This window comes from Coturnix japonica, chromosome 2 (assembly GCF_001577835.2).
Source record: "Coturnix japonica isolate 7356 chromosome 2, Coturnix japonica 2.1, whole genome shotgun sequence".
In the NCBI taxonomy this organism is placed as follows: domain Eukaryota; kingdom Metazoa; phylum Chordata; class Aves; order Galliformes; family Phasianidae; genus Coturnix; species Coturnix japonica.
In genome coordinates, this window is record NC_029517.1 from 101,094,257 (window position 1) to 101,238,435 (window position 144,179).

Genomic DNA, 144,179 nt, shown 5'->3' on the forward strand with positions numbered 1-144,179 from the left:
AAGAGTTAAAGTGAACTCCTGTGGGATGCTGACATTGGGGATGAGGAGGCATGGCTTTGCTCTGCACATATCTTCCCCCTACTACAGAGTAGCAAAATACCCTTCAACAGTGCAAAGCAATGACAGGTACACATATAGAAAGCAAGAAGGATGTTCAGAGATGTTGATTAGAGTTTCATAACAGGTTTAGGACTAACCTAAGTATGTATGTTCCTCTGAGGTTACATGATCCTTGTTTAATGGAGTAATCAAAGCAAACACTCCTGGAGTGCTAGGTTGGAATGTCTGAAAACTAGACAATGAGCAGGCTTCTCAGCACGGATATGAAGCATGGGTGGATACAAGCCATAGCTCCCAAGGTACCTGCTCCTTGGCAGTGACAAGGATACGTGGGTAACATTCCTCTGCCAGCATATTAAACAAGCTGCAGGATACATAGCCAATGGATGCAATTTGCAAATGTGTGTGGAGAATGGGTCTTGACAGTTTTATTTACAAAGGCAAGCAGCTATTTGCTGAGAACAGATATGACATGCTATTCATCTTGCCAAAAGGATTGCGTCTACGATAACAAACTGTTAGATTTGATTGTTAGAATGCTTATGCAATGTTAGTAATAAAGGGTGTTTAAAATCATATCTCATTTGTTCTTGGGCAATCGTATGGTATTTCTTGTAACATTTTTCCTGGGGCATTGCAAAGGACAAGCCTAATTAAAGAACTGATATCTGTCTGGCTCAGCTTTAATGGCCCTGTATACGCAGGGAAAAGGAGCAGCCACATCTTTATTTCCTTGCTTTCATGGGTTGAGGCAATGTGTAAAGTGATGTAGTCATGTCTTCACACTTTCTGGCTCCTCCATTTTGGCTGGTGTTGCCTCCACACACCTCCTGAAACTGAAGAGTAAACACAGCTGTAACAGCATTGTAGGTAAAGCCCACGGTGAGTGCAGAGAAAACTGAGAACAAAATGAATGCCTTGTGCTGGATCCTAAATATAGCCATGCTCAAGTTGATGGGGAGAATGCAGTGACTGAGACAAGACAACAGTGAGTCGTCCTGTGTAGTGCTGAGCTTCAGGGAGCTGGGAAGGGCTTTTGGCCTTGCTTCTTGCTTGACACAATGGCTTTTGAACACCTTCTTACAGCACCCCTGTTAGCTACAGAAAGGCTGGTTTCAGGTCTCCAGAGCCTTCTCTTCTCCATCCCCAGCTCTCTCAGCCTGTCCTCATAGGGGAAGTGTTCCATCCCTTGGATCATTTTTGTGACTCTCCTCTGGATGTGCTCCAACAGGTCCATGCCTCTCCTGTACTGAGGATTCTGGATCTGGAGCTAGTACTCCAAGTAAGGTCTCATCAGTGCAGAGTAGAGGGGAAGGATCACTTCCATTGTCCTGCTGGCCATGTTTGGATGCAGCCACAACATGGTTGTTCAATGTGCATGTACAGCTCAGTGATGTGCAAGCTGTGATAGCAGAAGCTGTGATTTTTTCTGCCATCCTCACTCCACCTCAGCAGGTGTAGCTGAGGGAACTGCATGAGCAGAGGAGGTGGAGCAGGCTGGGATCAGACAGCACGTACATGCTTCATTCATGGATTTAACCCAGGACAAGTACACTAAAAAACACGCTGGTGCAGCTGCTGCAGGATGCCGCTGATTTCAGATCACCCCTCTTTATCTGTGGTCTGAAGGGATACAGAGTGAATGCATCCTATAGGCACAGGGTGCACAGAGGAGAGCTGCACTGTGCAGAACTGAAACTGCCAGGGCTAATTGAGGCAGTAATCCAGGCAGCAGTCTGCATGTTGAAATGTATTTTGATCACTATGCTTGTGTTTACACAAGCAGACCAGGTCCAAAACCCAAACATCCCGCAGTCAGGCCCAGAGAGCTAACCAGAGGGAAATGAGCTCATTTAACCCTGGCTATCCTTACAGCAGGTGACTGCTTCCTCCCTCTGCTCGCTGCTTTGCAAGTGGCACAAGTAAGCCAAAGTACAACCAAAATTCCCTTTGAACACAAGCAGGCTGAAGGTTCAGAAGCAGCAGTGAGATGCAGACTTGCTGCTGATGGCAGGTTGAAGGAGCAGGAATAAAAACAACCCATTGTCTGGGTGGACAGAGCTTGTCTGCCCTGTGGGTTGCACTGTTAAAACATGACCTTGAGAACCTGTGTTAATTAATGCAATTTTATTTTAAGCAGTGTCAGCTGTTTCCAAGTAAACCTGCTGATCAGACTGACAAATGCTTTATTCTTGGTCTGATAAGAATTTGGGCCTAGGAAGATGGTTATGATGAGTAGCTGGATTTTTAAAACCCTGTATCTCAAAACCTGTTTGTAGATTTGTGAAGCACTTTAATGGACCAACAAGATAAATTCACTTTGTAATCATCTGTTCTTAGGTATGTGTGAAGAAATATGCCTGGAACTGGATAATCTTCTGTCCACCTCCAAAGGTTCCTAACTTAGTTACAGACAACTCAATTTCTTAGGCATGTTTTATTTTACTCCTTATGGAATTAAATGAGCTTTATCAGGTACATGCATGTTTATAGAATTAGTCTTTGCTTTGGACACCACTTGTATGTAGAGGCTATGGCATCCTGAAATACTAATCTCTGTGTGCAAGGATAATCATTTATGGTGCCCTCAAATGTCATCCTGGGTTCAGAGTGCTGGTTTCATTAAAATGACTTGGAACGTGATGAAGTCCCTGGGCACTCATGATTAAGTTGGGTCTATGGCTTGCCTTGCAGGTGGGGAACTTCAGGCAGTGCTTTTATGGGATGGTCATCTGTCTGAGACAGAGGTTGTCACCGATCTTGATGGTGAGAATGAATATTTTAATAGCTATATTAAAATTAAAGGGTGAGATATTAATTGTATTATTCCATACTTCTTCCCAGAGGCAGCAGCTGCAGTGTGGGATAATTTAATAAAGCTATCCATCATGTGATGAATGGGTGTGAAAATGTTACCGGTCAGTACTGTAAGAAAGAGCCCTGTAGCTCTGTAACTCAAATTGATGAGCAGAAATCAGGAGCAGAAATATTGGAACGGTGTCACAGAACAAGAAATGGAGAGGTGTGAAAGGTCTCCTTTTGCAAGGTGCTTGGAGTGCAGTAAGCAACTGGGCATGTGCATCAATGGGCAAATCATAGAGCCATGGAACATCCCAACTTGGAAGGATCACCGATTCCAAATCCTGCCTCCACACAGAATCACCAAACATTCAAATCCTATGTCTGAGTGTTGTCCAAACGCACCTTGAGCTCCAGCAGCCTGAGGCCAGGACCACCACCCTGGGCAGCCTGTTCCATGTCCACCACCCTCTGGTGAGAAACCTCTTCTGATATCCAACCCGACCCAGCTCCATGCTGTTCCCTCAGGCCCTGTCGCTGTCACACAGAGCAGAGCTCAGTGGTGCCCTTTGGCTCCCTGTGAGGAGCTGCAGCTGCCATGACTCCCCTCAGCTTCTCCGCTCTGGGCTGGGACATCAGCCGCTCCACACACATCTTGCCTTGCAGATCATTCCCCATCTTTGCAGTCCTGCTTTGGATGCTTTCCTCGTCCTTCTCTCTGCAGCCCAAACCAGCACCCCGTGCTCGAAGTGAGGCCACATCAGTGCAGAACAGAGCAGGATAATCCCTTCTCTGGTGACTGTCAGTGATGTTTGAAAGAAAACCCATGCACACTGACAACGGGATAGAGGTGTATCTGAAACCAGTTTTGTAGTTCTTGCTAGCTGCCAAGAAAAGAACGCTAAGAAAACAGTCTTCACTGTTTCTTTTACCCTCTGCAATTAAGGGGGGGGAAAAAAAGAGTGCGAGAGAAGGGAAAAACCCCCACAAGTTAATTTAACAGAGCAGTCGCCAGTCAGCTCCTCAGGCATAAACAGGCAGCCGAGGCGCTGCGCGTGGGCTGACTTCAACGCTGGATGCCGAGCAGCGCTTGGCACAGGTAAGCGGGACTTTCATCGCAGACCCAAATTAACACCGGTAATTCCTTGCCGTCCGAATTGCGGCCGAAGGAACAACCCCGGGCGGGGCTCAGAGGCCGGGCCGCCGCCCCCACCCCCGGCCGCGCCTCGGCCGAACAAAGGCGGCGGTGGCGGCGGGGCCGCTCCGTGCGGTGCGAGCACGGCGAGGGTCCAGCCCACACAGAGCCGAGCCCGGCAGCGCTGGAAGCGCCCCGCACCCCGGCCCCACGCTCGGCCCGGCCCCACTCCGCGGCGTGTCGGGAGGAAGCGCCGGCCGCCGGCCCCTCGGCTCGCCCGCCCCCCGTCTCCTCCCCTTCGCAGCCGATCCTCCGCCCCCTCCTCCTCCTCCCGCTGGCGGCGGCGGCGGCTTTCTCGGCCCCGGCTCCCCCCGCTTTTCCCCGCGGCTTCGCCTCGCTCCTCAGCGGGAGGCTCCGCGTCGTGCCGGCGAAGACGGTAAGGGGAGCAGGGTGCGGCGCCGGACCGGAACGCGGCTCTGGGTTCGACTGGCGCGCTGGGGCCCTGGGCTGAGCGCCGCGCCGCCGCCCCGCAGCCGCTCCCCCTCTTGCTGCGGACCCCCCGCGGCGGAGGGCGGGCAGGAGGGAAGCGGGCGGGGGGCTCATCCCACCGGGTGCTGCTGTGTGCTGCGAGCCGCCCTGCCCTGATCTGCTCTGCTCTGTTCTGCCCGGCTCGGTGGGGAGAAGGCGGGCGGACCCGCCGGGTGGGTGCCGCGGGGAAGCGGAGCCGGTTCCGTGCCCGTTCGCTCGGGATCCGGCGGCAGAGCGGGTGTGTGGCGGGGCGGGCGAAGCGTTTTGAAATTCCTCGCTAATATCAGGGGACAACATATGGCCCGGGTGAAAGCAGCTGGGGTCGGTGAGGAGCGTGAACTTCCTCCCTTGGACTCCCCTGCGCGGGGATGGGGCCGAGCACATGGTGTTGCTGCTCCTCTCTGTCACCGTGCTGCCCGAGCGGGTCGGCCGGCGGCTCCCGGAGCTGAGCTGAACAGTGGAAAACTTAGGGCCGGCGAGGAGGCTTGTCCGGAGGTAACAGGCTTGCACGGCCCGTACTCCTCCAGTGATGCATCTCTCTCAGCTGGGGCGAGAAGTGGAGCTGTTTGCTATGGTCCAGCGTGTGTAGCACCGTATACAATGGAGGAGGTTTAAACTTCTTTTATTCAAGACCCGCCTGGACTCCTACCTGTGTGACGTGGTGTAGGGAGCCTGCTTTGGCAGGGGGTTGGACTCGATGATCTCTAGAGGTTCCCTTCCAACCCCTACAATTCTGTGATTCTAAAGATTTTGGAGTGGGCAGGTCGACGTCTCCTGTACCATCACGATGTTAATTCACTCAGACCTTAGTTAAGGTGATTTGCATGCCGATCCGTTCTTGTGTTTAAAATCTGCGGTTATTGTGTTCAGATACTTAGGGGTGGAACATCCTTTGTGCTTAAAATGACACTGCTATTGTGTTTTTAAGCAGGAAGACGACTTTTATCTGCAGCACGGGTTTTTTATCTTTAGCGTAGACCTTTTATCACATGGCTGTAAATGCCCTGCTTTTAAATCTGCTACTGATTTGCCCAGTGGCTTTGTGGAGGTCACTTTGCAATTCGGCTTCACTCCTCTTTGAAATGTGTCTCTTGATTAATTATGGTACTGGGTTAGAGCTAGTGCTTTCATTTCACATCCATATTTATGTACCATAAGAGCCGTGCCTTATAGGACAGCTTGTTGTTGGTCCTGCCCGTAGAGCATGCTGGTTCTTAGTGCATGGCACTCTGTGGGCGTACAGTGTGCCTTGTGTCTCACGTTGTGTCCTACTTATTTAACAAAGTTTCGAGCTCTAAAAAGGTCAGTGTAATCCATACCACCCCGGCACACAACTGGCTTAGAATTAACAAAACCCTTCTGAGCACTTCAGAAAAAATGAAAAACTGAAAAAAATATGGCACCTTATTTATTCATTGGGGTGGGATGAAGAGATTACCGGTCTTGAAAACTGCTTCTCTGTTGTGAGAGTGGGCAAGTGCTCTGCTTTTGTGAATCATCCCTATGAGCTGGACGGACCGTGATGGGGGCTGAGAGGGAGAGATGAAGGATCACTGGTAGTCTCTGGGGATGGGGCTGTTGTTTGCCATGGTGTGCTTTGGTGCTGTTAGAGCTGTACGCTGGCTCTGACAGGTATCCCATTTTATAGAGGTCCATAGTTAACTATGGTGTTTGGTATTTCTTTACTAGGAGAGTGGTTAGGCCCTGGAACAGGCTGCCCAGGGAGGTTGTGGATGCCCCGTCCTTGGAGGTGTTCAAGACCAGGTTGGACAGGGCCCTGGGCAACCTGATCTAGTAAATGTGTATGTTTGGTGGCCCTGCCAGGCAGAGGGGTTGGAACTACATGATCCTTGAGGTCCCTTCCAACCCGGGTCATTCTGTGATTCTGTGATCTGTGATTCTGTATTTCATGATGTAGTATTGAATCTGTGGGCACAGCCTCAGTGGGCAGGAGGTAACAAGCAGATGCCTGTGCTCTCCTCAGCTGTGTAGTGTAGGTATACCACAAATGTACTTTTTGGGTGGTGTATTGCCTTGATGGAGCTGATAGCCCTTGTGCTGGGACATCTCTGCAGATAATGAGAGAAATCACATCATGAGTCAAAGCTAAGAGGGGAATGGTGTTTTCTAGGCAAATGTAGAGCCCATCTGCTGTTGCTTTGCTGGAGAGGGTCTTGCTGTGTCCTGCTGCAGCACATAGCCATCTGAGCCCTCTCTTCCCAGCATCTTGGGGATGGTGGCACTTGAGGTTGTTCCTGGAGGGGCTCTGTACAGATGTGGTTTTACAGTGGGTGTGATGTTGGTTTCTACTTAAAGTCTATATTATACTCCAAAACCAGGAGGAGTGACTTTCATTTAATGAGGCAGAAGTGTGTGAAGTTATGAAACATGGCTCTATAATCATGTTTTGGTTGCTCAGAGCTACGGAACCTATTTGAGATATGGTGCTAACACGAAAAAGCATCGTGCACAAAAGTCTTCTTTTTGTAAGTATGCTACTAAAAGTGGTCACATATTTCAGTCTACTGATTGATATCCATTCTAATTATCCTGGGGTATCTTTTGCCCATTAACTGTAATGGAATGGGCAGTGAACTTGTATATACACCCTTCCCAGAGCTGGATTTCATACCTTTAAACTCTGGTTCTGGAATGTTTCTGGTCTCTCTGTGGCTGACAATGGATCTTACTTTCCATCTCTGGATTACAGCTCTGTTCCACAGGATGCCTGTGTTGATTATAGCCACAAGTTAATCATTGTGAATTGAAATGTATCAGCTGCAAAGTGCTTTTATTTCAGAAGGACAAGTTGTGAGAAGTTGAAGGAACTGGTTTGTGAAGTCTGCTAAGCTAAAGACCTATGAATTTGGAGGGGGGGAAAAATAAGTTGGATTGCCTTAAATGAATGGTATGACATCTGGAAGAGAAGTTGGGTTTGATACTATGAGGACCAGGCTGTAGTTGAAGAATATATGACTTTAACAACTCCAAAGTATAGCCATTCATGGCACCTTCCTATAGAAATGAGGACTTGAATATGGGAGAAAGACAGCGTGACAAATAACAAGTCTTAAGCTTGTTTTGAGTTTTAATGCTGTCAAGCAAAGTAAGCAAAGAGTCTCTGCTGTAGGACTCCAAAAGGGCTGGCACAGAATGTTGGAGCCAGGTAAAAAAAAAAAAAGAGTTGTTTGTTGTCTGTCAAATTGGGTGTAGTGGCTGTGATAGCAGTAAAGCAAAATAATTACACTTGTGTTTATTTTCTAAGGAGAGAAGAATGAAATCTATTCACACTTCTTGCTCCGGTCTTAATAATATTCAGGGATTTAGAACAAATTTGGAATGGAAAAAGTAATTAAATACACAAAGATAAGTGGAAAACAGGATAAAATGCATCACGGATTTGCCACAATTAGGTCATGGAAGACTAAAGATGTATTATTACTGGATAAGTACTGAGTGTTGTAGACAAAAGGAGTAGAAGACTGCAGTTCAGCAGTGCCATGCTGAAAATAACTAAATTGGAAATAGGAGGATTGGCTAAAAAACGGTGGGGTAACTTAAGGAGACACAAAAAACAAATCGTGACTCTGGTTGTGTGGATAGAGTTGCTGCTTGGGGTAGGTGCTGCTGTGGAGCTGGTCTTCTTTCCTTCATACCAATTGAGATTAGTCTGTTTGAAGGGTGATTGCTGATGAGGCGAAGTCAGGGAGCACAGTCAGCATTGAGTAAGGTTGGATTGTTGCGTAGAAAGACTTGAATGTCCAGGATGACTGAAGCAATAGGAATGAGAGGAAGTTAAATAGCTCTGAAAGTGAGATTATCTGCTGAGTGATTATTAGCAGCGCATCTGCTATCAGCTGGGAGGTCATCCCTTAAAACAGGTCTGCAGGGAAAGGCCTATATGCTGTAGTCATACAGGGATGACTGATGCTGGACACAAAATGAAGGCAAATGTTGTGGACATCAAGATCTCTTCAGTGGAGACAGGCAAGTTATTATACAAGGCACTGGGGAGATTTCATATCAAATACTGTATGCAGTTCTGGTTACTTGTTTACAGGGAAGATAAAATTCCAGTAGAACGTCTAGAGGGTCATCCAAACTACAAAACTGATGTGAACAAACAGTCTGGATTTAGATGGAGACTAAAACTGAAGCTATGTTGGCTTCTATCTCTTAGTTTGGGCAGACAGGAGGGTAGCAACTACTAAGAAATGCCCTGGGGCAGATTCTTAAAGGAGAGGTCATAAACTGAAGTTCATCTGTAATTGTTTATTAAAAGCTTGTCGTACAGGAGCATGACTGGATGACTTGTTGAATAAATGTTAGAAAACATGTATGTTGAAAATTGAAATGAGTTTCCCAGCTATCAGATTTTGGGTACCCTCCCACCTGCTTGTCTTTTAAGTCACAGTTTGTGTTTTTGTGTGACTGCTGAGGAACCTGTTCAGGTAACTCAGGCTACCTTCAGTGTGATGCTTCAATCCTTGGTGCAAGTAAATGGAAATAGAAAATGCTTCCATGATGGAAGTATCAGAAGCAGATAGGCTGTTCTTGTTTTTAAAGTTTTTGGAGATGAAAGTAAGTGTAGTCAAGACACATGATGATGAATGGAATTTTTAGAAGTAAGATTCCTGTCAATGCCATTAGTAGCTGCTGCTTTTTCTATTTTTGTTTTGTTTTAGTGTATAAGTCATAAAATATTAAAGATAACCACACATTATTATGCATGGGACAGAAAGTGGAAAAGCAGGCTGGAAGACAGGGTGGCTGATGAACACGTAAGTAAGGACCATGCTCTCCTGTTGAGTGGGTGCTTACATCCATTAACTGTGCTGAGCCACACGAAGGCCTGGTAGGCCCGGTCACCCAGTACACCCTGAAGCACGAGGCATGGCAGTTCAGACACTTTGTTCCGGGTTTTCCTTCAGCTGAAGGCTTGTCTGGTATGAACAGAAGGCGTGTGCCTCACAGAAAGCTTAATGATGGTGTGTGTGATTTGAGGGCCCCCACCGTGTTGACTTTGATCTCCTCTAGAGCATTGGGGCCTGCCCATTTGTAAGCTGGGCTTTGTAGACACAATCTGTCTTCTGGAAGCTTCAAGAGCACTCTTTCAAAAGGAGGAAGAATGTATGTCATTGGTGCGGATGCATCTTTAGAAGAATCATTTTGAAAAAGCAAGATGCTTTGAGAATGTTTGTACATCAAAGCAAGATCAGTGTCTTGATACTGTTTTATGTCTGCTTGTTTTGAATTTATAAGGCAGGTGTCTGACTTCCTTAGAAATAATCCAGCTGCAAACTCCTTTCCACTGTAGTTGACTTAAGATTTAATAGTTCAGGTTTTTAGTGTTTGCTTTAAATACATGTGTTTTTTCCTTATTTTTTTTTCTTGCCATTCCCTCTTCTCAAGTGGAGCTGTGTAATGAGCTCAGTGTGTTAGCATCCCCCATAGGAAATAAACGTGAAAAGATTGTGTTGAGCCATCAAAAGAATAATTTAACAATCCCAGGGAAAATTGAATTTATTGTCTTGGTAGCTTTTAGCATGTATTATGCTATTCACTTATTGTGAATTCGTTTTTTTCCACTTGCTCCTGTTGCTCTTCTATACGAGCGATTAAAAAAGATGAGACCCGAGCTATGCTTCTTGTTTGTGAAGCATCTTTTGTTTGACAGCTTTGAAGTTACAAATGCTAATGGATGAGGTGGATAAGTTATTATTCCAGGTTCATAAAGGAGAGATTCAGTCTAAGTTTGAACGGCCTCCAGCAAATAAGAGAGCTGAGCACACATCTCCTGATGCTTTGTTGAGTTCTTTAAAACACAATCGCTCCAATAATTTCCTGTTACAAATTTGAGCTCCTGGAAAAGTCTGCATTAAGAAATGGGAGGAAATGTTTGAAGACTTTATTGGTCGGGGAAGATAACAGCCACATCCAGTATTGTTTGCAGCTCGAGCAAGTGGAAAGGAACATCCTTGTTGTTACTACTGTGTTCATGGCAAGCATGGTCAGACTGGGACACAGGGAAGTGGATTGGAGCAAGAGGGGAGCAGTTTAAGGAGATGGAGTTGAAACCTGGAGCACAAGTGGAAGAATACAAGAGAGATGTGATTGACAATACGAAAGTTAGGGAAAGACTGAATGAGCAAACCGGTGAAAAGGGAAATGACAGAATTGCTTGTGATGCACTTGAACTCAGTATGCGTATTAATGCGTGTTCGAATTAAATTGGAAAGCTCATGTTTTATTCATCACTGTGATGTAACTGTGGGATAGCTATTAGCTGGTTGGGGTTGCGCTATTTAGAAGAGCTCCTCTGAATGAAGAGAGGTTGCAGTGGGGAAGGAACAAAGCAGAGCCTTGCAGCAAACTGCGGGAGAACCTTTTAGGTGTGAGCATCTGCCGTTGACACGGCATTTTGTGTAGTTCACAAACAAGCAAAGGAAAGGAGAATTGTGGGAGGAAGAAAGGGGAAAGAAAGGCTGTTCCACAGCCTTCCAGTTCTCACTGGCACCTTTCTTTCTGATTTTGACCTGGTGTTTATCTTTCTCTTTTCCTTGTGCAAACAGGAGCTGAAGAAGCATCCTTTCCTTGTGAAAGGGCCCCTGGTAGCAGCATTGCTCTTTCTCCAGTACCTCTACACAGCGTTAGGCAAGTCTGTCTTAAATAACTATCAAATTCATGAATGGACTCAGACCTTTGGATTCAGAATGACCTTTGTATGTTGTTGTCCTTTTCTACTTGACAGCTTAATCAGTGTGTGCTACCCAAGGAGGTCAGTGGGCTGTTGGAAGTGAAGCTGTTTCTGTTGTGCGTGCTGGCGCATGTATGTATATGCAGCTTCAACTATGTTGTGGAATTGTTTTGAGTCATGGTTGGGTGAGCAGGCCTTGGGACGATAACATGCACTTTCTAAATGTATATCTACATATATATGCACATGCATACATGTATAATCCTTTTGTGATCCGTTTTATTATCCGTTTGCCACTGTTATTTTTTCTGTCTACCCTCAGTAGTTTGGGCCTGTTTTCCTCTCTTAAAGAGGAGCACCTTGCTACTTTTTATGTACCTATATACCTCTGTGAGACTGTGTTTAGAAAAAAAGTCAAGTTTAATACTGGCATTTCTAGGTCAGTCATGTAGATGTGAGTAGTTAAAATGCAATGGATTTCAATTCTATGTTCAATTTTATTGCAAGATCCCTATTATCTATGTTGTTTTGCCTTTCTGAGCTGTGATATTGCTGAAGTGTATTGCTGCTGAGCTCTTCCAGTGAGTTACCTCTATGTGTTGAGTGACAACTGCAGTGAGTGACAATACTGAATTAGTTTAAGTGGCGGGCAGTGTGAATGGGAATTTATGGAATGTTTTCATTCAGTATGGACACGTGTTATTTTAACTAATATCCACTAGTGAGAAACTGGAGTCCCAGTTCTTTAACACATGATATTTCTGCAGTGTGTTTGTGTAAACGCATGAGGAACATCTGTAGATGTGAAGGCCTGCGCACTTAGGTTTTTCTTGCAAGACCGCAACACAAGCTTTGCTGAAGGCTTCACTGATGCTTTCATTAGTTCTTCCTTTATTTATTGCTACTATTGTCCTGGTCTTGACATGTTTGCTGCTCAAGTTCAGGGGGTTACTTCCACTATAGTATTGAGTCCTAATTGTGCAAATGAAATTATGCATATTAGGTTAAGCTTCAGCAGTTGTAGTTGAAGTGAATCCCACAAATCTTTGTATGTTTAAAACCACACGTTTCTACCTTTTTTTAATTATTTTTTTCTTCTTCCTTCTGTTTGGTAGACTGTAAGGGAAAGAAACTGACTCTAATGAAGCAGAGCAAATAGGAATGCACAGTGTAAGCAGTTGAATTTGGAGAGAAAATGTTTTCCTCTGATCTTTGCTGTAATGATTGGAGGTGTTCACTGGTGATTGTGTTAAGCCAGATGTGTATATTTAGAAACAAATCTTAATTTATTTATTTTAATAACCTCCTTACTATAGAAAGCTTGTGCTATCAAAAAGTTTCTATTTTTGGAATGAGGTCTGCTTTTTTTTTCCTCTTCAATTGGAAGATGATCAATGTCATTTCTCTCTTCCTTCCCTCTCTGTCCCTTCCCTTTAAAACAAAACTTGCAGTCTTTAGACAAAAGTGTCTTTGTTTTTACATTTGTTTTATGAAATCACTTAAATCCTTTGGGAAAATCTTTCCTCTCACAGGAAGAGGGGGGTGGAGGGGGAACCTCCTAAAGCCAAAAACAGCAAGCCTGCTACCAGACATAAGTGTTTTGCTATCTGAGTAGTAACATATTGCATACAATAATCTATTTTTCGTCTTAAAATGATTGAATAAGTGTAGTTGCAGAAATGCACACAAATAGGCACGCATCTTTCACTCAGCAATTGTAAAATTAGGACTTGGGGTGAAAATATGCTGCAGGCCTTTCTTGGAGCTTCTTTGGTCTGTCACTAGTGGGGGATGGGGGGGGAGGAGGGGATAGCTGAGGGATGACGACTTTAAAAGTGATATTTTAAAGCTCCATGAGATAAAAGTGATCTTTTGGACTTGTGAATGTTTGGAAGCCACTTTATCCTAAAATCCTCTTGGTTTGACATCTTCAGGCTGTTCTGATGCTGTGGCTGGGGTTGTGAAGCCATCCATCCTAATTTTCAAAAGACAGCTGCTACAGTAGGCAGATGTGCAAATTACCCTTTACTGATCTAGGAGCCTGGCAACTGACAGGAAGCATTAGCAAGTGAGAGAATGAACCATAAAGACCAAGAACTATGTGAAATATCACCGTGCTAATTTGCCTGCATAGGCTTTATTCAGAAAATATGCTAAAGAACAGGAATGCTGATGAGATGGAACAAGATTATTGCAGCATGCCTTCCCCCAAATGTAATAAAAATGCAAAATTCTGCCAGTGGCTTACTCTTCTCAACCACCTGTCTTGTTGCTGGGATCTGAAGGGATCCAAGATAAGGGGAAGTAGTGTGATTAGGTTCTGAATGTGAATGAAAAATGAAGGAGCTCTCACTTGAGGCGAGGAAGTAATGGTCTGTGTTCTATAAAGTAGGAAATTAGACGCTGGACTGAAACCATGATATAATACTGGCCTAAAGGGCACCTTTGTAAGTGTATGGAGAATGTGGAGTGTGGTGGCTTCTGAGATGTACCTCACCTCGCATCTCCTTGCATCTCAGGCAGTTGACAGTTGGCTTGTCTGTAGCATGATGGTGAAGGCACGTGCTGCTTCCCAGGCTTATTTTTGTGTCCTGACACTGCAGGTACCCCTGCTCATCTTTCTGGTTTTCAGTAAGGGAACTGTGAGGCCCTGGGGTGTTTTGGAGTAGTATCCATGCCACTTGTGAAGAAGCATACGCCGAAAATGCTCACCTAGTATTTGATCCATTTCTAAGTGTTCTTCCTAAAGATTAGACTAGAGAATTAGAGGCTCTAGGGATGTAAAAACTGAATGAACTCCTGCTTAGCTGGCTAAACAGCAGTATCAGTGCTTGGCCTAAAATGCAAGAGGCCAGATGCACCTGGAGAAGCCTTGTCCCCCATCAACTCTGGGTTTAAGATGATGTTTTTTCTCTGAGCTTTCATTATCTGTAAATGCTATGAAGGTGTTAAATGATGCTTTTCCAACTGTTGGAATCAACTCCAGTGTTTTCCATCTTACTTCTGCATCGCTGTTACTGAAAGGGCTTGGTATAAGGTGCCCAGCCTCTGCTTGAAATCAGATGCATGTGCTCCACCTCCAGTGTACATTTCATTGCATCCTCTATCACTGTGGTCCTTACTAAACAAGTGCTACTAATGGAAGTAAGCTTACTTTGCAGCCAGATATCACAGTGTCATTCTGCAGTGGCATTGCAGGGCCGTGAGACAGCTATGTGGTGCTCGCTGCTGTGCTCTGATCTCAAGGAGCCAATGTCCAGGTGGAACAGGAAGGCAGGGAGACAATACTGCATGTTGACGTGAATTCTGTCTGTTTTGAATTGTCTGTCTGGTGTTTTCTATTGCTAGTCACATGGTTGAAGTGTATAAATACACCATTCTATTAATTTCAGAGCTATTTAGCAAGTGTAGTAATTACAGAAGGGCGTTCTTAAGTGAGGAACACTAGTGTTATGGCAGTAGTGATAGAGATCCTATCTAATGCAACAGTAGCTGCTGTGAGGTTCCAGACTTTCTGCTGCCTCTTTCCCATGCTTCAAACTTCTACTAATTTAAAGTTGAATTTCTAATGGGAAACAAAACCTGTTCCTTAATTGGTGTGACTTGCTTTTGTGGAGTGCTTCATTCAGCTTGGTGCAAATTGTGAAAGCTGCCTACTATTTGAAAATAAAGCCTGCTGTTTTCAGTGTTGAACCAGAGCGATGCCCAGTGAAGTCTTCCTTCAATTAAATACAACTTGGTACCATAGTATACTGAGCTGGAAGAAGTAATAAAATAGTTTTATGCTTTGTTGTAAATAGTCGTTTTTACATTACAATTTTGGTGTTATAATGGTAGGTTCATCACCGTTTTCATAACACCCTTTTATTAGGCAGTATACAGAACACTTAATTTTGGGTGAGTAAAGTAAAATTGAAAGTATAAATGAGAACGTAAGGAACTCTGTGGTCACAACCTCACAAAATTCACTGGGTTTTGCAGTGAACATTCTGCAGGAGTGGGTTGGTAAGAACATGGAGGAGACAGTTATGGTGCTGGAGTATGGCTGGGTTCCTTCTGGCTGCTGGGCTTTGTAGCTCTGAAAGCTCCTGAGAAAGCAGGGAGTGTGCCCTTGGGTTGCTGTCCAGTGTCTGTCTCTTTTCTTTTTGACATTATAATGTCTTTGATCACAGCTTCGCAGCCTTTGGCAGCTTGAATTGTAGAAGAACTGCTTTCCCCTGTTGAGAAATTACAGAACGCAAATATCTAATTGTTTTCCATTGCGTGATAGTTTTTGTTTTAACTAATTCTGTTCTTACTTGGGAAGAAGACAGATGTATTTTTCCTGGAAAAAAAGGATGTGTTCTGCACAGAAAACTCTACAGCTTTTTTTTCCAGGTAATTAAAAGCATGTTTCAGAACAGATTTGAATTATCTTGAGTTATGTAGTTAGTCTTCAACCTAAATACATACAAAATGCAAAGTGACGGAAAATGAAGATTCCTAGTTTAGTGTGTTGTATTGTACAAGAAGACAAGAAATTTCTCACAAGGAAAAGTCTTCTTGGGAAAAGATTCCAATTATATACAGTCTCTGGTTTTGGTTATTGCTTTTCAGTTTTTTTGGTGTTTTTATTCTTAGACACACACACACACACATACATATATATTTCTCCTAGTAATCTCTACAATGAGTATTTAAATGAGTCGTTAATGTTTTGTTTTTGATGTCTGTGGTACTTCTACCTTTATGCTAACTTATGTAGATGTACAGGTCAGGACTTGGCCTATATAGTAAAATGCCTTAATTTACCCCTATGTACATTCCTGGGTGTAGGTATTTAAATGAAAAGAAAGAAAGGTGAGCTGCTGCTTGATGCTGTAATTTTAGTTGGAAACTGACATGCATGAAATGAATGTAGGCACAAAATATTCAGCTTCTTGGGCCTAGTTTTCCATTACTGCAGTAAATACAGCTTACAGAGCTTTTTTAGGTCACAGTCAAGATCTTGCTTTGCAGATAAGAGAAAGTAGCAATGCTTACATGTAAAACGCAAGGAGAGCGGCCAAAACAGCATTCCCACAAATATGTGCATGCATGAGGTAGGGAAAAAGAGTCAACTAGAAAACTGGTGGCTCCCGCTTCTGGCATTGGGACCATCAGCACACGTCAGTGTCCACAGAATCACAGATTGGTTTGGGTTGGAAGGGACCCATAAGACCATCTCATTCCAACCCCCTGTTATAGGCATGGACACCTCCCTCTAGATCACATTGTTCAAAGTCCCAGTGCACATTACGTGTGTGGATGTCTCCAGGTAGGCTTATGTCATCCTGGAGAAGAGAGACTGAATCCTCCTTTCTATCCTTTGGTATTTATGCCATAACACAATGTCGTCCATATGTATATACAGACAAGTAATACTCTTCATTCAAAAGCCCTGTAGGGACTTGATCCAGTTTCCTAGATGAGCTTTTCCTTTCTGCAGCTGATTTGGGCTGGATCTGGGAAAACATTTACAGTACCTGGTTTGCATCCAACAGTGAAGTGTTGCTCTTCTGAGGACTGTTAGCTGCAGTAGGAATGTAGTCCTTCGTGGTGGGGCTGGCTGAAACTCATCTGCCCTGGACACTGAGGATATGGCACTTAGCCCCCTGTTGCCTTCAGAGTATCACAGTCTCGTGTGGGTTGAAGGGACCTTAGAGATCATCGAGTCCAACCCCTGGGATTCGAGCATCCTGTGTAGCAGAGTGGCACTTCTACCACTTGCCTTCTACCCCTTCTAGCGGTATTGAGCAGGCTGGTGGCAGGGCAGTACATGGTAGACATCCAGTGAGATGAATTCTCCAGGCCTTTTTCTCAGGTGTCTCCTGAAATACCTCAAATGCTTTTAATTTTCACTTGATTTCTGTACTCAGTGTTGCTTTGTCTGGAAGTCGTTACATCTTGTAGAAATTCTCACTGGTGGTGTAAGATAACTTGGCAGTGTCTATGAGAAAATGGTTATATAGGGAAGAGGCTATTTCAAGATTATTTTTTGTCATATCTGGAGAATTACCAAAAGCAGGGAAGTGCAAAATAGTGAGTTTTTTTTTTCCCCCTATGAAATTTCACACTGCTTTTCAAAATAAATGCTTCAGCCTTTAAGTGGGTGAGTGCTTGCTTGAAAGTGGTGACTCCCAAATGTTCACTTTTGAGCCAAGAATAAAATCTTTTTTAATGTAATCCTGCCTTTGAGAAGATTTTAGTCTTCTTGTAGAGACTTTATTCTCCTTATGGAACATAATGAGTTTGTTTGCTTTTCAAAGAAAAGGCTGAGAATTGCACTGAAGATGCTCATTGCGTTTTTGGCAGGATTTTTATTCAGGATAAAGCTGTTAAGCGTTTAATGCAGTAAACTGTTTTAAAAGGATAAGTTATATAATTAGGAACTTTCAGATAAGCATTAGTATTAATACCTGGTTGTCAGCAACAACATGCTATAATATTGAAAAGTTAGCTGATACAAATAAGCCTGAGCCTTTCCTCCTACTGAGCTGAAAATGTGGCTTTATAAATAGGAAAACAGTTGCAGATGAAGTTTGTACCTGCACTGTTCAGGGTTTCTAGTTATTCCATAACAAGGTTTTGCAATTAAGAGGAAACTGAAAAGCATCTCTCAAGAATATGAGTATGTGTGGAAGCTGATGTGCTATTGTATTTCTCCAATCTTTTAGCATCCATGTAGTGGGGACCAGGTTTAGGGACTTGTTAACTTACCTTGTTCATTGCTCATATATGGCAGCTGATGTCTGCTTTAAAATAGTAATGAACGCCATAAAGTTGTTTATGTACTTGGTAACTGGCATATCGATGCTGTTGTAGCTTCATAGTAAACATACACATGGCATATATTCACAAATAAGAAAGGAATTCCTTGATTTGCAGTACCTGCTTGTGGGCTGCAGTTGACCCTCCAGGCAAGAAACATGCTTACTGGTGAAACATGAAGAGGTATTAAAGCAGCCCAAATGACAATCAGTTTGCATTGCCCATTTGAAAAGATGGGTGAGAAAATAACTGGCACATTTTTCCAATTCCTGATGCTGGACTGTGGTTTTATTGTCAGTGTTGGCTGCATTTGAACCCAGTGTGTGGATAAGACTTGCAAACTGAAGTTCTACAGTCCATTTAAAGAAGCAGTACCAAAATTAAGCAGAAGACCTTTTGGTGCTTCAGTATTGGAAACTTTCACGGCAGCATGGCATAGAACCGAAGTACTGTTTTGTCCCAATAGAAAATGGTGGCTTTTTGAAGCTGCTGTGCTGCAAAAGATTTTGTTTTCTGTGGTTTTCTGTTTGCTTTTAATTGCAATCTATATTCAAGCAGTAGTCACAGGGCATAGATTTACCCCTAATTTACTCAGCGTGCTTCACAGAATCATAGAATCGTAGGGGTTGGAAGGGACCTCCAGAGATCGAGTCCAACCCCCCTGCCAAAGCAGGTTCCCTACACCAGCTTATTTCCTATTTCCTGACCTTCACTTCTTGTTATGGTATAAAAATAGCAGAAATGATTGCATGTAGCAGTAGGAGGCGGTATTTAAAGATAAACCTTTTTCTTTCTTCCTCTATTGCTAGGCATTTTGCAACTTCGGATAAATAGTACTATATTTCAACGTTATTTTATTGTTATGGGAATTCTGTTGTTCCATTGCGAAGTGGTTTAACAGCTGCTAAGACTTCATCAGTTAAGTAAGGAATCTGCAGAAAAGTGATGTAAAGATGATGTACTGATGTGATATGACAGTGCCAACTTGTGTTGTTTCGTGGGTACCCAACCGCAGTGTTTCTGGTTTATCATGCCTTGTTTTCTCACCATCAGAACCATTCCCAGAAGTCCTGGGGTTGAGCATACATCTGCCCATTGCAGGTATCCTTCTAGCAAAATTGCTGACAAGGCTCGGAGCATGTGGTTTTGGTTTGTTTTTGAGGAAGGCAGATACTGCACTTCTTAAGCCTAAAGGAAACTTGTCAGATGAAGCTTGATCTTTTTGTAAGCGTTTTGAATCCTGCCTGGGTATTGCAGGTGCAGAGCTCGTACCACGTGCTGGCTGCTGATCGCTCCCTCTGTGGACAGGAGGATTAGAGCAGAGTTTCAGCTCTAATCCTGGGTTTCCTGTGCAGATTTGGTTTAGTCTTACTCCAGTTCAGCTGCCTGTGTGTGAAAGAACATGCTTTTATGTATACTTCCTCTCAAAAAAACAAATAAACTTGGTAAATTTGAATGGGACTGTGTGAAGTTTAAATGGTAGCTCGGTGTTTGTTGTATTGATGAGCTATTTTAAGTCTTATGCCTCCTTCCCCACACATATGCACACACATTCCCCACTGACTAATAGACATGTGCTATGAACATTCATATATTTTAATTTAAACAAAATGATAGCAGTTTTGGATTTAGGTTGTTTCTAACTATCTGAAATCTCTTGTTTTCTTCAATAAATGCTTGATTACTTCTTGGTGCATTTTAACTCCTGGGTAAATATGTGTCTCCTTTGTTAAAATAATGACACCTGTGTTTAAAAATACAACGGCGGACAGTAATACATGTCTATTGTAACTTAAAAGGTTGCTTAAAAGGTTCCCAGAGAGGTTGTGGATGCCTTGTCTTTGGAGGTGTTCAAGACCAGGTTGGATGGGGCCCTGGGCAACCTGATTTAGTAAATGTGTATGTTTGGTGGCCCTGCCAGGCAGGGGGGTTGGAACTACATGATCCTTGAGGTCTCTTCCAACCCGGGTCTTTCTATGATTCTGTGATTCTTGGAAAAGTTTGGATGTTGCCAGCTTCACTGATGTACTTCTCAAAACCACGGCCACTGTTTCCCTCATTCTCACTACTGAAAGAGATGCTCGAGTTAAAATGGAGCTGGTTTGGAAGCAGTGCTAATTAGCTTCTGTGTCTCACATTGAGGGAGCCGTGAACTGTCCCTGCTTGGAGGAGGGAAGAGAGTCTCTGATCCATCGGTGTGTCATCTCCTACTGTTATTATTTGAAGGCCTGAAAGTATACTGGGTTCTGCTTCTAAAAGGAGATTGAATGTATGTTATCGCATGAGATGTGTCAGAGCCAGCTTATTCAAGAAAGTAGTTGTTGTATAAAAGTCCCTACATGAGTGATGAGTTGTTCATTGGCATGCACTGAAGACAAATTAATTTGTTTTCCACACAAGTGAATACTGCTTTTTTTTTTTTTTCTTCTTTCAATTCTCACAGAAGCTCAGTGATAAGCCTTGAACACAGAATCAATGCTTTATCCTGTGCGATTTGTGTGTATTTGGCTTTTAAATCTGTTTAACAAAGTAGTGCAGCAAATTTGGGATTAGCGACATGCTAGTTAGCTTTGCTGAAGGAAACTGGTACAGAACATTGGGGGAATTCACCTTTTTTTTTTGCATTAGGTATGATTAGCTGGCACGAAGATTTAGCTGTATCATATATTAATTTGTAAGCAGTTCCTGGCCTCATGGTTATGAGGAAGTTGTGATCCAGCTGCAGCAGTATCAATTTGGCAGAGTAAATAATCATGGGTTTTGTGCAGATCTTTAATATTGGCAGTAAAATATCTTAAGCTCCCCGGCTTTCCTTTCACTTCTCAAATTTAAAAACAATGTTGATTTAGCACCAAGTATCTGTTGTTGTACCTGCTGGGTTGTGTTTTATGTGTTTTAGTGCTCTTTATTGCTTTTAGAGGGTTTCTTTTGTTGTTTAGTTCTTTCCTCCCCCCCCCTCCTCCCTCCCACTCCAGCTTCAGTCCCTCACAATACTGAGGGCTGTTAATACTTCAATCAGATAATACTCACAGAAGTTGCTGATACACTATATGAAACGAGTTTTGAATTTTGGTTATATAAAGCCTGGACTGTGAAATCTTACTTTGAATCTAGGCTTATTTGGTTAGGCACGTTAAAGCCATTATTAAAAATAGTGGAGCTTTTCTGTTTTTATTATTTTCATTTGAGATCAGATCTCTTTGAACCGCAGAGACACGCACCTGTGCTCATTTTAATCCCTGTGTAGTTTTCATCAATTATCACAGCAGGCAAGAAGAAATCAAATTGTAAAACGCTTTTGAAGAGTAAATACATTCAACCTGGGGTTCAAGTTTCTGTTTTAATCAAATATCATATCTGTATTCATGTTTGTATGCAAAGCTGAGTTAAGGGTGTGTGTATGTGAGAGAGAGAGAGAGAAGCCTTTTTTGTTTTCATTGTGAAATATCTGTTTTGAAGTGCTTTGGTGTAAGATGAGTATAATATGTTGGTGTTTGTAGGGGAAGGCTGTGTGTATATACACAGATTTTTGTTTATTTATTTATTTAAGCTAGGAGAAAATCTAGGTCAAGAGATTTCATTCTTATTAATAAGTTAAGGCTCTGTTCAACAAAAATCATCCTCTGTGGCTAGGAAGCTTCCTGACTTGAGAAGCAATAGTGGGGGAGGAACTGCTGCCCAAAAAGACCAGCGGGGAACCTTTCATATCCGTCACTGTTCTAAAATGTTTACCTCCCTGTGATGCATTTTTGATAATCACTGTGAGAGCTCACCAGGTGTGTGTTTTTTCCCTTCTGCTCCAGAGCTGATGGTAGATGGGTTTCCTCCATTATTGGCCTGTTTTGGCACCCGTCAGTAAAGATGGCAGGGCTGGAGACCACCAGTGTGTCTATATGTGGTGTGGTATCAAGGAGCACAATTTTAAGAGAGGAAATGCCATTTTAAGTTAGAAAGTTGGTGCACTGTACTTCTTGTTGCACTGTACTGCTCTCCTTTTTATTTTTTCCCAAGATGGTGTGGATGTGGGAGGAGGTCAGGGAGTCTGTCCATCTGCTTCCGCAGGAGATGTCAGTGATACGTTTGTGCCCCATAATAATTGGTTTTGTACAGACAGAAGACAAGAAGCATATCCATCACTTTCAGGGGATTTTAAAATCTTCAAATGCAGGCCCATACTTCCCAACATGAGATGTGTAAAAGCCTTAGACGTACTAGACAGCCCATATAACTAATAAAATTGCCTTGTTTTGATTAACTGCTGTAGATGTGAAGCAAACTTTGAAGCAAGTTGGTTGACACCCATGCAGGGCTAAATTATGACATCCCAAATAAATTGCTTTGCAGTTTAAGTGCTTAAGTAGTGTCAGTGCAAGGAAAGCTTGTTCCCAACAATTCTTCGTATGTTGAACATTGCTTGAAACTCCTTGCTTTAAAATGTTAATTTTGCATAGTGTTTCCTTGATGTAGAATGAGCAAAATTCAAGGCTGTTAAAAACTAGAAACACAGGAGAGAAAAATCTCAAATGTATTTTAAGTATTTATCAAATTCTGCTCACATGTTGTATATTTTACTGTAACTTTTATAGTTAGTTTAGTGACCGACTGGTTACTTTCGGCATACTACTATTTTTGAGATGTTATTGAGCTTTATGGGGCGAGTGCCATACTGACATTTTGTTAGTCTGGTGGAGTCAGCTTAAAGTCATTAATCTCCATCTGTTCCCATTGTTAGGAATTGTTGTTGTCTTTGTCAAAAAATAGATATTTTACTGTACAAAAACATTGTTTTGTATTTTTGGAGATTTTTTTTTATAGCCCAAATGATCAGCATTATTTTCTCAGCCATATAATCATTTGAAATAAGATTAACCAGTGAAGCTGTCAGCGGAGTCCATCTTTTTTGGAGTCCTTTGTAGTCCATCTTTATTGTTTAGAAAGGAGTAACTGGGTAATTGTTGAGTATGTGACAGTGTGGAATGGGCTTTCAGTTGCCCTTTCTCTTCATGGCAAGGGAGGCCTCACCTTATGGGCTGTTGTGCAGCATCTTCCCATTCATCCTTCTTCCTCCTTTGTGGCCACTGCTGTGAAATCTCTAAGCAGAGGTCTTGTGCATGTTCCTTCATTTGTCCATAATCCCGGTGCTGTTAAATGTTGTTGAGAGTTGTCAGTGGGAAACGATGCATGTGGCACCCCATAGGAAAGTCCTATTGGCCATCTGTGGCTTTTTCACACTGCATCTGGTGGTATGACAGGACAGTGGAGGAAAATAATGGTTGATACTTTCATATATAAGGTATAAAATGTCGTAAGCTTATGCTAATGAGTTAACAACTTATGTGACAATAGAGGTCTCTTAAGCTTCATTCTTGATTTGACACTTGACAAAAAAAGTGGCCCAAAGCCAAGGTCAAGTGGAAGTATTGTGCTATTATTGCCTCCTCCATGTCTTTCTCTAGTGATCTGATGGAAGGCTGATAAATCTTTATAAAAGAAGCAGTTAGAGCTTAAGACTTTAGAAAGGAAGTGTAAAACCCGATTCAGAATGTTGATTTATACTGCTCTGAGCGTTAGTGGTTGGTTTGGCTGCTTGCCCCTGGCCTGTATTTGCCAACTTCCCGTTGCTTAGAGCAGAGCAGTTGCTTGGATCCATTTCCTCTCACGTGTGGAAGTACTGTACTACTGAACTAAATTTTGGGGTAGCAACAACTTGTATTTTAATTAAAATACCTTTTAACCAGCAATCAGGTTTTGATAACTAATTTTAAAGAAAGCAATCATGAGATCTAACATGTTTTTTTACATGTAGAAACAGCATTGACTTGAATGGCTCATTTTGAAGCTAGAATTATATCCGTATATCAAGTTGTTTCCTACTCTGCTTTTGAAAACTGATGTGCATTATGAAAAGATTGCTATTAAATGCCTCTGAAGAGGTTTGACTGTAGAGCGGACAGCTTACACGTAAGTCCTGCCCGCGTGAACATCTATTAGATCTTCCTAAGGGTGGAGCACGTAGCCTGGGCCTGGTCTCTGCCCCTGAGGCCCAGTGAGAAAGGCTTTTGGTAAGATGTCCCAAGCAAATGGGTTGCTGGGCATGGTACGGGGATTGCTTGGCCCTGTGGCCTGACTCTAAGTCAAAACTTTGCATGTTCTTGTTTCTGACAAGGTGGAATGTGGATTTTTTTGAAGCCCAGCTGTAGGGTTAGTGTTTTCTATCATGGTCAGTATAACTGTTTTGTGTCTAATAATATACTAACATTTTGTCAGTTAGTTTACATGATGTCCAAAGCAGAATTCATCTGTCTATATCCTCTTCTTCTACAACTGTAAAACATCCAACCAAGAAAAACTAGAGTTGATAAACCAGGTTTAAAGCTTATGTGGACTTTACTGGTTTGTGATGTACTGCAAGGAAGATAGGTAGTTTTGGTGTAATGCAAGGTAAGTAAGTGGCTGTCCTCAAGGGTGTATGTATCAAACTATGTTCTTGTCTCCCCTTGGGTTTTAATAGCATGCTGATGAAAATTCTTTAACTAGAAGCATGAGTGTCTGTCAGGCTGGAAGAAAATTTGCCTTTATTGGCTATGACACCTATCTAAATTTCAGTCATGCTTAATGAAAAAATGAATCAATGACCAACTCCCTTGTCAGTTTTTCTTATTTCTTCTGAAATACACAACTGTTTTGGGTTGTTGTTTCTGTTCCCTTGGCGCACAGTTTATTTTATGTGGGTATAGCAGAGCGAGGCAGAGCTGATTTGTTCTGGATTTGCTTAAAATTCCCACTACCCCAAGTATGGTTGGGTTTGCAATAAGCAATGTCATGAGTCCAAATGTGTTGAAGGTGCTTGGTGACATTTAATGGACTTAGTTGTAGCAAAGATTCTGAAAGTGTCCATCCATTCCAGAGTATTTGCTTTAACATCATTGTGGTGACGCTACTGAAAGCTTGAAAGAAGTGTTATGGTGTAAGGTCTAAAAATCCTTCTCGTGCTTAGATCGTGATTTTAGTTGTATGTTTCTTTTTTGCACAGTAGAGTTCCAGCTTTACTTGTAAGTGCTACAAATTGTTGAAAAGTTTCTTGTGAGAATGCGGACAGAGTAGTGTAATGAACCCGATTCCCTCTTCCGCTGCATGTAATTACTCTCATGTATATTTTCGTGAATGTCTTGTCTTAAGATTTCTCCCAAGTAAGAGGCAAAGATGGTAATGGCATATGGCTGCCTCTAATGTTTGTCCTCAAGTCAAACCAATTACTTTGCTCACATCTCATGAGCTGTACATTGGTTTTGCTTTCATAGGGACTATCAAAAATGAATTAAGCTAAATTGCAAGCCTAAAAAAGAAAAGGAGAAAAAAAAATACTTCGCAAAAAAAAATTTGTGCCATCCACTGCTAAGCATCCAACAAAATCAGTGAAATACAGCTCACTCTTCCCATTTTTCTACTTGGATAAAAGTTAAAATCATTCAAAATCGGGTTTATTTCAGATATTATACACAAACTGTAATTCAGAAACTTCTATATATGGGACCTAACTCTTTTAAGGTGATACGTGATTCCCAGAGCCCTCAGTAGACTCAGAGAGTGAGTTTCTTAAAAACAGAAATTGTGGTGGCCATGTCCAACTCTCAAGCTATTTGCAAGACTCCTCAAATGAGGAATCTCATTGGCATGCATGTTAGGATCCGTGAATGAGGCACTATTAATTACTTTGTTGCATCTGTCTTACCCTTTTTGGGAGACTATTACTAAAACTATGGAGTAATCAGTAGAAACTCAAGAGAGAGTCTTCTTTTGCCTTAATTTCAACTTCTGTTTTTTTTGTGTGTTTTATGGTTCTCAGTAATATTTATAGTAATAAGGCAGTGTGATGTTCTTGTTTCCTTTTACAAGGAAGAAGTAAGAAATCAGTCATTCTGAATGAATTTCTTGGTATTTGGTATGCAAGTCCGCTACTTAAACCTGTCTTCTGTTGTGACTTAAATTGTCAATATACTTGTTCCTCATTTAATTTTATATATATAAATATATACATATTAAAAGTGCACTTAATATGCGCTTATGTTTCATGTTTCCTTACTACATCACACTCTTCTGTTGTGCTTCCAGCTCACCTACTGTCATCAAACCCAGGTGCATTTACAAATACGCACACTTTCTTCTTGTGAGCCTCTTGACTAGAGGTGAATATTCAAATTGAAAAGTGCCCTGCAGCCCAGTCCTCTGTGTTGTGTCCTCCCTGTGAGTAGTGTTCTCTGCCATCTTCTTCCATTTCTGTCCAAAGCAATTTCTTCCACAAAGGATACCACATCTCTTTTTACACACTTTTTGGGGGGTAGGGCTGTTTTACTGGGCTGCCCACAGATAATTAAGAACCCTAATTACTTCTTTTATAAAGTGTGTACTTATTTTCATTCATTTTTTTAATTCCAGGTGGGGGGAGAAACCCCCACCCTGTGGAGCTGTGTAATGCATTGGTCAGCAAACCTGTTTTTCTGTATGCTTTTTTCTTCTATTAGATTTTCATGACTGTTTGTTGTTCATTCCAGGAAAATGCTAGACTTTCATTAAAAGGTTCTTAGAATAAATGTGTCTTTTTATCCTTTATAAGAAGTTAACTTTAAAAGAAGTCCAGAGAGGAAGTCTGGAAGGTCAAAAGCTGTAATTTTATAAGCAGTCGTGTGATTGTATTAAAGACTCTGTTCTGATCCCTTTCGTGATAAATGGTGCATCTCATAAAATGACAGCTTGTCTGCACCTGATGTATTTCTATGGACAAAGAATGCTTAATCTGTAACTTCAGGTCCTAAATGAAAACCTCTTGGAGACTAGGAAATAGAGTATCTGAGAACGTGGGTAGGAAATTAACACGGTTTAAACTAAACTCTGTTTTTTGCCTCTTCTGTGCTTATATATGATGATTTTATATATATATGTGTGTGTGTATATATATGTATATACATATATATGTATATATATATACATATATATACAAACACACACACACACACACACACATATATATATATGCATATATATATAAGACAAATCATCAAACAAAAAATTAGTGTGCTGGACTTGGTAATCTGCTTCTCACTTAATTTTCGTGACATTGTAATTAACATTTGGGAGATGAATGTACCTTCTGCTTTTGTGACTTTCCCTGACAGTATGGTGTGGCTGTATAGCTGCACTCATCTGGAGCCTTGTAATGAAGTGCTTGCAGCTACCTGCATATTAATGGTGAAGCTCTTTAGGCTAGTGAAGAAGTTGCTGCCTTCCAGTTGATGCAGCTCTTGTTTCAGAGCATTAGGAGTATTTTCATCAGACTTCATATGGACAGTAAGGCTCTTAACTTCTTGCTGCTGTCTTTCTTTGGGGTGAAGCTCAGTGTTCATGGGTGTCAATTGAGGTGAATTGTTTCCAGCTGTGTATGACATCAGAAAATATAAAAGTCAAGGTCCCCAGCTCAGAAGTAAAAGCTTCTATCATAGTTAGTCTAAAGTAATACTATAGTGCTATGTGAAAGAAGAACATGTTAACATCGCTTGTGGGAAAGATGGCTTCTGATTGTTTGGGGTTTCTTTAGTTTGATTCCTCTGTCTTCTCAGTAGTTTAGTGCCAAGTAGGTGAGTGAATCCAATTAGCTTTATTGCATTTTCATAAAAAAAACACACACACACATTCGTAGAAAAAACTAGAATTAGCGGATATGGCCATTTCCGAACTAGACTCCGCTAACTAATGCTTCTGAAAATTATGTTCTCTAAATAGGCTACAGCTCCTAGATTATGTCTGAACTGAACTTTTTTTTCCCCTAAATCTCTAGAGATAAGAAGAATAGTGACTCAGCTCTCCTGCCTGCGAAAATTCAGGGTATATTTTAAACAGACTAAATCTTTTTGGCATAATGCCTACTGGCAAATATTTCCTTCTTTCTCGCTACATGTGCAGATGAGATTTCCTTTACCTTGTCTACATTGTTAAGAAATGTTATTCACTCAAGGATCTCTGTTCTGTTTGAGAGCAGAAAACACTCTTATCACTTCTGCCCTATAAAGTGAATCTTGTTCATGTGAGCAGCAAGATCCTTCCAGCCATCTAGATTTGGTTTTCTGACTTCAGTTTCTCCCTAGTGACAGCGATTAAGGTAACACCTAATCGAAGCATTTAGTTATCAGATGCTTAATCACCTGCTGATGAGTTCCCAGATCAGCTTGTGTTTTTTTGTCAAGAAAACCTACATTTTTAAAGACTTTACTTTTGATTATAGAAACCTCAGGGTAGACTCAAGTGAGGTTTGAAGGTTTAAGTAGATGCCTTTGGGATTGTTAAAATAAGAGGTCCATTCATTCGTTCACGAATCCTTCTGATTTAGGTTTGGCTTCCCTTCCTTGAGACGTGTATTTTTGTAAGTACTGAAACTTTGATTTCCACACGCTTAGGAGAGAATGAAAGAAGAACACAGCAAATGAGGACAAAAACTCGTTTTGAAAAGGAAGTCCAATGACTTGTTTACATTGGACAGTGAAGCAGGAAACAGCATGTGTCATGAAAGGCTCCAGCTTGCTGGCTAAAGGCTGAAACTTGAGATGTGATCTATATATAAAACACATAAATATTCATAAAAATATCCCTAAGTGAAATTCTGAGCATCTCAGAAGCTGTTGACTGATAACTGCATAGATACTTTATATGTATTTGTTTATGCATGTGTGCACTCATACCGTGCTTTCTTCAAGAATGAATGTATTAAGCTCAGATATGTATGTCCTGTAGGAGGCTGTAGCATTGATAGCATTAGATGTACATTTGTGAGCTAAAACCCGTGTTTCTTGCAGACTTGTAACTTCTCATCTTAGGTTTAATAACATTGTGATTCACTCAGGCATCTTTCTCTAAATGTTGGCCTTTGGAAACCTTTGATACCTCTCAAGTATTGTTGCTTCTTCTGTGTATTAACTGTGCTTGGCAGCTGTTTCCTTCACTTGTGCTTCAGTGGTATTGAGATTTTTAGGGAGGGAGTTCTGTTTCACTGTGTCTGTAGCCTGTTCTTGAATTAGTAACAATGATTGTTAAATTAATATCATTTCATGTTGTTCTGAAATGCTTGATTAAAAGAAGGCCTTGTGCACATAACTGAAGTACAACCGAACCCCAGGAAACTCAGATGTTTTATGACTCCTCTTTTACTAAATTGAGTTGAGATCAACTCTAACCATAAGTGACATGTTGAGGAAAAAATACATCAACTTTAACAGAGATTTAGATCATATCTCTGTAAATTGTGTATGGCTGTTTTGCACATAAGAAACAGCTTTCAGTAGATCTTCATTTGAAACAGCCAGTCTTTTTGTTACTCTTACCTTCTAATGGTGAAATTGGCGGACACAGAGTGCTGTGGAGCATATATTTAATAAGAGCTGTTCTGTCAGCTGGGAGGAGGCCCTGGTCAAGGAGATAAGGTGGGAGCTGGGCTGGATTCTTTGTCTGCTGTGACACAGCACTCAGTGACTGCCTTGAAGATGTTTCTCTGCTTGGGCCTGTTGCTGTGAAGCATTCCTAAAGCATGTTGCTGAGCAGTTTTAGTGCAGAAAAATGATGGCTTGAGAAACCAAGGATTTATAACCGTAGGTTTCCTGTTAAATTGCAGAGCTTCAAAACACTGCTCTTGGGACTCATAAATGATACAGGACAAATACAGCTGATTGAATGCTCATCCACTATCACTAGTCACCTCTTTTCAGGCCCTGCAAACTGACTTTGATGACATATTGTATGACACGTGATTGCAAAGCTAAATGTTGCTTTGTCGCCAGGCAGTGCTGCAAGGAGCCTCTGGGAGTTCCAGGGAGAAGAGACCTGTCCCCTTTTGGAGATCTTTGCTACTGGTGACGACCTTCAAACAAGTCAAGCAGACAAAGCAGGAGCTCAGAAGTTTTACATCAAGGTAAAGAGATTATTTTTCTAGCAAACTGAAGTGGCTGATGTGATTTACAAGATAAGAATTACCATGCTCTTCCCCCGCCACCCAATGATTCTCTGAGCGTTTTCATTCGTATGTGAATTGCAGAAACAACAACATAGTGCATTGTAGGTTAGAGCCAGAAGTAATTCCTTATAGTATCGGTAGGAAGATGTATCTGTGGTTCTGTGTTGACAAGGAAACGCACTTTGAGAGCTCAACAGTGTGCTGTGTTTTTAGAAATAAGCTCCCTTTTAATTTCTGCCTTTAGCACTTAGACTGGCCCCAAGTTATGGAAGCACTTTTGGATGTCTGCAGCAACAAGAGGAGAGTGAGGTTTGTATGTGTATGCTGAATTTCTGCTTACCAGCACTAAAGCGTTCACTGTGTTCATCAGTGTACTGGTGAACGAAGACAAAGTTTGACCCTGAGAACTTCGCTAAACTTGCCAGTGTTAGTTTGGAATTTTGGTGTATGATGATTTTATTAGAAAGACTGGGTTTGGAATGTGGTGACGGTGTATGCCCTCTGTCCTTTATACCAACAAGATTAATTGAACTTTGTGTAGATGGCTGGTTTGGGGGGGGAGGGGAGAAATAGTAATGGAACCAGTATTTTCCACAGTTTCAGATTACACTTAGGTCTTTCTAAAGGTCTTCTAACTTAGACAATTTTAAAGCAGCTTTTGCAAGGTGTTAACTTTAAAGAGTGAAGGTTCTGTAAATAAATATTCTTTAATTTGTCCAAGAAGAATAGAAGATTTTTCTTGTTAGTCCTTCATTGATCTTCCTCTGAAAGCAGGGCTCTGAACTAGACCAAAGTTCATCGTCCTAACATTAGTGGAGTAAAATCAAAATCAGTTTAAGTTTTCCCATCTGTACAGTCAGCATTTCACCCCATAACCTTCCCTCCCAAGATCTGCTGTATGTGCTTGGCAGTAAGACCACTGAGCATGGGAGGCCTATAGAGTCCCCTCTGTATGCCATTCCCTTTCTCTCTGCTTCTCACATCGTTAAATTCAATTTCACTGAGTTCCTTCTGTGAGCCAGCAGGGTCATCTTGAACAACTGAGGATATTGTATTGAAACCTTGTCAGAGCAGAAAAAACTGACAACTGTACAGTGATTTTGAATGGAATGGGAGAGTGAAAATCCTGTAGTACTTATCTGTTAATGTTTCCCTTTGTTACATTTACCTTAGGACTGCATAAAACAATTCAAGCTGAGACAGCCATGAAAAAAAAACAACAGTATTTCTTTTGAATGCTGCATAAGAAGTGCACTTGTACACAGTGAGAGTGTAGGGACTTCACAGGAGGTATTGGCATAATCTGATGCCTTTAGATGGGGTGGTGGTGGTTGTGATTCATGTACAGAAGTGCAAGGTGCCATAAGCTTTTGGTGGTGCATGGATTGAAATGTAGCCTTGAACGCTGTTACTGCTTTAGCAAATCAGTTTGTTCTGCATCTTTCTGCCTCTATTTTCCCTTTGTTGGAGGGCTGTGTTGCTAACCAGAAACATATGACAGGAGGCAGCCAAATGCTCTGGTGAAAATCAAGGGTATTTTATAGCTGTGAAGGTTTTCTATTTGCCCTACATTTTTTTTGTTGATGCAGCTGTAACAATTGGTGTCAATGATATGAATAATTGATCAAGGAGTTCTTGTTGCCTTAAGTAATACTCTGCTTATTGCTTCTCAGAACCGTTACTGTTTGTTACACTACAGCACTGCTGGTTTTTCCTTGTTCTTTTTGTTCCCACCCCTTTGTTCTCCACCTCTCCTTTAGGAGCATGTTGTTTTTCCTTCAGTGTATTCCGTGGCTTAGTGAGAAGTGGGTTCTCCTTTTTAATCAACAACAACATATTTCAGAGTAATCCGTGGTCCTGGGAACTGTGCAGTGTACACATCTGGTTTCCCATAAGCATGAATTGTTGGCTTTACAAACGCAAAACATGTAGTCCTGGCCACAGAGTTAGCTCAAGTGTTCCGTAACTTGAGCCTGTATTCGAAATAAAAACAAAATTGTATAGCTTCTTTACTGTACTAATGGAAAACATTTAATTTGCTTCTTGAAGCCAACCAGAAGGATGACGCAATGCTGTTCAAGCAGATTTATGGGGCCTTTTCTCCTGCAGAAATCAATACAGCTTGGAGGTGCTGTTCTGGGAGCTGGCAAGCTGACTGTGATCCAGCTGTGTTCAACTATAAACTTCTGCACCACAAACCCAAGCTGATGATTTTGATTTATCCAGGCATAGCTATATCTGAGATATTATGGCATTGGGTTTTATTCATAGCTTTTTCTCTACTGCCATTAATACTAGATTGGAGTTTCAAAATAGCAATCTGCTTATGATTTTTTTTTTTTTTCCAAATTGTTTAGGGTTGGTTTGGGGTTTTTTTGCATTTCCTGAGTTAAAGTCCAGCTCTGTGTACTTGCTATGCATGACTTTTAGTGGGATCTTTCTCCCCAAAAACACTGAACAGCCATCCATTCAAACTGAGGGTTAAGGGCTAGCATAATTTTCTACTTTGTACATATGAAGCTTTGATCATGGAATGCCCTTCCTTGTTTTGTTTGTATTTACTTCTTACTGCTAGAAGAGACAAAATGAGAGTGTTGCTTTTGCTCACTCTAAAAATGGTCTTACAATAGAATTGTTTTTTTTCCTAAAGAAGTGAAACAAACAGTGCAGTTTTGTAGTAGTTAACTTTCATGCGTTTATTTCCTTTCCTGTTCCTCTCTGCCCCCAGTAAGTCTGCTTTTGCTATTGAAACCCTGTACTGTAAAGAGGGAAGAAACATCAGCAGCATCTTTTTTTCCTCCATAATGGAGTTTCAGTCTTCCTTAAGCATTCCTTCCTTAAGCAGTTCTCTTCTAAAATAGCACTTACAATAGGGTTTCTGAGGCTGCTTTCTCCAAGTGGTTTCTGTATAACCTATGGAGTCCCTTGGCGGTGGTCCATGTAGTCATGTTGATTGCCAGAAGGAAAATCAGAACTAAATACTTGCTTTCTAACCTTTTTTTTTTTTTTTTCTTAGTTCTAATCACATTTCTGTAATAACTGATCTGGGTTTTTCATCTCTAACCATTTTTTGCTCCCATATACCTAACAATTTCATGATGAGTAAATGGCATGAGTTGATGCTGCAAAGGACTCAAACCTGGTTGTTATGTAGACCTTCCCTAAAGCAGCGAAAGATGACAGGTAGGCTCGAGGTCCTTCCTGCTGCGTGCACGCTAGCAAAGAGGAAGATGGAGTTTTGAGTTCTTCTAGAGTCTTAGGTTGGAGTTGTTTGGACTTTTCTTTTTAATTGTAATAAATGAGATGATGATGATGAATGCAATTAAGATGGGCAGTACTTGTAGAATCATAGAATCATAGAATTACCCAGGTTGGAAAAGACCTTGAAGATCATCAAGTCCAACCGCAGCCTAACCATAGTACTCTAACTTTAAAGACCCTCCGCTAAATCATATCCCTGAGCACCACAACTTATCTACTTACACCACTACTTATCTAGATGAATGTATCAAATCTACAGTCCTGAATTTGAGTACAATTTGAAGTAATTTTAAAAATCTACCTTTTTTGGGGGAGGTAAAAGTAATTCTGATGTAAATACTTAATTTTTAAGACATGTAAAATGTATCTTTTGCTATGACAGTGCCTTTTGGGTAGTAGTGTGGGTGAGTGCTCTGAGACACTGTGACTATTATGTTTTGAATAAACGTAAGAACACTTTACATCTACTATCTGCTAATATAGACATAACAAAGAGATTTTGGGATATCAAGTATTACAAAAAAATTTTGAACAGCCTAAGTTGTTTTCTGAAATGCTTTCATTAGGTCAACAAAGTGTTTCAATATGAACTTCATTTGTGCTCAGTGATGAAGTTCGGTCTTTGGTGTTTGTACAGTCATAAAGTTCTCCTTGACATCTTTTTGCATGTTTTATCTCATGATAAAGAATACAGAATCATCAGAGGTGCGACCTACTGCTCCTCTCTAATATATAGAGCTATAAGGTGCAATACATGAGTCTTTAGAAGGGTGAGGATTAATTCCAACAAGCCATCTTGCCTCTTAGTTTGGGTGAGGTTAGATTTTCCCAATATTCAGCCATTTCTACTCAGATGGTTTCTATCTGGAACTGAAATGCAGTTGGCTTCAGCAAACAGGTTGACACTTTATGGACAGAACGTACTGCCAGTGGGTTCTGGTCTGACTGTTCTAAAATTCTTGTTCGCATGAAAGGTCAGTCACTGGCAGTCTGGGCTGAAATATGCCACAGTGCTTTTAAAGCTACACTTTGAATAAAGTTTACATTTACTGCAGCAGATTTGCTTTGCTTGGTTACAGTAGTAGCGCTGGATTCCCATATAAACACTAAAATGAAGTTGTTAAGAAAAACAGAAGTGCTTGCAGCATTTGCACTAAAGTTCATGGAGCATGAGATTAGCTCTATTTAGGACTTTTGTACTTGGAAGGGATTAAAAAACCTTCTCAGAAGTGGATCAACACAAAAAACGTTCTCAGACTAGTAAAACAGTATGTAAGCATTGAGAAGTAAGACAGTAATTATTATGTGGAGAATAATCTGAATTGAAACGCCACATTGGAAGTCACATTATAATCTTACCTTCCTACATATGAATTGAAAAGCAGGCAAACATACAAGGCATGACCAAAAAATGGTAGTCTTTAAGCTGCTTTGAGTATATTGTCTTATTTTTATCTAGACTGGAATTTTATTTTTCTTTAAGTCAAACCTGATTCAACCATTCTGCCTGTTGGATGTTCTCATGCTTCTGACTCTGCCAAGCATAGCTGTTACCGCTTCACTTAAAGAGTGGAGTTTGGAGTCCTACTGGAAACAGAACACTGTCTGGAGGATGCAGACTTGTTAGGAAACTTAAATAAGATAAGACTAATCCTATTGAATGCTTCCACTTTAGGAGTTAGTATGGAAACTTGCCTTTCCTTATTATGGCCCCATACTACTGGCAAGGTGCCTTACTGGATTTCTCCCCAGTTTTTGTTTTTTTTTTTCTGAACCGTTGGCTTGGTAGGCATTAATATTAGTAATGTTTCATGCAGTTGTGGATTATTGCCCTATTGTGCCAATTTCCAGACTTCCAAGGGAAAAAAAGACTCTTTGGTTTTTATGGGTCAGAGAAGGTGGAAAATGTGTCTACCTAGTCTTTTGGTAATGGCAAACTTAGTTTCATTGATGTGGCATGTTTCATTTTGAAATGCTTTATATAAGTACAAATAAATCAAGGATTAGTATCTTAAGTACTTGTGGTATTTTGCTCAGCTCATTTGAAGTTTCAGAAGAATTACTGTGCATTGAATAGACTTTGTTTGAATTGTAAGTTTGGATGGAGACTGAATCAAACTTTATAATCTTGCCTTCTAAAAGAGCTATTGTCAAGTATTTCAGAAACAAATGTAAGAGTTCTCCTTCAGGTGTGGGAAGATAATCTACTTCTAATATTTACCTCAATCTTTTCCATTTTGAGATTAAACTTCAGTTTAATTTGTTCTATAATCATTTGCATTCAATATTGTAATTGCTGTATGAAAACCTACTTTTTTTGAGTCGTGCCAAGATCTTGGTTTTACCAACACAGGTTTCCACAGTTAGTTTGTAGGTTGCTTTAAAACACATTTGTGCAGATTTAAATGTAAATGTGTACATTTAATAATCAAATACAGCTTTTTTTCCTTGTCCCTTCTATTTTTAGACTCTTGTCATGTTATCTCCATACCCTTAATCATTTTAAGTGCTTTCTCCAAGCCTCGTTTTATTTAGACAGGAAAACTATTGTGATGTTCTGCCCACAGTGTTTTTCAAAGTAAGATGCAAGAGGAGAATTTCTGACTTAAGAATGAAGTTATTTGATTTCTCTGAGCCAACCTTAGCTTTCATAAAACGTGCAACGTAGTAGAAGATTTGTAGAGAATTAGGGTATTACAAACACACTTTTGTATCTCTCCTAAAATTGATTAACTTCTCTAAGTAAATCTTAAGCAACGGTTGTACACATTGAATTAAGTGACTAATATTTGGTCTCTTTTCTTCTCTTCTAAGGAATCTGAATCCTTGGTAAGACCATATAGTTATCAGAAGGTTTTGACTCAGTTGGAAAATAAGTATTCCTGGGTACTTGGAGTCTAGATTAAGAGGAGAAACGTTTTGTTCTTAGATCAGCAACTAACTTGCTTCTTGGGTTCTTGGAGTCTAGATTAAGAGGAGAAACATTTTGTTCTTAGATCAGCAACTAACTTGCTTTGTGGCCTTGTGCATGTCCTCTTGGCTTCCTTGCACCAGTTCCCCATTGTATCCACTGCCACCACCACCGTAAACTCCTTCACGAGCTTTGGAGATGATTGTCAAAACCGTTCATTATTCAGAGCAAGCTCTATTTCATTTGCTGTGCAGTTACTTAAACTGCAGTGGAAATACACAGTTGAGACTATAAAGAACTCCAACCAATGGAATAAAATCAGCTTGTGCAATGTGCATTGCAGTAATGTGGATTTGATTTAAAGTAGTTAAATTTTAGAGGTGTCGGTCTCTAGAAAGACTGCTGGAAATAAAACTGGTTAAGAACAGGAGTACTGTGACCAAAATAGTTAAAAAATAAAAAGGGAAGCAAAGTTCCATCCGAAAATGAATACGTGGCAGTCTTATTGTACTTGAGTTTTAGCACTTATGTTTTCTGCCAAGTAAATTAAATTCACGAAGAAAAGCTAGACTCCAAGTATTGGACTGCTAGTATTTTTTTTTCAGGAGGTTAATGCGATGAAGGAGAACAATGATAAAAGGAAGCTTAATGTTTAAGAGTGGACCACTGTGAGGGGTCTTTGTGTGTCTATGTGTAATGTGAAGACTGAGTGTCCTGTTAAGTTTACTGTTGTGTGTTCTCTTAGTTTTTCATGTGTGCCAGAATGTAGTCAGGGACGAGCCATAAACTCTTTCCCTTTTTTTCCTTCACGAATGCATTTATTTCCTGTCTAATGTTGGAAAAGGGGAGCAACAAAAAAGAGGTTTTGTTAAATACAGCAAAATCTAATTACAGCCTGATTTAAAGCCACGTTTAAACAATGGCTGAGGGGTGAGTTCACTTCCATAAAGACAAACTCGTTGGCTTCCTACTGTGCTCTGGGGAATGTGAGGACGCCTGTCCTGGAGAACAGCTGCCTCCCTCTGCTGGCACAAGCTTTTCTTGCACTGTGCTGGAGCTGTACTACACGATACTAATAATGTGAGTTCTCCTATGCAGAAGAATACTGAGGCATCGCTTTATTGGTGTGCACTCACCTTAACCTGCTTCCTGCAGTATAACCAGTAATGTTGTATTACCTGTGTGATTGAGTCTGGCTGGATGTCTGTTTTCTGTGAGCAGAAAATATCTTGTTCTATAGAATGAGCGGTTGCTTGCTGCAGTCTGTGTTTTGAACGGTTGTATCTCTGATGATTGAAAGGGGAGCTGCTGGTGAATAAACCACGTTTTCTTTGACGATGTTCATTCAGGCTGCACCTCTGAAAGGTGCAAGCTGTCATATTGGTTCTCTGCTGAAATATCTCTGTGGGTGATATTGGAGTAGTTAGCTTAAAAAATTGTGATGTTTTCTGTTTTCAGCTGTTCCCAGTTTAAGTGCCTTTGCTATTCTTTTAACTCTGTTTCTGAGTGGGGGGGGGAGAGGGAAGGTTGCATATCTCTAGCTTAACAAAAGTCGATGGCTTATATTCTTTTTCTCCTGGAATAGCCTTTGCCCAAGACCTCCATCACAGATGGTATTGTAACTGTGGCTTTACAGTCATCTGAGACTGACATGTGCGTGCTTTTTATTCCTTTCATGTTTCCAGCTGGTGAATACCATTTTTAGCAGAGTTTTTGATGACTGTTGTGAAAGTGAGTGCCTGACATTGCACTTCATGCTGCTGCAATTGCTTGCATTCTGCTTCTGTAACTCAGAAATTCACCTGATTCTTCTTGTGTGACACTTCAGTTCTCCTCCACCTTCTTGATTTCTTGGAGCTTGGTGCTCCAAGTCTTATCCGTTCACTCTCCTAACTTACAGCAAGGCCTCCTATAGAAATATGAAAAAGGACTCAAAGCAGGATAATTCTCTTGATGCAAGACTTTTAAAATAATTTCTTGACCTCTCTTGTCTAGCAGTGTTTTTGGTTGCATTTCTGAATTGCTTCTGCTGCTCTTTCTCCTACTTCTGTGGGCATCATCTCTAGCTGAAGTGATAATTTCCCATGTGGTGTCCAATGAAATGTCGTACTAGTATAGAGGTAAACATACTGCACTGCCATTGCTCACAAAAATCAGTGCTAAGGAAAGACTGTAAACAAGTCAAGCACAATACACTTTTTGCAAGCATATGTTGCAGTTAATCTTTGCAATTTTTAATGTATCCTTTTTTTTATCTTTGTTCTGAGATTGAGATTGCTGAACCATGTTTGAAAGCTGTCTTGGTATAAAGGCATTCAAGTGAGTGTGAGTCTGGGGCGTGTCAGTCAGTTGGTGCCTCAGGGCAAGGGCGAGTGTTGGTAGAGGAGAAAGGGGCATGGGCAGGAGGAGGAGTGAGCAGAGGGCAACATGAGTAAGTGGTGTCATGGGAGAGTAGGAGGGATTCCAGAGCGTGCTCACTCTCTGTTTGTTACAGAGAATGGTGGGGAGATATAACTAGAGAAGGTCCAGCTTGGACAACATGTAGAAGCTGAGCATTTGAAAGAGAGGATTTACTGAGTTGTGCTGAGGCTCTGCTGTATGGTTAGTATTGCAGAAAGGAGGGAAATAAGGCCATGGAGGGCTTGTGAGAGAAATCTGAGCCTGGCTGGGCATTCCTGGTAGATAAAGAATGAGGCAAAATTGGCTGACCTTTCTGGCAGTATGTGGGCCAGCATACAAAGACATGGAAGGACACAAGAAGCAGAGAGAAGGGAGGAATGTTATGAGATTAATCCTTCTTTTACAGCTTGAATGATGTTGTTCAGCTTTTTGTTTGTTTGTTGTCTGCCTATTTACCCTTGGAGGATTTCAGACCCAGACATATTATGGTGATATGGGTCAACTCTAAGATGGCTCAAGACTCACAATGGAAAGAGTATGGAAAGTATGGAAGTATGGAGAGTATGGAGAGTATGGAAAGCTCAGTGTGATCATAGAATCATAGAATTGCTTGGGTTGGAGGGGACCTCAAGGATCATCAAGCTCCAAACCCCCTGCAGGGCCACCAACCTCCATATCTTATACTAGGCCAGGCTGCCATGGCCCCCATCCATCATGGCTTTGAACGCCTCCAGCAACAGGGCATACTGAGGAAGATAAGCAAATAATAGGAAGATGTAGTATGGCTGTTATATCACATATCATGCATCTGTTATATCATCAGAGTTCTAAAACTACAAGAAGTGCTGTTAAGTTATAATCAGGGAACTCTGTACAGCCTAAGTCTGTTCATATTGCATAACATCAATCCATTATTTCTCACATTTTTAAGATATTTTTTGGCTTTGGTTAGGTTTTTGCTGGAGTTCCCGTATTCAGTGATTCTTATTTACTTAGATAAGTTGTGAAGATCACCAAGTGAAAAAGGAAAAATGATCTTAGTTTTCTAGCAGTGTTTTGCCTGCGTTGTATGTGGCCTTCAAACCTTAAGGTGTCTGGCAGTGCTAGGAGAATCGCTTTGTGCTTTTAGCCTTTTCTAGCTGGGTATATTAGAGTCCTGACCTCGTTAGGGAAGGAGATAAAAAGTAAGAGGAAAAAAGAAGTCATGTCCCACCCTTCACTAGTCCTCTGAGGTGTGTGGGTTACCTCTTCTTGTTTGGTTTTCATAAGTTGAACTCTTCATAAAAACTACAATAAAATCAGTAGTTGGATAGACACCCCCAGCTGCTAGTCAGTGTCAGTATGGGGAGATGACTCAGGATGAACTACAACTGCTTTTTTATTGCTATTCCCCCTCCTCAGCTTTAGTGTTGTAAATTTGGTTGTTCCAGGAGAGGCACTGATTTTCTGCATTTCCCTAATAAATGAACAAACAAGAAGTTCCTTCTCTTTCTTTAGAGGATATGTTTTCAGAGATGCTGAACTTGTCAGTTACACTAATTGCAGAAATACACTATTAAATTACTAGGAATATAATTTTATTACTTCCCTAAAAAAACATAAAGGAAATGTAATTCTGAACTATGTGAAATTTTTAAAAGGGAAGACCAACTTAAAATTGTGAACAAAGATTCAGTTGCATCAAGGACATGATGTAAAAATAAATAATGAAGTAACAATGGGGCCAGTAGATCACAGTAATCAATTGACTACTAATCTCAAGCGTCAAATGCCTGCTGTGGATTTTACACTTAGCCCTGGTCAGTGCTGACTTGTATCAGTGTGGGGCGTTAAGCCATTCAGAGAACTGTGGTTCCTTGCTCTCTGGCCTGAAAAGAGCTCCTTGTGATGGAAGTGGGTTCCTTTTATGTGTCCTGTGAGCTTGAACACACAGTTTGCCAGAAGTACTATTACTGTTCTACCAAACAGGCTTCTTGAGATAGACTTTATCCTTCCATGGGGTTGCTGATGTCATGGTGGTTATTATGGTAAGTCATCCATAATTACCTGCTGCATGATAAAATTATTTCCACTCATGCCTGTTGAAATAGTTTGCTTCATCTCAGTTTGTTTATTTGGAAGTTTTCTGAGTTGCTTGCAGAGCATTGAATGAAAAGAATTAATCATTTTCCCAAGATAGTAGTGCTGGGCTCTCCGATTTATATGAATTTTGAGGTGTACAAAGAATAAAAAATCATTTTTTATTGAACTTATTGGTAGTTGACTTCATTTTACATCGTCGTCCCTGAGTTAAAAGAGCTTGTTATCACAGCAGTTAATAAACTCCTTAATAACAGGGTTCTTAATGGATTTAATAAGCATAAATGCTTATGCTAAATAAATTCATAATCTACTGCCTAAATCAGCCTTCCCTAATTTGTACATGCCAACATCTTGAAAATAATTTGCTGATCTATAAAGTATTTCCACAGAAGAGACATATTTATACGTAGATCTCTTTTATAGTGTTTAAAAATACAAAATGGCTCTTAATGCTGCTGCCTGCTGCAGCCACAATTTCTAAATTAGATTAGGAGCTGTAAGCTTTCAGAGGAGTCGAAGTATTTTCTCATGTGTCGCACAAACAGTATGTGATAAGAAAGGCTCTGTGGTGAACTGTTGAAGCAGACAGCAAGCCTTAGGTATGTGACCTCAGCCAAAAACTATTCAGTCACATCAGTGTGATTTAAGTTATCTCTACCCAGAATTGTTTGGCACTGAAACTACGTTATTCTGATAGCTAAGCTCCGTGTCTTTGCATCAATTCTAGATGAAGCTTCGTTACCTCTGGAGTATTCTGGTAGGATTTTGTCCTCTGTAGTGCTTTTTGATATTTGAATTGTCTCTTTCTTCTTTGTGTGCTATATTAGTAAGAATAGATAAGTCCAAATAAGTGTATATATACCACTTTGTGACTCTTTCAGTTACATCTTGATAGCACTTCTATAACAACACGTTCTTCTGCAATACTCATTCACTTGAGTTTTTGCTGTGATAGGCAGCCTGTAATGAGAATATCAACTCATACAAATAATTTTTCTCTTTATTTTGTAAGACAGATTACAGGATAGTTTAAAATTACAAGTATTAGGTCACATTTTTCTTGAATGATTGCTTGTGATCCTTGCCAAGTTAGTGCTCTTACTCACCCATTGTAGTCATAAGGCAGGGTTTTAAATTTCAGTCTTAAGGGAAGCAGAAAAAAGTGTTTATGGAGTAGCCTGAATGATGATTGCTTCACATCTCTTTAGCTTAATGTTTTGATGTATTCGTTGTGTTAAGGAACTTTGTATAAAGTACAAAATGAATTAATTTTCTAACATAAAATATGGGTAATCTTGGGAAGTATTATGGTCCTTAAGGTGAAGGCATGTGATGTAGTCTTCCATTCATAGATAGATAGATTGTGCACCTTTTAATTTTCAAAAGCTTTAATTCCAGTTCAAGTAATCGAATGACTCACCAGTTATCTAAAGCATCAGGTAACTATACCTATATTTAGCTTTGTTCTAGCTTCTTATCCTTGTTTCTATCTTCATTTTCTCAGTTGGAAGCTACAGTGAGTTTCGTTAATGTTTAGAAAAACAAAAACTCCAAACAACTTGGGAAGCATTTCTAAGTTGTTCTCACAAGTACAGCCTCTGTAAGCTCTTCAAAGGCTCTTCCCATTTCTGCTGATAGTCAAGGGGTGAAGAGAATGGGTCCTTAAACTTCTTTCACAGTACCTTCAAACATAAGATACTTAAAAAGTGTTACCTGATGAAGGATGAGGTTAAGCTGGATGTAATGTCTTTATTAGAGAGTGGTATCTTCCCTCTGCCAAGTCCTGCTAGCCGTGTCCCTGGTATGGACCAGCTCCAGCAGTACCTTAATTCTGCTGGTAGGCCATTGCTGAGGCCTGAGATGTTGGTCTCGTGTTTGAATTGCAATCTGATAACCCTAAGAAATGCACAGTGATGTGAAGCTCCCAGAGAAGATGGGAACCAGTTAATTTATTATCATGGTTTTAGTCTGTAAAGCAGAGATCAGAAATATCCAAATTACTTTCCTTTGCTTTGGAAGTGTTGTGTGCCACAGACAGCAGTCCTTAACTATGGGTTGGGGTGCTTGCCTTTTTAACTTACCAAATGGAAGTTCTGGCTTGCAGATTAAATATGAGCTGGTGCTTTTGCTGCTTCTGGGAAGGATCTTGTATGGATAATTGTGTTGGTAAAGTAGTCATAGGTAAGTTCTCCTGAGAGCTGTAGTAGCAACGTGCAAATAATGTATTTTGTTTTTCCTCACAAGCTCTGCAGATCTGCTTCCACAGGCTTTACAAGCTGATGAGGTGAGTAAAGAGGCACTGCAAGCTAGAAGGCATGCTTTGTTTTCTATAGTTCTGTCTCCTGATACCTTTTAGGTGTGGATTTAGTTGCTCTCTTCTTCTAGGCATATGCTTTTATCATTTTCCTTTTGTTTTGTTGTTCTGGGCTTTTCAGACACAACAAACTTCTCAAGTGCATCCATGCATCTCTTTCAGCACCAGCAGCTTCTACAGATCTTAGGCTTTTTTATTTATTTAAACACCAGTTCATCTTATGTATCCCCACATAGTATGGTTTGATACTTTCTGCTCTTGTATTTTATTTATATGACGAGAGATACCCTAATATATGATATCATTGGGAAGACTTGAAGGTGTCTCTGATCTTATTCCAAGTGTTCTCTTTTGCTAGTTTTAGGTGCTGAAGTGTGTACACAGAGCCAAAAAAATCTCATTACTGCTAGAAGTGAAAGATAATCTTAAGGTCTCCCCTTCATGCATGCTCAGATCTGTAAAAGTTAATTTAAATCACACAGTCTCAAGGAGAAGAAACACATCTGAATCCAGGTGGTTTTCAACCCTAAATTGCAAAATAGATTTAGAAATATATATATTCATAGATCTGATGTGGTTGTTTCATCACACTGTACTGATGAAATACAAAGCAATAGTAGTGGAAGCTACTGTTTGCTGGAGTACTACACTAATTTACCTCGAGATGACTATATTCTAAGTACCCAAAGAGAAAATGAGCCGTCTGAATTCTTCTCTGCATCAATATTTCAGAGCTATTTCAATTCCGTATCTGCTTCATTAAAAACAAATTATATAAATGGTGTGGTTGTAAGTACTCACAGTAACTTGAACACTTTAAATGAGACAAATGGTTAAGATTTTGCACTATGACATGTGCTAGGCTGATCAGTGTGAAAACTCAGTCCTGTGCACAGGGTTATTTACATTGCTTCCTTTTGGTCCTGCCGACCATGAATATTTATGCTGGTGTATGGTATATGGGGGGAGTACATGTGGCAGTGCAGCTGAGCGGTAGAAATTATGGGTTTCTTTTTGTGTCATACATCAGTTTCTGTTATAAAGTATGAACATCGTGTACAGTGAAGTAAATGTTAAACACTTATGCAACTTTGAAATTTCCTAATGTTTTCCTTCTCTGGCAGCCCTTTTACTGTGGTTATGTTGCTTATGTTTTGACTACATACAGCTGGAATTTGTTTTGAAAATATCAATGTCTGTTTAATTTGCTGATTAGCTTTGAAGCAGTTTCTTTCTTAGACCCTGATTAAAAGGGATGTTTGGAGAGCAAGGAGAGACTTTCTTGTTTGAATAGCAGAAGACTGGCTGTAGCAGGAGATGCATGTTTGAGAACAACTGAAAGCTCTGGCTCTCACTTCACTTAATTTTAACTGCTTACCTTTTGGCCTTTTCTGATGGTTTTGTACCAAATTTCTACAGGGCTTACGTGTAGTTACAAAAAATAAATTTTAAAAGTTGTCAATTTAGTAACATGGAATCTTAAAATCACCAAAGTTGGAAAATACCTCTTAAATCATCCAGTCTAACCATCCACCTATCACCAGTATTTCCTATTATTGTGGGACTTCTCTTTCCACCACTGGCATATTTGGGGCCTTTAAATTCAACCCTGAGATATCATCTGCTTGAGTATGCAGGAAAAAAAAAACGTCAAGCTAAACCAATGTAATCCTTCACAATGTATAGTATTGGAAAAGATGCAACCTACTTGCTTCATGAAAACTAGGTTCAGACCTGTGAGTGTTAAACTGCATTATTCCCGGTCGTATGTTGACAGAAATTCAGTGCCCACTAAAACAATGTGGAGTCATCACTGATAAGTTACAGTGCCATTGGCACAAAGATTATGTACTGTCATGGTGTTTTTGTTTCGTTTTCCTGGTTATTGACAGCAGTAGTATTACAGCTGGTCACTTTATTCCATATTGACATATACTGAGGGGAAACTGAGCAACAGTTTTTTTGCCCCTGAGGCCTAGGAGCGGAAGGTAAAGAAAATGCCTACTCTTCTGGTCAGGAAGCATTGGAGAAAGAAGGCCAGTAAGTGATTTGTCCTTGTGATGTAGCAGTGGTCCTCTGATGTGCATTTGGTACTTACTGTCTCCCCTGTTAGCTGTAGTAGGGTCTTCACTTCCCTCTTGTTTTAGGAGAAACACCATGAAGGAAGGAGAACATTAGTTCAAGTGGTCAGGGAGAGAACAAGGGGTGTAAGTCTCTGGACTTAAGGGTAGGGAACTAATCTGCATTTATACTGATTTTACATGAGCCTGGCCATGTGAGTTCATTGCTCATTTTACTTTGGAGCATTGGCTAAAAGCCACAAGCAGTCCTGGAAGCAGGGTCTGGTATCTTATCTGCCCCACAAATGTCAACTGCCAGGTCTACAAGCTGCCCAAGGTGTTAAGTACGCTCTTGTTAAGGAATAAGTCCTGAAGAGTTATTCATTCAAGGGCTTTTGGCTTGCTCCATTAAATAATTAAGCCTCTCTTCCTGGAGAAGCATTTCATCCATGCCAGCAAAATGCTTCTGGTTTCTTGTAAGAGGATTGTGAGACTGGGTTCTGGTACAGCGAGTCATAGTTGCTGGCTGTATGTGCATACAATTTCTAGTCATTAATTTAACATTATTTCTAAGATTAAAATCTAAATTTATTTTACACTTAGGTAAAAAGTCTTGAAGTTTAGTAATCCGTCTTCAAACTTGTTACCTTTGAAATGATAACCGAAGTCATTGCATGCAAAGCAAGTTTTCTTCTGGGATTAATTGTGCTGAATGTCTTCAGCCCTTGCATACAGTAATGAGATCAGAGAGTTGCTCTGAGGCTCATGATTATGGGTGTGGGCTGGAGACTTGAAGTCTCCAAGCTTTGCCATTTCTGGGCGGTTTTCAAGTGAGTGCCTGCATGCGTTAGCATCTGCAAAGAACCATTTCGTGTTCTGACAGTTGCACCTTGACTTGCTTTCTAGTTGTGTCTTGCAGCTCGACATAAACACCTTCTCGTGTAAAGAGATGTGAGAGAGTGGAAAACATTCTTTGAAGAATGAAACAAATGTAATGAAAAGGGCTTTGGAGAGCCTACCAGGTCTTCATTGTCATCAGAGAAGATCAAAGAAAGCCACAGAGCTGCACTTTCTAACCAGAATTGGAAACAACATTCTTAATTACAGAAGTCTGACAGTTTTTCCTTCAAAGCAAGGAATGCTATGTCTCGTTCTTCAGCTATTGCACTGTTTGCAGCAGAGCATTTTTGAAAAATTACACCTGTCCTCTAATGGGAAGTTTGCATTTAGAGTTGTCCTGGGCCAATATAGATGTCTTGGTTAGATATGAGCAGCATAAGCTTTTATCACAGATTGCAGTAAGGTGGTCATAGGGAAAAAGACAGTAAATAGAAAAGGAGAAGGAAGTGCCAGCAGTGGTGATGAAGATTAATGATGTGGAGGTACTGGAAGTGTACTTACCATAGTGCAAGCTTTTTTTTCTCTCTTTTTCTTTATCTGCTCTTCCACTGAGGAAAATTCAGGAACAGGCCTGTGCTTGTCTGTCAGCTTTCTGACTTTAGCGATGCTCTTGGGATCCCTATTTTCCACTACATTAAGTACAAAAAATGCATCTCCACTTACAAAGCCCCCTTGTGGCCTGTTCCAATGTATATTTAACTTCCCATGTCCTTGTGAGCAGTTGACTTTTGCTACCCTTATTCCTCATGTTATGGCTTGAGAATCTTCCATCCATCAAAATTATATACTTTTAAACCTGTTTGTTATGGTATGCAAATATATCTCCCCTCACCTGACTGCTAAGGGAAGTAACCTCTGCTTTCATTAATATATTTTTTACCAGCTTTGACTCACTGAGGTCTTGATCACTGGGGTCACAGTCATTGGTTTATGTAAGTCATGCATATATTGTAGGTTGCCCAGAACCTGGATCCAATGCTTAGAGCTATTTCCTTGTTTACCATGTTACTGCTGAGCAGTTTGGTACTTTTCTGTGTTTCATCATCCTCATGGCCATTTAGTTGGCTATCAAGAAGTCATGAAGTGGTGTCAAGGAGGCACACATGTTGGTCTTGTTTGTGTGTGCTCACAAATGTGTTTGTTTATATCTGGAGCATAGAAAGTTCCACGCAAATGTGCGCAAGAGCTTCTTTATGGTGAGGGTGATGAAGCACTGGAACAGGCTGCCTAGAGAGGTGGTGGAGTCTCCTTCTCTGGAGATATTCAAGACCCGCCTGGACACCTACTTGTGTGACCTGGTGTAGGGAACCTGCTTTAGCAGGGGGGTTGGACTCAATGATCTCTGGAGGTCCCTTCCAACCCCTATGGTTCGGTGAATTCTGTATTTCAAACTGAGCTGCTAGTGCAGTAACTGTTGCTGGTGTCAGAGTAAGGGCAGTTAATGGACCCAGGTGTGAGAAAAGGTAGTTGGAGGGGTGAAATAAGAGGGATGGAAATACAGGAACATTAAGAATATTTGTGTAGTTTGCTATTGATGCTGAAATAGGTTATGGAGGAAGAAGAAAACATTACAGTGAAGGAAGAGTGAAAGGAACTTGGGTAGAAGTGAAAGTTTTCTATTGGGATGGAGATGTCAGAATAGTGTGTGTGACAGAGAACGTATTTTGGGGTGATATGAAGTCTTCAAAGTAACCTGTCATTTAAATTTGACATGGCTGTGTTCTTAAGGATGCAACCAGAATAATGCTAACACCTGTGCAATATCTTTTTTTTGTGAGCAAATTATAAGTACTCAGAGTAGTAAATCTCCAACAGGCTTCGGATCCTTCTTTGCTGTGTTTACTTGATGGATCCATTGTGAGTGGGATGAAACACACCTTACTGGCAGCTTGACTGCTCCTCTCCTGGTTTGCAAAGGTGGTAATGGCAGATTGGTGTCTTTCTTTTGGACACTTGGCTTCTCAGTGAGGAGTCTGCCGATGTGTATGTCTGCATGTACAGGTAACTGTTTTCTTAGCAGACTTGAGCTAGTATCACTTTGAGAAATGTCCATACTCTATAAAATGGAATAGTTTTTTTGTTTGTTTGTTTGTCTTTTACTATGCTGAATGCCAACCTTGAAGCTGGGGATTTGTGACTTCCTGAGAAGGTTTGCTTGGCAAATGCTAAGGAGTGTGTTTTATTTCCCTCCATGAATGATGATGGGCTTGTGTTACATTTACCACCAATTTACAGACTTCCAAGACTTCACCAAGCACTTGCTGGGCAGGGAGAGAGCACACCCAATAACTGCTGGGAAGTCAAAGGCAGTTTTCACAAGGAAATGAAAACAGCACTAGATAAATCTTCAGGGGAAGCAAAATTGAAATATAGAAAAAATTGTGAAAAATTGCCCCTTCATATTTAATCTGTGTAAATGGAAAAAGTACCATGCCTACATCAATCTCAAGGGTTTGTTTTTTTTTTCTTCTTTTCCTGTTTTGTATACAAAACCATGGGATAGTTTATCTTGCTTTCTTCTGCAAGTCAAATGAATGCATTGAGCCAAGTAAAATATTCATTAGAGTAATTGGTTCAGTTCAAGCTCTTAAGACTACAGCTTGGAAATATATGTGCTATTGCCTTTAGAAATGCAGCGTGCTGCTTCAACAACCCTTTTATTCAACTCATTTTTCTTTCCATATGTTTTCTATATTTTTGCAAAACCTATTTAAGTAAACACTGTAGCAGTTTCTAAACAATATTTGATGTTTTTTCAAGTCAAACATCAACTGAAACCTGTTTAATTGTAAGACATATCAGAAGTCTATTGATTTGAAATATTTTTGAATTAAAACCATAGGATATGTAAGTACTTATAAAAGTTATATAGGAAAAAGTTATTTGTTCCTCAAATAGCCATCTGTCTGTTAACTCACTTAGATGTGCTTAAATGAGGTGTAAAATGTATTGATATGATAGCGAGGCAATTTTCAGTGTAGGATTTGTTTTTGGTTTCACATGAAGTCATCATACCCATAGGTTTTTTGTTTTTCCTCCCCTCTGTGATGGGCATCTGCCTCGAACCATATGGTTGTGGAAAATGTTGATTGAAACAGTTCTGTCAAGATCATGGCTAGAAGAAAAGCCTACCTTACATTTCATTTCTAAAAACGTTGTACAGCCCTTCTGCTTTCATGTGAAGGAACAGGAACTCGAAGTTCAGCCCAGATGGATCCCCTGTGCCAGGGACAGGCTTATGCTTTCTATGAAAGTCTGCCGAATATTGGCCAACTCGCCTACCTTTCACAACTTGTTCACTTCCAGCAGAGATGTGCTTGGGCTGAAAAGCTCCTCTATCCTCAGGAAACCTTTCCCAGCCTCTGTTGTTGGCATGTGTAGATGCGGCCAAACCCTTTCCCAGGTCCTGTGCCTGATCCAGACTCTTGTGTGTGGTCATCACAGGCAGAGAGGAGGCTGGCAAAGCTCTGCCTTGTGCCCAGCTGGGGTTTTAGCGGGTTGCCTTGCAAGCTGCCACCAGCTTCCAAACGTCAGACCCAGGGTGCTATTCTACACAGCTTCTTTTCCCTGCAGACTATCTAAAGATAAGGAGATCGCTTTGTCACTTGCTGTTGGTGTCTTGGGGGTCTGTGAATGTGGATTAGATGAAAAGAATGTCTTAGTCTTTGTGTCTGTCCCTCTGTGCTTACCAAACATTTCCAACACCTGGATCAGAGCACCAGGGTCAAGACTATCAGCTTAATTCCTGCTCCAGCCTTTGTCAAAATGATGATCAGATACTTTTTACCAACAAAGAAATGAGAATCTTCTTCACCATGATACTCTCTCTTCAGTTCTCTTTCTGTTAAGTTTTTAACCTGTCTGTAAGCATCCCCACTCTTATTTATGAAATACACACCTGCCTAGATTCTAATCACGCTGCTGAGAAACATGGAATATTCTACTGAGTTTTAAAGAAATGGTGTGTAAAAATTGATGAGCTCCTCAGATAATGTAATCTGAAAAGGAAGACTTAATAAAATAACCCCCTTAGTTTACTGCAATACGAAACTTAATGCTGACTGAAAGTTGACTCAAGGGGCGAAATGTCACTCTTCCTGCATTTCATTTTTATTTCTATCCATACAGAGCTTTGAGAATGCTTTTCTTATAGAAATGAAGTCTGCTTCTAGCACAGAGTGACTTTATGAGCAATTTCCACTGGCAGATTAAGTAAGCTATTTGCATATTATCAATAAATGTGGCCTTGTGCTGTTAACACATGGGAGCCTTATTCCATTGGTAATGTTTTATGTAGTAGCAAACATAACTTTAGTACTGAAGTAAATACGATAGATAAATGTTTGTGTACAACATTTAATATTATGTATTTAGACAGTGCCCGATGCTGTGTGGTTCTGGTGATAAGAGTAAAGAAGTGGAAGAAATGCTAGCAGGAACACATAGAAACTGTGTTTATGGGTATGTGTAACATAGTGGAACATCTTAACAACGTATTGTAAGGTTACATACACCTAATTCTGGACTGTGATGACACTGTGGCAATGTCAATCCTGAAAAGAACTGCTTTATCTCATGAGGGACATACTTCTAAGGAGTGTTTGCTCGTGGAAAGTATTTTTCCAAATGAGTCCAGTTGTTTTGTCTAATGGCAAAAATGTCATTGGCATTTCCACCACCACCTTGTGAAAGCTTAGGATGTCATGTGCCAGTGCACACAGAAGCCCTCAGGGTAGCTGAGTGTTTGCATGAATGAAGATGTGCAGGAGAGAGGTGGTCCTGTTGATGTCTATGGGGCTGCTGTGTGCTGAACGTGTGCGCTGAGTGCCTCAGAGGTCTGCATTGTGAGTTATGAACTGCTGTAAATAAATCCATCGGAGATCTACAGTGATTGCACTGCTAGCGTGTACATTCAAAACAGGAATTCTCACTGACAAAGTAAACTGCTAGGTTATGTTGTCTCACCCTGATGGATCCAGCAGCCGGCAAGTGGTCAGCTCTACAAGCGCTCTCCTAAAAGCATCCTTTTATCAGAGGCTGAGACCCCCCCCACTCCTCATATTCCGATCATTTTCATGGAGCCAAAGCAACAAACCAGGCATTTTTCCTTCCCAGCCCCAGGTGCCGATCCTTTGGCTGGGAGGTGTGACGTGCCGGCGGTGGCAGGCAGCTATAATTAGCTGAGCAGCCACTAAGCAGCGGTGACAGGGTGGGAGCCGCAGCGAGCATGTGCCGGATCCTGCATGTGCCTGGCTCTTATTGGCAGGCTGGGCTGCTGCCTGCCGGTTTGATAGGTTTCCCCAGTAATCTGCGTGCTGCATTACAGACATAGATACAGAGGTACTGCGCTCACGGAGCGCTGGAGGTGCTCAGCTCGTAGCGTGAGAGCCCGCAGATGAAAGGCATTGCTCTTTGTTACCAAACATCAGAACTCGAGGACTGCTAGCCGCCAGCAGAGAGGTCGGTGGAGGAGTTTGACTTCGTGGTAATTACTTTCAGGTCTTTATCTCTTCAGTAAAACACAGTCGTGCATGAAATGAATACTGTTAATCATGTCATCTGTTTAATTTAATCTTACTTTCATTAATAATGTCGTGTGTCCTGTGGTGGGAGAGCCATCAGAGTATCAAACATGTCGTTAGAGTGGATTTAGTAGAAAGATAGGGTGTGTTTATGCAGGAATATTTCTTTCCTTTGAAATCTCGAGCCTGTGCATGCGAGTAATTTTCCTGTAGCCTTTTGTAATGCTGGTAGAAATATTTCTCTTATTGGAATGCGTTCTGCTAGCAATTGAATTAGAGCATTTATGCCTATTGGTACACGAAGGGAAATCTCCTAACGGTGATTAGTTTAAAGGATAATTTTGCCAAGCGTTCTTTAATTTGATCAGAGTAATGACTATCCTGGTGCTTCTCTCATGGAAAGGGAAAGAGATGAGGAGTATATGCTATTGTTCTTACCACAGAGATGCTGTAGCCTTCATGTCTGGGTGGATTCTTTGTTTCAATCACGGGTTTTATTTTCAGTGGCTTTCAAAATGAAACTGAAGCCACCCTGCCTGCTAGACTGCAGTATATCCTTTGCTTACACACACACACACACACACACACACACACACACACACGCATATAGATATATACGTTTGTATTGTTCTCAAAGGCTGAATTTTGGCCCAGAGCCTTGTTTATCGTCAGAACTGCCTTCAGCAATAGAATGAAACAAGATGGGCATGCCAGTTTTTCCCCTGTGGTTCTGAGACTTTCACTGTATTTACTACCACGCTCGTTTAAGTTCTCATCATTCTTGACCTGTGCATCAATTGATGACAACTTTTCCTATAAAAGGCACACATATTAGATGAGCACATTTTACAGTTAAGCTGTTCAGAAGATGGGGAAGCAAGCATAAAGTATTTAAAAACAAAAAGAATCTCTTTATGTAGCTCTTCATGTGATGACATTGGAATATTGAAGCTGACTGTTGAGAGTTGGAAGTTGATGCCCTTGTCTATGTCGGACTCCGGAGCCCAGATAAACTTGTGCATGAAGTCACCAGCCCTCTGGCTGGCTGCCACCATGCGTCGGAGGGATGAGGTTGTCTCAGCAGTGTCAGGAAGGTGTTGAGAACAGGAGCTATTTTGGTGTCAGCTTTTCACTCTTTTCTCTGCATCTCCCTATGAGGATGCTTTCCCGACTGCCCAGACCAACGCAGAATCAAGTTGTTTGTTCTCTAACCGTCTGGTGGGAAACTACATTAACTTTCGGAGTAGATACCCTTAAAACCTGCATATTTATGTGTTAACAAACTTTGTATGGCACAGCAGGTATGCATGCTTTGTTATTCGTAACAGCGTATTCAAAAGGAAAAGTATTTGGGATGTTTAAATCACAGCTGGCAGGCACCGGTTTCTTTCAATGTTTGCTACTGACTAGAATAATACCTTGTAAACATTCACCAGGATTTTGTTTCTGAAGCTGCTTTTGCTGATGTCGAACTGTGATGCAAAAAAGCTGTTTCCCAGCAGTTCAGTTTGGACCTGGCTGTGAAGGCTGGTTGCTCAGGTTGCTGTGTGTTTCTCTTTGCTTCAGAAGACCAACCAGAAGCCTCTTAAAGAGGTGTTCAGTTAATTTATGCCTTCTGCCTTCTTAAAGAGGCTTTCGTGAAGTAATTATCTCTATCTCCGTGACCTCTGTGACATGAGGGATGTAATGGTTAGTTATAGCTAAAGAATGTAGAAATTCCCTAGCCGAATAACGTGTTTGCTATAGCTCATCTTCAAGGGATTGATATACTTACTTTCTGTTTCAGGTCTTCAGTTATCATTATTTGTAAACAATGTAAGACATAACAAGAAAGAATGTTGTGACAGCATATCTTTGGTGGTGAATATACCACCTGCTCCCAGAGAAACTGAAATACTGCACCCCATAGTGCATATAAGGTGTGCATCTCCTTACCTTCTAAAAGAGCTGTGATGGTCTATACAAGCATCTCCAGGAAAAAAAGACAGTCATGAAGCTAGAACTGGTAATAATTTAAACTTAAAATCCTTTAACAAAAAGGAATAAGCTACTTTGTTATTGCTTGTCTTTTTTCCTTTTTTTTTTTCTTTCTAAACCATCTCCTTTTTCTTCTTGGTAAACAAAGACAACAAATTGAAGCAACAGTTATGGGGTGCTGTCTAAAAAAAATAGCCATCTTTCCTGCTATAAACATTTTAACCTTAACAGGCCGAATGCAGCAGGAAATCCAGCACACTTCAGATTGTTCTTCTTGAGGTTTTACATTCACATTTGCCAGAAAGTTTCTTGACTTCAAAGTTTGTAGTTGCCGTTTGAGAGGAGATGCCTGCGCAGTGCATTTGCTCTGTGCCTCTGAGATGTCTTCATCTCTGCTCTGTTGCTCTGCAGTTAAATCTCTACATCATTCATTAAGTGAAAGAGAAACTTTTCCTTTCCAACCAAGAATTGTGTTCTGATAGCAACAGGGCAAGGGAGAATGGTTCAAAACTAAGAAAGGGGGGATCCAGGTTAGATGTTAAAAGGATGGCTGCCCAGAGGGGATCCAGGTTAGATGCTAAAAGGATGGCTGCCCAGAAAAGCTGTGGGTGCCTCATCCATGGAGGTCTTCAAGGCCAGATTGGATGTGGCCCTGGGCAGCCTGAGCTGGTGGGAGACAGTGCTGCCCTTGGCAGAGGGTTGGAGCTGGGTGGGTTTTAAAGTCCCTTCTAATCAAAGCAGTTTTGTGATACTAGAGTGCAGTGGGTGTATGGTATGGTAAGAGCAGAATATGTTAGAAAAATCAGTGTCTCATCTGCTGGAATGTTTCATATGTATATAAGTAGCAAAGAGTGATTTCGATCATGTATGCCTAAGGTATGTTTGTGTTGAAATGAATATGTTGTTAATGCTTTCAGTGTGGTACCCATAATCTCATTATAGCCCAATGGAAATATTTATATTCCTTGAAGAGTAGCGCTTTCAGAAGCACAGGCTTTGACTGCTAGCTGGAGATGGATATATGCAGTAACCTGAGTGCCAGTAATAAACAGTGTTAGACCAGCTCTTCTATATTAAGGTATTGGGTCTTTTTTATCATTCAGTGTGTTAGTGCATTTCGCATTAGGTAAAACCATACCAAATCTGAAAGAGAAAGATGATGCTTGAAGTTAGTCTGTTAGTAATGAGAGACTCCAGAAAAAGTCACAGGGATATAAGGTATCACCAAAGAGTTTATTTTGCAGCATTTGTACTTACAGGCCTTGCTGTTTCTGAAGTTGAGTAGAAGTAAGTGATATATATGTAAAGGTTTACATTAAAACGAGGAAAGTGACTTTGTGCTCTAAAGTACCTTTTGCCTTTTCATTTGTTTTTGGAACCAACTCCAGTTATTACCATGATGGAACATCAGTCAAGATGGACAAGAAGTTCAGTAGGGTATCTGTAGTTGCTGCTCATTGCACGTTGTTCATGGGAGATCACTACCCTGTTCCCTTTGGTTTTCTTTGGGAGTGAAAGTCTTTTACATCCTTCAAATCTCCAAACTTTGGAATTGGGATGAGTGAGATGAGCCTGTCTGAGGAGGTGAGGGACACTCTGAAAATAAGGAAGATCTCATTGCCTTAGTAGCAGTAGCAAAGTGAGATTGGAACCATGATGTCCTTCCCCATGTGGAGATGGCTGGACAGGATGGGCACTGGGAAGATGGCTCCCTTCATTGTTAAGTGGCTGACAGGCCAGGGCAGTGTCTTCTGTGGGGCTGCTCTTCCTGTCCCATGACTTTCACTCATCTGCCACGATTTGTTCAGTGGGGTAACAGTGTGGAGTGGGAGACCTGAAAAGAGGATGAAGGACGCATAGCTCTAGGCACCTGTCTGTCAGATGCTTGCAGTACACTGAGGAAGAGCATGTTTTATTGAGCAGGGTGACAGAAGCAGCAATAGCTTCCCCTTTTGGTTTAGTTGTGTACTTGGGGAATGGGGGTTGAGAGTAAAAATGGAGATAGTTTTTATTTTTTCACATTTAATCCTTTGTTACAATTAATTTTAATCATTCTTAAATTTATTACCTGAGGTATTAAGCCTGGTGGATTGATGGATTTAGTGCAGGATGCAACTGACAAATCATTATCCTGGATGCTATTGTCTGGGTAATCCTAGTAACAGGATTCCCATCTCTGTTTCTCATTGTCTGTCATGAATGTGCTTCAGCCACCTGTGGGTACCAGTGCTTGCTGCAGTCTATCCACAGGGCAGTGGAAGTTTCCAACCCAGATCCTCACTTTGTAATAAATGTGTTGTGTTTTGTTAAACATGAATCATCCATTCCTATCCATAACAGACATTTCTTGTTGTGCCTGATATTTCTGAGGTATATGGGTTTATTAACTAAGCGTTATGTGTGCTGCTGCTGCTTATATGACCATCTATTTTATTGACTGTTTATCTGTTGGGCTCTATAGAATTGTTTTACTGTATCTGTTCCTAGTATTGATGTGTATACTACAAAATCTCTATTACTAAAAAAGAATGATATCTAAAGGAAAGGTAATAATTTAATGTGCTTAACATTTTGGAAGTTGCTAGACTAGCCCAAAGATCATGCTGATCTGCTCTCCGGTTAGGAAGTCTGTACAAACACATTCACATCATGCAGCTTGTGGTACAACTTGTACGGGTTTATAGGGCCACTTAAACTGAGAGAAATTTGAACATGCAGGTCTGTGTGGGTACAGACCGTTTTAGAAGTGTGGGAATATTTGGCGCTTGCTTCTATTTAGGATCCGTGGTTATAACGAGCTCTGGGTCCTGTTTTTGTAGGTAGCGATAATGAAATAGTGATAACAAAGGAGAGTTATTGATATGGGGAGGCATGTGTTTGCATTATCAGACAACAGTATGAATCAGCCTCTGTCCTAAAGCATTGCCTGCCTGTATTATCTGGGCAGAAAAAGGCTAGAGGGAAAGGGGGAGGAAAAAAAAAATCAAAGATTGAAACATCTTTTATGTGACCACAGGCTGTGAGCTTTTAAGGTAAGCTGAACAGTCCATATTTTATGGTCATAAACCATCATTGCAAATGTCCTTAAAGAGGGCAAAAAAGAATCAGTGTAACTGCTCCTGCCTATGTGAGCACTGACAGTACAAACCTCCCAGGGTAGGGACAGTTTTCTTCAGTGACATAATTGGCCCTGGGTATTCTGGGCATTGCAGTCATCCAGAACTGAGCGTGCAGCTTTGTATCTCGCTGTGACATTCCAACAACAGTCTGACCAGAAGACAGATGTATGAGATATTGAAAATTGGTATCCCGTTCTGTTCCATCACTGCTCTGCCAAACCTATTGCAACCCAGGCTTTCCCCACCTCGTCTCTTTGATGTCCTGTGGAATGCAGGTTGCTGCTTTGGCCCCTGTGCTCCAGGGCTGGGTGAAGCCCAGCACATGCAGAGTGCTTGCTATTAGTTGTAGTGGAAGGCAGAGCGTGGTGGCTGGAACAGAACAGGGCCTTGAAGTAATAGATGGCCTCCTTGTCTGTCAGTGTTTTGGTGTATCATTTCTCTTTTCCTCACAGTTGTTCTTCTCTTGCTGCCACCTCAGTTCTAAATTTGTCTGTCCCATTTTCCCATTCAGACCTATCTTCTTTCAGTTACTCCCTTTCTCCAGTCAAGCTTTCTGTTCCTTTCAAATTCTACCTGCCATTCAGCCCTCTATGCTCTGGCATCTTTGCAGCCACCACTCCATTTTCAGTGAGGGTTGTCCAAAAATAACTTGCAAGTAGAGGTGGCCAGGTTGGGCTTGCAGGCGAAGAATTCTCTTACCAAAGAGGTGGTTTTTTTGTTGTTGTGATGTTTTCTTTTTTTACTGACGGAAAGTGTCCTTGGTTTTGTGCACAGAAAGCTCGTTTTGATAAACACAAATCTTACCCCTGACCTTTCCAAGTCTGACATATCTGCTTTTCTTCTCTTACCTCTTTACTGAAAGCGAGCGTCCCTCTTCATCTTCCTGTCATCCTCCTGTCATCTCTACCTCAGGGCTTTCCAAAGTGATTCATGAGCTTTGCTAGCTGCATTTTGAAAACAAGGCCCCTCTCAATTGTGTCTGCACACAAGTGCCCCACATCAGCTGTGCTGTAGGGTGGCAACCTGAGGGGCTGCCCTTACAAACCCTCTGCTCTTTGCAGGTGTCAGGCAGCAGTGGCATGATGCTGACCCAAATCATGACAGCTTTGCTGCTGCCTACAGGACTGCGAACTGTGTGGGTGCTTGCTGGCTTAGAGTTGTGTTGATTTTGCTCTTTTGTGCTGACTGCTTGGTGAATTTACTGCACTGGCTGCCTAAAGGGTCTGGCACTTTCATGGTTACCTTAGTTAAATCTTCACAGAGTGACAGCCAAGCAGATGGTGCAACCATCTCATAGAATCACAGAATGGCCTGGGTTGAAAAGGACCATAGTCATCATCTGGTTTCAACCCCCCTTCTATGTGCAGGGTCACCAGTCACTCATGCTGAAGTACATAGGGTTTTGGTTCTTTGTCTTCGTAAGGAATTCATCCTGCAGTACGTTTTGAAAAGCTGGAATGTTACTATCAGCTCCTAAACAGCGGTTTCTGCAAGTATTTTCTCTTTCCACCTTCTACAAAGCAATTTATGCTTTTTTATTTAAATTTAGCATTACTCTGAAGACATGCATCAAAAGCACGTCTGCAACTAAGTCTTAAATCCATTCTTAGAAGAGTTGTACAAATACTGAATCCATTTGGTGTTGAGTTAGTATTGATTATGATTTTTTTTTTCCTGCAGACTTGCTGAAACTTGATTGATACTTCCCTCACGTCCAAGAAATAGATATATCTGCAGCTCTTCTAGCTTTGTGGAACAACCTGTTGAGGCAGTAGGATTGTACACAGAGCTTTTTTTAATTCTGCTTGCCAAAATTCATGCAGGAAATAATCAATGTATATAATTAACTCTTGGTGAGGAATGAAGGAAGATGGAGTCAGGCTCTTTTCATTTGATATCTCATGACAGCACAAGATGCAGTGGGCACAAGCTGAAACACATCTGGTGCAAGCATATTTATTTATTTTTAACTGTGAAAATGACCAAATGTTGACATGAGTTTCCCAGAGATGTCATGGAATCTCCAGTCCCAGAGACCTTCAGCAGCTGCCTGGATGTGGGCCTGGTTTTCCCTGCTTGGGCAGTGGTTGGGCCTGGTGGACCCAGAGGCGCTTTCAGGCTCATCTGTTTCTCAGTTCTGGCTTTGGATATCCCCACACAACTGACTGAGCAAGGCCAGTCAGTTCTAGGGAAATTACATGCCACACTTTATTTTCTGTGCTTTATGCAGACATTGTAAATCTTAAATAAGTTCCCTTCCACAGTGATATGTTGTTGCTGTACTCAAAAGCATTATATAAAATTGCTTCAGAGAAGGCCTTAACTTTCTTAGATGGTTTCTGTTGGGCACCACTTATACAGAATTACGCCTTTGTTAAGGACCACGTTAAACTTAAGTGGGCAGAAAGTGCACAGAAGGAAATCTGCATGAGAGAAAGGAGAATAAAAGGCTGTGGGCCAGAAGGAGGTGGCCCCTCAGCTGGTCACCCCTCCAGCATAACACAGCTCTGAACTAAGCAGCAAACTTGGAGAAACTGGCCTGCTTTGAGAACACACCACAGACACTTTGTTGTCATGCAAATGCTTTCTGGAGTCCTAAGTGCAGGTAATTAGGGCTCTGCTTGTACTCAGCCTGGTTTCTGTAGTCAGTCTGTGGGCCTGACATCACTGCTGAGAACTAGAAGGTTGGACAAAAACTGACTACTAAAATTGTATTCACTTCTTGGGAGGGTATAAGTAAAGTAGCAGATGACCCTCGAGGCGGTGCTGGAGGAAGCTTTCAGGGCATCCTTTCTAGCGTGAGTTTGGGTAACTGGAGGAGGAAAAGAGATACTGGCAAAGCTCTTCATCCTTCAAAGCCAGGACATTTGCCTTATAATATTAATAATATTCCTATCTCTTTTTCAGCCCCCACTACAGCAATTTTCTCCTTGTTTAGTTGGTCACCATTGTTAGTATTACATTGGGGTTGAGAGGTTGTTTACATCTTGGCCAAGACAAGTGGCAATGAGTGCAGATCTGAGGTTTTATATTTGAAGTAGCGGAAACATTATCTTTGTTCTGACACACGTTTGGATTTTTACTGTTTCAGTACATCACAATGCCACATTTCCTGTTCTGATGTTCTGCGTTAAAATACGTTGTGGGATTTATTTATTTCCTGCTTATTTACAGGTTCTGACATAACATCTTAGAAGTTGTACTTAGACATTTCTTGCAGTGGAAGCACTTGGAAAAAAAAACATTCTGTTTTGAAGATGAAAGAAACCAATGTCTATTTATGAGAGCTTCCTTAGCTCCTTGCTTAATGCATCAGCTTCAATCACAACCAGTAGGGAATTTTAAATTTTATTTTTTGTTGAATTTTGAAAACCTAATCAGATGAATCCTCTTAATCTTTATGAACTGTACAGTTTGCTTGTTTTTGTCTTTTTTTTTTTTCCATTTGTTTCATTTCAGTTTAGTTTTTAGGCCTTATACACACGATGAGATTTTGTAAACTATAAAACTTGCTTCTCATTCCCTGTATATGATGCAACTAAAGAAGTCACAAATATTTGATGTGAAATCCCTCAATAAATTGTGATCTGCCCTTAAATAAGGCTGTTGTGCAAGTCAGTAATGGCCCGCCTGGTGTTGGCAGCAAGAACAGGGTTATTTCCACTGTGACGTTACATTCGAGCCTGGTTCTGCCCTTCCCAGCTCTGCAGGGCAGGGGTGACAGCCATGGCAGAAACGGTTCGGTTACTTGGGGAGTTCTGTGTAAATAAGGCAAAGAAGTATTTGTTAGAGCTGGGGGTTGACTCTCAGCTCTTCACTGTGATTGTAGCAGTTTGCTACGTCTGGGAGTGATGTGCAACAGGGTGAGAACTGCTTTCTTTTCCTCACAGCTGGAAAGGAGTTACCATTAAGCACAAGGATGCTGTATCAGACTTTTTTTTTTTTTAATGAATGTTTTTTTCCTCATACCTGCCTGTTACAGACCTCAAAATGCCAAGCACAAGTGTGTTTAAAACAGTAAAGATAATCACAAGTTGTACAAAAGCAGGTCCTCGTCAGATGCTCTTGGGAAGGACAGAGATAGAAAATATCTTGGATAGAGAACTGACTTATAGAGATTATTACCATAGCTTGAGATTATTGCAGTGTGTGGATTCTTTTGGTCAGAATTACCAGTGAAAGCACAGCTTCTTCTCACCTTGTTCTTTTATTTTTTTATATCACCATGGCTTTTATTCTGCCATGGACAACTTCTGAAGTTCAGGGTATTTTTCAGAGGGCAGAAATCCAGGGACAGTGAGTCTTAGGGAATCCTCATTTGCATTTTGCTTCAAAACAGCTGTTAATGCTGAAAAACAAGCTGGAGCTTATTTTTACTATTGTTTGATTCAGTTTTTCTTACTTGTGGGAGAAATCAGATGGCCCAGTTACAAATGCAGAACTGATACATCCTTTAAAAAAATAACTGATTTTTTTTCCTTGCAAAGAGCAAAACCATGCTAGGTTTAATTCTCTTTCAGTCCCTGTTGTATCTAGCATGATTTCAGCATAGTTTTCAAGTCCAGAGAGATTTCCTTAACATCCCTATTTCACATGAGCTGCCATCTGAAGTGGTTTGCATTTCTTTGAAAGCACAGAGTCCATAAATAATTTGCATTAGTTCTGAATGGTTGAATTACTTTTAATATGGTTTGATTGCAATCTTTATTACTGTGTAGTTGTAATTTTTTTCTGTACATATTGTAAGTATATATAAGCAGAGTTAATATAAAATAATCTCTTCTAAGTTATCCTCTGCTCAGCTGATATCTCTAAGTTCCTTGTAGGTTCTTTTAAACCCCTGAAGTATCCTAGTATTTCTTATCAATAAAGGTCACTTCCTTAGGTAGCAAATGCAATTGCTATTAAGTTAATCTATTGAGGGCCATATGTCTTAAGGAGCCCTCGTGATGAACTTTTCAGACAAAGTGAGCTCTTAAATTGGCTTCCTAAATTTCTCACTGAGGTAAAAGTCCTGCAGTCTGCATGAATCAGAAAGAATATTTCTCTTTCTGCCTTATACCTGTTAATCTTTTAGCGCAGTAATGAAAAATGACTATTAAAAAAAGCAGTTGTTATTAGTGGAGCAAAACCTGGTTGGTGTGTCTTACCCCTGCTTTATTTCTCTGGAGGATCTTACAGCCAGGTGCAGTCTGTATCTTGAAGTTCTCCTGGTACTGCATGCCCAAGATGCAGCCTTCCCCTGTTTGCCCATCCATATGTCTCATCTTACTACAGAAGCAGCTCACCATCGCTCTTCTAGCCTGGATGAAAGCAGTCTTGTCCCATTTACATCAATTCTGAATATTGCATGAAGGGAGCATTTCTGAAGCCTGTGCACTTTGATCATATCATTTCTCTTTACATCTTCTTGCTGGTTCATTCTTTGTTGTAGCCAGTACTAAAACTCTCAATATGATACCTTGCATTATCTATCATCTCTCATCTGTTATCTGAATGCTGGTTTTCTGTTTCCATAGTCCCATCTTTAGTTGCCTTGCCATTATGCTTTCCAAGTTGTGTTTTTGCTTTGTTTTGCATCCTTTCAACCTGGGAATAGCTAATGTTGTTAAATCAAGTCAATGTGCTCCAGGATGGTGGTCTTTTAATTTACCTTATATCACCAAACAGTCTCACAAAATGAGTATCAACTTTTCCATTAAGAAGTAGAAAAAGGTTTTCTTGCACTTGTAGCAACTGTGCAGATGTTAGGCAAAAGCTCATAACACAACAGAAACTTGAAGTGTCTTCACTGATTAGAGAGAACAAGCCTGGTCTAGTGGTATTTCTAGATGAGTGTGTTTGCATGCCATGAGAATTATCATCAGTTAGAAAAGCAAATTGTCCTGTGAGGGATAATGAAGAGTAAAGTCCATAGATAAGAGGAAAGCTTGAAGAATGATGAAATAACATAAAAAACTTATAATGGTTCTATTTGGCAACGAAGGTCTGAAACCCAGTATGTATTTTCTAGTGCTTTCTAAAATAATTAGTGCAGGTACCTATATTTAGACTGTGAGAGCAGAGGTAACAGTGTCATTTTGGCAGACTTGAAGCACTGCTTTGTGGCCTAATAAGAGACGAAGATGCCTTGCTTCAGGGACCAGAAATTGCAATAATAATGGCACTTCTGTTCTACTGACCAAGTGCTTTTCTTCATGTACAAAATGGGAATGACCGGTCCAACCCACAGAGTGGCTCCAAGCATTAATTAACTCTTCAGTGCTGTTCTGGAAAGCCAAGGTTTTTTTGTTGTTGTCCTTGGTGTTTTGTGTTGGTTTTAATAGATGCCTGAAAGTCTCAAGTCTGGTTTTGTTTGCCAGATTATTCAAAACTGTGCTAACATTCATGAGCTCCCAGAGAAGGCAGTTGTCAATGCTACTGTGTGGTCGCGGCATTTAAAAGTAATCAGTAAAATAATCATCTTCCTTACTGAGACTTCTACCTGTATTTTCAGTGTTCACACAAAAACATGTTAGATAGAAATTGCTAACAGCTATGCAAACTCATGGTGAGGGATGAAGAATAAGATTAAGGGGCTTGCTGTTTTAAAGGTGGAATTAAGCATAGGAAACAAATGTAGTGTAAAGGTAGCATGTGGGAGAAACACAAATGGAACAGCCTCAGAAAGTCCATAAGGGTTGGGCTGATTCACTCTGGCTGTGTCCTTCCGCTTCAATAGGAGTATGTGGTTCAGAGCCTGTTGTGTTATCATAGCCTGGGTGTGCTTACTATATGGACTCTTCTGTGGGGTGAAACATCTATAGTAGAAAATACTCATTTTAAAGCATAGCTTCCTTGTATCATCTCTTGAAGTTTAAATAAATTACAGATACCAGAAGTTTACAGAAGATCTGTAGAATAGTGTTCGTTCCTTTTAAATGCAAATTTTTTACACGTACACGTGGGTACCAGGTTTTGAAAGTCTGGAAACAGCAGCCAAGATGGTATGTGGTCATTGTGCAATTTTGCCATCGCTTCCCACTGATACTGATAACAGGCATGAGAATTGCATGTGATGGTCACTGCTGTGCACTGCGTGGCTGAGAAAAGCAGGCAGCTTTGCATGCCTTTAGAAACCAGTATCTACCACAGAAGGGCTGGGGGCAGCTTCTCAGTCTTGATTGCTTCTTCAAACACTACATCAGGCAGTGGTGCTTTGGTAATCGAGGGAAGGGTGGAGCCAGCTAGGTTACAATTAAGATTAGTTTCATTAGCAGCAGGTGCATTGTTCTGCCTCTCTTTGGATCTTGGAGTTTCGGGGTAGGAGATCAAGTGGCAAGTTGGGAGGGTGAGGAGATGTACACAGGCATTGGTGTCTGGAGGATCCAGGTTGAGACATCGAAAAGGGTGATTGCACCTGTTGTGTCTATGGTTTTAGAGATGTGTGTGTCAGATTCACAGTAAAAACACTTCAAAATTATATTCTCCGTCTTACCCTGGGTCCCTCCTTGGAGCAGGAGGAGCTGGGGCTGCCTGTCAGCCACGCATCAGCCATTTTTCCAAGTGTCATTTGCAAGGCGATGGAGTGGTGCCTTGACTTTGTCAGTGAGCTACCCTCATAAATCCAAAACTCACTCACGCTGTCACAGCAGTTCCATTTTTATTTTATTTTTTTAATGGGCATAAGTGTTATCCTTGAAAGAGAGGACACTATTTTAAGCTCTCCTCTGATGTATAGTGAATTTCTCCAGTAAAAACTTTTCTATTCTAGGACAAGCAATCCAACATGTAGCAAAGGGACTCAAAATGAGAACTTTGCTACCACTGCCCAATTCCCCTCCCTTGTTGGAGGAAGACTGTGCTCCTGAGTATCATCAAACTGGCATAACCATTTCTGTACCATCCCAGCAGTTTGCATAGTATAAAACCAGCCAGATGTGTGAACCATTTTAGCTGTCAGTATGCTGGCTATTAGGATATAAATTCTACTGTCAGCATTTCAAATTATTTCCCATAAATAACAATTTACATGTAAGAGTTATGTTCAAATGGTTGCAGCTTAAAATAGGTTGGTGTCACATGAATTTTTCTCATTGAATTGCAGTGCTCTTGTTGGCGGTAATTTGGTATTTGATTTATTCTCCAGCACTTTTGTTTTGCAACTTGTATACAGAAATGCAGCTATGTGGGGCTGTGTGATCCAGAGCCATTAATTTTCATCAACAACTGTTGGTTCTCTTATGTTTTTCCTGCTAGTTAATACATGGATGTTCAGATTTCCAGAAGATTGGGTCTCTTTTTTACCTTATGGTATGAGTAGGATAGTCTAGAAATAAGGATGTGTCCTTCAAAACAGGCAGGATGATAGCTCAAGGTTTAGTTGGAGTTGCATCAGAATGTGTTTTTTCTCACACTATACATAAAACAATCTGGTGGTTTTGTTTTGTAAATTGCATAAATCTAACAATTCAGGGAAGGTTTTGATAAAGGACTTCTCCACAGCGCGTATTTTGTAATGTACTTAAGAGGATACATGTTGGATAATGCCTTTGAACTTAGTTTCTCTGTAACTTGTTGAGTGTCCACAAGTGCAGGACTTCTTTCTTGTTATTGGAAGGGTAAGTTTGCCCAGTTTTAAACTCTGCTCAGTTAGATGATCACTGCTGCGTATGAAAATCCCTGAGCCACCAATTTTTCTTTTGTTATAACCTAGAAACAGCAAGAAGCTGGAGTAATAGCCACAGGTGAAAATCATTGCTAAAACAGCCACTTAAAGGCAGGAGGTCATTCACTCTGTAGATGGTCTACACTAGACTTGAGTTTTACGTGTAATTTCACTATGGTATCCCATTCATGCGTATGTTTGTTTGAGATTATGAAGAACTTTTCTCTCACCCTCAACGAGATGACAAAAACAGTGCAGCAAAAGGTCACTAATATCTGAATAAGTGCATTCAGATTGGAAGCTATAGTTGCATAACTATTCCTTTATATTCTCTGGATGTGTTCTGTTCTGAAAGCGGGGGGTGGAGGGAAGCAAGAGTCCCAGTTTTGGCTCAATTGCTACAACTTGATGTGGTAAAGGAAGGCAACAAACAATCTTGTGCTTATGTAAGTCATTTGGGAGGGTTTGCATAGTGTTTTTGGCCTCTGTTTCTTCTTTTCCCTCCAGCTTTCTGAAAGGAATATAAATTATAGTGAATTATTTCAACAGATTAATCAAAAATGCTTTGGCATTAACTCCCAACTGTAAGTCATCTAAAATAATAGTCATCAAAAAATGATAAAATCCAGTTAGGTCAAAATTGGAGAAGCTGGGTTATTTGATATATTCTCCCAGTAATAAAAATGAATAAAATATCATAGTAACTTCCTTTTAAAAAAGTATCTCTAATTTCACAATCCATTGAATTCAGCACCGGGCTTAGTATGCTAGCACTACTGGCAAGCAATATTACAAGCCAATACATCTACCTCTTGTTGACACAACTGTAAACCGGTGACATTTTCCCCTTAAATTTCAATGCAGCATGAGTCAGAAAAAGTTCATGTTTATAGTCTCAATAATATTAAGAGATTTTTATGAACAGTGAGTCCACAGCAATACCCTGAGGAGGTTACAGCAGGCTTATGACAAAAAAATATTTATATACAATGAGATGCTATCTCTTAAAAGAAAACATCCAAATATAAGTCTTCAAGATTTTGACTGCAAATACTTGATGCTATTTGAATAAAGCCAATTGTGGAAAAAAAATAACAAACTTCCTGGGTTAGACAAGGCTCCTTGTCCTCATAGGATCTTGCAGCAGCCCCTTGTGTGAAGGTGCTGTGTGGTGAGATTGGCTGGGGAGGGTTGGGTGTAGCAAGGATGTTTCTCATCAGGGCAATGATTTTTTTATTATTTTTTTTCTGTGAAAGAAAGAAATTCACATTTTTATCTAATCTGTGTGAATGTAGGACAGATTTTCTGGTCTGTGTGGCTGTGAAGATGATGTCTTTTGAACACTGAACTTTATATGAGACTGTTTTTAACTTGAATATTCTCAGCTTGAATATCGTCTGATCAAGGATGGCAGGTTGACTTTTAGGGCATTAGTGCCATTTAACATGCCTCAGGGTACATGAGGCAGCATGACAGGAAGGAGTGTAAGAAGCTCCTCGACTGAGGCCTCAGTGTGTTTTGCGAGGAAAGGGAGTCATCTGCTTGTGACAAAAAAATTAAACCAGACGTGGGGTGTTTAAACATTCTGTGTCTGCTAAGTGGAACTCAGCAAACTTAAGAGCAAGTCTTGTATTTTGTTGCAGGTGGTGGTGATTTCTTTTTTTTTCCTGGATCTCTTCTTGCCTGAAAAACAAAGCAATTTCTCTGTGGTTTTAAAAATATATATTTTTTAAAAAGCTGTAAGAGTTGCTTTAGAAAGAAAGAACAAACTCAACAGGAAAGGCAAGAATTTTTATAACTTTCTTGGTCACTAACTTGATTATAGTGGATGTAAAAAGCAGTCCATTTTAGTAGTGCATTATGTTACCATAGTAACGTAGACTTACTAATTTAGAAACCCTTCGGGCTAGTTTGGAGAACACTAACATTGCACTTGTGTATCAAAACATGAAAGGACTTACTGTTGAGGTAGCTGCTAAATGTTTAAGATGAACCCCGCAGATAAATGTGGATTTTTTTTCCCTCTCATTTTCTATCAGTATGCCAAGGAAACATTTCATTATTTAAAAATAAATAAATAAATCTGTGACCAGAAAAGTTATTATTCATTTACTATAATGGCTGCCACGTTTTTGTTATTAATTTGTTTCCTTCTTGGAGTCAGACCTTTGGGCCTATATTGTGAAGCTGCTTGTGGAACTGGGGTTAGAATGTAACTTTGTCAACAGCAGCTTGAACAAAACTGAGATTCTAGATTCTGAGCTTTTAATGAAGGAAAAAAGGCACTTCTGGTTCTTCTGTTTGTAAGAATGACTGTGAAACCTGCTGGAGCAGCCACAGAGCTAAAGGATGTTGGTATTGCAGGGAGGATACCCGTTGAAGCAGGATGGCTGCGGCCCATGTCTGAAGGTTGTTAGGTATAAGCAGCACTTACAGCAACATGTGCAGGGAGGCAGATAGCTGTGTTGAATAAAACAGTTCAAACAAATAACTCTTTGCTAAGTTGACCAAACCTACAAGAAAAGAAATCCAAGTTTCGCACAGTAAAACGCACCCAGGATTGAGCAGGCTACAAATGGTGCAGGGGAACTGCGTTCATGACACGCTGCTGAGTTATCCCAGCTGAGCTTCAGTTGAGCCACCTGCCACCTACCACTTCCTTCCCCCTGAAAAGTAAGGAATATTTAGAACTTGAATTACCTTATTTAGCAAGGACAATTCTGTCTTTCCACATACCGTGATCCTCACAGTAACAGCAAGATAGGTGTTCTAATGTTATTTAGAGGTTTAAAAAAAAAAAAAGTAACAATCTGTTTTTACCAGCATAAAATGCATTGTGATATAAAGGCATAAAGAAAACATCAAAGCCTGCCTCTTAGTTGTTGTGGAACATACAAATACAGAGGCTGGTTTTGTTCTTTCCAACCATAAGCCAGGCTGTGGCCAATTGCAGCCATCTTCTGCCTCTATCTGCTTCTGGACAGGCTGTGTAGTGCAGGCAGGAACAGGTCTGCCCTCACCTATTCCCATCCCATTGCCTTACAGAAAGACTTTGATGTTTAGTTTAGTTATCTTCATTTGTGATTGTTCCCCACCACCCTCTCCGTCCCTTTATTAAAGGTACACTGGGGTATATGAAGCATCACATCTGACTGAACAAACAACCCCTCTAACTCAAACAGCTTCCTTCCTCCCTCCCTCCAAGAAAGTCTTCTTTTTTTTCCAGCAAGCTGATGCTGATTTTTACCCTACTAGTTGTTGGTACCTAGCCAGGCCATTTCATGTCTGTACTGAAAGCAATTCAGATGGAAGAGTCAAGTCATTTATTGCTGCAGCACAGAGTTCCCTTCCTGCATCAGCAACACTGTGGTGCTGGGACCATTCCTTCCCACAGAGCAGACAGGCCTTTACCAAAGGCCCTATGGTGCTGTCCAGATGAGCGTTGAAGGTTTAATACTGAGCACTGATACTGGCCAGAGCAGTTGGGCTTTTAAACAAAATGGCCCAGGCTTCTTTGAAGATCAAGTTATTTTGCTAATTTTTTAGTCGTGTTTTGTTCTGCAAAGGCAGTGTGCATCCTCTGTGCTGGAGTATTTTTCTATCTGATTTCTCCTCCACCATGTAAGTTACTGTGATACCTTATCTACCAGCCATTCTCATTAGGAGAGATTCTCAGTCAGACATTTTGTTCCTTGTGTCATGTGCTTCTATATACCAACGTGTTAATACCCATTATGCCTGGTGAGACAGAGCAGAAGACTTGAGTCCTGTGAGTTTTGCTTTCGTGGTGGTGACACAAGTTGCTTGTTTTCTCACAGTCTAGCAAAGGAATAGACGGAAAGCAGAGCTGTTGTCAGGGCTAGAATTAACATACCATATGCTGTCTACATCACCTTTGTCTCATAGAATTGTTTACTTGGGAAAAATCATCAGAAACAGTCCTTTATTTTCAAACTCAGATCTTAAGCGCAAGTAGTTTTTGTTTGCTTCTTCAGGTTCCTCCTGTGTATGTACAGGAGCAGTCTTGTTCTTAAAATGCCAAGTAAAAAAAGCCCTAATTCTTCAGGTTCCAAAGCTAATTCAAAGCACTTCTTTCTGAAGATTGATTGTTTTTTGCTACTTCTCACATTTTAAAGCAGCAATGTAATTGAGTGTTACCAGTAGATTGTTTTTCTTGAATATACAGAAAATTGTGCATGATCCGTGGATATGTTTCTTATGTTTTCTCTTGTTTCTCCTCAGTTCGCCATCTCCCATTGCTTTAGTGAAGAGATCAGTCTAAACTTACATGATTTCTTTCTTTTTCTTCTACAAAATGTTTTATTTCATTTGTGGCAGTATTTTAGCATTTGAAGACAAAATTGCTTCAACATAAGTAGTCTAATGGGGAATGATATAAAACAAGATTTCATTCTTGCATCCATTCCAGAGTTTTGTTCTGCTTCACCTCTGAAAGATTTTAACTCTGTGCTCTCTATCCTTATCTGGTGATATAAAGAGGATTTAATTGCTGTACTACCCAGTTTCAAATAAGGAAAAAACTGAAAATACGAATCTAGACAAATACTTAAAATTCAAAAGAATCTAAACAGGTAAACACATAAAAAGGAAATGCAAAACTAACTATCATTTAAACTTTACAGCTTACCTTTACAAAAGATAGTCCCCCTAGAAACTGTTGCGTGCAGCAGAGAGACTATAAAAAGGGTAATGCTGGGGGGAAAAGGGGAAATAATACTAGTAAGGGTCTGAAATACATAATGTAGGGGAGCACTGCAGCTATTGTCTGTATAAAGATGCCCAGCAGAGCGTAGTACAAGGGGGTGGGAGTGGATCTTGAGGTTTGGTCTTGACCCCGCTGAAGGTGTTGATGGATCCGTACTGATGTTAGTTGGCTTTGCAGCAAGCTTGTCTTGATACTTTGAAAGTGAGGTCAGTTGCAGACGCCCTGTTCCTGGGAAGAGATTGAAAACAGTGAATGGATGTCAGGATAGAGAAGCACAAATACAAGAAACAGAATTGAGGGCAAAGTAGAAAGACAAAAGGAGCTATCAGCACAGGTGATAAAACAAGAGTCAAGCATTAACAGAGAAAAGCACATATTCCTTAATACTCACCTTGCAGGTGTATGAACCCAGGAAATGACCTCTAAGAGAAATAGGAAAAAGGCTTTAGTACTTGTCTAGGTCATTAGCTAAGAGACAGTAAAAAATAATCTTCAGTTGGTGAGGTAATGAGCCGGAAAGGGGATCAACTGTTCACATCTGTAATTCCGAATTGCTTAGCTTTTTGTATGCCTGGAAGTGAACTCCCTGTCTCACTGATCCTGCGAGTCTCTCATCAGAGTGAAAAGAAAGCCATCCCATAAATGAACTTTGTTTCTCTCAAAAACTGTTCAGTTACTATTATGTTGAATCTGTTTTCTGTTGTCCTGATACAGAGGTGATACTGAGTTTTCTTCCGTTCTCAACTTCATTCTGATCTCATGTAACCTATCTTCATTTATATAAAGTTGTTTTCCTTCACTTTTTATTGTCTTTGTCCCAACCATACAGGCAACACCTTAGTCAAAGGATGCACATTACTGTAATTTTAATGTTTGCTTGGCCTCTGGCAAATGCAGCTCTCAGTTCCATCAGCAGTAGAAAAGTTGGGGGGGAGTTAATTCTTTATGGTTGTTTTGGCCCTCTCCCAAAATCTTCAGCAATAAGCATTTTCTGTGCTGATTTTGCTCTTCGGTGATCTCATTTGATAGGCAGGTTGGCAGGAAAACAGCCGAGTGTGGTTGCCGGTGACTGGAGTGACACTGAAAGAGGTGACCTAAATTTGCCACGTTCTGTACACTGTGGTTGACCTGGCTTCCCTGGGCTGCTGCCTGGCTGTGCAGCTGCAGAGTGCGAAATGTGTCTATGCAGGAGCAGTTCTGTGTCAGATTAATTTAACCGATGTTTGTAAATCGGGAACAAAATGGAGGGAGATGAAGAAAGCCAGGGAAAGAAATGTAGAAGAAAGTAATACTTGAGAAGCCTGAACAAAACACAATAGCTTGCATTTTGATCGTACAACAGAGTCTGTTTCAGCAGTTCACATTGTTCACTCCTAGAACAAGCATGAAATTGGCTATACTTATGTATACGGATGATAGGTTACAGAAACAACACGTAAGCTTTTCCAGATGGGAGGAGCAACAAGAACCTGTCTAAAAGGAAAACTAATTTTTTCTGTTGTTAGAAAGAGCTGCTTTCTTGTTGTATTTTACTGTTGCACACTGCTGCCTGAGGGCACTTCAGCCATCTGCATTCTATCAATTCAACCCGAGATTGGTGATGCTAAGCCCTTCTCTGCGTTGCGACTGCCACAGTTTGCCACTGATTTTTTATGCATGCATGAACACGGGCAAACACGTGCAAGGTGTAGGAGGGTGAGGTTTGGGAGCACTTGACAGCAGCCCCCGCGCATGCCGGTCGTGCTGCCTGCTAGCAGAAAAACGCAGCAGAAAGTGCCAAGCAGGTTTTCTTAAGGCACAGTAAGATGCGGCTCATAGAAGAGTGTGTTATTTTACTTTTGCTGATAAAAGCAGATTTGTTTTGCTTTACTTCCAGGCCAGGGAATGCTCCTTACTTCATCTTTTTCTGCCCCATTGATATCCCTGACATCCCACAAAATGGATGCTGCAATCATCTGTTGAACAAGAGACAGACCTGGGGTTGGTGGTGTTGGTTCAGGAATGTTTTTTGCAAGTTCTGTTTTACCAATAAGAAAAAACGTTTTGGTCATTCTGGTTAAGTTTAGCACTAAAGAAATGAGGATTTGGAGTGGGTACTTATTTTTGTCCTTAGTTATCAGAAGTTTCTTGGTGATTGCGCTGGTTGAACAATGAGGAAATAAAAAGCATTCTCACAAGGGCTTACAAGAACTTACACAGGGTTTTGTTTTTGTAGCAGAGGTGGAAAACATTCTGATGAATCCAGTCTGTCTGTTTAGGAATAGGAGATGTCATTTCCATAGGCATCCAGTCTTGCAGTGGATTTATTAAGTTCAGTTTCTTGGTTTAGCTCGTCTCTGCTTCTGCGTTCCACTGGAGTGTGTCCAGAAATGCCCTTAAAAGAAAAGAAGGTAGTTGGAGAGAAAAAATCGACTTATTGGAAAAAGACATTGCAAAGTTGTATCAAGTTTAGTTAAATTCAGTATCCTTAAATTTGAGGCAGTCTAGAATTGTTTGGTTCTGAATTCCCCAAGCCTTAGCCACCAGTGGGGATGTCAATCCTTTATTAGTTTCATTCTTTGGTATCTTAACCAAGGAACTAAATAACTGTATTCATTAATGACGTGGATTCAGTCTCCATCCCTTGCAGTATTTCTCAATTTTTCTCATCTTCCCCTGCCCATCTGGTGAATTGTGCATATTCTCCATATTCTGCATATATATATAACATATATTTATAAATGTATTTGTTTTATCTCATCCTTCCTGCTTTTAACTGCAAATTGTAGTCCAGAATTCATAATAATCATACAGAATCATAGAATGGCCTGGGTTGAAAAGGACCACAATGATCATCTGGTTTCAACCCCCTGCTATGTGCAGGGTCACCAACCACCAGACCAGGCTGCCCAGAGCCACATCCATCCTGGCCTTGAATGCCTCCAGGGATGGGGCATCCACAGCCTCCTTGGGCAACCTGTTCCAGTGCATCACCACCCTCTTGAGTGAAAAGCTTCCTCGTAATATCTAACCTAAACCTCCCCTGTCTCAGTTTAAAGCCATTCACCCTTGTCCTATCACTATCCACCCTCATAAACAGTTGCTCCCCCTCCTGTTTATACGCACTCTACAAGTATTGGAATGATAGTCCAGCTCCTTGAAAATTTCCAAAGTCACTGATTTAGTGGTTGGTTTTCACTTCTGCTTTCATAGTAATCGCTGTAAATAACTGAGTTAGTCTTTACAGCACAAGGGCAGATAGTTCTTGTGATAACTGTTTTCCATATAAGGGATTACAGGTAGAAAATAGAGGACGTACTAAATTTCATAATTTGCTGAAGTTTGACACTTAAAGTTTGTGTTATAACAGTATTTCACAGGCTACAGCTGGGGCTGTTTCATTTTCTGATGTCAATCTGACTTTACAAGGCTTGAATGTTCTGAAAGCTACTGCAAATCATTCCAGGACTGAATGTGTGAAATACAGAAGTGGTATATTTATTATATTGTAATGCTCCAGGCATTTTGTCATCTTAGATTGTGGTTGGTTTTAGTTTCTTGGGTTTTGTTTTGTTTTATTAACATTTGATTGTTCTTCTCTTTTGGAATACATCTCAAAGTTTACCTTGTTGTTTGTGGGGAACAAGCCAGAAATGCAAGGCTTGTGTCTGTGCAGTAAAATATAATGCTTCAACAAGAGTTACGGCGCTGGAAAAAAGGATGTAAATCTCAGGTGCTGAATAACTTTTCTTGTTGCCAAGTTGAAGCACAAGCCTCCCCATAAGCTACAAAGGATACACTGTAAAGTCACCAAAAGTTAACTTTCCTGAAGGCTGCCAGTCTTCACTTAAACAGTATTCTGAGGAGCAGGACAGGAAAAGCTTCATTGTCGGACCTGAAATTTCAAGTTTTTACATTGTTTCTATATTCCTTAGGTATCATTTGAGGCGTTCATCCTCTTGAGAGCATGAACTGCAAATGCTAACAGCTACAGAGTATGATTAGACACATTTTGATTACGTGTAAATGGCTGTGAGTAACTCTGTGTGATAACCATTAGTGTATGGTGCTGTGTCATTTAATTGATTTTGATGCAAGAATATGAAGGGCTGTCATAACTAGGTTTCTCTGAAACTCTGTACCCTGCAATTTGTGGTAGTGATGCAGGACCAATTAAAAACTTGAGCTCCAAAACACAATATTACAATCATCTCCGTTCCCATATTGCTTTCCTTTGTAATTTACACTGGTTTTGTTCCTTGTTAGAAGAGCACTTTCTGGCTCAGTTGTCTAATCTGAGAGTCCCAGGATGCCGCATCAAGCTGCCAGCCAACCTGCCTTGACTTGGAGTCAAGGCTTGAATGAGGGAAGAAAGAAGCTTAAGAATGGTAAACATAAGGTTAGGATGGACCTCAATGCTGAGAACCTACAACTTTCTGTTCACAGTATTCCTTCCCATGCAGGCTTTGTAGATAGTGTCGCTTTCCCTAGTCATGGATAATATGAAATTGACTGGTTTTTATGATGTTGCATGCAGGCCTTTGTTACTAGACTTGATTCCTGAGCATCTCTGTTTCTGATCCTGGGTATTTTGGTGTGCAGCTTGGGAGGGTGCACTGCAGGGTTAATGTGGGGCAGAGGAGAGTGGAAGTCAAGCTGTTACCTCTTTCCATTACCCATGCCATGCCACAGGGAGCACCAGCACTTCCAAAGCCTGAAGGGCATGAAGCATGTTGGGCAGCAGCACAGTGGTACATAGGTTGCTCCTAAGCAGTAACAAAGACATTTCCTCTTGCCACCTGGTAAGGTGGATAACTGCTGCCTCTTTTTCATGCCGTGTTGTTCACCTGTGTTGTATAATGTGAGCTTAAAACTACTGAGCAGCCAGGGAACTTGTTTTCCCAGCTTATGAGTCTGAAGAGGTACTGAAGAGAAACAGAAGTTTCCACAGGAAGCCAGACAGGTACCTGGGCTCAAGGTGAACACACCTGAGCTCCTTCTAGAGGAATATCTGGTGGTACGAGTGCTCTCTTGACCTCAGTTACGTGTTATGAACCCTATTGAACTGCTGTCATCCTTTATCAGACAAGGCAGTTCTTCAAATGCCCAGTGTGGAGAGTATGCCAAGAACCTTCTATAATGACAGCACCTGGTCTGAATAAATGCAGTTGCATGTTAAGGAAGTTTTGTTTTAGGAAGCATGAAATAACATCCCTTCAGGCAGCTGTGAAGCTCTGGTGTGACGACAGCTGTTGATGGGCGTTAGTAATAAGAAGCATGTGCTCACTTCAATTGTTCTGTATTTTCATATATGGAGTGCTTCGGCTGATTTCTATTCCTGGTGGTGGTTTCGTTATTGGAGCACAAACACAAAGAAGTCTGAATGCAAAGCAGTTGTTGGCTTCTTTGGTGTCAGCACTGCATGATGAGCTGCCTGCACAGCAAGTCCTGTGATAAGAACGAGCACTGGGGCAGTAGGCATCCCCTGTGCCTCAGCTGCAAATCATCTCCCACTCTGAATGTGATGCACTGACTGGGGTATGCCGCTATGTAGGGTGAGAAAACATTTGAGTGCCGTTTTGTTTTTTCCTTGAGGAACAAGATTCACATTTGAGGGGGAGGAGGGCAACCCGAAAATATACTGTGTCACTGTCGCGATGCTCAGCCTTGCAGGCACTGTTTCTGCATCTGTTGTGGAGGTCACCAAATAAAGGCAGGTTTAAGCACATACGTTTTTAGTGACGTAACTTTCTGAGGGTGGCTTTGTGTGCCTTCTACTGGATCAGAGAACAGTAGTGGTTCAGTAAGCGTTCTGGCTCGTATTTATACAGGGAGTAGCAGTACAACGAGGAGGATTGGTGTTGCATTGTGTAGAAAGCGAGTTCTTCCTTGGAGATTTGATTACTTTTACTTGTGTGTGTGTGGACTTAACTGAAGAACATGTGTTCACACAGTTGTGCTATTTAAATTAATGTGGAGTGACTCAGTGTGTATTCACTGCTGTCATCCTGCAGTGACTACGGCGGAACATTTTATTGTCTGAAGACAATGCTGATAATGGTAGCATTAAAACAGCATTATAATTTCACATAGCAATTCTCAGCGCCCAGAACTGGGAAGTGACTAAGAAATGTGCCATTGTCAGGACTGGGAACATGAGTTGGCCCCTTGGCCTGCCTCTGCTCCTGCAGCTCAACCAGCTTTCAGTGTGGGGTGATCACATTTGCTGTCCTGGGTATGAGCCTGTCTGAAGCTGTTCTCATTTAACATGTGAGTCCAGAGTCAGCACTGTGTGCCTGCTGCCCTGTCTGGGGGGGAGCAAAGCCTCTGGGAGCGTACACACTGCTTCTGGCCAACCCTTACCATTGCTGTGGTGCTGTTTGGGCACACCAAATGGGCAAGTTGCTGGAAGAGACCTCAGTAGTTAGTGGTTTGCTATTCACGTGTTGTGGATGCTGTACTGTTCCTGTAACTTTCAAAGCAGAGATCCAGAAACAAAGGGTTTTGCATGGCTTTGTTTGTGCAGTAAGATTTGGTGGGGGATTGCCTACAGCGGTGACTAATAGAGGGTAGCTGTGCTGTCTTTGCAGCTGAAGTGTAACTTACAAATGCAAATAAGTTGTCAGTACAAAATTAATAAACATTGCACAGATGTTATTAATTCTTAGCATCAGCTCTTGTTGTGCAAACATAAATAATAACTTCCTTATCAAAAGACTTGGAACCTGCCAACAAAGGTGCAGTGATATGAACCGCATACATTTATTCTTTCTTAGGAAGTACTAATGTAGAACAGTTTCACACTCAAAAATATTCCTTTCCAGTGGATTCCTCATATACTGTTTTAATAACCACGTTGGGTTATTCTGGTATAGGGAAGATAAAACTGAATAAGAAATTGTTAGCACAGAGACACCGTTTAGAAACCTCACCAACCTTAAACCGTCCCTGTAGTAGCATGCAGTGCAGAAAGTAATCCTAGCATAAAGCTATTTGGAGGGTCATTAATGAGCATCGCAAACTTCGTTTCATATCCATTAGTAATTAGCAGGGAATATAACTGTGAATCCAGACTCTGGAATTTTGCACTGAACATCGTCAAGACACCTTGCTGTTCAGCGGGTCCTGTTTCTGTAATGACTGCCTCTTTCCTGCAGCGTTCAGTAGGAGCTGCCTAACAGAGTAACGAGGCTCCTGCTTTGATTTCAGCAGCTTCATTATTAAGCAGTGCTCGTGTCTTAAGATGGATGTTTTTAAAATGTAGCTTGCTTTTGATTGGAATGCTAAAGAAAAAGAGCTGACTTAAGGCAAACAGAATGAGGGAAGAGAGTTGCATGTTTTGCAGTCTTGAGATTCCAGACATCCATGCTGTGAAAAATGGACTTTATTTAATTAGCAGATTTCTGTGTGGGTTTGCTTAGTTGCTTTTGTTTGTTCTCTGTCAGTTTCTTATAGTTCTGTTATTTATTTCCACTACATAGAAAAAAATGAGTTTGGTGATTTCTGTTGCTCAAAGTCTGCTAGGGGTTCTGCCTCAGAATTGTATTGCTGTAAATATTTGTATGTTCCTAACTGCGCTGTGGGCAGAAACACTGAGGGAGAACTGAACAGTCAGATTAATAAAGGTTGTCTGTGTATCTGCTGTCTTCTTCTGGCAGAATTGTTGCACGTTTCTGCCTAAATATGATCTGCCATGAGTAGAGGAGCAGATCACATTGCTACCGCTAGATTGGCTAGTTCAGTAGATGTGACACATACTGTAGAACTTTTCATGGGATCCTCAGTAATTTCCCTACCTGGTGCTTGTTTACTGGCATCAGAAAAATCTCCTTTGATCAGACCATTTCTAAATAGCAAGATTTTTATGCCCACCACTTAGGTTTTTCCCAACATATCCTGCATGTCTGTATCACCAGTATTTGGGGTAATTGTGCCATATTGAATATTACACTGTGACCACAGCTTGTGCAGAATGACACAACACATTAGCCATTTATTCAGACTCCGCTGTAACACCAACCTCAGCAGCTTCATGTCCCTCTCAGCCCTCTCCTGAGCTCATTCCTAAATGCTGTATAGCAGTGCCTGTTAGCTGACTGCCTCAATGAGTGTTATGAATGCCTTCTATTGGAAAGGGGAGATTGTATGTTTTTGTCTAGGTAGGCCTTGTTTTGTCTCTTTGTGTTTCCTTGATTTCCTCAAGTCATCCTGTTTTGTGTGCAGTTGACAACTGAGTCGTTGAGAGATGCAAAAAGCAGAAGTGCAGAGGAAACGCTCCATGCATAATGAGAAGCAGAATTTTTTGAAAAAGGAAAGAGGAGCTGTAGATTGAAATGATTATTTATGGTGATGAATTTCATCGTGTACAGTGTAATATTTCTTACCATGTCACTCACGTTTGGGTCACTTGCTGTTGAGGATCGGATGAGACATAGTGTCACTGATCGTCATGACTGATAGGGATAATAAGGTGAGAGGGACTGCACAGGTTGGAAGGTGCTTCTGTGGGGCACCTGCTGGCCAAAGCAGGTTGCTCAGGATCACGTTGCTCAGGGAGGTACCAAGGGCAGTTCTAAGGATCTCCAAGGATGGAGGTCCCACAGCCTCTCTGATCTCTCGTTCCATTGTCTGACTTCCTTTGGGATAAAGAGATTTTTTTCTTTGTTCAAAGCCAGAATTTCCCACACACCTTGGCCCCTCTCTTGTTAGGTACCCACAGACCACAGTTAGGTCCCCCTGTAGACCTTTCTTAACAGGACTGAAGAACCACAATGCTCTATGCCTCCCCTCTGATAGTATGTGCTCCAACCCCTTAACTCCAGGTGCTGGGCTGTCACTGGGCAGCCAGCATCATTCCAAGCAGCATGTCCAAAGGACAGGATCTTTTCCTTTTGTTGTGTGCATGATGTATTCCAGAGAATAGTCCCCTTTTTCATTTGGTCCTAATCTCTTCTTTTTTTCTAACTTTTTGTGCAGCATCTCCGATTAAAGTAAAAGGTATAAAGAGAACTGAAAGATTTTGTCAGACAATTACATGTAATATGCTGAGACGCCAAATGTTACATACAATAATAGAAAAAACAGTCATTATTTCTTAGCTCAGTTCATTGTTTCTCCAACAGAGTCCGTTCTTACAACTATCCTTATTCAGCGAGCCTTGATCCCGATTTCTTTTCTTGAAGAGCTCAACACATGCTGGCTAATATGAAATCAAAACCACTACATCTGCCAAAGCAAACAGCCAGGAGAAAAAGACAAGTGCATGCTACTGCAGATCCACGGTTTGGGTGTAAATCTTATGCCCTTAATGACTTAAGAGGAAAAAAAGGTCTTAAACAGTGTCTGCTGCTTCCAGATTTTGTTCAGATTAGATTGCCTCTGGCATTTCAAGAGCTTTTATGCAGATTTTGTATGCTCTTGCAGCAAATCCAAACACGGTTTAACAGGGCACAGCACAGTTGGAGACTGGCTTAGTGCCCAGAGTCTGCTTTTAACCTCTGCAAAGGTCCTTCTCTTTCTCAGCAGTTTTAAGTGTGGTGTAGGTGGGGGAATAGCCAACATTTTCAATTTGAGAGAGAGGGGGAAAAAAGAAAGAAATTTAAGATAGGGTCTTCTTGAATGTCAGTGAAATCTGTACATGAGTACCGATCTGAAGTAAGTTATCAGTTAAAGAAGACCCTAAGAAACAGGATCAGGCATATTGTAAACATCCAGCTAGATGACCCAAGAGCTGGGATACCTGATTAATTCAAATTTGATTCTGTAAGATATCCATCGTCTTCCAGCCAGAAATTCACATGTGGTTATTCTGTGTATGTAATTCTGAAGTGTTATTGTTTTCAAAGTACATCATGTGAAGCAGTAGCTTGCAAGTTGGTTTTTTTTTTTGGTATTCGGACTGTGTTGTTGCCTAATGCATGTATGAATTCTATAGGAAGAATTTTGGACTGTGGACAATACATTTTCTTCTTATAGGTATTCTTGAGAATTCATCTGGAATAATTCACAGACTCATCAAGAAACTGTCTATAGTGGGCTTAAACAAGTAATACATCAAGAGAGCGACAATTGAAATCACTGGATGAGTCTCTCCCACTCTGAAACACGATAATATACAGTATTGATCGATTCCTGAAGAGTTGTGGCTCATATCATGAGCTCAGTGCTCCGCATTATGAATAAACCATTAGAAAGATGGTGTTTGTGACCTAGTCAGGAGTTTTGTGTGTGATCTTTTCTCTCTTGTTGAGCAGCAGAAATAACTAAAGGGGAGATATGTATGTTTTTACATATGGCAAACCTTGTCTTAATATTTGGTCTGGTGTCCTTTAATGAAAGGGGTGTGTGCTGTTACGATTTTGGACTAAACAAGACATTGGAAAGTTTAAAAACACATGGGGAAATTTAAGTAGGTAACTGCATAAAAATCAAGAGATGTGTTCTTGGCTTTCATTTTTTTTTGTGTGTCAGAGAGGAAGGAAGAATCCCCTTTTGGTAGTACAGCACACATGCAGCTGAGTGTTGTTTTAATCTCCACCTCTTCATTATGAGGTGTTAGTAACAGATGTGTATGATCTGCTGTCAGGAATGATGTTGGAGCAGGGACTGGAAGGAAGGTATTTCTTAACGTTTTGCAAGATTCTTTCTTTGTGTAGCAGCGGTACATGAGGTCTCATTTTCTTAAGGTAGCCTTTAAATTAGTTTGAACTGCTGCACCCGACTGAGACACCAAGCTCCAAATTCTCTGCAATCACACCTCAACTTGCAGGTGTTAAGTACCTCATGGAAGAATTCTCTGATTTAAGGCTTAATTAACCATTTACATGAAAAATACGGGTCCGGCTTTACAGTAACTGAGTTTACATTTTGTAAGCAAAAACCAAAAAAATATGCAAAAGTGTGTCTGTTTCTAAAATATTTTGTATCTATTATATGAAGTAACTATTGGGAAAGGTAATATATACTTCAAATGGGCTCCAAACGCACTGTTCCAGCTATGCTTATTCATTTCAAAAATTCATTTTCTTCTGTGGTGCATTAAGCAAAGCAGAGTACAATTAGAATTAGATATGCTGGAACACCTGTTCACTGTTAACACTCAGAATGAAAGGCTACCTACTGTTGTTTGCTGATCGTAGTTATTGCAAGACTTTTATTTTTTAATGATGATTAAACGGGGGATTCGATCATGGGAGCACAGCAAGCATACCTTTTGAGTGAGATAGGAATGTGACACATCCAGATGTGAATATTTCACATAAACCATCATGCATTTTAAGCCTCCTTTTGCCAGTAGTGGCCAAGTCAGCCAAAATTACGCCATGATTTGTGCAGGCAAAAAGTTAATGTTCATTTTTTTAACATTTTTCATTTAGCTTTTGTGGCTCCATTTGTTTGCCTGTTTATTTTCCTCTGTTACAGCATTCTTCTGCACAATTTCCAATGTTTGCTTTCAATTATAGGAAAGTTATAAGTTGTTATATGTTATCTAACTTGTGCCAGCGCTTTCCAACCACCTGCCAAATGAAAAGTGCGGTGCAATCCTTTGTAGAGCATGGGCTGCAAATTTGAGTATCTTCTGTGTTCATTTACGTCATGCCCAACTTGGGCACTCAGTGCTCTCTATTGCTCATTGGTGTTCCAGTTAAGATTTGTTGCTCTCCAGGTCATTGAAATAAAGATGCATTTATGGTTTTAACTTCTCCTATTGTATCAGTTCAGTGGCTTTACTGTTCAGGGATGCTAAACCTGGAAGGCAAGGAGCAGAGCAGCTAGGGCAAGTATATTTAGGTATAAATATTTTAGCATTGCATAAAGATAGGAGACTATAAATGGTAAGTTGACTTTACTTGTCATTATGTTGCCTAAGAAAATACTTGAAATTTGTTTCATAGCAAGTTTGTCTTTTCTTTCTTAACGGGAAACAGAAAGGAGTGTAGATGTCTGAAGAAATTGCCAGGTTCTCATTCACTGTACATTCTGATTTCAGCAAGTATAAATAGGAAGAGTTTGGTAGGTTACCTGAATCTTATTAGTGACGATTTGTATATTTACTCCAGGTGTGGGGCTAACCGTGCTCTTCAGTTAAGAACTACCGAAGAAAATGTATCCTTGCCAGTGTCTTTGAGAACTGGTTATGACCTGTGTCACTCTGCTTGTGATATGCATGGCCAGATGTTTTTTCATTCTTCAGTTGTGTGTCAAATAGGAAATCCAGATGTTAGGCTCACTTCTTTACTCTTTTTAAAATCCACACTGGGATCTTGCTTTTATGGCAGACAGCTGACCATTCTTTCAGATCTTGACATTTCAAGTATATGATATCTATCACAATGATCACTAATCTGGGGCCCTCTGTATTTTTTGCATATAGTGTAGAGTTTTTCTGTACTTAAAGGTATACTAAGTTTGTGACAATACTAGACTAGGGGGAGCTGTTGAATCCCTTGAGGATACTAAAGCCTTCCTGAGAGGTCTTGATAAACTGGAAGGTGGGGCAATCACCATCCACATGAAGTTTTAATGAGCACAAGTGCTGGAGTTTTGGGGGTGAGAGGCTGCAAAGCAGCCCCACAGAAAGGAGCCTGGGGTTTCTGGTGGATGGCAAGTTGAACATGAGCAAGCAGAGCGCCCTGGCAGCCCAAAGGGCCAACCGTACCCTGGGGTGCCCCAGGCCCAGCACTGCCACTGGGAGAGGGGAGGTCTGCTGTGCTCTGTGCTGTGCAGCTTCACTTCCAGTACCAGATGCTGTTTGAGTGCCACAGTATAAGGACATGAAACTATTAAGAGGTTGTGCAAAGCACAGCTATGGAGGTGATGATGGGTTGAGAGGCAGAAGTGCGTGAGGGGCAGCTGAGGTCCCTGGGTTTGCTCAGCCCAGAGCAGAGGAGCTGAGGGGAGGCCTGATGGTGGCTGCAGCTCCTCACAGGGAGCAGAGGGGCTGCACTGAGCTCTGCTCTCTGAAGACAGTAACAGGGCCTGAGGGAACAGCATGGAGCTGTGTCAGGGGTAAGGGCATCTGGGGGTTAGGGACAGGGTCTGTACCAGGGGACAGTGGGCATGGAACGGGCTGCCCATGGCAAGAAGTGGGCATGGCCCCAAGCAGCTGGAGTTCAGGGAGTGTCTAGACAATACTCTTAGACATGTGGTTTGGTTTTTGGGTGGTTGTGTGGACATCAGGGATGCAAGCTGGAAATCGAAGGAATTCTTTTTGTTTCTTCGTGTTCCTTCCTTAACAATTAGTGTATTATTTCATTTGTTAAACGACTTAAATAGAAATGTGAAAACAGTAGAAACGTCCAGAATTTATTTAGCTATAAATAAACTTCCAAAATCTCCAGATAGTTGTTTTTAATGTTTTTCATTTGACCTTGATTTTACCAGTAGATGTGAAGAGCTTTTAAAATTAGGAAAACAAGTAATTGCATTATGCCAGCTGCCGGGCTGTTGTGGAGTGTTTTTATAGGCATTCCAAAAGGATTTTTTTTTGAGAGAAATATGAATGAGGCCGTGGGATTCTACAGAATGCAGAGCAATAGATAAACATGAGTTCAGAGGGGAATGATAGTTCAAACCTGTATAAGTTGTCGACTTGAAAAAAACAATAGAGATTAACATTTCCTAGTGTGATTCCAGTCCAGTTTTTTGTACTTCCTGCCTAGGTGTGTTTTCTGCCCTTACGAATGATGTCAAACCTTCCAGTTAATTTTTGTGTTTTCGTAAGTCTTGATGTCACTTTCCCTGTGTGATTTTGATCTGACATGTCTTTATTTTTGTTTTTTTCATTGTTTCTCTTTTTCATTCTTTAAAACTTGAGATTTGGAAAGATGAGGACTGTTGTTTTAATGATTTACCTTGAAGCCAGAGTTAAACTATATTCCTTGCACTCATCTAGCAGCTCTTGATCAATTGGTTCTTTGCACAGCCCTCAGCTACCACATCTAGTGCAGTAACAGCATATTAGTTACTGATTTTGAAGAAGAGTGATGTAGGGCCACTGCCTGTTTCTGAAAGTAAGTATTGTGGACACCAGTCATTTCTGCAGAGATTATATGAATCTGCTATCATTGATCGTGTTAGATTACTAAACGGGGGGAAAAAATCAAAATGAGCAATATATGGAGAAGTAAACTTGCAAAACTGGCAGTGTGTGCTATTGCAGACTTGCTCAGGCAGGTGCCCTGATGCACCCAGTCTGCAAGGAGCAGACTTGTGCACCACCAAAAAGAAGCACTGAACTCTCAATGTTTGTACGTGCTAGCAAATATTTTAACACTGTATTGTCTGTCCAGTGTCAAAACTGTATTTCAGCTTGCCTGGCTATATCTTTATCTGAATCGTTTATCTGTAAGGGAAATTAAATCCTGCACCTCCAGGTCCAAGAATAAATCCAAGCAAGAACTAAAGGGAACGAAAGAATCAGTGATGTTAGTTGTCAGCAGTAATAAGCTCTGTTCCTTCTTAGAGGCCGGTCATTTGGTAATGCTTTAGTCACAAGTACGTGATTTCTTCTGAGCCAAGGCCAGCTGCATATTGTACTGCTAGTTTTCCAGCAGGTGTGGAACATCTTCTTGGCCTTCCTTCCACCTCGCAGAGAAGGCAAGCATTGGTTATTCAGTGATCTTTCTCAGTTGTTCTGCACTGCGGCTGGGCTGTGCAGCTAGGCGGGGGGACAAAAAGTTTGCAAGAAGAATCTAACAGCGCATACAGGAAGGGATGAGATTTTCTAAAGACATCAGAATTACACTGCACTGTGTTGGATTGAGAGACTGCTGGAGGATATCAGTTACCATCCGCTTAAAGCAGCAAATTCAAGGTATAGTTTCGCCGTGGGCTGTTCATTCTCACACCTACAAAATCCCCTGGCACTTTCCTGCCTGTGATTTGTTCTCCTACCAGGTAAGGAAGCAGACAGAGGTAGATGCCCCCAGGCTTCACCAGATGTTTGTGCATTATAGAGCTTCGTGGTTGGTCCCATTTGTGGGTGGCACATGTAGGAATATTTTGCTGTCCTGGTGTTTAAAGAACTTGCATAATATTTAGGTTTGTATGTGGAAATACACTTTCTGACTGGGGATGGCAAAATGAGCCTTTGTGGCAATGCAGTGCAATTTTTTTGCATGGTTTAATACTGATAATGTACATAATGTGTGTGTATAAGCCACTAGAAATGTGCTTTGTATAAACCACTTACTTGATTTTTGTGCCTTTTGTCTGCTTTGTAAGCTAGTCTGATGTTATTTTCTACCTATTAATTTTTTTTTTCCACTGTTTTTGGTTGTTGTTGGTTTTTTAGGGTTTTTTTTGTGACTGCTAAACTGAGTTATTTGTTGGCGTTTTGCTCCATATCAGCTGATATCAGTTGATACACATTGATACCAGTGACGTGCCTGAAAACTCCACAGAACGTGAATCTGTTTGGTTTTGTTTGTACATCTATCTCTTTCATTGTTATCCTGGGTCCAAATCCAAGTTCAGTGAAGCTTGTGTGGTGTGTCCCTTCCGGGTAATTTCACAGTTTAATGTGTGTCCTTTCAAGAAAACCCTTGAGACGTGGAGGAGGATGTTTATTGTGGAAGCGGGGAATTGTGACAATCCTCTGTACAAGAGCTTCTCCAGTATTAATAGTGACACTTTTTATTGTCACGACCTCTTTCTAGCGCTTAGGAAACGCAATAAGCCACACGTTTTTGAAATTGTATATACTGTATATACTAGCGTTCACTAAATATATCCCACTGCATAGCTCACACTGTCAGTCCCATCATAAATGTGTTGATCCTTGTTGCTGTTTGAAATAACAGTCTCAAATAAGCGTTATATTTTCTGAGGAAATGATAAAGCGTGTTCTAGCCTTGCCAATATTTCGAAGTGCTTTATTCTTGTATGTAGCTATTATGATCTCAAATAGTTCTCAAGTCAGTTTGTACTGTTAGAGTAAGGCATGTATTTGTGAATGCTTATGTTCGTATATTCGTGTCAGTAACTTAAATGTTTTGCAAAAACACTACTGCCCCAAATCCTCACAAAATAACAAAAAGGGTAATATATGAATTTGTTTTAATTAAATAAAATAGTCCTCTCTTGCATTAGCAGAAATTTCTGCTATTCCATGATCTTGTATTGCCACTTGAAAGTCATGGTTGTCCCATGAATAATCACTTCATGTAGGTGTTGGAAAGACATGACCAGTTTCTAATAGCTGTGTAAAAACTTAGTGGTTTTTAATTGGAGTTGGTGATTTGGAAAATATCCTGTCAGCTATCTCTGCTTCCCAGCAGGGAGACGCGTGGGTGTTCCGAAGCATACTAAGTTTTATCCTTTGAGCTTAACTGTGAATATAGGAGGTCACCTAAAAATAAGTCATTACCGTGGATTTCGTATTTCCAAAATTTCACGTTTTTAAGTCTAAATCAACAAGCAGATTCCACGAAGTAGCATTAGCATTTACATACTGATATTTTCCCTCAAACAAATATCCCTGGGGTAGCTGACACTGATTCTACACCCTGCTAAAGCTATTGCACGGAAGTGCTATTTTCAGTTTTCTGCTCTTTATAACATTATATTCTCTCTTCTTCATCTGGAAATGAGGGAAGCAAACCAGAAGTCTTTGTTTATCTGTAATAGGAACCTAAAATGCAACATTTTATGTTAGCCTTAATCTGTGCATTACAAATGTCATTTTGAAATTTAGACTATTTTGTACTTTATTCACAGCATGGCTGAGTCTCAGTCTTGAACCTCAGAACACTGTGGCAAATGAGAGCTTATGATCTGAGACATCCCAAATGTCTTTTTAATTAGTTTTTATTACACAGCTCGTAGCTTTTCCAGTGTGTAACAGTGTTGATTTCATCACGTCTTTGGTCTTTCGTGGTTGCTCTGGTGATGTGTAGCTGTCTTCCCTTCTAGTGCTGTGGACCAAGCCTTGGTGTTTGGTTTCCACATCCCACAAATAGTATATACAGGGCTGTCATATTTCTGCCTTTTTTTCCCCCTCTTTTTTTGAATTGCTTTTTCACATATATATATATTTTTTTTCCTTTCAGCCTCCACTGGAGCTTTGCAGTCCACCATTCAGAGCCTAGACAAGAGTTCAGCACTGCGCTTTTTCAGGTATCCTGATTTAAATACACTTTCTTATCCAGGGGTCAATAGAAAGAGGGCATCTCCAGAGGATCTTTTCCTTGTTTTCTTCTCCTGTCCTCATGGTTTGTTCTCGTAGTGAATCCTCTTTCTTGGTCTTTACCAATTGATTGGGTTGGGGGATTCCTTTGTACAGTTTAAGAAAGATCGAGGCTTCCTTTTGCTGCCCTGAGTCACACTGCAGTGGTCATGTCAACATGGCAAAATAACTCAAGTAGTTCCTGGTGCTCTTCCCTTCTTTAACTCCCAGTGTACACTTTGGTTGCAGTCTTTCAATTCAGTAGATTCCAATATTTTCTGACTCGCAGCACAAGTGCACAATTCTAACCCTAGTGCTCAAGAGCTTTCTGCTATTAATGGTTACTGTTACTGACGTGCTCAAAAGCAGAGGAAAGTTTAAACATCTATGATTCCATTCACAGTGCTCTAAGCCTGATTTCAAAGTTGGAGGAGGAGGTGAACATTAAAGCTTAGGATCTTTTACTTGTCTTTAAAGCTTCTAAGCAAAAGGGGGGAAATCCAGTATCCAGGAAAAAAAGGAGAGCATGTCTTATGTTCAGTAGCTTTGTTCTCAGTTTGTACAAGGAAATCATTTGAAACCCAGGGAGTCAGGAGTTGTATGAGTATGGCAGTTTGTACCAATGACCATAAAATTCTCTAAAAGTTACTAGAGCACTTGCAGCATTTATTTGAGGCAAAGTAAAAATCAATAAGCAATATCTGATGCATCGTCTGTCAAATGAACATCACGCTTCACTAATACCTGGTTTTAATTCCACTCTGTGGAAGGCATGTTGTATTCATCTGTTTCTTACCAACAGATTCAGCTCCAGAATGTAAATATGCATCGCGTGGGGTCTTAATTTAATGATTATCACAGCTGTGTTTATTTGAAACAAACATCTTAAGTCTTAAGAGTACGCGTGGCAAATTTAGGGGTGAAATGTTGAAATAATCTCAAAACCAATTTGTCAGTTGAGGAGATTCAGAATGAAAAGTTCCAGGTATGTTGTGGTCCAAAATTGAAGGACATCAAAGCTGTGCTGCAAGGACTCACACTAGGAACGTACAAAGCTTTGTAACTGTTCAGTTTTTGAGGTCAGAAGTTGATCTACTCTAATACCACAACCACATTTCATGTGTTTTACCTTGCTAGTGACACTTCATATGGTATTTGTTTCCATCTTAGAGAATGAACTTGATGTTTGATGTTCATCAAGTTGCTCCAGGAGGTCTGTAGTTGTCTGGGAGACATACTGTATGTTCCACAAGTATAAAAGATGGAGCCCGTGATTTATGATAATGACAGCATTTGGCCCTGGATGTGGTGACACAGCCAGCACTCCTGAATATTGTCTTTTTAGAGGATGCGTGGAGACCAGAGCAGATCAGAATCACAGAATGACTGAGGTGGAATGGACCTCTGGAGGCCTTCTGGTTCCCCAGATCAGTGACAGGCTGGCACTAGCAAGTGAGGGGTGTCGCTTGTCAAACACAGAGGCTTGGCTCCCTGACAGTGATGGGGGTGGTAGGCTGACCAGAAGAGGTTACCTTTGTGTGTGAAGCATGGGAACGTGAAAGAACTGACACCACATCTCCTCACCTGGGGCTCATTTCCTTGTTAGCAGCATCTTATGATTGTTCTGTCTTAGAGAGCTCGGTTTTGTGATTATGAATTTCTTCATATCCACCTGCTTGCTCTGATACTCATTTCTAAATACATAGGAATTCATGAGGGTCAAGCCATGGCTTTGAGTTCAGGAGTCTTGTATCCAATTTCTAGGCTGGAATCAAATTTATTTTATTTACCAGAGAGAGGTGAGCTACTGACGTTGCTGTGTATTATATATGAGAGGAAGAACCTCTAACCTTCTATGTCTTACAGTTTTCTACTTCTTGTGCCTGTCCCTGTAGTCCCAGTTACTGGAGGTTGTTTGTTGGTTGTTTTTTGTTGAAGCTCTGATTCCTCAGCCTTCCATCTGCTGCTTCCATCTCCACTTGATTAAACACACCAGTGCAGTGGTCACGACTCAACACAGCTTTTATTTTCTTTAAGACAGTGAGACTTTTATGGTGTTGCAAAAGATGTGGCCGTGAAGAATTTCTGTCATAACTTCATTAGGGTCCTCGGATACACAGAAAACCATTTAGTACGAAGAGCCTGGGCAATTCTGACTTTGCAAGTGCTGCTTTTTAAAGACACTTCTAGTGAAGTGTCATTACGTTAAATGTCACTAATAGGAAACAGACTTAATGTATTCTAACAGCTAACATTTCAACAACCGTAGTAAATACATCCACACAAATGTGCAATCACACCGTGAATGTACAACATAGAATTTGGGTTATTCAGCTTTACTGTACTCTGATTGCAACAAGGCTGGTATTTCTGACCATGTACTTAAAGAAGTCTTAAATATACAGATGCAGTGGTATGCATTCCTCTGACTTTCTTTCTTGACTTCCAGCAGTGTGTATCTTTAGAACTGAGACTGGAGGAAAGAGGAATGGAATATTCTGTGATATGGGAAAATGTTCTCTTATCTAGAGAAAAACATAGCTGTGCCAGTCTAAAATAAAAGATATGATTAAAAAGAGAGGAGAGGGGGGAGGGGAACCACTTGATTTGTTTATACATCGTCAAAACATTTTAATTCTCTAGCTTATTTTAGAAAAAAAAAAAAAATTAATGTTCACTATTTCATGTAGTTGAAGTTGTACAGTTTATAAATGGTTAGCCCAGAACAATTCTGGTGCAGAAATTAAGTAGCCGTGCTGACCTTAATGCAGCATTATGTCATGTTATAGAAAAGGATATTAAGTGCAGAGACTTGACAAACAACACCCCACAGCTAATCAGAAGAGTGACTGAAAGTCCCCTGTTGTCAGAATGGGGCCACTCTGTTGTATTCCACAAGGTGAATGTTGCCATTTGTCTCATCTTATTGCTTTCAGCCATAACCAGTTGGTAATTGTGCCTGCCTTATTAACTTTCCATGTATTTGTAGTATCGGTAAGATATATCCATTTGTTGTGTTTTAATATTAGAGTGGAGCAGTTTTTTGTTTGTGAATGTAGTTTATTCAAAAACAAAGAGAAATTTCTGTATTATAAGATATAATAACAAGCTGTTAAAGGCTAAAAATCAGTATATTCAATGTAACTTTGTGTCCTTATTTGTAACAATGTGTATTACAAGAACTACTCCATACTTATGCCCCATTCCTTTTAAATGTATCTTCATAAAGTGTGAGAAACATCAGAAAGATGCCAGTTCTGAAACTCTGAGTAAGTGATTTAAAAGTTTTCCTTACCAGTTAAAGCTCTGATTATTAAAGGAAAGGAGGTTTTAAACCTGAAATATCTTCCCCATTTATAGTAGCTTTTCATAGTATCTTGTTTTTTCACAGCATAAATTGTTGGGGTTTTGTTTCTCTTCCGGGCTGTATTTTGTTGACTCTGGATCTTCATGTGCTGGAGCTCTGCAGGCTTACAAAGTACAAGGGAATGTCTAACTGCAGCTATTTTCATTGTGGGTTTATGGCTTTTTAAATAAAAGCCGTTTATAGCTCTGATATGATGTTCCGTCGATATATTTTCCATTGCAAACAGTTTCAGAAAACATTCTCAATAAACAAAGTCTAAACACAGCAACTTGAGATTTCAGAGGGTTTGACCTCCTATGACAGAGTCAGTCGGGTGAACTTTTTCCACCCCACAAAAATGAGTTGGCAGTAGCGGCTGCTGTCCATTTGAGTACATGAGATCAGAGGTTCTCCATCTACTGAGAAATGGGAGGCTGCACCAATTACCCAGCCTCCAGAATGGGGCAAGTTCCCCAGCTCCCAGGGAAGAATATTGGGTGGTATTCTGGGGTGGCTCTTCCTGTTTCATCTGGAGGCCATCCTACCTCCTAGCAATTAATCATGCACTACTTTTCACTCCAGGAACTCTACATGGGATCACTTACTCTTCCTGTAACTTAAAGCTTGCAAATATTTGGTTTTTGTGGGAGACTTTTAAAAGTGCTGGGGAAGGGTCAGTCCTTATATGCACTGTATAGGAGTTTCAGCATTTGCTGTGGAGGTTGTCTTGCAGTTGGCATTCCAAATGAAGCAAAGGCAGAAGTGTTTTCTGTGATATCCTTGTTAGCCCCAGCTGCATTTTGAGGGCCAGCAGCATGCTCAGAAGGCACATGCTGGGTTAAGTAGTGTTAATGGGCAAGGACAGCCAGGAAAATCCATGATTCATCTAAAGCTTGGGAATTAGCCATCAGGCTTAGTTAGCCATGTGCGTGCCCATTAATGTCAGTAACAGGGCTGCTCCCATGCTGAGCAGCAGCTGTGTGCGGGGCATGCCTTGAGCATCCCTATGCTCCTGTGTGTTTCTTGTTGCTTCTCCCAGCTCCTTTCCATGGGAGTTAGCTGTGGGAGGTGGAGACGATGTCTAGGTCTTAATGTGTTTGGTTTTTAGGGTGTATCTGGAGCCAGGAGAGTTCCAAGGTGATTCTCAGTTTTGGTTTAAGCAGAAATTGCTGTCAAAGGAGCAAGTGCTCCATTAATGAGGATTGGTTCTGGAGGAAGGGATACTTAAGAAGTTCCTGAGCTGTTTCTGAGCTGCCTGATTGCTGGTTGTGTGGCTGCTGCATGGAGCCTGCCTGTGAGACGTGTCCCTGTGTGAACATTGACTGAGTGTGCTCTGGGTGTATCTTAAGTATTTTTGCAGATATATGATGTTGATTTTCTTCTTTACTAACACATGTGCTTGCACTGAACCAGTTATGTATGGAAACTACTATGGTTTGGGTAGCTTCAAATATAGCTTGCTCTTAAAATGAACTTGTTAGGAATTTCCATGGATCTAAGGTGCAAATTAATCTGAAGTGTTCTATTTACAATGTTTTCTTTTCAGCATCTTAATTAAAAATGTTTTATTGTTCAGCCTCCCTCTATTTCCTCCCAGTAAGTAGTGATGACAGTCAAGGCTGGCCAATTAATTAATTTTGCTACACACTGAAAATGTGGCCTCTTGGAAAATAGTTAACCAGGATGAAGGGTTGTGGGGAGCTTGTGGAGCATGCATTTAAGTGTAGTGCCTATAGAGACAGAATAAGAAGAACGAAGGTGCTTTGAACTTGGGACTGGCTGAGCTTTGTGACTTGTTGAACAGCAAGTGGCTGGATTGCAACCCAAGGTCTGCCTAAAAGGTATTGACTAAAGTTTTGCAAAGTGTTTTGAAGAAATATTCAGGCAAAATACACATTAAAATAGAAGTATTCACAAAAAGCCAGAACTACAAATGTAACAAGAAGTTACATCACATTCCTTTATAGTTTTTAGGTCCCTTCTTGAAGTATTTTTAAATGAGAGGCTGAAGTTGTCCCAAACAGTGTGGTATGTTATAAGCAACTGAGCTTGCAATGTAAAGGCAGAATGCAAGTGCAGCCATGGGTGTGCATCCCCAACATTTGTACCACCATGGATTCTCCAAAAGCTATTTCCCCATAACAGTGTGAGTGTTTCTAGTTACATCAGCATCCTGGTTTAAACCTCAGTTTTAACTGCAAAATGAAACAGGAACTGTCAAGTGACAGTGACACTTGATAGAGTTTTATCTTAGAAGGTTTTGTTGCGCAAACTTGTCACCTTACAGCACCTCAGACTGATATTTTAACATTGGTGGATGTTGTTGAGTGTAATGCCAGAGCAAATCAGAATCGGCCTAAATACATAATACACAAGCAGTTCAAAGCAGCTGCCTTGATCACCAGCTTTCCCAGTTGGTGGAAATTTCCCACCTCTACATCCCAGTGCCACTCCTGGTTTTAGGTCACTATGTTATATCATGTTCTGTGACCTTCTGGAGGCTCAGCCTCCTCCTTGAGCAGATGCTGCCCTTCATTTATTGGTCACTGTTTCATATCCCCAAAGGGCAGCACTTTGATTTTGGTTCATGGCAGATCTGAAAGGTGTTTCCATCTCCTCATGCTTTCCATCTCCACAGCTGATGAAATATGAAGCCAAGTCTGCACCCATATATTTGTTTATCTAAAGTTGATTTCCAAAATGTCATCCTGCTGCCGTTCTGTATGTGAACTATTCAGTGCCAGTGTAATCCTAATTTGGTTTTTTGTTTGTATTTTTAAACTTATTAACATAAAGTACATATAAGGTTTATGCTGATGGTTGTCCTAAGAACTTGTAAGGATCTTAGGCATACACGATACTGTATCCTAGCGCATAGCTTTGTAGCAAGTTATTCTCGCTGAAGTCCTCATTCATTGGCTTTAAAGGGTCTCTTAACAAAGCAGCAGCTTCACAGTGGGGCCATCAGCTCTAACATGCACCTAGCCATTAGCTGAGCCTGTGATTTTTCATCTGTGTGCTATGGTCCTGTGCAAAATTTGTTTTGAGATTTCTCTGAGCCCTGTTGAGATCATTTGTACTTAAATTTATGATGTTTGTGGTGCATCTTGAGGTTGTGCAGTTATACTTTACCATCAGGAAAATAAAATTGAAACAGACCTTTAAATAACAAGGAAAGCAGAGGAAAGGCTGTCAGCCCTTGTTATATGTACCCACTGTGCTTCCTTCTCCAGCCGTCTGTACCTCCTGTCCATCACTCGTCCTCTATCCTAGAGGGATGAAGTAAGAGCATCAGCTTCAGCACAGTGTTGCTGGATAAAGCTGCATCCTCACTGAAATCAAGAGTAAAAATTCCTATGTTATCATTTAAGCCATATTTTCATTATTGGCTTTTGCTGCTGTGCTGCAACTTGATTATTGCTAAAATATGTAGTGGTTTCAGAGTAGACATTCAGGCAAAGGCTAATTGAAACTTGGTCAAGGTATAGGATCCACAAGGAAACACACAATAATATTTCATAGAGAATTTGTTTCTAGTTACTGTCAGTTGTATAGCTATTGCTGCAGTCGGCTGCACCATGCTGTCCCAGATCATACAGCTGCTGAACCTGTTACCTAAATGTGAATATCTTAACAAATGTATTGCAGGTCTCGGGGCGATGAGAGATGCCTAGAATGAGTAAGTGCTTTGGATCTCTCCCTCTGCCACAAAGGAATCTTGAATCAAAGTCCCTGGTTGAAAATAGAGCTTTAAAAACCTTAAGCCCCTCTACTCCTTTGTACGTTTTGCATTCTGCAGCAGTTCAGATGTTTAGACAGTTCTGCAGCAGGCACTGATGTTAGAAGAGCTCAGTGGTACAAACTTCAAGAAAGCTTTTATCAGTGTATGTGTGTTATTAAAATGAAGCATGCTTGAATGTGTGCGTAAGTTTACAGTTTTGTTTCTCTTTAAATGATCTCTTAAGCCTAGTGATCTTTTTCTAACAGAGTGAAATAACAGGAGTCTGAAAAACATAATCCAGTCCCTGAGAAGAATTGCATTTACAGAATACACATCTGGATGTGAACAAGAGTAAAATGTTTCTTAGGTCCCTGAGTATATTCCAGGTCTCTGAGTATATTCCATTCATTTCCTGGGAGTGGAAATGTTGCCTTTGAATTTCTACAGTGCAAAGCCAGTACTGGAGCCATCCACAGCAGGCATTTCCAGTGGCTAAGCTATGACTTTTTTCATCACTTAGGCCACCAGGAAGCCATTTCCACCCTTGTTGCTGCAATTATGGTTTGCACAACTGGAAACAAAAGGGGCACCGTTTTGTCTTCCTGTGACTACGCTGTGCTGCTGCTGCTGCTCAGCCTTTTTCATTAGTGCTGAAATTAGTAAGTGACTCTATAGCATCACAGTCATGTTTCAGGTGCCTGTGGACAACAGAGGCGCTGATAGGAATTGCACTAGGTGTCCCAGCTAGCAGCAGAATTAGGCTGCAGCCATCAGAGCACAGGCCAGAGAGGTTGTTTCAGTAGTACCTACATCCACCTGTCTTCCACCCCACTTACTGTTCTAGCGCAGTCTGATTAACAATTTCTATCTCTCTGAGGTGAGAGTACTGAATAAACTTCCCCATGGTATTTTAATACAGTACCTCAGGAACACAGCATACTTTCTGTTGTAGAAAGTTCTATCGTCTACCTCAGTTTTTAACAGCAATGCAAGGGCAGAGCTCCCTGTCTGGCCACATAACCACCTGGCCCATGACAGCATATCTCCAGACAGCATCTCTGCTGTGGCTCCCCCCAGCCCTTTGCTTTTCTTTGAAGGCATGCCTGGAGCTCATTGCCAGTCACAGTGTATTTCCATTGACTTCAGGGCATTTGGCCCCATGTGTGCTTGCAAACAAGAGCTTTTGTTCCTCTGGGTGAACACACATGCACAGTGGGAATTTTTTCTTCTTTCTTCCTTTGAAGCAAACCTAAAAGCAGTGCTTGCTGGCAGCAAGCAGGGCTGTCCTGAGTAAGGAAGTTACTAAATGCTGGGGAAGGACTTCCAAAGGCCTTGGTTCCCACAGCCCCAGTAATCTGCAGTGTGCTCAGAGCAGCTCTCTGGGAGCAGAGCAGAGCTGGCAGGAGTTCCTCTGGGCAGAACCACGGCCTTCATTGACAATGGCTGAGGAGAAGTGCAGAGCTGTGCTCTTGCTTATTCAAGTGGTATTAACTTGGTTGGGTGACAGTGTTGGTTTAGTACATAGAATTGAAGGGTTGGTTTTTGGAATGTGATTTTTTTTTTCTTTTTCTTCTTTATTTTTGTTTTCTCCTGACAAGTCCCCTGTCCTTGCCTATATTCAGTTTCTGCATGTAAACGCTAAATGCACGCAGCAATCAGGTATTCCTACAAGCTCTGTGCTGGCAGCGTGGAAGGGTTTGATTTGTGTAGATGGAACAGAAATGTGTATGTGCAGATGCCTGCTAAACTTGACTTTCTGAATGTGCTTAATTTTAAAATAGTCCCAATAAATATGTTGATTCAAATGAGGAAAAAGAGCTTTTTCTCTTTCAGGAAGACTTAGTTAAAATTCAGGAAGTCGCCAGGATTTATAAAACAACACTGAAAGGAAAGCTTAATTAACATTTCACTACCCTTTCAATTGCACTGAATGCATGTCTGGTTTATCACCCACCTAAATATGTTAGTTTGTATTTGAAGAATGCTTGTGACAGTGAGCCTTCAGGAGAAAGCTCAGCTTTTTCCTATAATCTCATTATAGCTTTTATACATTTGGTTTCCTTGCTTTGACCTTGAGTGGTTTAGAGAAAATATTCAATGTATGTATCGTGTGTTGAGGCTGCTTTCTTTGTCACTTAAGGTATATTTAGCTGGAATTACAGGTTTTTCTGTGGGATTTAGAGGAGTTTTTTTTTGGGGATCCAAACAACATACTGATGGTTAAATACCCAATGGTTAGTAGTTCGGATAGACGGACATGGCAGTTCAGGCAAAAACAGGTCATCGCTGGGAAAGATGCTGCTTTGGGCACATTGGGATGAGTGAAGAAGCAGCAGCAGCTATTCCTGCTCTCCCTGAAGAACACGGTGGTAGCAGAAATGGGATATTAAAAAGGACAGTGTAGATTAATGGGGGCGGTAATAAAACAAATGAGACCCATTAGCTAAAATCACTGCTTTAAAACTAGATTCTTTGGTACGCGCTCTTCAGTGCCTCATGTGGGAGAAATGTCTACAGCACTTGCCGTGTTATCTGCAGTGTTGCATTTTAGGTTGTGTGTGGTGTTGTGGCAGCGTGAACTGAAGGAGTCGTAAAGCAATTCAGATAAAGGTAAATGTTGTTTTGGACATTGTGCTGCCTAGAAGGCTTGAAGAATTGTATCTAAATGCAAAGACAAGTTCTGTTATTTCAAGCCAAGTCAGAATGTTTTACGTGCTTCCAGAATCCACCATTAAAAGAATGTTTGTTTATTCTCATTAGGTTTAGGTTTTTCTTGTTACAGTTAATTTGCCCTCCCTTATGAACTTGGAAATCCTTGTTTTTGCTGCTGGAGCACCCATGCTGTGGGGACTCGTGTTCAAACAGCCTTGAAGCTGCAGTATGGGATTTCAGCAGTATCTCTATTTGGTCGCTTGTTTTTCTATTAGCTTAACGATGAAGCGTATGCCTTGCAGTTAAAAACACTACATTATCTCTGTTTTCTTCCTGATTTTTAGACTGGCTCATTTTCCGGAGCATTTGGTAAAATAGGAAAATACTCTTGAGTTTGTTAGAATTATACGTTGCCAGTAAGGAGAAAAACTTTGGAGGTTGAGAGATAAAGTATGTTGAGAAATCAACCAGACAAAGCCACAGGCAGTGTTTGAAAGTGCGCTTTCATTCATTGTCTGGAAGGATGTGGGTCTAACCCGATGACCCATCCCATTCGGTATCCCTGTCCCCTACCTGCCCCCAGACACGTGTGGCTGCATCCCAGCGGGGGGCCTGTGTCCTTCCCCTTTCCTTTTGGCATAATCCTGCTGGGTGGTGCTGGGGCCGGGCACTGCTGAGGGGCACCCAGCGCCGCCACAGGAGAGGAGAGGAGGGTTGGGCTGCTGTTGCTATCGCTCTGATGTCAGGCGCTGCCGCTAACATGTGGTTGGCTCTTCTGCCTTTCAGATCACACAAAGGAAGCGACGAGACTCCCACATCTTTCAGCGAGAAGAAAGGAGGCAGTGGAGCAGACTAATACGGACTTGTGTCTGGTGGCCTTGCAGTACAAAGGCTGCCTTTAAAAGAGAAGCGCAGCGTTATTTAATGAGCTGTGAGATGAGGCGCTGCTGCTAACGCTCAGATCCCTGGATTCATCGGCTATTCATTGTGCTTAATGTACATGTTTCTACACCGTGCGTTTAGGAGATCCCAGAGAAGAATCCAAAACGGCTGCGGGGGAAAGACCACCAAACATGCCTACAGAAACACTACCGACAGGTAGCATGGTGAAGCCGGTCAGCCCTGCCGTGACTTTCACATCTGCCGTCCCTCTCCGCATCCTGAACAAAGGACCTGACTATTTTCGCAGGCAGGCGGAGCCTAACCCAAAAAGACTGAGCGCGGTGGAGAGGCTGGAAGCCGACAAGGCGAAATACGTCAAAAGCCAGGAGGTCATCAATGCCAAGCAGGAGCCCGTGAAGCCAGCAGTGCTGGCGAAGCCGCCGGTCTGTCCTGCAGCCAAGCGGGCACTGGGCAGCCCCACCTTGAAGGTATTCAGCAACAATGCAAAGACCGAGAGCGGTGTCCAGAGAGAAAATCTGAAGCTAGAGATTCTGAAGAACATCATCAATAGCTCTGAAGGCTCCAGCTCAGGTTCGGGGCACAAGCACGGTCCCCGAAACTGGCCACCCCACAGAGCTGATTCGACGGAACTGAACCGCCATTCGTTTGCTGAGTCCTTGAAGGTTTACCCCACACAGGGCCGTAGCAGCCCCCAGGAGAGCAGCTCCAATGTCAGTAGAAGGCTCCTAGACCAGTCGGCAGAGACTTTCTTACATGTCTCTCACAGCTCCTCAGACATTAGGAAAGTAACTAGCGCAAAGCCCTTAAAAGCAATACCTTGCAGTAGTTCAGCCCCACCTCTGCCTCCAAAACCCAAAATTGCTGCCATTGCCACCCTGAAGTCCCCAGAGATTGAGGCAGTTGAGTCTGGATGCGGAGTTAGTAGAAGACCCTCCCTACAGCGATCGAAATCAGACTTAAGCGACAGATACTTTCGTGTCGACGCAGATGTTGAACGATTCTTTAACTACTGTGGACTGGATCCTGAAGAGCTTGAAAACCTTGGGATGGAAAATTTTGCAAGGGCTAACTCTGATATTATATCCCTCAACTTTCGCAGTGCAAGCATGATTAGCTCAGACTGTGAACAGTCTCAGGACAGCAACAGTGACCTTAGAAATGATGACAGTGCCAATGACCGTGTGCCATACGGCATTTCTGCTATTGAAAGGAATGCCAGAATCATCAAGTGGTTATATAGCATCAAGCAAGCTAGAGAGTCACAGAAAGTGTCCCACGTGTGAGAAAATCCACAGTAGAAAAAGCAAGGACTGTATCTTTGTCTGTGAATATTCAGTTGTGAAGGGTTGTGAAGTCTACTTGAAGTCTTGTACACTTCTCAAATCTCTTTGTGTTGCTTGTTGTGCAATGTTTCCAAGTTGCATGCCTGTCAACATGTGAACTGACCTGGCTTCCACTTGAACAATAACCAACTGCAAAGCCTGGCTGAGCATACACATTATCTGCCAAAAGTTTAAGACAAGAATCTAATTAGGGCTTTAGTATAATCAAAGTGTTTACATGGAAAGGTTATATGACTTCTTTGGTATTTATGTGGTTCCTTGTGGGTTTTATATGTCACTTTTTGTCTTAATACGGATATCGTCAATTGACGTTTCTAGGTTCCAAGTTGAAATGGAATCCCGTTTGGGGGGGAGAGCGGGAGGGGAGGGGTGTGGAGGAAAATTGGCCACTATAAGAGGTTTAGACATACAACAGTAGTCAAAGCAACCTTAACTCTTGTAGAAGGTGGATTATTGGCACCTTTAAAGCTGTTTCTGAAAGGCAAGGAATACGCTGTTCTTTGCTAAAATAATGTATCCCTACCTGCAGTAAGGGACTGTTTAGGTTTCTGTTTCTAGATAAGCACCCTCAGTCTCACAACTGAGGCGGTCTAATGAGTCTGCTTGACCGCTTGTAAACTAAATGAGTACTGCATTTGGTTTGGTGTAAGCATTCTAATAATTTTGTATTACCCTGTTGGAAAAACGTTAAAGAAGGTTGGAGTCGACACACAAAAGCATCGTAGGTGTGGGATTTTGTGGGATTCGTTTTTTTACTCTTAAGATTCCTGGTCTTAAACTTTTGACAGGAATGATTAGATCCTATAGCTGATATTGAATGCCTTTATTAGTCAAACACATCATGACTACAAAGTCCGTGCTGTCTTTTAATTTTATTTTATTTTTTTGTAGACCTATTTGAACAGTTAATGAACAAAAATGGAAACACACAGCCATATCAATATAACGCCTCCTATTCAGAAGTAAATACACTCAGTAGCTGAACTATATCTGAAAAATTGTGATTATGTTGTCTTGCATATGTTATATCTAAGGCTGTGAAAGTTTGTTACAGCTCTAGAAAGCGTAGAAACATGACAGTATGTAGCTTTATTTTCTTTCCTCCTTCTGATGGTTAGTGCTGCAGGTGAACCCGTTACAAATCCTACAACAATCTGTATCCTCCCAGTGGTGTAATGAACTGTCATTTCAACTGACAGCTGTGGGTGAGGTAGCAGAGGAGTTGAAAGTACAGTGGTCTGCTTCATTATTCCTGTATACATGCTTTGAAATAAGCCGCAGCACTACCTTATACTTCATCAGCTAATAGGAAACCTTTTTTATTGTGTAAATGCTGTAAGACTTTGTATATACTTCAGTTGTTACGAAATCTTTAAAAGGAAGAGTGTTATGCTAATAAATAGCTCCTGGTGCAGGTACGGTGGGTTTTGTTCATTTTTAAACTCCTCCCATTCTTAAGCTATCAGGAACTGTGTTTTAGATCCATTGGAGGTCTGCGTTAAATGATGGTTCCAATGAAAGGTTTCTTCCCAAAAGTGCTTTTCAGAGCAGAGTTTCCTGGAAAGTAAACTGTAGCAGCATGATCCCTACGCAGAACTGGAAGAAATTTTCAGGACTCCTAAAATAGCTTCCTTCCTCCTTACCTAGCAGTGTGCCTGGTCCCATTTATAGCATCTATTCGTAATGAATCACCACGGTCTGCTGTGTTATTCTTCAGTAGTGATTATTTATATATTTCAGTATTAAAGTTGTTTTACACAATTGGGATCTATATTTCCCTTAAGAAGCCTGTAGCTCAGCTTCTTGACCCATAGCCATAGGTAGTTAATGCAGGCAAAACTGAAAGTAGAGCAGTGTGGTCATTTGATGCCTATGGTACAGTGGTGAGGCCCTGGCACGGCTGCCCAGAGAAGCTGTGGGTGACCCATCCCTGGAGATGCTCAGGGCCAGGTTGGATGGGGCCCTGAGCAGCCTGAGCTGTTGGGGGACAGCCCTGCCCATGGGAAGGAGTTGGAATTGGTTGAGCTGTATGGTCCCTTCCAACCTAAACCATTCTAGGAATTAACCTACATCATTTCATACAATTGTTTTCCAATTGATTGTTCACTGAGAGAACAAGGCACACGTTCAGTTGCAGGAAGCTACTCCGTGCTTTCTGCAGTTGGCTTCACAACCTAATACTGCAGCATTCCTAGTGAGGAGATGGCATATTCCAGCTGCGGGCACATTTGTGACAGTTTAAGCTCCATGGATTTTGGTTGGCGTTGGTATCACGCTGGTTTTTCAAGCGTATTTTTCCAGTAGTAAGTTCTACTCAGATCAGTGGCTACTTTGCCAGGGAAAATAATGCTTAAGGGATTAAAGCCAAGTGTAATGCAGCTGTACAGCAATGAAAGAAGTTAAAACTGAAATAGAAGTGCATTCGCATTGTTCTCTCTTAGCGTGTTTATCATCATTCCTAAAACACTTATCTCAACTGTTGTCAGCCAAAAGCATTAATAAAGAAGCCTTTGTAACTAGAAAATGGATTGAAGCATGTGCTGATATTCTAAACTTGTTTCCCAGGGTTTGTTCTGAAGCCACAGACTCTGAGAAACCAAATTCGTTTCCTTTCAGTACCATGAGGGGTTTAGGCTTGCGAGCTGTCAGTAAGAGCATTTCCTCACCCAGGTGCTTAAGAAGAACCTTTGACACAGCGCAGTGGGGATCCAACTCCAGTGTTCCTGCTCTTAAGAATACGAACAAGATTATACGGGACCAAGGCTTTCAGAGTCAGCTGTTCTTATAACTGGTGAGGCTGCAGTGCTAGAAATCACGAGAGGACATCTGTGAAAAGTTCACAAGGCTTTGAAGAAGTTGATAAGAATTCCCTTCATTTGACGCTTTGTTAGAGTTTATGCAGAGAGGGTTTACTTACGGTCTTGCTTGCTTGTATAAAAGCCACAACAGTGCTGTCTGAGCTGTTCTTGGTTTCAAAGGGGAACAACCACTTCGTAGGCTGCTAATTCAGATGTTACTAGAGTGCCCCTTGTTTTGTGTCCGCTTTGGGAGATTCCCGAGTGCCAAACAGTGAGTTTACAGATGGTTGTAACCAGCTCAGACACCTCACCTGGGACCCATTCTGGTCATGTTCCCATTGCCTTCAGTGGGTATTCACTCAGGTGCAAAATGCACAGCGAGCAGAAGTGGTTACGCAGCAGCTCCTGCAGCAAGAGCAGCTCATAAGGAGGTGCAGGTACATGGTGTCCTGTGAAAGTAGGTACTGGGCTGGCAGCCCTGGCCCCATAAGTGGGGAAAAAGCACTGTGTGTTTCCAGTGCTTAGTGTAAATCCATGTGTATGTGTGTGCACAGTACAACAGCACAAAGGCTTAGAGTGGTTCTGTGATCTCGATTCACAATGAGGGAAAGAGGAGAGCGATGTGACAGTGTATACTTTGGAATCTTTATGGTTTCGCATGGAGATAAACCTTTTATCTGAGGGAAAGGCGGCATCGTAAAATTGCTCTTTTAATTACTTTGTGTTGTAACAAGGCTGTGAAAGATCCGAGATGCAGGATCTGTGCTGCAAAATTACCTTCCATAAATCTTGAGTTGTGAGTTCTTCCTTCTGATGAGTTTGGTTTCTGCAGGAGAGAAGGCCGAGCTGGAAACACATGCAGCATCTGCATGAGGGAGGGCTTCTGAAGGGTAAACACAGGAGGATGATGCTTTGGCAGAAAGACTAAAATCAAAAGACACGCTCAGACAACAGGGCCAATCAGTGCTGCTGACTTCTCTCTTTCTGCAGCAGTTTATCCATCCGTGGAGGCCATACGCGTTTGATTTGAGTCATTCAGTGAAAACAAAGTGCTTAATGGAGCTCTGCAGCAAAGAGCTGGATGATTTCCTTCTGCAGGAGAGGAGCTAAACCCAAACACACCCCATCCGATACCTGCTGACAGGGAGGGGTAATGTTTAATACGTTATATTTGCAGCTCACTTGTTCATGCAGAACTTTTTATTAGACAGAGTATGTGAATAAATGTGGAAGGTGACAGTTTTCCAAGGCTATGTAGATCGTATTTTCCACGATTAATGGTGCCACAGCAGTAGCTGAGCACATCAGGCTGAGAATGCAAGAGCGTCTGGGAGCTTTGTTCCCCTGTATAGTAAGGGTCCATTGCCTATTTTGGCAATGAATATAAATGCAGATATATTGCAGGGACCCTTTGTGAGAATAAACTGGACAAGGCATCTTGCCCTGAATTGTAATATTACTCCAAGTTAAAATCTATTTTGTTTTTACCGAGGCGTAGACATTCAGCGATGTTCTGTGTTCATCTGACACTTACTGCTGTCAGCAGAATGACTCCAATAATCTCCCCTTGGAAATATATCACCCATATATACCATAGCTTAATGGGGAAAGGCAACTAACCTGTCATGGACTTTTCTCCCCCAATGATGGCGTCTGTTCAGTGAAGTTCTAAAGAAGCAAATGTTGGTATTAACCCTCGAGCACCTTTTATTTATTCCCTGGGAGCCCAAGTGGCAATCAATAGCTCCATCACAGTGTTTGTTATGGTCGTAGATGGCTGTTGAAGTGTTTGGTCCATCTGTAGGGCAGCACACCCCAAAGTGGAGCCACCTACACTGGGCCATCTGCCTTGTCCTGCTGCATACAAGCAGCCTCCAAGCACACTTTGTATTCATTGTTTAAGAATTTGCATATGGCTGCCCGTCGAAATTTAGTCATGTTCTGTGGGGAGCTGGTATTTTTTCTTTTCCATGAAAAACAATCATTTATATAACAAAAACCGTAATCTCTAAAATGTCATTCTTCTAAATTTAAAGTAATTTTCATGATGGTCTTAAGAGAAGAGTAAGAGGGAGCTGGTGTCTGTGCTATTATTGTTTCCTGCTTTTGACACTGCAAGTCTTCTCCACCTTCGTGGCATTTCGCCTTTTCAGAATTCCCAGCTCCCATTCTCCCTTTCTGCACCTTCCTTCATTGCCTTGCCTGGCTTTTTGCTGAGCCACAGGATCACAGGGACTGGAAGGGACCTCCAGAGATCATGGAGTCCACCCCCCTGCTACAGCAAATACCCTACACCAGGTTGCACAGGTCGGTGTCCACATGGGTCTTGAATATCGCCACAGAAGGAGACCCACAACCTCTCTGGGCAGCCTGCTCCAGTGCTCCATCACCCTCACTGTGAAGGTGTACTGCATGTTAGTACAGAACTTCCAGTGTTCAAGTTTTATGCCATTACTCCTGCCATCTAGTAACATGGAATCTTTGTGTTACACCAGAGGCATCTACACCGCTTGTACTCTTTTCCTAGGCTGCATCTGAAGAGTGCTGCCTCAAAAGACTACTGTAAAGAGAGAAGAGGGTGGAGGATGCAGAAGAGAAGACTGTCCTCACCCAGGACAATTCCTGCTATGGTAAGAGAGGGCTTACAAGCTAAAATCCTTGGGCTGCAGCGTAATGCTGTGTAATGCAGTGCTGGGCTGATGCTCGGTTGCCTCAACCCCACATCCAGGACAAGGGGATTGGCACATCCTCGTGGGCACAGTCACGTCAGTGCATGGAAGCAGAGGCAGCTGGTGACGTGGTGTCAAGAAACGCTCCTTACTGATATCTTCAAAATGTGGAGGAAGGGGGAAAACTGAAATAGCGGAGTTAAAATACATGAAATACTTGAAGAAGAGATGCGGGGGTGGGCGGATGATTTTGCTTTGTAAGAAGTGAAGCTTTTAAAAGGTCTTTTAATAAATGACCTGCTTTTCAATTATATTAAGCTTTTATGAAATTAGCCTTGCCATTCTGAACTGTAAAAGCTTTGCTACTCTCGGCACTCAGCATTTCGAAATACACTGGCAGAGTGGCTTTAGCAGTGGGATAAAGGAGTGCTTTGGCTTAACTTTATGAAGAAGTTTGGGAGGATGTGGCTTTTGTTCCTTGTAGATCTTGTTGGGGTTTTTTGGGGAGGGTGGGGGGAGAGAAAATTAACATCATCTTATTTATTAGCGTTGACATGCAAACAAGGCTTGGATTTAGCTGAGGTGTATGAATGCATGGAAATGATGGTGTTAAGTTTTGGCAAAAGCCATGTCTTGCATATCTTGGAGGATATCAGCTTAAACATAATGTCAGTATATGCTTCAGTACTGAATTCTGGAGGCAGAGAGCAGGCAAGAACCATAAACCGATATATATATATATGTATATATAAAACGATGTTATTGTTTCCTAAAGATACTGCAGGATTGACTTCTTTTCCCCAAATGCTCTAGAGTGAAAAAGAGGTGAAGAAGTTAAAAACCCTTTCAGGTTTTTCCTGCAGCAGCATGAGGAAACATTAAAATGTGGCTGTGTGCTGGGAAAACCATGAGAAAACAGAATTCTGGTCTCACTTATGTCGATGGGGATTTTATTGCTGATGGTAAGTGATGCAGGTGGGTTTTCACCCGCTGTCAGAGCTTAATATTTTACCCCATTTGGGAATGTTTTATTTTTCCTTACTGCAAATCTTGTGCAATGTTTTCCTTCTGCTTCTTCACCCATTCAAGTGCGTGGATCTTACCGGGATGTTGTGCAGTGGAACTGGTCACCAAAAGAGGCCACTGCAGACCCCTGGGACATGGATCTCTGAACACCAATGTGGCATTTCAGGTGCAGTGCGTGACTCGGTACTATTTTCAAACAAACTCAACTTACTAGGAAACACATTTAAGTATAATTTGCAAAGAGTCAGTTATGATATCAAAAGCCTTTCTGGGAGGTTATTGAGGCTCATCTCTGAATGTGAAGCACTGGTACAGGTTGCCCAGAGGGGCAGTAGATGCTCTGCCCCTAGAGACACTCATGGCCAGGCCAGACAGGGCTCTGAGCAACCTGGTGTATCTATAGGTGTCCCTGTTCATTGCAGGGTAGTTGAACCAGATGGCCTTTAAGGGTCCCTTCCAACTCAAACAATTCCAAGATTCTCTCATTCACACAAAATTCTGTGCTGATGGGGCTTGGGGGTGTGTAGGAATAAATGTACATAAGCATTTGTGGTGAGGAACTAGAGATTTTCCTGACAGGCTCATTGCCACACAAGTACCACAGAGATCTGATGCTCAGGGAGATGCTGGGTTTGCAGGGGGATGCTGTGTGGACTGGTGTGTAATGCCATGAAACTGTGGAGTGTGTTGAAAGCCTATGGAAACAGTTTTCCTGAAGATGTATTTTGATGTTATTCTAAGACAGTGAAATAGCTCAAGAGGGACATGTGGCAGACACTGAGACTGCATACTTATGCTCTGCATTATAGAGGTGGAGGTGGGGCTGCATCCTTTAACATTCTGGGCAGGACTTACTGGCCTCTGTTAGAGAGGCACTGATCCCAGGCTCCTGCAGAGCTCCTGGTGAAAACAAATCACTACTCTTTTTTAGGTCTACTCTACGTGGCACCTCAAACACCAACTGTGAACAGCATTTCTATGGCAGTGTGGGGGGCTTGTGGGGGAATGGCGCACTTGGGAGCTCGATGACTGAGCTGTGTCCTCCTGTTTCCCTTCCTGCTTCTCAGAGCAGTGCTTCTTGCTCCATATTTGCTCTGTGCTTCATCCTTAATACATCTTTCCCAGATCCATGTTTTCATGTGCACTCTGCAGGAGTCAAAGATCCCCTCTCCCAGACCTCGTCATTGTGATGATGAGTACTGAAAACAGAAATTATAGCTGCAGCTTTTTGGTGTTTTGGCTTGTACTTCTAATCCTTCTTACAGCAGCCTGGGTCTCCACTTTCTTTATGACCAGCTGCATGAAACTCTTTCATGAACCATATCACTAAAATTTGAGTTTTCTTGTAGCTTCTGCTACTTTAAGCTGCGGCCATTTGTGTTTCTTCCTTGAAACATTAAGTCTTTGAGTTTCCTTATCACTCATTTCTTTAGGCATCTGTTTCTACGTACTTTGAAGGACAGTCCATATTTGTTAGCGTTGTGGCACATGCAACTACTAAACTGCATGCACATAGTATGTGTGCTGGATAAATATTCATTAGTGACCAGAATGAAGGAATATGGGAAAATTTAGAACTAAGTGTTTGAAAAGCAGTTTGGAGCAGTTCCATGCTATCTGAGCACTGCAGATGTGACGCGGGCTGCCCGCATTTGCAATGCACAGTAAAAATTATCAGAAGACTCTGATTAGCAAATGGAATGTGTAATGTGCTCCTAACAGACCGTTTTCCCATGAGAAACACCTCATTTTGAGCCCTGTTTATTTTCTAAAAAATGCATAATATTGAGAAAAAAATTCAGTGAAGTGGGGGAAGAAAGCCACCCTCAAGTTAGAACAACACAAACCAAATGATTCGGTTGCAATATTTCTGCTTTATTTCTAACAAGGAAATTGACTGACAAGAACATTGAGAAAATGCACTTCACAATTGCCCCACTTCCCAAAGACAGGTCTCCTTTAAAAACAATACACAACAACTGCATCCATGTGTGGTTATGTCCCATTCTCCTCAGGGATGTTTTTCAGTCTGTCTCAGCAGCTCCTGTTCCACACTAATATGGTCTGTAGGAGCAGGCCCATCGCAAAGGGAGGCCGTGTTTTCTCACAGCATGGCGGACAATGAAACAGCTGGTAGTCCTTGAGGGACCAGCCTGCATCCATCTTGAAGGAAGTGGATTTTGCCTAAACTGGGTGGATCTTTGGAGCCTGGAAATTCATGGTTCAAAGCCAACCTGCCCCATGACCGGATTGCCTTGTAGACTATGCTCCAAGGCCGTGCTCTTCAGCTGCCACTCATTGGTTCATAGGCCTACTCCGATTTGGGCCTTTGAGGCCCACAGCTCTGTGGCAGCTCTCAAGAGAGCTCCCCCATCCCAATCTTTGACTCCAAGGGACCTTTCAAAACCCTGAAAAACACCTTTTGAGGCTTCAGTTTTTCTGGGGAAGACCTCCCTGAGCACAGGCTTGCTTTTTGCAGCACAGCCACCAGTTGTTGTTTCAGGCTCATCTGTAAACCTGAGCAGGCATCTACAGCAGTTGTAGCCCATATTTTTTTTTATATATATATATAGTTTTGTCCAAGAAAAATCTACTAAACATGTCTTCTGTAGCAAAACGTAGGAAAATACTGAGCAAAGGTAACTATTTGCCCTCTCCTCCTCTTTGACTCTCCAGGAATGCTCACGCTACTGAATATGTATCTGTTCATACCAGATACTGTAAAATATGTACATTTTTGTCACATTAAAACCACTGAAGCTCTAAATAACGGCAGGCTGGTGAATTTTTTTCTACAGATCAGTTTTTGGATGGCAAGGTAGGTGACTTCTGAAGCTGCACGTCAGCAGCCCTGAGGTTTGGGATTGCTTCATTGCCTTCTCAAACAAAAGGCCACCTTGAAACGTGACAGAGAGCATCAAAACGCTGCATTACAATGTGGTGGTCAGCCTGGCCAGCATTTGAACGGGGACTCTTTTTGGGATACCAAGACACCAGGTGAAATGTCTCTGTCAATTCAGTACGTGCACTGAGATTGTGTTTTCAGAGTGCCAAACTGCAGCAGTGTGGTTTTGGGTTGCTGAGGTCCCAGTATTTTTCTGACTACTTCTGCACAGTGAACAGGCTGTACCCTTGCTACAAAAAAAAAAAATAAAATGATGTCATTCCTTTGCTTTGGAAAGCTTATGTGTCGTCTCTTTCACTTGATCTATTTTCTCTCATTGTATTAAAATCTCCTCCTATTCCCTTACATCAGTACCCTCTGGCCTTGTGGCAGTGATTTCTGCCACGTGCATTTTATGTTCATTTTGATATCGAGTCCTTCTCAGTGACAGGCTATAAAAAAAACCCGCCAAATAATTATTTCTGAAAAACCCTCTGCAGCTGAAAATCATCAGCGACAATTCTCCATTCATCTAATCCCTGACTCCAAGATACCATCAGATCAAAGCCAACCACTCAGCCACATCGTACTGGGTATTTTCATTTCCAAAGGAAATACCGCAACTTGCAGAGCAGAAAATCCCTTGTATCTTTCTGTAAAGTACCACAGATTGAGACACACTTACGGCTGTGAAAGGAGAGGAAAGAAGATAAACTTCCAACCCACTGCAGAAATGGGACTCCTGCCCCTTCTGGCATAGAGCCTCTGCTTTCTTCCAAGAATTATAATAAAAACATGCTTTAAAAAGCAATTTGACTCTTTAAACAGTGTTTGTGATAAATGCAACATTATCATCCCAGGCATGAATTTCAATTGGTGGAAAGTTATATGCTCTGTTGTCAGATGTGAACTCCAGAAATTCGCTTCAACTGAGTGAGTTTGGTTATGCTTTTTTGTTCTCTGTGTGTAAATAGACACATTGATTTTCAGGCCACGTGAGATCACCGTAATTGTTTTTTTCTGACTTCCTCTGTAACACCAATTATAACCAGGCATGAATTAATTCCTCTTTGAATTACAGGCTATATTTCAGCTGAGAGAGCCTATTTTGATTCAAACAAAGGCGGTGATGGAGGATGACATTTACTAAATCATTTCAGTAGTTAATAATCCCTGCTTAGAAAAATTATTATCTCCTTTGTGTCCAGAATTCAACAAGCCTCCCCAGGACGCTGCTATACCTTTGTTTTTCTAGGTTGAAGAGCCCATTACCTGGGTTTTGTTCCCTATGTAGGTGCAGACCAGGATGATGCCTGCCCTTTTCCTGGGCAGACTGAACAGACCTCATATGAACAGGTTTTCATTTCGACTGCTCCAGGGAGCTCTAGCAGAACTTTGTAGCACTGTTCAAGAGAAAGTCTATAATCCATGCACACGCCACTGCCGCAGTCCTAATGGTTTTGTCTTTATGCAGCTATTGTTCGTACTTAAGCAGTGGTCAAGCTTTACAGGCCATGTGAAGTACCTTACTCCTTGCATCCCAATCACAGCTTCTTGCTCCTTCTTGCCTTTTATGGGGCAGTGTCACCATGTCTGACACCACCACATCCTCTCCCTAACCTATGTCAGCCACAATAATCTAGGTCAAAAAACCAACCCACAAAACAATTAAAAAACAACACGTTGTACAGAGTGTTAAAGGTTAACCTAGATGATGGTGACAGAATGGGGATAGGGAGTGATGATGTGAGCAGTTTTACTGGGTCAGCTGCAGTAAGTGTTTGAGCTCAGCCAAAGCTTCTCCTCACAATCTTGTGCATTAAGCACACGTTTCGCCTCAACAAGCCTCATTAGCCACCATTTTTCCTCTCAGTATTTATATCTGATGTATCCTTTGGATTTGTTGACAACAAACTTCACCAGGCATCACACAAAACAAAAAACCTACCAAAAGGGCCCACCACCGCATGATTCTTTGATGTTTTTAGGCAATCACCATTTTTAAGATTGACCATCTATTTTTAATAGTCTTTTACAATTTTCTTCTTCAAGGAATTTTTTTATAAATCTTTGTCAAGTTCTTCTGGATGTTCCCAGTGTTCCATCTGTGGGAAGTGTCATGATCTGTAACCCTTGATGCTGCCAGTCCAGGAGCTGTCAGGGCTCGTTGAGAGGGCTTTAAAATAGGTGTAAGTTGTACCAGGGGATATTCAGGATGGACGTTAGGAAATACTTCTCTGAGAGAGTGGCCAGGTACTGGAATGGGCAGCCCAGGGAGGTGGTGGAGTCACCATCCCTGGAGGTGTTCGAGGAACTTGTAGATGTTGTACTGAGGGACATGGGTTAGTAGGAACTATTGGTGATAGCTGGATGTTTGGACTGGATGACCTTAGAAGTCTTTTCCAACCTTGGTGACTGTGCTGCATTCAGAGGTCATTTAAATCAAGATATGGTGCTCATCAGTCTCCTTTCAGCAAGTGGAATGGTTACTTTCTCCTTTTTCTTTTCAGTTTCTTCAGAACTGGAGCCCTAATGTCATGGCTCAGAGCACAAACTTTTAGGAGAGGTTATAAAGAATTCTTAGAAAGACCCGTGTCATGTGTTACCATACCACAGCTGTTAATACAGTGTCTTCACCATCCTTTTGCCATCACATGAAATATAGAGAGAATTAACTGGAAAGAATGACATTTTATTATTGTTTTTGTCGGTAGTGTTGTTTTATTTTGTCACTTACCCACCTAGCACATAGCATAGGTCTATTGACAGCTGCTGGCTTTGACAAACAACTCCTCCAAGTTCTCTGGAGTTCTTCTTCTTTACCTGCGCACTCATCACAAGCTCTCAAACTTTGGGTCTGCTGAGGATTTCTCGCCCCAACAAAGTACAAGAGTAATATCAACCTTGCCCATGTAAGTCAACAAGATGGCTTTCTGGCTTACATCTGTTAAGTCAAACGTAAATGTTTTTCGAAACCTTAGGAATGCAGATGTGAGTTTAGAGCTGGAAAAGATTAGAAACCTCACCTGTTATAGGTGCTACTGCACTTTCAGTGTTTTATAAAAACAAATTAACCTTTGTTTTGGCTTAGTAGACTTTGTTATGAAATGTGATGTGACTGCTTTTGTGTTTAAATTTACTATGCTTCAAGTCAGCAATTGGTTTATGGCTGTAATTGCTAATCTTGCAGGCAACATTTATTAAAAACAAATTAAGTTATTCCAAACTCTGGTGCTTTTATGATCATATAGATCAATACAAATCACAGTTAATTAAGCTCTCTGTCACTTTGGTTCTCAATATAAACTGCATTGCAGCACTGCAATAAGTAATAACCATACCTTTTTGTACCAGTTAGTCATATCTAAACAGAATTCAGGCTATAACAACAGAGGCTGAAAACTAGACTGTCGCAAATAGTTGATGATATAATGGTGTAAGCTGATAATATTTAACTGCACCCCCCCCAAAAAAAAATGTAAAAATAAAATAAAATAGAAATACAAACAGGGCTTGAAAAAAGGTAAAAAAAACACACACACTGCACCACCCTCCCCCAAACATCCAAATGAAAGCTACTTTTGAACCTTTGTTTCCTTTCCAATTGCTATCAGCGTTTTTACAGGGTTTAATTCTGGCCGCACGAAGCAAAATCCCTCAGCCGGTTAAGACAGCAAGTATTGCTCAAGATGGCCAAGCCAAAATGTGCAAAAAACGTATTGTCTGGGCCACTCGTTTTCTTTCAGAAAATATTTGCCCATTAATACATTTCTCCTTAATTGGCACTAATGCTCCTCTTAAAGATTTCAGTACTGAAACAAGATGGAATTTACCAATATGCAATTTCTTGAAATTCATCCCAATGGCCCCTCAATCACTGCCTGCGCCTCTTGCTATAGGCAGTTTGCACTATTCAGCAGTACTTCTAAATGGCAATAAATGTGACACAACGCATATGTAGAGGATCTTCCAGGCTTGGCCAGCCTGAACTGAGCTGCACGCCTTCTGCTCACCCCAAGGTACATACTGGCTCATCTGGAGTCAGTGAAATTCTGCTAGTAACTTCAGAGGAACTGGAATTCTGTCTCTCAAATGTCTTTAGCTAGGAGAAAAGAAGGCTGCGAGGTAACCTGATAGCAGCTTTTCAGTATCTAAAGGGAGGCTATAAGAAAGATGGGTACAGAATCTTTAGTAGGGTCTGTGGTAACAGGACAAAGGAAAATGGTTTCTAACTAAAAGATGGGAGAATTAGATTGGATATATTAAAAAATGGTTGTTAGAATCAGCATGGTGAGGCACTGGCACAGGTTGCCCAGAGAAGTGGTGGATGCCCCATCCATGGAGACATTCAAGGTCAGACTGGACTGGGTTCTGAGCAATCTGATGTAGCTGTAGATGACCCTGTACACAGCAGGGGCATTGGACCAGATGGCCTTTAAAGGCCCCTTCCAACTCAAATGATTCTATCACTCTAGGTTCAGCGCTGGTCTGCAGCCCAGCCCCTACCCAGCACCTGCTGCTAGACCCTCTCTAGGACCCTGCATAAATACCTCATTCTGGGCTGTGTAGCGCCATTAATCATTTATGAGGCTGGATTGGCCTGTGAAGAAATGTTTCTAGGCTGCTGAGTTCAAGCAATAGTGCAACGCACAGGAATTACCCAGTGTAATCCTTCCACAGTTCCTTCTGTTGCTTCTTTATGTAACACATGGCTGGGAACCTCACTCCTGTTGGTTTAATTGACTTACTGGAGAAGAAACAGGCAAACACGAGCTGAAAACATGAACCACATCTACGTTGGTGGTGGTGCATGCAGGGCAAGATTTAAGCATCTCGCAAATGTTGTTTTATTCTTTTAAATGGAGAGAGAATAAACCAGAAGTTTAGTTTTCTTTCCCCTCACTTCTCTTATTTTTATTACATGTAACGTATTTCCTTTATTATCCATAGCACTGCTTCCCACGAGCAGTGGTTCATCAGGCTCAGACCTGTGACACTCACACACACCACCCCATTCTGTTTTTCAGATGGGAATTTTTCTTATCGATGGTTTCAAAACACTCGGTGGATTTTTCCAACGAAGGGAAAGTAGAATAGCTGAGACCCATCAACAATCTAGAAACATTTCTGTTTCTGCCGTGGCCATTTCTGGAACTGAATTCCCACTAAATCACCGCAGCACTTAAATAAGTGAAAACTGCCTGATGTTTTCTTTTGAAACATGGCTGTCAAATGACACTGCCCCGAAGGGCTGGAAAAATTGAGAAACATTCTGACATTAAGAGCGCTTGCTGGAGGTGATGGCTTTGGTAGAATTTGCTTGATGATAGCTCAGATTGCTGCTTCTCTCTGACATTACGGTCTGTATCGACACGTGGCGGACAGCATGCAATTTGTTTATATAGAAACTCTAGAAAATGGTAACTTCTGATACAATCTAGATCTGATTTCAGAAGCAAAGCCCAAGAAATTATACTGTGTCGGGACCACCAACTGTTTGCACCCTTGGACACACTGTGATACTTTATGGGCTGTCGTTTCTGTGGTTGTAATGAACTCATTGGGTTTTTACAGACATCATTTTATTATTTATATATATATATAGGATTTAATCCAATTTTATCCTCTTGTTTTTCTCCTATGGACGCTGTGTTGCCATATGCAACAGCAGCCCACCTCTTGCTGTGGTATGCCAGTAATTAAAGAATACTCGTAAACAGATTACAAGACATGCCTTCTTGATATCCATCAACTCAACCACCTTTTTTCTTGCCTTGAGAAACAAGCTTCATAAAATAATAACGTGGGCGCTGGGACCAGTCTGAAAAAGATGTTTTGAAATCCTTTCTTTCAAATGTGATTTGAGCAGGTGGGAGTGCTGTACTTACACTGTCCAAAAGAGCTGAGAAAGATCATTAAAGAGGAAAAAAACACCTCAACAGCCTTCCCTCAAATATTACCAAAATGACTCTTTTCATATGAACATTTTCAAAGTGGAAGATGCGTCCTGTCCTGATGCATCAGTTGCATAATATTGTGACATTTACATTCTAATGATAACTACACTTTGATCTTTAGGGAATTACAGAGCAAATCATTTGCTGAGATTTTGCCACCTCCCCGCGGGGACTCCATGCAGCCTGCAAACCTCACAGGGGTTACACAAACAGGAAAAAAAACAAGAAGGTAAAGTATTGGGAAAGGTGACTATTTGTACTGTGTGTGCACAGAGAAGTTATAGGGATTAACCAGGTTGAACGCTGGGGTTTGAGAGACAATAGCTGCACAAAACCAGTGCAAACACTCTCCTCCACTTAGGAGGAGATGGAGCTGAAGATGTAAAATTAAATCTCTCTCTCTGCTACTGACAGTGGCCCTTGGGAAATCTGGAGGCTTAAGGAGCTGATGAAATTTGGATTTTTTTTTTCCCCAAAACTCCACTGCAGAAATAGCAGTCAGCAGCACTACCACAGGGAGGAAAGATTGGGAACACCCTCCTTACAGTAAATGGCAGAACTGACTACGGCTCAGTCCAGTATCACCAGTGCTGTCCTCTGAGCAAGGTGGAGGCTGTGGGCTCCATATACTAATGCAGGATGTGCTCTCATTTGTCTTAATATACCTACTTTAAAGATTCATCATGAGAAGCAGAAGCATTTGCCTTGCTGGTTAAGCATTTGGATGCTGTTTCAAATGAAATTCCCATTGTAAAGTGAAGACGTTTTTTTTTTCTCTTCTGTAGAGCTGAGAAGACTTTTCCTTCACAGATACTGCTCTGAAAAGCCAGCAGTTACTCATTTTTAAGGAATTATAATATTTGCTTTGGAGCACTAGGAAATGGCTGCACTTAGTACAGTAGGAAAGAGAAATCATTCCTGGGCTGGTACTCTCAGTGGCTGATCCTGATGGGCAAACCCTGTGGCTCAACACTATGTTAGTAAGCAGGCTCCATACAAGAGGGGACAGTTGGATAAGGTAACAGCTGGAGCACAACAGGCAGCCAAAGACATTTTTTGGCTGTGGTAAACATCTACACCATAACTATTTGGGGCATCATTGTGCTTCTCTGATCTGAGGAAGCTTTTGGGTACGTTGAGGTCTCCCAAAGGCAAAGACCTTCTGCCCCAAAAGAGATTTCACCAATAGTTCCTTCAAAGTTGCCAGAAGCAACTAACTTTCATGTATTCAAATCCGAGCAACATTTAATAAAGCCAGCTATTCCCTGGAGGTTTCACTGTGAGAAAGCATCTTACTGATGCCAGGGCACTTGAGATAGATAGTCTCTGGTACAATTTTTCAGGCCCAGATCATCAAGTGATATATATGGTGTGTATTCCAGTAATTCAATAACACTGCTCATGTGCATCTTTCCAATGGTACTGATGTGGAGAAAAATACCTGCAGTGAAGGAAACATGGTTTTTACAGGTAGAATTCTCTCATAATCTCCTCAAACAGTAATTCTACACAATAATACAATATTACACTGCATAAAAGAATGCAAGTCTCAAGTCTGAAACTGAAACATGCTTCTTGTGGTTGGCCTGGAGTCCTTGATTAAAGTTTAGACGAGTGTTTTTGTACAAAGGAAAACTTCCGTAAGATGAAATACAAACTGAATGAATTATTGTTCGTTTTCTTTATTTAAATAATATTCAGTCAATTAGTGTTTTATATTTAATTACAATAAATAGCAATTCGTTATTTCAAATAGGTTTAAATCCTAATAGGCATCATTCTCCAGAGCAAATACCCTTCTTTCGTGCACAAAACTGCTTCCAGCTTCCCAACCTTTTGTAACTTCAGTGCAGGAAAAAAGAATGAAAACATGTGCAAAAAGGCAGGTACACCAGAACATTTTGTCTATTCATTTGTGCTCGATAGTCAACATGACAAGAAAAATTAAACTGGGATCTAGAGACACTTTACTTTTTACCTTGTAGAATGAAGAGCTTTCAGAATTTTACTTTAATTACCTTCTTGTTCGGTTTTTCCTTTGTTGTCTAAAATCATCAACGAGACTTTTGTCTTCTGCTTTCTATTGCTGTAAATCTCTTGAGCAAAATTGCTGCCTTCATGTAAGAGCAGAATAGAACTGGAGACAAAAGCACAGAAATGTTGAGGCAACAGATCCCATTAAGAAGAGAGTGGGAGAGAAAGAGAAAGAAAGTACATCTGGCTGAAAAAACATTTCTAAATATTTCCCTTTCTTTCTCCCACAGAAACTTCCTAACCTCTTCCAGGAAGGCTTACCAGATCTGCTGTGAAGATAGTAGGGTGGAAGGTGCAGGGAGAGACTGTGGGGCTCTGCCCCAGTCCCATGCTGATCTGTGCTGCAGGATGGTTCCACAGCTCTGGCCTCTTCCCATTCCCTTACCAACCTTCCACTTCTAAGCCATCCCTAATGAAACCTTTGAGCTCTCCTCAAGAAATGATCTACAGAGAAAAGGACACTGGGATGATGTGCTACCAGATTGCTGGAAAACACTGCTGGGATTGCTGGGATAAATCTCTCACTGCAGAAATGCTTTGGCAGACCTCTGAACCTGCTTGAAAAGCTTTGCGCAGAACCCAGGACCCTGCTGTGAAAAGGTTCAGTTTTTAAGAGACAGCATTTCTCATCTGGTCAGATGTCTTCATAGAAAACCTCCGATCAGCTGTGGAAAAGAAAATACTCATTAAGAGAAATTATAAGTTACTCAACACCGAACAAAGATATACGAAGAAAAAAATATGCAAGGTGAGGTCTTTTTAATCTCCCAGCTATGTTTTTAAATCGTCTTTCTAATAAGGGGCGGGGAGAGCAAGATCTGTGAAGTTTCTCTGGTATGTAAAAACCCCAAGAACCTGACACACCTTGATGGTTTTTAATATGAATGCAAATAGCATTCCTCTGGTCCACGCTGTTCATTTTCTAAGTTTTTAATGGGTTTGGCCTCTGGGTCCTTTATTCTGGAACAATTCTAGTGCAGAGAATAATAGGCTTTCCTCCAGTTCTGCTGAGCTCCAGGAGAAGATTATTTTCACCTGCTACAGCAGCCCCTGTCATGCCTGTGAGCAGCCCCAGCTGATTCTGTGTGCTCAGTGGCATGTACCCAACAGCAGGCATGGCTCTCAGGCATTATTATGCTCATCCACTGTGTTTGCCTAGGAAGAGATTTTTATCTGGAATGCCATTGATTTAGGTTCAAACAGTAGATACGATAGACAGTTTTATACCTGTAAAGCAATTTATTGTCTCTGTGGTTTATGCGGGGAGAGACACTGGGTCAGGCTGGTCTGGGCTCTGAGCCACTTGATGTAGCTGTAGGCATCCCTGCTTGATGCATGGGAATTAAACCTGACAAACTTTAAGCTCCCCTTCCCATTAAAATGATTCTATGATTCTACATTTTTACTTTTTGGTTCTATGGTTGTCGATTGGTTGTACATTGGTTATATTGACTATGGCTGTGCTAATCTGCTGAGGTATTCAGAAGATGATTGGTCTACATCCATGCAAAGAAGATTTAGTAGAGTCCTGTCAGTATCCATATAATGTCCAAGAGAATTTCTGTGGGTAGAACTTGAGTTGGGGCTTTAAAAGTGCTGGACTGTGGTGCGTCTCTGCAAGCTCAGAAGAGCAAGTCTCACACTTCAAGTTGTAAGTAGGCCTTTTGGCTTCCCCTGCTTACCAGCTATCTGAGAAGAGAAGACAAGATTTAAACAGACCAACTCTTATCAGAGAGCTGCAATTGAATTTCGAGGTGAAATTTAATAGCAGCTGCCTTAGCCTAATATATGGCTTGTAAAGTGAAAGTCAGCCAGACAAATATCTTCTCATTTCTCTGTCTGTCTATCTGGTATTTATTCTACTTTATGGCCCAATCAAGAGAAGAAACCATAAATACAAAGGTGTCTGTGAACTACCTTTCCAGAGAAATCTGGTGCAGGCTGAGTGCTGCCCCTCTGTAAGGGCCAGCCACCTTTAGAACTGACAGCTTTCTCTCCTCCTGCATGTACCTTACAAGGGATCCCAGACACAAGGAAAGGGAGAATGGCTGCCATGACTGGACCTTGGCTAGCATGGTTGGGTGCTGGTGTGTGTGATGCCTCATGAGCTAGGCTGGGGACAGACTGGTGGGGAAGCCATTGGCACCATGACCTTCTGTCATTCTGCACACAGCAATAACCAGGAAAGAGAAAAACGGGAGCCACACCTGGAATACCAACAGTGGGCAATATCGTTCAGTAGGCCTAGGGTCTGAGCTGGGCCTAAGGTTTGTTCTTTTGTGGCCCTGCCTTAACAGAACAGCAGATGAAACTCAGGCAGAGAAGAATGAATATAAGAATGCTTGATAGGGGTGTATCAGAGAGCGGAAAATGTGAAGTCAAACACTGTAGATGTGAATGCAACTTAGGTAGGCCTATCATCCCCAGGCCTGCTGGTATTTACCAGCAGTAAGTTTCCAGGGTTAAACTGTACTTGTGTGGCATCAGTTGGCAGCCCTGTCACACAGAAAATGTCACATAGGACTTCTGACTCAGGCTTTCTGGCCCAGCAGATGAAGCTCTGGTGCAGGCAGTTGGGAACCCGTAATGAAAAACTGGATCAAGTTGTTTTCATTCCGCCTTCAGAAAGGTGATGAAGAGTTACCGGGTTGCTAAGCCATTTCCAAGCAGGAACAACTGCTTGTGAAGCAAAACCAGTGAACCAGAAAAGCTTTGCAGCGATCTGAAAGGCTCTGTCTCACTTGTGTATTATATCACATCTTCCCTGTAAATATGTGATGCTGTTCTGGTAGCTCTGGTACCACTGTTATGTTAATCATCTATCGATAAGTCCCTCGGTGTTCTGTGTGCTCAGGTAAATTGTGCTGATTAGCCTTTCAAGAGGGACTAATGAAAATCACATTAGCAGTATTTAACAAAGAGGTAAATAAGGAAATCTTTTGGAAGTGGGCAAATATTTACCATCATCCACGTGCTTCTGTGAACAAACCTTCCTACAGTAGCTGCTGATGCCACTGTCTACAAAAAGCCATACACACAGGTGAGGAGTAAAACTTGATGTTGATAAAATAGATAATGTCTGTATTTTGTTTTGTCACTGATGAACCTGCTCATAGAGAACAGTAATTAAACTTCAGGATTACCTTAAGAGAATGAAGTCATTATCAAGACAATGAATTAAGACCAAATGATGTGGTAAAGCCATCTAACTTCTTATCCAAAAGCACTCATCAGGTATTTCCATCATTAATATTGCAACTGTAATGCCTCCACCTACTAAAAAGAAAAGTAGTGGGTTGAAGGGATTGAATAATCATGATTGTCTAGAATACATTTATATTGACATTCACCATAATAGCCTTTGCAAGATTAAGAGAGGATTGGTAATCTCCTTGCGTTCACTAATATTGTAATAAGAGCAAGCAACATTTCTTCCTTTGAAAACCTATGCAGTGCTTTCTTTCTGGATAACTGCAGGATAATTCTGCAAGGAATTTTAGAGTAGTTTCTCAATGGAAGTTACTAAGGAGCAGTGCATTTGTACCTGGAGATAGTTCTTATGACTACATGGCTACATCCCACAGACAGCTTTCCAGCAGGAAGGAATAATCTGTCAGAAATGCATGGAGGCATCAGCCTAGAATGGTGAACAAACAACTTTAAAAAGTAAATGCATTTCATAACACAGCTTTCTGCAAGATGTAAAGGTTCAGACTTTAATTTAAAAATAGCTGGTTTATTATCAGTAATAGCAGTGTCTGATGTTTCTTGAGAGTACTATAGCACTGACTTATTTCTTCTATAAGATGAATTTCTAAAATTTATTACAGCATCTGTTAGCCTGCATAACAGCAACTTCATTTCTTAAGCTGCTCTTTTCCAAGGTCGGAAAAAATATCTCCCTCTCCCCATCTACACAATTGCACAGCCGGCATGGAGCATAGGTGACTGGTAGCCTTTCTCATTTCCCTCAGACACATGAATCACAGTCATTACCAAATGCAGCAGTCCTGATCAGGGGATGGAGTGGTGGGATAGGAAACCTGTTTGATCCACCATAGCAAATCCTCTGCTTAAGTTGGGAATCTTCCAAATTCCCATCATCTGTGTCTCAATACCACTCCTGTATACTCTCAGATGAAGGAGGACATACTGCATCTTTATATGTTTAGCTAAGAAAAATCAGTTTAAGTCACCAAAGAGATAAAGTTGCCAATGTAGATAGCAATTTCGCATTGTAATTTGAATACTGGACTCAGAAAAAAGGATTCAAAACAGCAGCTTTTTATCTGCTATCTTAAGATGCTGTAGGAGGGCAGTAGAAACCAAACAGCTGGAGTATGTGGGTTTTCTCTTCACTTGAAAATCCCTTTATTGAAGAGGGAGCAAAATCTGCATATCTGATGAGAAGTATGTTTGTGTCTAATCTTGAAATAAATAGAAAATAATCCATTGCTTTAGTTAAAGTTTTCTTCTGTTCCTTTGCCAAGGTCACTGAATGCATTAATCCAGGGAGAGAACAGACCTTGAAAGGGAGCAGCTCTGCTGCCTCACCACAGCAACTCTCACAGGACTAAGAAGGGTGAGAGAGTTTTCTCGTAATTACCAAAGTGTTAAATAAAACTAAAAATGTTTTTAAATACTTGGCAGATCAAGGTCTCATCAACATAGAAAGGGTCTGGCAATACCTGAGACATCGCTGCAGACAATGAGTCAGCATGCCCGTGCTCATTTCCCAAGATCCCAGGTCGCCTAATTTCAGAGATCCCACTGTGAGCTTTCTGTGTTGCAGTCTTTCTTCGGCTGGGCTTGTTGTCAAGCTATTTCAATTCATGTCAGTCTGTTCTCTATTTTTCTCAGTTTCTACCTTAGATGCCATTGAGCAATTCAGAGTGTGCTGCGTGGGTTAAGTGCTTCAAACATACTCCTTTTTCCAGCCAGCACCCTTCACCTGAAGTAACCCATACTACTTCAGAAGTTTTGTTGGGATATATAAGCAGCAGGGTTTCAAAACATAAAAGCTCTGCTAAAAAACAGTTCTGTTTCAACGCATCCAGACTGTCCTATGGGCAACTGCCTAAGTGCCTGCCAGCACATCTGCCTACCTGCCATAGTCCTCCAGTCAGGCATTTGGATATGAGAGCTGCGGTCTTATTTGACTGGGCAAAGCCACGGATAACTTAATGTAGTGTTGGTAATAATCCTGCTTTTAGTAGAGGTTGAATACCTCCAAAGGTGTCTTCTGACCAACACTTCTGTGATTATGGGGTGATCTGAAAGCTTGTAGGAGTCCCATTCTATGGACAAACAGGATCATGGGCACGAACAGCTTATTATTTTCCAGAAAAAATATGAACAACTCTAAGTTCTCCTCCCAGGACAGCTGTATTGTTCCCTCCTTCCTTAAACTGCACACTTACTTACTGACTTTCCTCTCTGTGAGAATTTATGATATTTGTTTTGGCTTGCAACAGAAAGCACTTGACATATTCAGGCTTCCTGCGGGATGGCATGAAGAGTGTTGGTCAACCTCAGTAAATCACAGAAACAGCCAAGCAAGCAGTGAAGACATGCAGGTAGGGAACAGGAGCACTGTGACTGCCAGCACGAGCCCTGCTGCTTGTGGTCGCACTGTTTCAGCAGACAGGAAGCATTTCTAGGCTTCTCCCCTTTCAGTCACTTCGGATGCTCTGGGTTGTATTTCTTTTACATTCCTTGTTCAAGGAGGGATGTTGATGAACCAGTCTTGCTCTCTCCTTTTGTTTTTTGTTTTTTTTTTTGCTGCAGAATCACATAGGGTTATCCTCCAAGAATCAAGAAGTTAGGAGTATTTGCAGCAGTCTCTGCCAGAAAGCCCTGCTGCTGCCTGCACTTTACTTCAAACAAATTAAAGGCTTGCCTTTGATTTTTATTTTTTTATTTTTAACCACTCAGCAGCAGCAGCAGCACAATTTGAGCACGTAAAACAGCTCGGCTGAGCACACCAGCTGAGTCACTGCTTCTTACCACAAACCCCTTACAGCAGAAGCTGGAGAAATCAATAACACTGTGCAGCTTAGTAGAACCACTGAAGCCATTCAGGGTTCTTACATAGAAACACACCAAGTGTTGGTGGTGGGAAAAGCAGCTCACCTCATTAACGCTCGAAAAAGCCTTTAAGCTTAATCTGCCAGATGCACCAAGGTGCAGATTCTATGATGGGGGGACAGGGGAAGAAAGATAGGAAGCAAGTGGATGTGCTGGTGCCGCTGCGGGGAAAACGATCAGCTTGCAGTATTTGCTCTGAGTGTTGGAAAGCTGTATATTGCAGCCTCTGTTGCATAGTGATTTAGAACACACAGCCTGCTTAAGTACACATATCCTACACAGAGGTAAAAGCATTCTTCTTACGTTGTAATGCTTAGTGGTCAAAAGGCTGGAGTACCCATCCAACTTGCAAGTCATGCCATAAAGACTGCTGTTTCCATGAGATTAAACTTCACTGTCCTATATAGAAGGGATAGTAGTGTGCTATAGCCCCTGTGGATTTTGGAGCCCAAGACATTCTCCCCATATACGCAAAGACAACTGTCTTACAAATCACTCAGCCTATACCATTTCCAGCAGATAGAGTTAAGGCTTGGGATTCCAGTGTAGCAGGCTGTAGCTGTCTGCAGAGTGATCTGAAGCACTGAGTATCCTTCCAACTAACCACTGGAACACATCATGGCACCCTAGGGCTGCTGACCTGTCTTTCTTTACTATCCATTTCATGATTTAGCTGTTAATATCTGAGGAACATACACAGCACATTTCCATACGCACACACAGGCCACAGTAGCATTGGTTTTGCTAGGGATGTGGTGACCTTTTAGATTTGACATTTTTGTATTAAAAGAAAATTGTTCTATTTGCTTTGTGTGACATGCAGACATCCTAAAACGATTCAGTTTCCCTACTGATTCATGGTATCAGTTCGGTGATCTGCAAAACATGACACTTCTCAGCTGTTAAGAATGAAGCTGTAAATGGTAAAGAATAGCCTGACGGTACAATAAAGAGCCAAGTAAAGCAGAAACATCCCCAAACCCTCCTCACAGGCATCTGGATCTGAATGACTTTCCTTACTACCAGTTATCAATAGCTGTATTATTTCCTCTCCAATAACTGTTACAAGAATCCCACAATCCGGGGTAAGACCAAGATGAAGGCAGCAAGACAGGAAGAGTGCAGGCATTCTGGATTATACACACGTCTTTCTTTGAGAAAGATTTATTTTACTGCCTTTGTTTCAGGTGGCTAAAATAGCAAACAGAAAACAAAGACACATCTGTAGTTAGTGATAACATTCTCTTCTGTTTACAGAGAAACAAAGGAAAAAAAAACCTCCCTGTGCAGGAGAGACAGGTGCACTAAGGAAAATTCCCACCTTCTCTCCCTCTAGCCAGAGGGAGCACCAGGCACATCATCTGCAAGGTCTCCAAGCTGAAATTTGCCCAAAGTAGAAAATACTTTTAAAGAAAGATTTTAGACTTGCTTCCTGCAAATGATGGAGCAGCTCACAGGCACTGCAATGGCTTGCCTTCAGCAGCTCCATCACCATGCTCACACCGCAAGACCCAGCCAAGAAACGCCCATGAGGCTACTATGTCCACACAGCACGGTGTCCCTTGATATGGCGCACTGCATCCAATTTCTTTATGCTAAAATCATCCTACAGATAAGAAAATCAAACTCACAGGTACACAGCAGGAAGGCTTTTCTATCTCTTATTTTATGTTTGTTTGTTTGTTTTAATATATAGGCAAGATATCTGATGGCCCAGTGGGCTTTCAAAGTGACTCAGATTGATGTATTTTCAGATCCACATTTGTGAGGACTATCTTCTGAAAGGCTCTCTCCAAACTTCTCTGCTGTACACATGGAAATGCTTAGCACATACCTTTTGGAAGCTCAGCACCACCTGTAACTAATACACAAGCACCAAAGCATTGTGATAAGGTTCTAGATCCATTTTGGCAGCCAATCTTGACTTATGGTATCAAGATTGGCTGCAGACTTAAAAGATACCACAAGTGGGTAGGATATAGCACACAGCACAGGATACCAGTGAAATAGAATCATAGAATCATAAAATTACCCAGGCTGGAAAAGACCTTGAAGATCATCAACTCCAACCACAGCCTAACCATAGTACGAGCACAATTCTTTGAAGGATGATCACAATTATTTTGCAGGCACCCTCATCAGAAGCCCTGTGCACAGAAGCAATGCTTCAGTGAAATCCCTCAACTCTGTCTTCCCACTTCCAGAACATCCCAGGATTTGAAATGGTGATTTTCACTAGCTTGCCTAGCGAAGACCAGATCACAGTCACTTGCACCATAGTGAGTCCTTAAGGATCAAAAGTTTCTGACTGAACAGTGGAGATATCCCTGAATATAGAGGCACTGCAACACTGGTTGTGGCCAAAAGCAGAGCATGGGTGTTATTTGCACATTCATCCTGGCTAATTCTTACATTAAATTAGATTTTTCAGCTATTAACCCGCACATTTTTGGGGCGTATTCACAGAATATTGTCTACTGAATTTTGTTTTACAGTGAATCTCATCTTCTGGTGCAGAGTTTCTTCATCATTAATGGCCTTCATCCCTGATCAGATTGGTCCTGTTGGAAGGGTGGAGTGGAAGAGGAGATGACTCTGTCTGTGTAACCAGTGCAGGACTTCTCTGCTAAGCCTGCTCAGAATGTGCACTCTCCCCAACCGTGCACATCCTCTGCTAACAACAAAACCAATGAACCCATTTGCCACAGATCAAGTAATCCCTCTCATTAAACAATGGTTTCACCCTGCATCAAAGTAATGCAGTTCAGAAAATTGGTAGGAAATGCTGCAGTTACAGAATCGCAGAATCTCAGAATGACCCGGGTTGGAAGGGACCTCAAGGATCATGTCATTCCAAACACCACCACTGCCTGGCGCAGGGCCACCAAACCATACACATTTACCTAGATCAGGTTGCCCTCCAACCTGGTCTTGAACACCTCCAAGGACGGGGCATCCACAACCTCCCTGGGCAGTTCCAGGGCCTAACCACTCTCCTAGTAAAGAACTTCCCCCTAACATCCTACCTAAATCTACCCTCTTTCAACTTAAATCCATTTCCCCTTGTCCTGGTATTATCAGCCCTTTCAAAGAGTTTACTCCCTTCCTGTTTATAGGTTCCCTCCAGGTACTGAAAGGCTGCAATGAGGTCACCCCGCAGCCTTCTTTTCTCCAGGCTGAACAAGCCCAACTCCCTCAGCCTGTCCTCATAGGGGAGGTGCTCCAGCCCCCTGATCATCTTCGTCGCCCTCCTCTGGACCCTTTCCAACAGCTCCACATCTTTCCTGTACTGAGGGCTCCACACCTGGACACAGTACTCCAGATGGGGCCTCACAAGAGCAGAGTAAAGAGGGAGAATCACTTCCCTGTCCCTGCTGGCCACCCCTCTCCTGATGGAGCCCAGGATACCGTTTGCCTTCCAGGCTGCAAGAGCAAACTGCTGGTTTGCTGCTGGTTTCTCATCCATCAGGACACCCAGGTCCTTCTGTGCAGGGCTGCTCTCAAGGACTATTCCTTCCAATCTGTATAGATATCTGGGATTCCTCTGGCCCAAGTGCTAGCCTTTGTATTTGTATGTGTCAAATACATGAAAACATCGACTACATGAAATAGGCTGCCTGAATTGCCTCTCTACTACTGAAATGAGAATGTGACCAGAACTGCTTTTAAGAGCACTTAAATTAAGTGTGCTTGTGACTAGTATTTCTACAGGTCAGCGCCTCATTAGAGAAGAAAACAACCAAATAATAAAAACACAAAACTACTCCATCAAAGAGCAGAGATTTGGAGTCTTACCATCAGATATTTCCACATAAAATTACCTAAAAACCAGAAAAAATCTGAAAAGTGGAAATGGATTCATTATGAAATGATTTTACATTAACTTGATAAACAATAAAATGACGGTATGAAGATTTTCTGCCCTTTGAGGGATGCGGTTTTATTGAGTTAAAAATGATAATAAACCGTTGAGAGCCTACTGAGCTAGGTAATGAATGTAACACAGCAATTTAAGAGTTCATTTCTGAGGCTCTGTAATAGTTTTCCGAGTTTTGGTATCTTAGTGGGGTTTTTATGCTTGTGCAATTGTAGTAATTGAAGTAGATTATAAAAATGATTCTCATGCAGACCTTTTCTGGCAGGAAAAAAAAAAAAAAGAGATGGAATCTGAGTGATATTTCACCTGGGAAAATACAGAAATCCAATCTTCATATAACATAACAGTTAGAAAGCCTCTGTCTGCAATCTCATTATTATAGTGAATATGCACAAAGTTTAGATTAAATCTGATACGCTCTCCTGGTTCTCTTCCCATAACCAGCATAGGTAGTGTGGAGCAAGGTACATCTGACATGTCTGAGAGGAGAGATGGATTTGATGGAGTCTTATTGCCACAGATTCACCAGCAATAGACTGTATTAATGTCTTCTTGCAGCAGAATTTGCCACACTTCACTTGAAAGGGGAAGACTGTGCTGTTGCCCACACCTCATTCAAGCTGTAGCCAGATCGAGCCTGGTCTTTGCAAGGGGAATATGCCATGGGAATACACACTAATGTGTAAGCACTTGCTTTCTTAATGGTGGAGAAAGTGTGGAAGATTTTCTGTCTATGCTAAAGACAGGAATTAAAATAATCATAATGCAGAGCCTAAAGAGACCAAACAGCAAATCTGCCAAGATCTGCAAATCTGAAAAGATGGTATCAGCAGGCTAGGGGAAGACAGCACAGCTCTGGGAAGTACACGATGCTTACATGCAACAGAGCTATTTCACAGAATCATAGAATGGCCTGAGTTGAAAAGGACCACAATGATCATCCGGTTTCAACCCCCCTGCTATGTGCAGGGTCACCAACCACCAGCCCAGGCTGCCCAGAGCTACATCCAGCCTGGCCTTGAATGCCTCCAGGGATAGGGCATCCACAACATCCCTGGGCAACCCATTCCAGTTTTCTAGGACCTAGTTTTCTAGCTCCTAATATTGTATTAAGTGAGATGGCAACACCAAAGGCAGAAGGTGCATTTCTTGTTTCCAGCTCTGGCTGGAGATGTTGGATTTGGAAGGAAATCAGTGCTCAGAGACTGAGAGGGTGCATTTGTTGAGATGAGAAGAAAAATTGATTTTGGCAGAGAGTGTTGAGATACTGTCTCAATCATGATGATGTGCAGCAAGTGAGAGAAGGCAGACTTAGCATCCTCACAGATGCAAGAGGTAAGAATTACATGGAAAACTGGAATGCCATGGAAAGGAAGACTTAAATAGTGTAAGAGCTCGAGGAAAAAGAAGCATCAAACTGGTGAAAGGTAGCCAGAATACTTAAGCCAGAAGAGCTGAAAGTGAGTCTTGTACTTTGCTAATATCACCCACCTATAACAGAAAGGTAGAACAAGCCAGAAAGACAAGGATGCTGCACATGAAACAGATGCAGGAGAATGAGAGGGAAAGGTGGTAAATAAAAAAAAGCCCACATTTTTAAGCTGTAAATTTGGTTAGAGGTTTGTAGCCCTTCTGCTTTTCAGCTGTGCTGGAAAGGGAATAATACACTGACATGCCTTGGAAATGCATAGCGGCGTTAATGAGTAAAGTCTGTGTGATCTCAAGTACTGTGTCCTATAAACATACATCAGCCACATTCCCAGGCCAGCGTCTTGGCAATCTCTGAAACCGCGCACCGAAAACACATAAAACCCAGAGAGGTTTCAATTATGTGTAAACATTCGCCACATTTCATTCTGCAAATAAAAATCACGTTTTCTGAGCAACAGTGACCTCTGCAATTGAGGAGCCAAGTCTGCTGGTACACTCACACACATGTGCACAAAGCAACCTTGGCTGTATGCGCGTTACTCCCCAGGATAACAGGCTTTCCTGGCCCCACACTGCAACAGGCACTTCATGGAAAGGGAGCGGCCATCTGCGCGCTCCTGATTCTCATCATGATAATAAGCCCATACTCAGAACATACTTTGCATGCGAATGCACGTGCCTTGCATTTATACACGCAGCATACATGGCATTGCTTGAACAGGGAGCTCACTAGCAGGCCGATGCAATGTGCCACCTGAGCAGGAGAGAGCACAGAGCAAAACTCAAATCCTAAACCTAACCTAGGTGAGGGCAGGGCAAGGGGTGGCAAACAAAAGCGCTGTATGGAGCACCAAGGAGAGACAGACTTTGTTATGTATTTTGATTGCTGGTTCTAGTAAACTTGCATGGCAAGACACACAAAGAACAGGTGTGATGCAACACATGGCTATCAGCAGAGCTCTGGGAAGCAGCCTGCAGCTGACTCGAGGCATTGGCTGCCAGCACAGAGCCTGGCCTAGGCTTGGCTGTATCCAAAATTCAGATCAAGGGAAGAACAGGAAAGAAGACAGCTGAATTCCTGAAACAGCACTGACATTTACAAGTAAGTGGGAGAGGTACTATAATTAAATGTAACTACTGCTGCAGAATGATTATTAAAATATCCAAGAGAACTGCCTGCACCTATCATATTAGCATTTGTCACTGAAAATCATGAAGGACCAGTACAGTTTTGCTAGGCAGAATGAAGCTGTTGTCAGCTGAGGCAGAGAAGAGAGAAGGGAAAGCTTGGATCATGGAGAGGAAATAAGTGCAGAGCCTTGAAGCCCTGACAGTTCTGAAGAAAAACAAGAAAATCAGCAGTGAGCTGAAGTGCGTGAGTTGATACCTACCCCTGGTCCAAGGAAAACTAATAATACCCATCAGTGAAAAGCTTGGACCAGTACTGAAATAAACTCAACTCCATGGCTCTTATTTGCACTAGAAAGACTGTTATTTAGAGAACCCCAGTCTGGGCCTACATCAGAATAAATAAGGTAGCCAAAAGGAGACTGAATTATTGTAGAGACTTGCTCTATTTTGAATTCTTGTAGAGACTTGTTCTGATTAGAGGGTCCTCAGCAGGGGGCTGAGGGTGATCTAAGTGCTTAGATGCATACACACACCACCACAGAAGCAGAGAAGTGCCAGGATTGCTGTTGGCTGCTGGAGCAGTGGATTGCTTTTGCTGGGGAAGCCTGGCTGGGTTTTGTCTGCTTTGAATTAGGTATGGGAAGGGATGCTATCCTAGGTAGATCTGTGGGCAGTTGTGAAAACTGTTTCTGTCCCTGCACCTCTGCCTCACTACAAGACAAGATTAAAGTCTCTGCTGCAGCCAAAAAACCCAAATCAGCTGCATCTGAAACATTAAGATGAAGGAATCTTGTAAGCCATCTTGTCTTCCCTCCCCATACCTGTAACTCCCTGTTCTTCAGGGTAGGTCCTGTTCTCAGGCAGCAACTTTTGATGGCTTTGTTGTTTGCAAGAGTGCCTCTCCCTGGAATAACCCTTTTCTTTCCATGAGCTTTGAGCTCTGGTTACATGTTTGTCCTCCACAAATCCATCACCTCCTGGCCACTCTTTAGTTGATCTAGGAAACTAAACCAGCACAAAGACGAGTCCACTCCTGCTACAAGCTACCACGCTGTATAGAATAATACAAGACAGAACAATATATGTCATGCAGTATATCGCATAAGTCATAGAATCCACTGGTTATCTCATTCTGAGAAGGAAACTAATAGAAGAATAGTAAACCTGTATTTCAGTGCACGTGTACCTGGCAAGGGGACAAAAGCAGAACAGCATTGCCAGAGAATGGTAATGGAATTACAGTGCTTGACTTGTGAAGATGCTAATCTTGAAATTACAGGAAAGTAAGAATAACGCAACATGGAAAAAAAAGAAAAGAAAAAAAAAAAAAAAGGTGATTATAAGCATAGCAGAGGTGAAACCAGTAGCGGAAGAGATGGCAATCAAAACACAAGAAGGAATTAACAAAACATCAGTCTGAACACTGAACTGTGGCTACAACCACAGCTCAGCTAAAGCTGAACTGACAGCCACCTGGCCCCTGAGCATAATGTCACAATAAGGTTGGCGTTGGCCAGTTTCTGTGCACTTGCTATGTGGTCAGCGTATCACAACAGTGCTGAATGTAAGTGCAGTATGGAAGTGAACGTGCACCATAATAATCTAATCATCTTATATCCCACTGTGACTTATTTTTTCCTTGCTTCACTCGTGAAATCTTTCTGTTTCATTTTCAGCTCCTTTTTCCATAGCATTTAATCAAATTTTATTTTATTTATTGTTTTGTAGGTCTCGTGTGAGTGTCATTAAAACTGGAACCAATTAAGAAACATCTGCAGACAACAAAATGCTGTCAAGTGTGAACAATGAAATTTCTTCCAGGAGAGGGGAGAGAGCTCAGCACACTCTCAACAAGTCTGGGAAAGCTTCATCCAAACAAAAGCCATGTTTGTGTATCCACTGTTGTTTCCATCATCCTGCAACCTGGCTCTGAAGAGCACTGTGAACCAAAGCAGAGCTGACCCAGCCTTTGCAATCAACCGTGCTAATTTAGTTTAGCCCACTGACAGCCTGGCTAAAACATACTGTGCTTCAACATTATAGGATCATGAAGTAATGATTGCCTGCTTATGAAGAAGATATTTTAGTTTAAACTGGCGGCTTTTTTTTTCTTCTTCTTTTTTTTTTTTTTTTTTTTAATTCTCAGTATCTCACCAGAGAGCCTCATAAAGGTTATATGGAGACATTTTCCCTATCTCTAACCTAATTTCATTTCTTTTATGCTTTATTCCAAGTTACTGGGGTTGTCATGTTTCTTTATGGGACCATTACAATACTCCCATAAGGTTTTATTACCTTAATGTACTGGTATGTATTCTCAACTCTAACTCTCATTTACTATGTATTTTTAAATAATTGATATGGCGTATAGGCAAAGATGTGGTGCAGGAAAGAAATCAAGCATCAGGAAGGTCTCTGAGGGAAACATACACCCTGTCCACATTTCTGTCCTGCTCAGAGTGGAAAGGAGCTCCAGGACCTACAATGTTGGCCTGCCTGGAGAATGCTGAACACTGCAGTGTCAGTAGCATCACAGCTAACCTTACTTTTTCCTGAGCAGAGGTTGGAAAACTTCATTTTCCAAATGCATAGAGTGGTGAGGTCCTGGAACAAGGTGCCCAGGGAGGTTGTGGATGCCCCGTCCTTGGAGGTGTTCAAGGCCAGGTTGGATGGGGCCCTGGGCAACCTGATCTAGTAAACGTGGAAGTTTGGTGGCCCTGCCAGGCAGGGGGGTTGGAACTTCATAATTCTTGAGGTCCCTTACAACCTGGGTGATTCTGTGTGATTCTGTGTGATACATTCCCCTTTTCTATATCATGAACAGCAGGTATGCACTCCACAGGCTTGTTTTCCTTCAGCCAGTGGATACCTGAGCTCTTGATCCCACCGGTATGGCCACAAAAGGAATAATTAATTGCAGTAGAAAACATCAACAATAGAAGCAATTATAGATAATGGCAGATGATGCAGCAAAAGAACTATCACAGATGATGCAACTACTTGGCGTGGGTATCTCAGATACCTTGCCACACTACCCAAGAGCAAAACAGCCTTTACCACATGCTGATTTCTAAGGACCTGATCGGTGAGAGGCAGAAAGCCTTGTTTTAGGAGCCTAAATTTTCAGGAGCACAAAATTCACCATTCAGACATTTGATTATTTTTCAAAGAAAGAAAATTCAGATCAGTGCAGCAAGAAGTGTTTGCATAGCAAATTTTTCACATGGGAGCATCCAGACATCACAAAATCTTCACAATTACATCAAGAAATGAATTAAATGATGCTTATGAACCAAGTTAATGCTAATGGATAAAATTAACAACACAGTCCAGTTGTTAACAGCATTTTTGTATCATCCCTCTTGCATTTTGCCTTGTATCTATGGGAATTGCTCATCCATAATGAGTGTTCATTTTAGCAGAAAATGTCTTTCTTTTCTGTTCTGACATATCTCCTTGTGTCTCTTCTGTTGCAATCTTGCCATCTCTGCAGCAAGCTCTTTAAAGGAGTTTCTAATTCTATCTTAAGCTGTGAAGTTTTTGAAGATGCTCTGAAAATGGCTGTAAGAAAAAATAGTCTGAAGGGAATAAATAGCTGTAGCATTTTGATGTCTCATAGGTATAAGAACTGTTCAAAATGCAGGGGTAGGGAGATCTTTTGACAAAAATGATATGTGTATTAAAGTTCCCTTTCTGTTTTCCCTCTGAAAAACAAGGATTTAGGTAATGTAACCTCCTTAACGTAGGCCAGCTTTATCACAGGCATCTGATGAAGCCCATGTGGTGCTGCAGCCCAAGAAAGAAAAGAATCATAGAATCAAAGAATCACAAGGTTGGAAAGGACCTTCAAGATTATCTAGTGCAACTGTCCTCCCTTTACCATACCTATAGAAGTGGGGCAGGAGCAAATAAGTAAGAGGGGCCCTGTCATGATCCTCTGTTCCATGCAACTGGAGACACACGAGCAATGGAAATGCCAGCAAAAGAAGAAGTCATAAGTGTAGTGACAAGTCGTGTCCTGCATTGCTGAGGAAACTGTTCTACCTCATGCCAGTATATGTCTGTGTTTAGAACAATATGAGTAACACCCACATTGACAAAAACATGCTGAAAGGCTTGGATAGAAAGCACTATATGATGTGGGGATGTTCTTCAGTTTCTTAATGATGTATCCTGGACCATTGCCTAGAATTTGCAATGCTTTATTAAAACTCAATTCAAATATGTAATTCTGCTCACCTACTTGGCTGAAGTATCTTGAGATTGGGCTCGATACATTTACTTCATTATTTTCTTAATTCCAGAGTTGCTCACTTCAAGGTGATGCTGATTGCTGGAAAACAATTGGCACAGTGCAATATATTTAACATGGGAAATAGCTCAATTGTACTTTTTGTTCAGCTTGGCAGGCATTGCACTGATCGCTTCTGCTCCAAAGGATCCTGCAAACCTGTCAAAGAAGATCCCTATGCTACTTCTGGTACGGCCTTAAACTATTTGGGGAAACAACCATTTCCCCACATACATAACTATAAATATTTATTAGTTATTTGCTTTTTTCCATATCTGAAACTTTTTTTTTTTTCAAAGTTTGTAGTTTTCTTCATTTCCAGTGTTTTCCCCAAACAGCTCTCAGTGTTGTCTGTGGGAGCAGTCACAGAGCAATAGGAGCACGCCAAACATATTGATTACTGAGTAAAATGGTTGCCCTGGCAACTAAAAATCCCAGGAAAGCTCTTTAAACTTCCTTCCCTTCTCATATGACTCCTTTTCAGATATTATTCTTTTTCTCCGGTGGTTTCAGAGCTCATGGATGTCAGATATAAAAGTACTTACTTTGAATATACAGCAATGGAGAAAAGGTGATTCATATCTCGATAATCTATTCCACCGGGAATCTTACTACCCACATTACTGCCTTAGTAATCCATCACTTGCGTAACGGGCAGGCAACGTTTGTAATTCTGGGGGGCAGGGTAACTTTCTCCCACTAATTTCTAAATCTATATTCTGCTATGATCTAAGGAAAGAAATGCAAGGACTTACATCTTCCTAAAGTGCCACAGAAGACAGCATGCTTACTGTTTGAGTGAATCTAGTGAGCAGACTCAGCTTTGACATTCCAGTAGGAATCCTGTTCACAGGCACTAAGCAGATGCTGGCGGGTCCTTTCATTGGTAAGCAGGAACTGTAACTGGACGGTGAGGAAAGCGGGGAAACATGTAACAGCGATTACATTAGGGTTTGGGGTTTTGTTAGAGTACAGGAGTCTAAGCCAGCAATTTAGAAAACAGGGCACTACCGTTCAGTCTTTGATATGCTGATCTTTTTCTTCCCTGAACAAATGGCAGTGGGGTTTTGTGTCCTTCCATAGTTGGCTTTCCAAATAAGAATGGTTTTGAAAAGCTGCAATTACAGAGGTTACGAATAACGTGAAGCAACACAGCTGGCATTGGAACATTTCCAGAACATAATCACCTGTCGCACACACTAATTCCTGCTGTTGTGAGGCCCCATTGTTTCCAGTGAGTTCGACAGATCTGTTGTTAAAAATGTCAGCTCTTAATGGAACAAGTTTGGGATTGTCTGAGCTCTCGCTTGCTCTCCTATGTCAACTTGTGTTAAGGAGGTAAGTTATTCCTTTGAATGATGGCTTTTTATTTGTTCCAGTCTCATACTGACAATAGAAGTCTGAGCACAATGAGATTAAGCTACACGGAACTGCAACTTAGCTTGTTATGAAAAGAAATCACACACGCAAAACTTCCCATTAAACATAATCCTAAGGAGACCTGAATGGGGTATAAAGTGTGAGGAGAAACACAGTGGCTGAGTTTTGTAGGTGGAATATTACTTCAAGTCTACAACAGGCAGTTCTCTTAACTTCATCAGTTTGAACAGATGTTTGCCTTGTATTGTCTTCTGTATTCTCAGAGCTATTCTCTCAGTATTGAGGGGGAAAACTCTGCTAATTCCCTTTTAACATGCAGCCTCTTTTATTTTCTTTTTCCTGATTGTAAAATGCAACCCTGCCTAGTAAGGCAGCTGTGGTGGTCTCATGTACAAGAAGCTGCAACAATTGTCACTTCCGCAAGCTAAGTAATAAGAGACTGATAACAGTGAGCACTAAGCTTTTGACTTGCACTAGTCACAGGACCACTTAGTAACACTGTATTGTATATTCCACTTAGAGGAAGGGTGGAATCACAGAATCACAGAATCACAGAATGACCCGGGTTGGAAGGAACCTCAAGGATCATGAAGTTCCAACCCCCCTGCCTGGCAGGGCCACCAAACACCTTTACTAGATCAGGTTGCCCAGGGCCCCGTCCAACCTCGTCTTTAACACCTCCAAGGACGGGGCATCCACAACCTCCCTGGGCAGCCTGTTCCAGGGCCTAACCACTCTCCTAGTGAAGAAATCCTCAGAGGAAGCATGGTCTTAGATCCCCGTACCTGTAATCATTTAAATTGGTGTGCCAGGGACCCAGGGATATTGGACCAAAACAATGAAATCAGTTTTAGGATTTGATCCCAATGTTACTGACTTTGTATGAAAGACATATCAGTAGAGCAGAGCATGTTCCTTGCTGCACTAGCAGTCATCTGCTCCTGCAACAGAGCCCAGGGCTGCTCTCAAGGTTAATTTATTTATTTAATTTATTCTTCTGTCCAAGAATTTGCTTGTTCATTACTATCAAGATGCATTAATATTTCAGCCTATGTGTGGCCAAGCAGTGCATCATTGAAGCCTCCAGAGGCAAAAAAGCCTCTGAGTATGAGCAACAGCAGCCATGACTGATACATGGTGTGTTAAAAAGAAACAAAGCACCCACAGGGCAGCTATGGGGAAAGGATGCTTGTGCCTTTCAAGTGTGCCTGCGTAGGTGTGTGTGCACATGTAGGAGTTGTTCTTGTTACTCACTCCTTGGAAAGTAACATCAGCACTTTGCACAGTGATAAATGAGGCATTCAGTGCAGCCTGTGTCTTACTGGTTGTGAAGTTTCTCAGTGCTGTGTAGTTGCCATTGACCCAACAACCTCCTTCTGTCCTCACAGCTCTTCTCACAGAGCTGCTAGTCCCAGGCTATTTTTTTATTGCTGAATGTGTTTTTTTAAAATCTTCTCTGATCTCTCTCTTCACTTCTCTCTGCCTAGTAAATACTTGTTGCTTACTATATGGACAGGAAAAATTTCTATCATTGCTTGATCTGAGGCCCTTAAGTACAGACCATTACTGAAAGACCTGGGAAAAAGGGAGGTTTGGAGGATGGTGGTTATTGCTGAGGGCCTCCTCTAATTACAGTTGCCTACATGGGAGCATGAAGGGGAGTAAGAAGTTAAAGGGAGGAAACAGTGAGAAATGGCTTTATCAGCAGATGTGGCTCACTAACAGCAGCACTGCAGCATACAGAATGACTAATAAAGCCCTAGAGTTTTAGCCCTCCTCCACCACTTCCTAATAAAATAATGCAAAATATATTGTTATCTATTTTCACGTGAGAAATTTCAAGGATTGAGTATTCATGGTTCCCATGATTCTTCCTCTGATTTTAGAATTGTCTGTTCCCTGTGGACAAGTTTACGCACGAGCAAGTTAGGCTTTCGTTGTGTGAACCCAAAGGCTTCCATTAGCAGAGTGAAATCTAGTCTACAGTGTTAGCCAACAGAGAGTTGTAAACTGGCGCCCTTGAGTGACCAAAGCCTTTTTGATTTTTTGAGTACACCAGGCTTTTTTCCAACAATATCAGCTGATGTTAAAAAAAAAAAGATACTGGTTCTCCAAATGATGGTTCTCTTGATAATATTAAGCCACATGTCTGAAAGAGCCACCCATCTCCAAATGCTGTGTCTATGATTGTTCTATGGCAAACAACGTCACTCTTCTGCAGATATGTGAGACGGGACAACAGTGATTTGACCTTTTAGAAAACAGCCTAATGATCAGTGAAAATAGGAAGCCACCATTTGGTGTTCTTCCCAGGCTGAGCCAGTTCAAGCACACATTGACTAAGTTCCATTAAATGACCCAAACTTGATGCTGTAGCAGGGGTCAGACTAAGAAAAGCAAGACACTCCCTGTCACTGTTCAAATTGTGCCAGTATGCAGAAAGTGAGTGATACTCGAGGAGCACGGAAGAGTGAGATAAAAAATGAACATACAATCCCATTAAGTCCAAGCTGGAAAAGCAGAACAGCCAGATGAGCCCAATTGAAATGGGAGCTGCTTCTTTTTTACAGTGGTCCCATGTCCTGTAACACAGATGAGCTGTACTTCAACAGGCTCATACAGAGCCCAGTTGAACATCTCTCACAGCAGATACTGTGCCAGAAACTCTCAGATTCTGGACCAATTGGTCCTGCTTGAGATTCTGTGCAACCCCAGAAAGTAACTAATCTGTTAATGGGTTCATAGAGTATACACATATTGTTTAAGAAATAGCATAGTTTATTGTATCTGTGTCACTAAGCACATAGACATAAACCCCCATGTTACCAAGCTTTACAAATATTGAAAAAGGCAGGGCTTGCTACACCATATTTGTGTTTCACAAGGAAATAGCTGGAGGTTGTTTTACTACTTTATTTTCCCCTGTAAATGGCAAATGCAAATTATTTATACACTTAAAGTACCAAAAAAAGAGAAGAATTTAATGAAATTGCCACTTAATTCAACTTTTCCTCAATTCTAGTTAATTGAATTCAGAACAGTTTGTATAAAACACTAACACAGATTGTCTCCTCCACTTGATGAGCTGCAGACCCTTCCAGAAGAAACTGATGAGAAGAAACGAACTCCATTATCCATTTGGTTTACCAATCAGACATCAGTCTTGAATAGCGTTCTTATGCAGGACTCAAACTTTAGACTTCACTTTTATTGTGCAATTCACACATATGTATCTACCACTGCAAGAGAAGGAACAAGTCTTGAACTGATGAGGATTTGAGTCCTTCAGCTGTAAACTCTTTGATACATCAGCAGTGCAATTGGAAAACATCATTTTATGTATTACTGGCACTCTATAGTTAGATTTACCTCCATACAGTTACCTGTCATCCTTGTAATTTTGCACAACCACTAAAGATGCAGTTCACATTTTTAGGCATCTCCTCCTCCAGCTACGTGGATTGCTCCCACCAGCATTTAAACAGCAGCAGTAGAAAAAGTAAGAGCGAAATGTGTGGAGGCCCTTGCAGACACTGCCAAAAGTCTGTGTTTTCTTGCACATGAAACAAACTCCCTCATTATTTGCTATTCATCTATCTTTTCCTTCAAAGAAAAAAACCCAAGGGAGCAGGAGATCAAAAAATTAGGAGAGGAACACTCGAGATGAAATGAAATGGTTTTAAAAATAAACCCAGCTGGAGCTTTGAGAGCTAGGAGTGAGAAGAAATGTATGAAGACATGAACCACCGATGTGCCTTCATGGCCAATAAGGCTGCAGGTATCCTGGGGTGCATTAAAAAGAGTGAGGCCAGCAGGTCAAGGGAGGTGATCCTCCCCATCTACTCTGCCCTGGTGAGGCCATATCTGGAGTACTGTGTCTAGCTCTGGGCTACTCAGTTCAAGAAAGACAAGGGTCACCTAGAGAGAGCCCAGCAGAAGGTGACCAAGAGGATAAGGGGTCTGGAGCACCTCCCATATGAGGAAAGGCTGAGAATGCTGGGGTTGTTCAGCCTGGAGAAGACTGAGGGAGTCCCTAGGGAATCTTATCAATGCTTATAAATATCTATGGGGCAGGTTTCAAGAAGATGGGGCCAGGCTCTTCTCAGTGATGCCCAGTGACAGGACAAGGGGCAATGGGCACAGACTGGAACACAGAAAGTTTCATCTGAACATACAGAACAGAAGAAAATGTATTTACTTTGAGGGTAATGGGGCACTAGAACAGGCTGCAAAGCGAGGCTGCGGAGTCCTCTTCTCTGGAGATAATCATAACCCACCTGAACACTTTATGATGCAACCTACTGTAAGGAATCTTCTTCAGCATGGGAAATTGAACTTGATGATATCCAGAGGTCCCTTCCAACTCTTGTAATATTGTGAATGTTGCATAACATTTGACTCTGAATTCTTCACTTTTTGGATACCAGCTTCAGAATCACTGAAGAGCCGGGCAGTGCTCAGCACTTGGCCTCAGGAAACCTAATATCTTCAGTGAACTTCTATTGGACACTCAGAATTACTCCTTGCCTTTGAGAAGTATTAGACTTTGTGAATGTGCCCTCCAGAAAGTAAAACCTTGTCTTTCTATTCTCTTTCTTGCCTACTTTTTATGCTTCTGTGGTTATTCTACCTGCCAATCAACTGCATCAAATGGATTCTGCAGTTGCGGTTTAGCATAGAAATTTTAATTAATATGGAATAAACTGAGGGATTAGCTCGGTAAATTAATTTATGAGTAAATCGGTCTATTAAGGAAGCATAATCTTGTGAATTTTCCACACTTTGTGGGTGGGCTGCCAATAAACACCAGTCTTAGAGCTAGCCCTTATTTCACTTAAGGATACCCAAGTGTATCTGCTGTCAGGTTGACTCAGGTTTTAGAGGGATCCATTAAAGACGTTAATTTCACAAAACAACAACAACAACAAAAACCAGCCCATTTCCTTCTGCCACTCGAATCTGGCAGATGTTCAAAAAGCCCTGAAAACCCCTGGAGAGAGAATACATGCAAATAAAACTGTGGACAAAAACCTAGCTCCATAAAAATAAATGGAAATTTTCCCATTGCTATCCAAGGAACGAAGATATCACACTAAGGGGCTTTGTGCTAAGCACTTCTCTTTCTAAAAGCAGACGTTATGCATGAAATCTTCCACAGCAAAGCTAATTTATAATCTGGTCAGGATCTGTGTACGGGTGTGTACATTCGTATGGTTGCCATGAAAATTTTCTACCAGCCAATCACTACTGCAGAGTAGAATGGAAGCCTGAGGAGTAGCTAATTACTCTCAATAAGAGAAATCTGCTAGCATGATTAATGCCTGTTTTACCAATCACTGCAGTTATTTCAGCTGCCATCTCAGGAAAGAATTTCTAGGGATGACTCTTCTGGGATTTTCTCTTTTTTTCCTTTTGCTGTGCAACAAGCAATGTTTCATTCCTCATTCGCAGAGGCATTTCCCTGGGTTTCCAAGTGGCAGCAGTGATAGCTGTGAGTATGCAATGATTGACACACTGGAACAGGTTGCCCAAGGAGGCTGTGGATGCCCCATCCCTGGAGGCATTCAAGGCCAGGCTGGATGTGGCTCTGGGCAGCCTGGTCTGGTGGTTGGTGACCCTGCACATAGTAATTGGATTTAAACCAGATGATCATTGTGATCCTTTTCAACCCAGGTCATTCTATAATTCTATGATTGGCACAGTAATGGTGCAGTGTCATCTTATTCCATAACACTATTCATATGCAGACCCCTACTTCTGGAAGGAGGCACCATCAGCACTGTTTAACAGGTGACTAGATCTGAATGTTGCGGTAACACAACAAAAAAAAAGCTTAGCTAAAAGACACCAGTGTTGTCAGTGGAGATATGACTCAGCACTCACTGAAGTTATTAGAAAAGCTAGTATCCATTTGGATTAGACTGGCATAGAAGGAAAAGAGTCAAAGAAAACTTCAAGATTGCTAGTCTCCTTTCTCCATTTCCATTTCCACTGAAAATAAAGATATTTGCACCTATGTTAAACAACATCTTCTCCATGTGAAATGAAAAAGAAGGGGTTGTTACTGTCATTTGCAGAAATTCCAGTCAGTTCTATATGACAGAAGTGTTTGTCCACCTTCACAAGCCTTCAAGTAACAATTCACTGTGCCAAACAGATCACTGGGAAAAAGGGATTGTGTGAAAATGTGTCCCGTCCTTTTCCTGGGAGCAGTATTCTTTGGAAGCTATGGATAATAGGCGGCAGCACATGCTCCCTTCTCATGGGAAGGAGGTCACCGAGAAGGGCTGGCAGAGAGACAACATCTGTGACTTAGAATCCCCCAAATCCCCACAGAGATAGTGTGAAAGGGTACTGCCCAGCAGTTGTCCCTGTCACACCTCCTTCACTACATCAGTGGTGCTTTTTTATTTTTTTTGGCAAAGCATTTGTGCATTAAATAGTTAGTATTTCAGTAATGAAGACTGGATACACCAAGGGAAACCACAGCTCCACTGAGCCCAGTAACAGACTTACACCAGTAGAAGCTGTCCTTGTGGAGTGAAGGAACAGGGAGAAGTGGAAGGCAGCAACACCTCCCACTGCATTTCCCCTGCATTGCCTCCAGCAATGTCTGGCTCAAGGGCTTCTTGAGCCACATGTCATGTATTTGTGTTTGCACATGTGAGAGCCCAGTGCACAAGGGGTTCTCAGTAGCTGCCAGCATCCATTGCCGCAGTGTTCCAGCACAGGACCCTCTGGGCTAAGCAGCAGCCTACACCTTTTGCCTATACCCTGCTTTTGTGATGCAAAGAATCATGAGGAATGAAGCACAGGTTCAAACAGGTTCTGAGTTAAGATGCTTAGTCTGCGTTTGTAGCCAATTTTATTCCTGAAGCTGGCTAAGTTCCATTGCAGCGCTCTGGTTTGGTCTGAAACTATGGTTTGTGTCTGAACCTGAGCCCAGACCTCATGTGAATGGGATCTGCTCTCTTTTGAGACTATCTCAGATAGCAGTGCTCCCAAAGGAGCAACTTGGTGCCACTTGAAACAGCACTCCCTCCCTCCCCAAGAAGCCTTTTATCTGAAATGACTTCAAACACGGTCATGTGAAATATTTTCTTCTAACAGGAAACAGCTTGGCCTGAATACAGGGCTCAGTATTTGTAAACGTCAACTTTTTTGCCAAAGTTTCAAAAATACAGATGTAGAATATCCTTACACCGAAGAAGCTGGCAAGTTCCACCTTATCTCCAGTAACAGAAGGAGAAGGAAAGGCAACAAAGGATGGGAAGAGTACTTTTACTGCTGGGACCGCAATCCAGCGCAAACCTCAGCCAGGCAGCAGAGCAGTTTCAGACCATACACACCATTCATGTTACTCTGTCCTGGTAAAAAGACCTGGGGGTCTGATTCATTTTGTAGAAGTGACAGTCTTTCTGTAGTGGAGAAATTAGGGAGTAAACACACTTGAACTGGGCATTTTCTATAAGAAAGTTGGCAAGCTCTCTGACCTTCAGACCTGCTCCTTTCCCCACCTACGCTGGCCTGAAGGATTTCTGGAGCTATCACTCTGCTCTCAGGTAATTTATTTGCTTAAGTTGATGTTTAGATTTAAAAACGGTTAGCTATTTATATTGGCATTCCTTAATGATCAAGAAAATAAGTAAAATAAAATTAGTGCTCTGAGGACCTTTTTGACATTTCATTGTCAACAGAGCAGTAAGGAATGTCAGACAAAGCCTCAAGGCAAATGATTAAATTCTTTATCTGTCATACCAAAAAAATTCTACTCCTCTTGGTAGTAAGGCTGTATCTGCTGTCCGTCAAGGAGAAGGTGAAAAATAAATCCATGACTAGAAGCTATAATGCTTTGATCTCATGGTCTATTTCAGGATAAAAATAGTTGATTTGGGTTGGGTGAGAGATATTCCTCGAGTGTTAGTCATATTTTTCACAGTGATTTCAGAAAATTATTGATTCCTGCACTAAAAGCTGTAGCGTTTCCCCAGGAAACATGAATGCTGACAAAAACTACAAAGGAAGCACTGCTAATGTCCCATTCCTTCTCCACCTCACACAAGTTCCCCTCTATAAAGTCTATTATTTTAGATTTTCTACACTTGAGAAACTTTTGAATCAATTGTTTTGTTATTTTAAGACTAGAACCCATTTTGGGAAGATGTTAAAAACTCACAGAGAAAACGCCATGGAGACCATGTTTTCATGAGCAGAAAGGTAACAAATCACAAACTGTCATGAAAAAAAACCAAACTGGATTGCTTATCAAAGGCCTTACCTTGGAGAAGAAAATGCTATAGGCAGAATTGAAACAGTGTAATCATAGTTGGGAAAACACAAGTGAGTAGCAATTGTGAATCTTTGGAGCACTTATTCCCCTAGAAAAAGTCACATTGTCAGAGGTGAGTGTAAATAACTTAGACCTCTTGTGCAGTATGCCGGAGAGGAGACACTAGGATTTGGGAACACATGTTATGTTAGAATAATTAATTGGCAGGGGGTAAAAACATGCTAAAACATAATTAGTTGTGTTAACAGTAAATAAATGAAGCGGGAAAAATATGAAGATGCAAATCAGGGATGGCAAGAGACCTAAGCAAAGAGCACTGAAATGCTGTCTTCTTGGAGAAGGGATCCTTCCAAAGCAGCACCATATATGCTCAAAGCTGGTACAAAATTTGGAAATACAGCTTTATTTTAAGAGAGAAATATAGGAGACTGAGCCAAACTGAGTTTTTTCTTCATGTCCTGCCAGAACCATGATTAAAGAAGCTAGAGTTTCTCTGCTTCAGCTGTATTATTAGCTTCTCGCGCTTAATGGCAAAAAACGTTAAATAAAAACTCATTGTTGAGTTCCCTGTGAAGAGTTGTTTTGGCTTCTTTGAGGCTCTGTCTGGTTTCAGAAGTCCCCACCAGTGGGCTTCACCGTGCCCACAGCACCCAGCCACGGGGCAGGCCTCGATGTGTGGGGAAGGCCTCACAGCCTGCCTCGGCAAGCCAGCTAAACAGGGCACCTCATCTCTCTGTGACGCTCCTTTGTGTTTCAGAAATGAACAAACAAACTCTAGCAAACCCAGAGAGCATCTGGCAAGTACTGCAAACAACAAGGGAGGGAGAGGGAGCATGAGATCTCCTTGCAGGTCGGAGGTGAAGTCGAGTGTGAGACTGATGTGGAGGAACTTGCGGAGTATTTGTTGGCAGTAGCAAAGCCCTTGGCTGCCTTTCTGCTGGATGAGTTCCTAAATCCACTCATCTGTTTTGGAAAGGACAAGGCAACGCTTCTAGAGTTAATCATACCCAATTTATGCTTCCAAAAGTGTCAACATGTGATATATAGAGTGCATTTTCTTGACTAGCTTGTCCTCTGGAACACAATGGCTTATTTTTATTGTTTTTATTGCAGTGTGAATATTGCCTCATGACTGGAATGAATAACAACTTCCCTATTTAATTAAGCCATATGAGATTTGCATTTGTGCTCACTGAAGCCATCTCCCTTCCTGTGTTATCGTGGCTGCACCTCAGCTCAGAGGAAAAGGTGAGTAAATTAATAAAAGATGGTTGCCTAATTATGAATTAAT

At 41.4% G+C, this 144,179-nt stretch overlaps 1 protein-coding gene and 1 long non-coding RNA gene across 10 annotated transcripts in view; both read left to right on the forward strand.

The window, feature by feature from the left end:
• Positions 1–4,308: 4,308 nt before the first annotated feature.
• FAM110B (family with sequence similarity 110 member B) lies at positions 4,309–100,452 on the forward strand. Of its 9 annotated transcripts, none has more exons than XM_015855632.2 (4): positions 4,309–4,430; positions 29,831–29,961; positions 86,953–87,019; positions 97,574–100,452. In XM_015855632.2, the coding sequence occupies exon 4, from the start codon at positions 97,861–97,863 to the stop codon at positions 98,971–98,973; it is 1,113 nt and encodes a 370-aa protein (XP_015711118.1). In that variant the 5' UTR covers positions 4,309–4,430; positions 29,831–29,961; positions 86,953–87,019; positions 97,574–97,860; the 3' UTR covers positions 98,974–100,452. The 9 variants fall into 9 exon arrangements, with proteins under 9 accessions (XP_015711118.1, XP_015711125.1, XP_015711120.1 ...); XM_015855634.2 differs by having other exon boundaries at positions 4,319–4,430; positions 29,835–29,961; XM_015855639.2 differs by lacking the exon at positions 86,953–87,019.
• Positions 100,453–143,863: 43,411 nt separating this feature from the next.
• The window catches only part of LOC107310167, a 4,444-nt gene continuing 4,128 nt past the window's right edge, over positions 143,864–144,179 (forward strand). Inside the window, exon 1 of the long non-coding RNA XR_001553508.2 lies at positions 143,864–144,136. This is a non-coding gene — a long non-coding RNA (uncharacterized LOC107310167). The remainder of the gene's footprint in view (positions 144,137–144,179) is intronic.

What these genes read in the sequence shown, in the direction of transcription:
- FAM110B (XM_015855632.2), top strand. Translation starts at nt 97,861, where the DNA reads ATGCCTACAGAAACACTACCGACAGGTAGCATGGTGAAGCCGGTCAGC.